The 142,995-nt window shown below is 48.4% G+C and overlaps 2 protein-coding genes across 3 annotated transcripts; both read left to right on the forward strand.

Annotated features, from left to right (window-relative positions):
- The first annotated feature begins 10,679 nt into the window (after nt 1-10,679).
- On the forward strand, nt 10,680-67,988 carry FRMPD3 (FERM and PDZ domain containing 3). The gene is given in 14 exon segments (XM_059158091.1): nt 10,680-10,827; nt 13,965-14,067; nt 17,161-17,206; nt 25,540-25,644; nt 29,266-29,373; nt 32,093-32,224; nt 33,924-34,043; nt 38,663-38,799; nt 39,128-39,254; nt 41,325-41,414; nt 43,271-43,450; nt 52,438-52,582; nt 61,495-62,316; nt 63,978-67,988. Coding segments are annotated over 14 exon segments (5,322 nt in total). The 3' UTR covers nt 67,037-67,988.
- Nucleotides 67,989-79,409: 11,421 nt separating this feature from the next.
- PRPS1 (phosphoribosyl pyrophosphate synthetase 1) lies at nt 79,410-99,767 on the forward strand. 2 transcript variants are annotated; one of them, XM_059157692.1, is made up of 7 exons: nt 79,410-79,688; nt 90,140-90,323; nt 91,269-91,367; nt 92,423-92,547; nt 95,463-95,636; nt 97,783-97,942; nt 98,674-99,767. In XM_059157692.1, the coding sequence occupies exons 1-7, from the start codon at nt 79,567-79,569 to the stop codon at nt 98,764-98,766; spliced, it is 957 nt and encodes a 318-aa protein (XP_059013675.1). In that variant the 5' UTR covers nt 79,410-79,566; the 3' UTR covers nt 98,767-99,767. The 2 variants fall into 2 exon arrangements, with proteins under 2 accessions (XP_059013675.1, XP_059013676.1); XM_059157693.1 differs by lacking the exons at nt 79,410-79,688; nt 90,140-90,323; nt 91,269-91,367; nt 92,423-92,547 and adding an exon at nt 94,913-94,936.
- Nucleotides 99,768-142,995: the final 43,228 nt, after the last annotated feature.

The following is a 142,995-nucleotide window of genomic DNA, read 5'->3' on the forward strand; positions in this document are numbered from 1 at the left end:
CCTCACATCTGGCACAGGCCTCACAACTGTCACTGGGCTGGCAGCCCCAGCAGGAAGGGTTTAGGAGCGTGTCTGGGCCTATTAGACAATGTGTCTGAGGCTACAGGATGCGTAGCCCCTGATGGGAGCAGTAGGGAGGAGGGGGGCGCTTCCCAGAGGTCCCGCACAATGTCCTCCCAGAAGCATTAAAGGGTCAGTCTTTTGTGAGGTGACTCCGGGCTTCCAGGTGTTTGTGGAAGGACAAACAGCCTTTGTCTCTCTACCTGCCCCTCGTGAGCTGCCAGAACGGGTGACAGGTGTTCTCCATTCCAGCCCACTGGGGAAAAGCAACTGTTTGGACAACCAGAAAATGAATCCAGACACCAGCAGGTTTTCCAGAAGATGCCTCTCCAGGCTCAGCTGAGGAGGAAGTTGCAGGGCCATGAAGACCTGGAGGAACAGAGGGAGAGAGGCAACCCTCAGAAAAAGAAACAGATCTTCTACCCAGAGACTGCCAGGAATGGGAAGGGCTATCCAAAGTCAGCCTGCCCACCACCCCCCAGACCTCTGGCCATTCTGAAAGGAAGTTGTTTGCCCTTAAAAGAAACATTCCTTCCCTGAGAAGGAGTAGCTGTTAGATTTCCCACCCTCAGGTCCCCAAAAGGACCGGAGCCATGCCAGCTTCCATCTCTTCTTAGATCGTAGCCCTCCCGGAATCTTCCTTTCCTTCAGATCCCTCCCTGCCTTTGTCTCTGCCCAGAGATGTTAAGGAGTTTCTCTCACTGGCCAGACTCCCCATCCAGAAACCTTTCACAGGCTGAGACAGAGCAGTAGGCGTTCGGTAATGCATCACATGGACTGCCCAAAGAATCATGATCTGTATGCTTCAAAATCACTCCAACCCATGCGTCCATCCACCCATTTAGAAAATATTTATTAGTCACCTCCTAGGTGCCAGGTACCATACTAGTTGGTGGAGACACAATGTTGAACAAAAGAGACCCAGTCAATAGTCTTAGGGAGTTTATAGACAAATAATCACATAAATGAATATAGATCGTGATGAGTCTCCTGAAGGAAATGAACAAGCTGTAGCAATGGGAATCACCAGGCCAGAGTTCTCAGGGAAGGCCTCTACGAGGAGGTGACATATGGGTGGAGACCTGAAGGGTGGAAGACCAGCCATGTAGAGATTGGAGAGAGAGGTTTCCATAGGAAAAAGGAATACCAAGCAGGAAGGCCTTGAGGTGGCAGAGAACTGGATGTGTTCAGAGACTGAAAAAAGGCCAGTGGGGCCAGACTGTAACAGACAAGAGTAAGAATAGCATGAGAGGGGGTCTGGCAAGGAGGGCAGGAGGAGACCACACTGGGCCTCTTGTAGGCCAGGAGAGAAGAGTCTAGATGTTATCCACTTGTAGCGGGAGAGGTCTCTGGGGTTGGTTCTAAACAGGGGAGCGACAGGATCTGATTTGGACTTGGCATTATCTCCATGGGGAGAACAGGAAGGAGGCTGCTACAGGAATCCAGGGGACAGATGATGGTCGCTTGAACAAGGTGATAGCCGTAGAGATGGGGAGAGTTGGGCAGGTTGTGAAGGAAGAGCTGCCAAGACTTACTGAGGGATTTGCTGTTGGGGGGCGGGGGAGGGGGTGGTGATGGAAAGGGAGAGACAGGACTCCAGGATGACTCTAAGGTTTCTGGCTTGAGTCATTAAAGAGATGATGGTGCCACATACTGAGATGAGGAAGGCTGAGCGAGGCCTAGGCTAGAGGGGAAAAGAAAATCGAGAGTTCAGCTTGAGACATCTTGAGTTTGATATCCCTGTGAGTCACCAAAGCCGAGAAGTTGGAATAGATCATTGGAAATAAGAGTTTGGGAGCTCACAGAGAAGGTGGGGGTAGACTGAGAATGTGGGATTGTGTGCATATGGGTTGTACTTAAAGCCAGGGGACTGGTGAGATCACCTGGAAAGAGAGCAGAGGAGGGAAGACCTGGGACTGAGTCAGGAAGCATGGCAATATCCAGTAGTTAAGTAGCAGAGGAGAAGCCCATAAAAGAGACGAGGAAAAAAGCGAGCAGAGAGGTTGTTGGAGACTCAGGAGATCATCGCAGAAGTCAAGAGAGGAAAGCACCTTGAGGGACCGGCCAACTCTGTCCACGGCCAGGGAGAGGTTGAGTAAGATGAGAATGGAGAATTGACCTTGAAGGCCACTAGTGACCCTAACAAGGATGACTCTGGGGAGTAATGGATGTGGAAGGCAGATTATAGGGGATCGAGGGGCAAGTGGCAGATAACAAAGTGGAGACAATAGGTGTAGCAAAGTGTTGAGCAGTTTTGCTGTGAAGGGGAGCGGGCCAAAGGGACTGTGTAAGGGGACCATAGAGTGGAGGGAAGTGATTTCTGTTTATTTTCTTAAGAATGGGTGATTTTCATCAGCATGCTAGCATGATTCCGGAGAGGTGGAGAACTCCATGATTTAGGGAAGAGAGTGAATGCCCAAAGGAGCAAAATCCTTGAGAAGATGAGGGGATGGGACCAGAGCATAAATGGAGAGACCTGCCATTGGTAGAAGAAAAGAAACATCCCCCGTTTTCATTGGAGGGGAAAGGGAATCATGGGTTCAGAAATAGGTGGGGTGCAGTATAGACATGGTGTTGGTAAGATGAAGGGGTTGGGGTAGCTCTCATTTGATGGTTCACGTTTTCTCAGTCACATACGGGGCAAGGTCATCAGCTGAGGCTTGTTGGGGCCAGTGGGGGAGGGGGAGAGGTGTGGAAGATCGAGGAGAGAGGAGGAGCTATGATATAGTCATCTGAGAGAGTGAGAAAGTGGTGGCCAGACAGCACTGAGGGCCCACACCAGGTTGGAGACGGTGAATATAAGGTGAAAGCCTTGGACCCAATTGTGTGGTTTTTCTCCAGCTGCCTTCAACTAGTTGGATGCAGGCATGGGGAAAGCATATAGCTGATTTCATCACGGAATGAGGTTTTGCAAGGCAAGAGTAGTAAAGGGAGAGGAAAGGAAGGGAGTTGAAGGTGGGTACGAGAGAATGATCATAATGGTGGGCCAGGAGCTCTAATTTGAACATGAAGGGAAATGAAGATAAGAAGGAGGTTGGGGGACAGTAAGAAAGTAAACAACTAGGAGAAAGGCTCCAGGAAGGCCTCTCGGAGGAGATGACATTTAATCAGAAACCTGAAGGGTGACACAGTCATCTTGCCGATGCAAAGACTAGAGGAAGAGATTTCTAGGGAAAGGGAGTACCAAGTGGGAAGTGAATAAGCGATCACGATGCTTCTGATTATTGCTGCAGTGGGGGTCCTGGGGAGGGAAACTGGCAGGATAAATGGGGTAGTAGTGTAATCTTTTTTTAAAAAGATTTTATTTATTTATTTGACAGACAGATATCAAGTAGGCAGAGAGAGAGGAAGGGAAGCAGGCTCCCTGCTGAGCAGAGATTCCCGATGCAGGGCTCAATCCCAGGACCCTGGGATCATGACCCGAGCCAAAGGCAGATGCTTTAACCCACTGAGCCACCCCGGCGCCCCAGTGGGGTAGTAGTGAATGGGATGTTGGCAAGGGTGACCAGGGAGGTGGTGTGCCCCAAGTCTAGGTGTGACGATGGAGTGAGTGACTGAGTGAAGGAAGCTGTTGTTGGAGGCCTCCCCATCATCATGTCTATGCTCAGCTCACCAACGATGATATTAAGAGTTGGAGTGGCACACCCACTAGGACGGTTTTCATTAAGAAACAAAAAAACAAAAACCAGAGAACAGTACCAAGTGTTGGCACGCATGTGGAGGAACCAGAATCTGTTGGTACTGTGGCTAGCACAGTGCTGGCCACAGTGCTAGCACTGTGCTAGCCACACAGCTGTTGTAGAAAATGATAGAGCAATTCCTTAAAAAATTCAACCTAGAATTGCCATTCGATCCAACAATGCCACTTGTGGGTATCTATCCTGAAAGACATGAAGGCAGAGACTCAGACACTTGCACACTTAGGTTCACAGCATCTTTATTCACAAGAGCCAGAAGGTGGGAACAAGCCAAGTGTCCACTGACACATGAACAAAATGTGGCACATGTATACATTATTATTTATTTATTATTTATTTAATTTTTTATATTATTTTTTTTAAGATTTTAAAGATTTTTAAAAGATTGTAAAGATTGTATTTATTAATTTGTGAGAGAGAGAACGCATAAGCGAAGGGGTCATGGACTGAGGGAGAGGGACAAGCAGATTCCATACTGAGCAGAGAGCTCAACTCAGGACTAGATCCCACAACCCTGGGATCACGACCTGAGCCGAAGGCAGATGCTCAACCTACTGAGCCACCCAGGTGTCCCACATATGGAATATTATTTAAACTTTCAGAAGAAGGGAATTACGACCCATGCTACAACACAGATGACATTATGTACAAATGTCCTACGCATCCACTTATGTGAGAATCCTAGATTCGGCAAATTCATAGATGCAGAAAATAAAATGGTAGTTGCTGGGGACTGTGGGGGAGAGGAGAGGGGTATGGGGAGTTGGCGTTTTATAGGTCCCAAGTTTCAGTCTGATATGATGAGAAGATTCTGGAGATGGATGGTGGTGATGGTTGCCCAACAATGTGATAAAGTCCACGCCACTGAACTGTACCCTGAAAAAGTGACTAAAATGGTACCTTTCATGTTCATGTTATATTTTGTCAGAGTAGGGATCGGAGTAGAGGGGAAGATCACATGCAACCAGGAACTGAAGTCCTCAGTGAAGGTGGGACTACCCAGGAAGCTGTAGAGAGCAGCAATGGGGGAAATGGGGTGGTAGAAGTGGGCCGCAGGCATGGTCCTCAAAGGAGCAGGATTTCTGGCAAAAGGAAGGGGGAGTACTGGCCTGGAGGTGGCACTGGCAAGCAAGGAGGACACCTACCCCCATGTGTAGGTCCTGAAGGTGTTGAGATCTGAATGTGTGTCGGGGTGGGGGGAGCCAGCTTCCATTTGAGGGAACTGGTGGGCAAGTGATGTTTGTTCCTCGAGGAACAAATGAGGCCTTAGTGGGGAGAGAAGGGTGAAGGGTCCGTTCAGAGAAGAAACTGGCAATGTGGGAGAATTCGCTGTTGACTGAGAGTTCCAGAGGGCATAATGGAAGTGTTGGAAGGGAGGGGAAGGGTACCATTAGTGCATGAACAGACCACTGTGGGGAGAAGAGAGTGTAGGTGTCCGAGGGACAGCCGGAGGTGAGGGGACATCTTTCTGGTGATGACTGAAGTTAATGGGCCCATAGTCAGACCCTATGAGCTGAAGCCCCCACCTGGGAGGATGGACTTTGAGGCGTGTGAGAGGTCAGTTCTGAGTCTGCAGCATGTCTCCTCTGCTGGGGTGACTCAAGGGAGGCCGCTGTGACAGAGTACAGGGGTGTGTCCCATTTCACTTGTGGAGGAGGGGTCTGCTGAATCCTTCCACCTGGTCTCCTCGATGTCACCTGCTGGGCATCTGCTCAGGCCACAGGTTTTTGGCAGAAATGGTGTAGGAAAATGAGTTGCTTAATCTCTCCTCCCAAAGCTCAGTTTTCTCATCTGTAAAATGTGTCATTGTGGGACCAGAGTGAAGCCATATGTGGACAGAGTTGTTTTCTGCACTTTCCTGTCTTTGTTCATCCTCCTGGCCTTAGTCCTGATGTCTCGCGTCCTCAGGCTGTCCTTCTGCTGACCAAACTCTTCAGTGGAGCTAACTCAAGCCCACTCTCCTTTTCCCTAATGCAACCTTACTTGTCCTATTTCATATCCACTTAGAGCCCTCCCTGTTCCCTGGTTCAGACAGTGAGTCCTTCATTGGCATGATTTTATGTGTCCTTTTTCCAGGAAAGCATTTTTGTTTTAACCGGGACCTCTGATGCCATAACCCAGTGAAATAAAAACCCCTCTGTTCTCCCACTGGACTGTGACCTTCCCATTGTCTGAGAATTGTGTTCTTTTTAGATCCTTGCTTCTCCGGGTGTGGTCTGTGGACCAGCAGCATGGGCACCACCCTGGAATTTGCTAGAATCTCAGTCAGTTCTCCATCAGCATCATTGTAGCAATACCTCTAGGTGATTTATATGTGCATGCAAGTGAGTGAGGAGCAGCTAGCCAAAGCAAGGCCCCCTTAAAAGAAGAAGAATTGGGGCACCTGGGTGGTTCAGTGGGTTAAGCCTCTGCCTTCGGCTCAGGTCAGGATCCCAGGGTCCTGGGATTGAGCCCCGCATCGGACTCTCTGCTCAGCAGGGATCCTGCTCCTCCTCTCTGCCTGCCTCTCTGCCTACTTGTGGTCTCTGTCTCTCTCTCTCTGTCAAATAAATAAATAAATAAAGTCTTTAAAAAGAAGAAGAAGAAGAAGAAGAAGAGTTCGTGCCCAAGCTCCTTACAAGAGGACACTCAGGGCAGTGACGTCAGAACCCCAAGGACAGGGCTCCCATCCTCGACACAAGGAATAAACGGCCTCTCCTGGTGGCCCAGCTGCCATGCTGGATCTCTGGAGCTTCTGGAAGAACCCGGCTCCTGTGATTGGAATCAGAGGGCTAATTGGTCCCACATGGCTCCAAATCCTGCCAGTTGCGAGGGGAGTGACAAGACTCCCTAAGGAGCCAACCAAATGTAAAGAAAAAGGAGCCAATGGCCAGGAGAGATGGAGAGCCGAAAGCTGATGCCTGGGAATCTAGCTGTTACATTTCTATCTTCCTGCCCAAAAGTGCCCGGGAAAGAGCATTAGCTCTGAACCAGTCCATCTTCTCAGTTCGCCTGCCCCTTAGCCATGTCCTGCCTAACAACAGTTGTCGGTAGGCGCTGCAGCTTGTGGTCTGTCTTTGGATGGCAAGGAGGGATTCGTTTAGCCCACAGAGGAATTAGTGTCCGTGTCCACAGAGAGCCAGGCCACCTGACAGCTGGATTAGGGACGGTGCTGCCTGGGAAGCAAGGGGACCGAGTCCACTGTCGGGCTGCCTCTTGCAGGCAAGGAGTTGATGGGGGACGGGCCCGGGCTTCGGAAAGCCGGCGAAGTTTATCTTCAGCTTCCTCTCCCTACCCCTCCAGCCACCCAGATCAAGGCTACGGCTAATGTCGCCGCCTCCACAACTATGTGATGTGTATAACCTTCCAAAGTGCTTCTGTAACCATGATCTCATTTCATTCTCCCAACAACGCTGAGTGAACAGGATCAAAGACAGGTTAATTAGGACGTGGGCCGGCCTTCCAGACTCAGCCAGGACGTGGAGTGCTGCTGGCCGTGGGGCCAGGCCAGCCCTGCAGTGAGGACTGAACAGCCACAGAGAGGGTCCAGGCCCCTGTGTGACTGTAGGCAGTATGGCGGGGTGGGGGTGGGGGGACGCCAGGATGGAGGGCGCCACCCGAGAGAGATCTGGCTCCAGCTGGGTTGTTATTGTGCTTAGCCTCCGTGGGTCCCTACTTCGTCACCTAGCTTGGAGGCCGGGATGAAGGAGGAGCAGTCACCAAGCCTCTCTGGCAGGATAGTTAGACTGTGAAGAGATAATGGATGTGAAAGCACCTTTTCTCAGATGAGGTAATGGGTGTAAAAATGAAAAGAAGCACTTGGCTATAAAGTGTCATTATCATTAGGCAGAAGAGAAAGGCTAGGCTTTTACCCAGGTCACTGACTAGAGGGGGCAAGCTTGGAGCGGGGCGAAGGGACACCTTTCGGGGGCCTTGGGTAGGCAGGAGTCAGAACAAAGGCATTGCACGTGTCTGGAAACATAAAGCAGGTCCCAGAAACAAAGCTGGGGTGGGAGTGGTGGGTAGGGGAGGGAGGACCACAAGCTTCAGCTGCTCCATGATTTTGTTCCCGATTGCCCTGTTGGAAGAGATCAGAAACCAAACATCTTTCAAAGTGAAATTGCCTCCCACCCCACCACCCCCCCCGCCCCAGGAGGGAAGCCACGTGACCCGTGGACAGCTGAGCTCCTGTCATCCATCACCGCTTGCTTTCATTGTCACTCCCAAGTCTCCAGGCACTTAGCAAAAATTTCAGAGAGACTGCACTACTGTCCCTGAAAGATGCAGACCCCAGGAGGGAAGGGCCGACTTCCATTTGCGTTGTAAAACCGGCTTCTGTCTGGTAATGGAGGTGTTTCTTCCCTGACCCGAGATAACTTGGGAAGGCTCAGGCAGTGGAAGGCAAGGGCTGCTTGCTGATTGGGGGAGGGGGGAAGATCTAGTTGGGGACAGTTAGTCCAGCTCGGTTAGGGACAGCCCAGGGGCGAATGTGCTTCAGGCCCACCTGGGAGTGAGACATGTCTGCGGCTCTAGGAGAAGTAGCTGGGATCCCTGGGCGTAGATGGGGTGCCTATGTGTAAAAATATTAGACCTTAATTATGGACCTTCGCTACTGTTCTTAGTTACCACTCTGATTCTCCCGTTCGGTGTACACCTCTCTTTCTTCCCCCACGCTAGATTGGAAGCTCTTTGAGGGCAGAGCCCTGCAACTTATGTGTCCCTCGAAGCTCTGAGTAGGCACTCAATAAATACTTGTTGATGAATGACCATGAGTTAAAACAGGAAAGCAAAACGCCTGTGTCACAAAAGCCTCTTAGTGCACTGGTTCTTCTGGCTCCAGGAGCGGTTCTTTGCATCATTATTGGCGGGGCCTTTGGCCCTGCCAAGAGTAAAGTGTGCCTGGCTTCAGAAAAAGGAAAAGGCAGCAAAACTGAGCATGCAGCAGCCAGGGGGTCCTGAGCTCAGGACAGCGTACTGAGTGGTTCTGGAACCCATGCCTGGGAGTTCCTTGCCAGTGTCCCTGCTCTCCGCACACATCCTCCAGCCTGCCCTGGCTGGGGCCCATGTCAGAAACGAGCTGGTGTCACCCTAAGAAGAGGCTCCTTCGGGCGCCAATGAGATGAGAGACAGGAAGGCGAGGGGCTCATTTTGGAAGCAGCCCCTGGGGTGAGGCAAGATAGCAGCTACAGGCAAGATGCTCTCTGTATCTCTTCGAGGCCAAGTTCCTGCCTGCCACCTGGCTCAGACATGAGAGAGGTGCCAGCCTGGGGCCACCGTCATCAGGGCCCTGTCCTGGGAGGGTGCCTATCTTAGGACAGCAGCCAGCCATGGTCCAGCTTCTGAGTGACTTTCTATTGAAAGTAACCATTTGTCCTACCAGCGTGGGAGCGCAGCAGCCAGTTTCTGAATTTGCCTTCAGGGGCCCTGACTACATCCTGGCCAGCTCCTTCTGCCTCCCTAAGGGACAATAGAAACCCCCCAAGCTGGCTTGGTTGGGTGCAGCCAGAGTTGATGTGACTGTCATTCAGGCAGCTGTGGTCTGCCTTCCTTCTTGAGGTCTTCTGTGAAAGAGACAAGCCCCAGACTATGTATTTCCCTTTTGTACAATTACTCTAAATCTCCCACCACCACCGTCCCCCCGCCACCGATAAATAATCTTAAAGTCTAATTATCGAATTTGTGTCCTGATAAACAACCTAATTGCTTGAAACCATTTGCAACTGAGGAATCCGGTATCCTGAGCTCGCCAGCAATCATTCTCCCCGTGTCAGAACCTCCCACCTCTTTTACGAACCTTATACTAGTTTGATTAATCACCTCCTGCCCCTCTGTATCTTGTTTTAGCGGGCCCTGCCTGGAACCTTGGTTCTCAGGAATACACACACTGAGGCTAGGGAACTCAGCCCCATTTGTGAGACCAGAACTCTTCTGGGGCTTGAGCGGTGCCACATCCTGGAGCTAAGACTCTGCGAGCCTCTTGCTCTGGTGCCCTCTCTTCCACCTGCACCTGCCCCGGCCTGCCCGTTGGCCATTCATTGCCCTCTGTACCTCCTTCCCTGCCTCTGGCACCTGGTGCCCTCCCAAGCTCCACGGTCCCCATGCCCTTAGCCTGGTCCTTGCTGTAGAACTGTTCTAAAGTCCTCGTGTTAACTTTTCTGAGCTTCAATGACTCCATCTGTGGGCATGGGGAGAGCTGTGTGAAGTCTCTTCCAGGCACCGGGGCAGTGATTCCACGCAGCCCACTGGGGTTCACATCTGCTGGCAGCCATGAGACACAGCTCCCCTGCTTGCCCATAGGAGCCACTTTCCTATTGTCCCATTACCTGAAGTAAGTCGGCATGACGTATGACTGAGTGTGTACGGTAATGGTCCTCCGCATCAGCACATTGGTTTATATACGCCATCTAAATAGTTTGCTTTTATATAGAACCTAAGGGATATCAGAGTTTAAAATTGCCCAAGGAATTCATGAAGGGCTATTCTGAAGTGACTTCGCCTTCCTTCCCCCACTTACTTGCCCGCCTCGTGGTCCCTTCCTTGAGGTTCTGGTTTCCCTTAGGGAGTCACTAGCCAATTCAGCGGGCGGTGCCAGTCAACCTTTGGAATAACATACCTGCACTTGGGCTCCTTCTAGAGTCCTAGTATCTTGGAGGAAAGGGCTGACGCTAATGTCAAGTTCCGTGGCAACAGATTTTTTTTTTTTTTCCTTTTGGCTCTGGCCCCATAGACAGTGGCTTTTCCTTGCCAGATTCCTCTTTCTCCAAACTGAACTGTGAGGCCGTCGTTGCCTCTGCTGATTCTAGAAGACACTGGAAGCCAAGTGTGTGAGCCCCCATGTGCCATGGCCAGCACCCTCCTCCGTGTCCCCTCCCAGCCGGTTAGGAGGCTTAGTTGCCTTTGCATCTTGTTTTGCTCCCATCTCCCCCTTCCCTCAGTCATGTGATGCAGGAAGAGAGCACAAATGCTATGGAATGGGAGCAGCTGCCAACAGAAACGCTCTGACAAGTGACCATTCACCGAGACCCTCTATATGACTTTGGCTTCATGGCTGGCAGTGAGCGGCCCATGGTGGTGCGATCTGTGAGGCCAGGTAGGTGTTCCTCAGAGTGTCCCCCTGGCCCCGGCTCCTCTTCCCCCAGCACTCACCCATCTTCCCAAAGAGCAGGGCTCCCCCCATTCACGGTGGTGATCCCACAGAATTCACAGACAGCAGGTAAAGTCTCGCTGGCTAAGGACCGCGTGAGGGAGCTGGGCTTTAAAAATGATGGACACAAACCCTTGAGTCTTCCTGGGGCCTAGACAGAGGCTGCCGTTGATGGTTTAGTATAGTCTTGGTAGAACCTTCATAGTAGAACCTTCATAAAAGAGCCAGGCTGCCTTGGATGAGAAATGTCTATTCAATTCCATTCAACAAGTATCTATAGATTGCCTACTCTTAGCGAGGCAAGATGATAGGGAAGGATAAGACACAGTTCCTGTCCCCAAGCACTTAACCACCAGGCTGTGGAGACTGGTACACACTCAAAAGAAAGATCAGCCACCGAGGGCTGGATTCAGGATACGGACCAGAGGTGGGAGAGGAAGGGGAGGGGAATGAATCTCCAAATGCCACAGTGGCTATAACAACAGCTGCCATTGATTAAGTGCCTACTGTGTGCATTCCTTGTCTTGTTCATTCCTCCCAGTCAATCCTGCAAAGTGAGTAGTCCCCCTTCCCTGTTTAACCAGATGAGGAAACCGAGGCATAGAGGAAGAGAAATGACGGGTCCAGGGGCACTCAGGTAGGAGGCAGCGGAGCCAGGATTTGGACCTGGATGGGTCAGTCTGATGCCGATGTGGGAAAAGCAGGGCTTGATTGGGACCAGGTGGGAAGGAACAAGGGGAAGCCTGCACCTGAACTGTGGAATCCCGCTGTCATGAAAAAAATGGTCAATGGCCTAAGTGCCCTTGCGTTCCACATCCGCTAGGCGTTGACAGAAAAGACAGACAGAAAGGAGCTTTATTCCTGACTTTCTGGGCCCGAGGCTTTAGATGTTTACAACTGTTTCTCACTCAGTCAAGAGGAGCAGCCAGAGTACAAACTGGTCTAGCAGAAATTTGATGAATTTTGCAATCCTCAAAGGAAAAAGAAAAAAAAAAAGGTTTTTGTAAGCTCCCTTTTCAACTAGAGGGCATAAAGGAAAAAACAATCCAGTACAGGAGTTCATGGCTGACCCCAGGCTCCCGAGTCAGTCGTGCAGTCTGCTGGAAGGTTTTTGAGTCCCTGATCGGAAATCAAATCTGTCCTGGGTAAGAGGAATCAGGAAAAACTTAGTAGCAGGCCACCAGGAGCCCCCACTTTTGACCTCAAAGGAGACGGGATTTACAGGGCCAAAGGAAGCCCCTAGACAAGGGGGGATCGGCTTCAAGCCATGTGAAATTGAAGAGGCAGAGTTGGAGGGGTGGGGACAAAGGAGAGCCACAGGTGAGAGCCGGGGAAAACCATGGGCTTGGCAGGCATGGCCCTATAAAGACATTGGTTGCTCCAGATTGCTGCTTCTGGCCCCGGTGGCCCTCAAGTGCAGAGGATTTTTTGGTTCTGTATTTAAGATGGTAAAATGAAAGACAAGCGGCATCCCATAGAGGACCAGTCATGGTGGGGCCAGCCTCCGGGAAAGTGGCAATAGACTGACACCTACCACTGCTGTCAAGAGTTGAGTCTCATGAGGTTGGCTTCCATCAAAAGGAAGGAAGGAAGGGAGTGGGGAAGGGGTACAGTGGCCGCGCTACAAAAAAGATTAGCATGTTGGCAGGAGGAAACAGAAGAAATGCAATGAGTTGAAGGAATTGCCCCCGTTGGAGGATTGTAACTACCATCTAGCAAGTTCGTACTGATATCAATCAACCACCTAAAGTGCTAAGCGCTCATCATTTCATGTATCCACCCTGCGTTCTTATAAGGTAGAGGTACTGTTATCTTCCCATTTTCCAAATGAGGAGAGAGACAGAGATGAAAGGTCTTGTCTAAGTTCACACAACCAGTGAGTCGCAGATTTGGAATTCAAGTTGGAGTCTGGCTAACTGACAAGAGCAGGGCTTCTGCTGACCACAACCCTCCACCCCGCCCTGTTCCCTGCTCCCGAAGTCCCTGCGCTATCAGGAGACTTGGCCCAGGGGCAGGAGCGGTGGCCAGGTCCAGTGCAGGTGGAGTGGTAAGTCTCCCTGGCTGAGCTGCGTCGGCTGCCTCAGCTCACAGGCCCCACGCTCCAAGAGCCACAGGGTCATGCTCAGGTGACAGATTGTTTTGTATGTTCTTGCTTCTGGCATTTGCACAGCGCACTTCTTTATAGAGAGAGGGAACAGTTGGGATCTAGCCCTTGGAAGCAGGCACACACAAGAGCCAAGGCTGGTTCAAGAGTGGGCCCTGTCAGTGCATATTTCTTTGGGGGCTTGAGTTAGGCTGGGCCTGACTTATCATTCTCCCTGAATCTCTGAACAGCTTTTCTCCAAGGCCTTGGCTAAACACCAGATTCAGCACACCAGATTCAGATGGTACCCCTTGACCCCCATCCTTTACCCCAACCAAGAAGGTATGGCCCTCAGACAGGTCTGCTTTCTTAACCTCAGCAAGTGGAGATGGGAAGTGCAGAAAGCCAATTTCCAGCTACCTGTAATTTGGGGTCTGTGCTTGTTCCCCTCACTGAAGAGTGGTGTCTCTCAGAGATGAGAGAAGATAAACCCTCTGGGTCTTTTAGTCTATCCCCCTGTCTTTAGGCAAGTGACTGCCTAAATCATTCCCTACCAGCAAGTAGTGATGTTGTTCAGGTAAGAAGATTCCTTGTCGCTCCTGCCTTCCCTTCTACCTCCTTCAGTGGTCTGCAAGTCATTCCTTGGGCCTGAGCAGATCCCACCTGGTGAAAGGGAAACCCATGTCCCTCTTTAGAACCCAACCAGGAAAGCACGTATTCACCTGCTCTGGGGGCCAGGCCTAGGCTTGGGAACTTTTGCTCCCACACCACTGGCAGCCACAGGAGGTCCAAGCTATGTTCTTTCTTCCGTCTTCTGCCTTCTGTCTGCCACAGGCAGCTGTGGCACGAACACCGCTACCACCAGGCCGTGAGGCCTACACTCTTTCCCGCAGGCTCGGGTACCCGCTTCAGCTCCCTCAGGCACTGATGGCTCCCGCCCAGGCCTCTGCTCTCCTAGCAGTGGTCCCAAGCCCTCACACCTCTCTCCTCTCCTCTGCAGGAGGCCCCTCTGAGGACAAGCTCCTGGCTGGTGACCAGATTTTGGCTATTAATGAGGAGGACGTGAGTGAAGCCCCCAGGGAAAGGTTCATAGAACTCATCAGGTAACAGGGGTCTGTTGGGCCTTGGCAGGAGCTGAGCACGGACCCCCTCACCCGGCCCACCAGTGACATGGGGCTCTCTCTGTCCTCCCTGGCCCTAAGAGGGAAGCCCTTGAGGCAGAGCAGCCCTAGCCAGGGATCTTGGCTACCCAGGGCTCCAGAGGCCAGCCCTGCCAGGGCCCCAGGGTCCCTCGTGCTCTCTGGCTTAGCTTTCTCCAGTGATGTGGACAGAGAACAGCCTTATGCAGGAGCTCACCTCACCTTCCTCCCCTTTACTGTGTCCCTCACTGAAACCCCTTGGTTTTTGACTTTCAGTGCAGAGGGACAGACCCAGTGAGTGGTGAGAACCAAACAAGCCATTAAAAGAACACTCTGGAGGGCGCCTGAGTGGCTCAGTGGGTTAAGCCGCTGCCTTCGGCTCAGGTCATGATCTCAGGGTCCTGGGATTGAGTCCCGCATCGGGCTCTCTGCTCAGCAGGGAGTCTGCTTCCTCCTCTCTCTCTCTCTGCCTGCCTCTCTGCCTACTTGTGATCTCTCTCTGTCAATTAAATAAATAAAATCTTAAAAAAAATTAAAATAAAATAAAAGAACACTCTGGAAAAAAAATTAAAAAGGGAGAAAGAACACTCTGAGATAAGTGACATGTGAGCTAGTTATTTTTTTCTCATCTATCCATATTCCCCAGCACCAAAAACAAACAAACAACAACAACAAACCTGAGGAGAAGAAAATTTGAATCCTTGGCTAATGGGTTGAGGAAGGGAAGCTGCCATTGTGGATTCTGCTCAATGTGTGGGACTTCTTAGCGCCCTCTCCAGATGGGGGCAAGTTGAGAGAGAGAAAGGAGTGTCAGAGGCGGGTGACTTTTCCCCTCCTCACCCCTACACATCACACACACACACACACACACCCCTCCATGCATAGATCATAGATGTGTTGATAAGAAATAAGAGATAGAGGTAAAGGCTCTAAATTCCGTGGGTTGCCTTCAGCTTTGGTGACCTTGGCTGTGTCCCCCCAAATGGAATTATGTGCTTCTCTCTCTCTCTCTTTGTCTCTCTCTCTGTCTGCCTTGTGTGGTCTGGCCTATCTCTGCCTCCATCTCCTTCAGGCCCTCTTGTTTTAGAATGTTCTTTATCTCATTTGTCTTTCTTTTTCTCCCAAATTCCACCTGTCCCCAGAGACACTCCCTCCCCTTCAAAGGCAGATTTAGCACACTGTGGATAGAACAGCTCCTTCTCACTTTCTCTGGAAGCATTTGGAATGCTCCCTCCCGAAGTCCAGGGCAGGTCTTCCTTGACATGCACCCCTATCCAGCTTACATCTTGAAACGTGTCTGGTCCCTAATGATGTTTGGTTTGCCTCTCCTCCAAGTTCAGTAGGCCATTGCTTCTCCCCGCACCCAACTCCACCCTTTACCCTCCACCACCACACCAAAATGGGGTAAGTCCTTTCAACCCCATTGAGGACATGTTGGGGTTCTTCCAGCCTGATGATCTAGAAGTCTTTGCTCTGCTTCTAGTGAATATCTTTGCACCCTAGAACAGGTAGCCCAGTTTCGTGAGGGACTCTGGAGCTCCTTCAGGATCAAGACAGAGCTCACTCATTTGATAACCTCAGGGGCTAGCCAATTTTTATTATTCCATTCATTCAATGAATCTATTTGTTATCAAGTATCTACTGTGCACCAGGCACTGTTCTAGGCACTGAATAAACAGCAGTGAATAAGAGAGAAACACCATTGGAGTGTACATTCTCTTGGAAAGAAACACGCCTTAACGATAAACATGATAAATGTGTAATTGTACAGCAAACTGGAAGTGGATGGAGGCTATCAAAGGATAGAACGTGGACCGGGATAAACGGGGTCCTGGAGTGCTGGGCACAGGGGTACCAATGCAACTTTAAATAGCCTGGCCAGAGTTAGCCTCATTGAGAAGGTGACAACGAAAGCAAGACTGAAAGGAGGGAGGGTGTTAGGGAAGTGTCAGTGCAAAGGCCCTGAGGCAGTAGTGTGGCATGTTTGGGGAGCAGGGGAGAAGCCAGGATGTGAAGTGGAGTAAAGAGGGGAAGACCTGTAGCCACTATAAGGACTTTGGCTTTGTTCTATGTGAAATGGGGAAATATGGCAGGGGCTAGGGCAGACAGATCACATAATCTGACTTACGCTATGCCCTGCCCTGTTCAAGAGACAGATTTTCCTGTGGGGCTTCCCAGAAACACAGCTCCTTCCTTCTCCCAGGAGCTCCCCATCCCTGAACTTGGCCTCACTGAATGTGGAAAATGTTCCAAGTCCTTGAGCAGGAGGCCTTGGTGTTCCTTGAATATCTAGAAGCAAGTGATCTTGACTCTGCTTCTTGAATACCCTTGTTCCCAGAAACACATGAAAAAGTCCAGTGAGGAGAGGGGAAGCTCTTTCCAGGCAAACTCTTTCCATTTCTCTTAGTTATTTTAAAGGATTGTGTATTCCCGGGGGAGAATTTTCATACCTCATGGCCTGTGTGATCATTGGCATAAGTCTGTCGGAGGAGTTTCAGATTCCTCATCCCTTTGAATATTTGCTGTCTGGAGAGCCTTGGTTGCATCTGTTGCTCCCTGGCTCTCGTTTTTTGGTCCTTCAATTAAAACAAATCTGGTGAGTATGAGTCATGATAACCAAATGACCTCCTTTGGGTTTTTCCTTTGAATTCCTCCTCTTGCTTAAATATCAAATTGCCAATTCAGTTCTATAATTCAGGCCTTCAGTTTTCCTCGAGAATTTTCTATTCTACAGAAAAAAAAAAAAATGCTCCTAAGGCCTGGGGAGTTCTACAGAGCAAACATGAGAGGGAACTAGAATGGGAAGACCTGAAAAATGACAGCCCCAGAGATTATGGTAATGCCTTCATCAGATGCCCACATGAACCTCTACGGATGGTTTCCGTTGACTGCCACAAAAAATGGGAGGTGAGGCAGCCGGACAGATATTCAGAGTGCCCACTGGCCTAATCCGTATCCCTGAGTGCAGCCCAGGGGAGAATTCTGGTGTTGCTTCTCATGTGAGATGAATACCTAATGCGTGATACACGACTGTCCTGTTCCTTCTTCTCTCTGTAGGAGCGCTAAGGAATTCATTGTTCTTACAGTTCAGCACACTCATCAGGTGAGTGAGCTGCTGCGCCAGCCACCCCTCCTCCCTACAGAGGTGACAGAATCCCATATTGGAAAGTGACCGTGACGGGAGGGCGGGTGGACAGCAAGACTACAATCCACATGTTGTGAGCCAAGGCGTGAGGAGTGAAGGCAAGGCATACCTTCTGAACATCTGACTCTGCTTTCTACCCTCAAGGCTTGGGGATTTTGAAAGGCTCCCCAGTGCTGTATTCTGCCCTGTGCATTTTGCTTTACGCTTTACCCCCACAGAGGCCACACGCTCACTGCCCCGGGTCCCAGACAGATTTTCTACTTTTTTTTTTCCTATGCCCCCTCAAAATGTACCTGCCCAGGGTCCAACTCCCATAAAGTCCTTGCAGATGGTGGGTGCTAGCTAGTCTCATTCATTCATTCATAGCAATATTTCCTAGATGCCTTGCAATATATGAGGCCCAGCACCAAATGGGGGGAATTTAATATGATGTTGGTGGGAAAGTACAGTTGGACAGACGGGTTCATCTTTATCCTGGTGTAGTCACTAACTGGTTGTTAAATAGTAATCTCAAATGCACAGACCCAGGTGCAGAAATTTAATGTGCAAAACTCAGAGCCCTCCTTCCACCGCCAGCCTAGTTGTCCCTTCTCAGTGTCCCCGAGACTGCCCTGCCCTCCAACACTAATGTCCCACCCCCATGGCCACAGGAGAGGTCCCACCTTTTGGGGTTAGGAGGCATGAAATCAGGAGAGCCTTCACAGAGGAGGCTGCACCTGAGCCAGACCTCCAGAGATGGGGCAGGATTTCCCAGGCAGAGACAGAGGGAAAGATTTTCCAGAGAGTTGGCCTTTCCGTACAAAGCCAGGGACAGTGTGCAGGTGCAGGGCTCGTCAGTCAGGGATGGGTTCAAATCAAGCTCTGGCACTAACTGCGTTTCCCCATGGCCCCAAGCCATCCTCAGTGTGACACACACACACACACACACACACACACACACACACACACATTTATACAGGCACATTCTCTCTCCCTCCCCTCCCATTCTCCCTCTCCCTCTCCCTCTCCCTCTCATACTTGCTCTCTGGCAAACAGGCTTTTCTCAGTAGCAATCCTCCTGTAGCTCTGGGCAGGCAAGTTCCACCTTAGCGGGTGTAATGAATAGACCCCTTCCTCCCTCCCTGCCTTTCTGCACAGCAAGTTGCCTAGTGGACAGTGGAGTGTCATTCTTCACTCCCCAGGCTCCTGTCAAGAAATGGCTACCAGTTCTCCCCCTCCCCCCCAAAAAAAAGGAAAGAAAAGAAAAGAAAACATGGTTGTTGTGTTTTACCTCTCCTTGTGGGTTACTGTGTTACTCAGTTCTCCTCAAATGTCATCTCTTAGAAGCCTTCCTTGACTACCTTTTTTAAGTCAGCATCGACCTGTCCCCATCTCCTGATACTGTGTCATTTCTTTCCTCAAAGAAATATTTTATCTGTAGGCTTTTCACTGGGAGATCATTATAGACTCACAGGAAGTTGCAAAGCTATGCAAAGCTAGTATACACAGCCGTGTGTACACTTTACACTGTTTCTCCCAAGGGTTACAGCTCCCAGAACTAAACTTCCATCTCGAAACCAGGACATTGACACTGATGCAATGTGTGTAGAGGGTTCAGTGTCAGTCCGTCACATGTGGTGTGGGTCCACCGCAGGGCCACCAGCATAGTCAAGTCACTGGACAGTCCTACCACTACAAGACCCCTCACCTTGCCCATTTTAAGCCACAACCCCTCCCCCACTTCAGTCCCCATCAACCACTAGTATGTTCCTCATTTCTATAATGTCATCATTTCCAAAATATTATATACACCAAACAATACAGCACATAATCCCTTGGGATTGGCTTTTTTTCACTCAGCACAGCACCCTTGAGAGTCATCCAAGTTTTGGCCAACATCAGCATTCTGTCCCTTGTTAATTGCTGAGTAGTGTCCCATGGTGCAGATGGACCACAGGCTGTTTAGTGACTCACCCAAACCTTATTAGAATATCAGCTCCACGAGGACAGGGCTGTGTATCGTTCGCTGCAACAGAGTAAGCATTTGATGAGTATGTGTCGAAGGAATAAAGGAGACCCAGCTCCCAGCCATCATGGCAACCCAAACTCGAGTGTCCAAACATAGGTGCAGAATAAAAAGCCTAACACTGCCCCCCACCTCCCATCCCAGTGCCCCCAACACCCCTCTGCCCTCCAGTTCTGATGCCCTCACTGTCCTATTCCAGGGCCTCTTTGCTATGGCCAGGCTGCTTTCCTTCTCCCCCAGTCCAGGTCTTAGTTCTTATACCCTGCAGGCTTCTCTCCTTGTACTGCTCCACACTTCTTCTAACACGGGTCTGTTTCCTTGAAGACCTGGCTTGAGACTCTTCCAGATACCTCAGCCTGACCAACCTCAATAAAAGTTTCTCATTTGTGGGTCCGTTCAGCAAACATCTGTTGAATACCTACCATTCAAGGTGCTCTTCTGAGCTGGGAACATGGCAGTCCATGGGACAGACATGACTCCTACCCTCACAGAGCTTATAGTCTCGTACTTGGCCTTATGTTGGAGCATAGCAGTGAGCACAAACACACAGGGGCCATAGTCAAAACAATTAACCCTACAGTCAGAGACTTTCAATCAGAATGTAAGCCAGCCATGGGCACTGGAGCAGAGTCTTGGAGGCCTCCTAACTGGGCCAGGTGTTAACCCTTCAGTTGACCATTGGTAAAGAGATCCCAGGGCAGAGGTCAGGGGGCACCCAGGAAGCTCAGGGCAGTGGCTACTTACCAATCAGTGTGAAAGAAACCCTCACAATGGGAATGGCCATGCCAGCACCTCCCCAGTAAATGTCAGCCTTGCATACATGTGTAGTCGATCCTCACTATTCAGGATTCTGCATGTGCAAGTTCACCTACTCCCTAAAATTTATTCGTAACCACCAAACCAAGACCCATGGTGCTTTTCTGCTCACTTACGGACATAGGCAGAGCATGAAAAATTAGTCTCCCAATGCACACAATTCCGGCTGAGGTCAAACAGGGCAGCGCCCTGCCATCTTGTTTCAGCCGTCACACGGGAGGTGTCCGGAAGATAGAGATGGCAGGGAACAGTGCCATGTAGTGCAGGGCACAGGCTCAGGAGCAGTTGGATGGGCTTTGAATCCCAACTCTGGCACCCGTTAGTGGGGCAGCCTCAAGCAAGTCACTTAACACTTCAGAACTTCATTTTCTCCCAGTGAAAGAAAATAGAATCTACCAGGATGAGTTGTTTTTAGAATTCAAAATTATCATCTGTGAGACATACACATACACTCGCACTCATGCACACACACACATGCACGCCTGTGTGTACGCATGCTGCACTCACACATACACGCACACACACACGCATTTCCCCCAGGAGCAACTGTTCAGTGTTCATCGGTTCGGTGTTTGAGGTGACTTTATAAAACATAACTACCATGAGTCACAGAAATGGACTGAGACAGAGAATCTTCTCTCAAGATAATAAGAGCTTATCTGCACCTCCCTGCCCTGAAGCCTGTGTTCATTGTGATTACTGTTTCTTCCAGAAGACAGTCTCCTGGTAGGTCCAGCCTGTGGCCCAGGAATCCTCATACCTCTGAGGCTCCTTCTGGCTTCACATTCCGTGGCTGAGGAGGGTCTAGTACAGTGGTTCTTGACCCTGGCTATACATTAGAACCACCTGAGAAGTTCTTAAAACTATTGATACTTGGGCTTTAGCCCTGAGCAATTGAATTTGAAGCTTTGGGGACGGGACCCAGGAGTTGGTCTTTCAAAAAGGCTTCCAAAATGATTCTTATGCAGCCAAGATACATATCAAGAGGTACTGATCTAATATGCGATCTCTTTCAGATGACACTGTTCTTGTAATAGACTGACATTTATGATGTCAGACCATTGAGGGTGTTTTAGTGGGCGTGATCACAGGGGTCCGTTCCCAGGGCCCGTCTATGCATACTGCCTCTATAGCCACTTATTATGCCCATATGTATTTAAAGGAGTTCCTTAATCTTCGAGTGACCGACTATCCCCCATGATTGACTCAATATATATGCATTTTGGTATCCCTAGACCTTGGCACATGGTAGGTCCTCAACTGATATTTTTAAAATACTTTGTTGGGACTTAAAATGGCTCTCGTGAAGAAAGTAGACAGGCCCTTCAAATGAAACTAGTTTTCCAGTACTGAAGACTTACCTGTACCCAAAGATCCAGGATCCACTCTGTTTGGAACCACCTGCCCAGAAGAAAAGGCCGAAATAATGAGAACTACTCCAGAAGTATTAGTTTTCCACAGAGCTTCTCAAGGTATGGTGCTTGGCAGATGGTAGGTACTTAGGCCGTATCTGCCAAATTGGTGAACTAATGCATTATGCACCTTAGCAATCAACCGCTCTCTTTAAGTCTGTGCCTACTCTATGCTTGGTGCTAGGGGTAAATAGAGTAATATAAAATCTTATCTCTTCTTTTACAACCTAGTGGGGGACATGAGCTCCGGCAGTGTGGGTTAACCAGGAGTGCTATAGGGGTGCCTGGGTGGTTCGCTTGGTTAAGCTTCCAACTCTTGGTTTTGGTTCAGATCACAATCCCAGGGTTGTGAGATCGTGCCCCATGTCAGGCTCTGTGATGGGCATGGAACCTGCTTAAGATTCTCTCCCTCTGCCCCTCCCTCTGTCTCTTTCTCTCTGAGGGAGAAAAGGGGGAGGAGAGTACTATAGAAAATCTTGGGAGGGGACTGGAGGAATTGGGGAAGAACTCAGGACCAAGGCGGAATTTGAGCTGGGCTTTAGAGATGGCTTTTAGCTAAGCAAAGGGGACACTGGGGGCCCAGAAGGGCAACGATGGTGAAGAGGCAGCATGAGGTGGGCACCAGAAGTGGGAAGCAGCCCAGTGTGCCCAGGGCAGTGTGCCCAGAACAACTTTGTCGGGGCCAGAGATGAGGAATATGGGTCATGTGTGTCTTGTAGGGGGCATTGGAAGCCAAAGAGAGAGCATGTTCACCTCCAGGCCCCAAGAGCAGATCAGAAGGCCCTGGGTCCCTTATCAGTAGTCCCATGAAACTAGATTGGCTAGATTGGCCCTAGGTTGGCTCTCAGACTCCCACAATGGTTACTATGGGGATTGCTTAGAAGGAGGCTCAGGTGTCAGACAATAAACCAGTGGAAAGGAGACTAGGAGGCTGTCCGTGCTGCAGGAACCCAAGTTTTATCCTCTCGCAATCCAAGTGGGGCTCTATCTTGCACTAAAATATTGGGCCATGTACCCGACTTTGAACCCAACCCTGAAATCTGTCCTAATAGAGCCACCAAATTAAAAAGAAAAATGGTCAGAGAATCACCAGCTGCTGAATTCAGTCCTGAGCGGGAGGCAGGCCCTCTCGTCTCTTGCTTATTCCACTGAGCTGCTGGCTTCATATTGGCTTCAAGGGGCTTACAGTAGCCCCCAACGGTGCTTCCTGATTCTGGTCCCGTGCTCCCAGCCAAAATTCATTTTCGCCAGCGACGGGGCCTGTTGCAAGATGAGATTCCCAACTGCTTGAGGGGGAAAAACGGGGTCAGTGAAGAGCTCAGATGTCCCAGCTTGAAGGTACTCAATTAATCTCTGCCTGATGGGCTAGGACATTTTCAACAATATAAATTCCTGTGCCTTATGCTCCTAGAGATTCTGACTTTTTTAAGTCCGGCGTGGGCCTAGAAATCTGTGCTTCGGCAAGTGCTCCCCAGTGATTCTTACCATCAGGAAAGTTTTAGAAACAGTGGGGAGTGCATGCTAAAAAGTTAGTGCAGGGGTTAGCAAACTTTTTTCCCCGTAAAGGGCTGTCTAGTAAATATCATAAGCTTTGTAGGTGATGCATGATATTGCAAAAACAAACACAGGTGAAGCCTGGGTATACCAATAAAGAGCACAACTGTATACCAATAAAATTTTATTTATAAAAACAGGTGGCAGGCAGGATACAGCCCAGGAATTATGTTTATTACTCCTCCTTGGGACCACATTCATGCTTTGATCAGGGCCTTCCCAATTCTTAGTATTTTCACTCAAGAGAGTGACCCTCACATTAAGAACTTCAGGCCCTGCAGCTGAGCTTCAAAAATGCTTTGGAACAGGGCGACCTTTGAGAGCCCCTCCTATCCCACTGCAAGGCAGACGTCACCTGTGTGGAGGCACCAGGCTAGACGTGAGTCGGTGACATGTAGTCAGGACCAGCTGGTGATGAGTGAGTCACCATCAGTGATCAAGTCTGAAGACTGAGAATAGAACGGAGTCTTAGACACGGACAGGACAAGGGTCAGTGAGGAATGAGGCACGAACAAGCTGAAAATAGCTCTACCACAGACACCGGAAATTATTACAAGCCCTGAAAATATAGGCAATTCCACTTCCTCCTTCGTGGTTTTGCTCCTATAAAAATATCTGGATCTTCTGTATATAGTCGTATGTGTTGGGCAGGATCCAATCTGAGACTTTTGGTAGGGATCCCAAGGAGGCTGTCCCTTCCTCATAGGTAAAGACCTGGAAGGATACCAGTTGTGGTCCTTCATATGTTCAAAGGTCCATTCAATAGGACCAGCATCAAACCGGAACCAGTGGAGGAAAGATGGGGAATGGACACCCCGCTTCAGTGGGCTGTGGGGCCTAGTCACCAATCCAAGATGCTGGAAATCTGGATTCCAGTTTCAGCTCCACTACCAAATTATTTTGATACTTTGAGCAAATCCTACCCTCTTCCCAGGCCTCTGTTTTCACGTGTAAAAATAAAGGGTGGACTACATAGCCCGCTGAGGCCTCTAGAGATGCCTCATTCCCCACGGTGCATGAAGGCATCCGATGACAGATGGTTACAGAAAAAGGAGGGAGTGATGGGTAGAAGTGAAGATTTCACCTGCTTTGTGTCTGTGGTGCCTCAGGTAGACATTCAGACTACTATGGAGACAGAGCCAAGCAGCGCTGCCTGAACAGAGTTCCACATCTTTCTATCTTGCCCTTGCCCTGTGCTCCTGCTGCAGCCTGCAGCCCCTGCCCAGGATTTAAGCACCAAGCTGCACAACATCCAAAGGCATTTCTTGACTCCCACGAACAATCAATACTGTAATCACTTTCTGCAATGATCTCCAGGCCTGGATTTTGTTGTGCCATACCGTCTGCTGCCAACAAACCACCTCTGTGGCTCAGGCTGAGAAGTCTTCCGTGCCTTTAGCTCAGTGGTTCTCCACAACTTTAGCCACATTTGGAAGTCATTGGAAACTTTAAAAAAAAAAAAAAAAAAGAAAGAAAGAAAATGCCAATGTCTGGGCCCCAGCCCCAGGAATCTGAGGTCATTGATCTGGGGTGGCGCCTGGGCATCAGGGGCTTGGAAAGCTGCCCCACTCTTTCTGCCATGCAGCCAGGAAGGAGACCCACCGCCTGAGGTTCGAGTGCACCTGGGTGGAACAGGTGGCTTCCTACAGTCCACCCTTTGTGGGGAATGAGATTGCTGGCTCCAGAAGAGACCCAACTGGGACCAGGGCCCAAGTCCTGATGAGGACATTTGTTTCTGGTGTGTCTTTATCTTAGGGCCCTCCCTTCCTGTGGCTGATCTGGTAAATGGATTTCAACTGCAGCATTAATGGCGGAAAATAGCGTAATGGATCCCCTTCCCAGTTGGCAGGGGCCTTCGGGAACTTCACTCTCAGGGATTCTTGATTGTGGGACTCCAGGGCTCCATGACAAAGCCAGTAGAGGAGGTGGTTTGAAGGAGTCCCAATCCCAATGTACCCCCTAGTCCTGCTCACCTTAGTAAGTGGCAACTCCGTACTTCCAGTTGACTCCTCTCTTTTTCTCGCCTCCCACATCTGATCCGTCAACACATCGCTCGGTTCTGTCTTCAAAATAGGTCCAGAATTCACTCCCTTTCCATCACCTCCCTTATGACTACCTTAGCCCAGGCCACCATCATAGTTGAACTGTGTTATTATAGGAGACTCCAAACTGGTCTCCCTACTTTGGGTGTCGACCCTCCTACGCTGTTTTCCACACCGCAGCCAGAGGCATCCTTTTAAAATGCAAGTCAGACCCTATCTGCTTAAAACGCTTCAGTGGAGTCAAATCGAAAGTTCTGACCATGGCTGACAAGGCCCTACGTGACCCAGCCCCCACCTGCCTCTTGGAGCGCAACTCCTCCAGCTCCCCCTCCATCACTCTGCTCTGGCCACACTGGGCTTCCTTGTGGTTCCTCATGTACTGAGACATCTTAACTCCAGCGTGGCAAAGGTCAGGTTCTTTCCGGGGATGGAGCACTCACCAGCCTTCTGTTCTTTTTCCAGTCCCCCAAATCTGCTTTCATCAGCGCCGCAAAGAAGGCCAGGCTGAGATTGAATCCTGCGAAGGTCCGATTTTCTGAGCAGGTGGCCGTTGGAGAAACAGACGCAGTAAGTGCAGCTTTAGCTCCCTGCCCTCGGCCCTCAGTTAGAATCAGTCAGGCCCTGGAGGTCTCCCTCTGGAGCAGGTGCTCATCTGCTGCTCTTTGGAGCGGGCGGAGCAGGCGGCCTTATGTGGCTGGACGGGGAGAACCACAGGGCTGCAGACTAGCAGTGAGTTAGGAATATGTGGGCCCCCCTTAGTCTAGCTCAGGCTCAGAGCCAGCGCTCCACAAATATCCCTGGGCTATTTGACAGAAGCAGGAAGGAGGTAGTAGTTTTCTGAAGATCCCAAGCCAGAGCGGCTGGTGAAATCGATCTCTCTTCGCATCAAAGTGGTCCTGCTCTGGCCCAGCTTGACCGGAGAGGACATCGGCTAGCAGCCTGGGGGAAATGATACAGACTCTCATTGTCGCAGAGCTTTCATTAGGCACCTGCTGTGTCCCCAGCACAGCAAGGGATGCAAAAGAAACACTTCTTCCCTGCCCCTGGATACCGCTCAGTGATGTTGGGGGGTTCTGGGGGGTAGTGGTTTGGGTTGAGACGATGCAGTGTCCCCCACTGGGTGGTATGGTTTCAACAAGCAGGTGATCCTTGACAATCCATTGCTGTGCAGCTGCCAGGCTGGGTGCGGGGAGGTCATGGCCAGCCTGCAGTCTTTCTCATTGTTCTGTTGGGGTTTCCCTGAGCTGAGCTGTCTGCTCCAGATAAGCCCAGAGAAGAGATGGGTGGAGAGCAAGGAGGTGTGTGTTAAGCAGTCATGGATTATGGCCCGAGCGCCCCAGGAGCCTGCAGAAGTCCGCGATAGCCAGGTCAGGGTGGGGGTGGGGGGTAGGGAGAGCTGAGCTAACAGCCGTTTGTGGGCTTTTGCAGGCGTCTGCGGGCTAGGCTCCCGGGAGGCCCATGGCCTGTCTGTACAGAGGAACAGCTGCCACTGAGAAAAGCCAGCAGGCCCAGCCTGAGCGGGGAAGTCAGTGGGGTGCCAGGCACTGGTGTAGTTCTTTGAAACAGAGCCACTCAGAAGAAGGGTTAGAGAACAAAGGTGTCTTCCATGGCCTTTTCCCTGGCACTCATCCCAGCCTCAGCCCAGGCCCTCTCCCATCCCCGTTCAGGGAAGGCTGAGAAGCCAGGAGACTCCAGGGTCCCCCTGGGGAAGCCATCGCATAGTTGGTGTTTGGGCTCCATCTCCGTCAAGAGAAGTAGGAGGTTGGGATCATGATGAAGAACACTCCAAGGGCCAAGCCACTAAGGGGACATGTGTGTCCTAACCCCTCGAAAAGCCAGAGGAGATGCAAATTGAATCTGGAAAGGACAGACTATCCCCTTTCAGTGTTACAGAGTGATCACTGAAGACCAGGCCGCCCAGTGAAAACCTCCCTTCCGTCTCTCCTCTCCTTCTCTCCTCCCCTCTCTGCCTTTCCCTTCTACTCCCCCTTCCTCACTCTCCCCTCCCCCCAACATGACTCCCCTCTCCTACATCTCAGCTAGCCACAGTCAAGATCAAGGCCCGACCCCAGACAAACCTCAAAGCAAGTGCCCCAGAGTGGCTGGGACCCACCCAAGGGTCCTTCTGTCACTCCTGGACAGGCCACCACGTGCAGTGTAAGGCCCTTGACTAAGACAGAAACAGACAGACATCAGTCTTCCCACTCTAGCTGTGCTCCGGAAGTGACCTGATGTCACAACCCCCATCCCCATGCAACCAGTGTGGAGCCGAGCAGCCTCACTGTTGCTCAGGACCTAGGGGAGTCCAAGCCCAGGTGACTCCAAGACTGTCTCATCCTCCCTCTGCCTCGGTGTTCCGGGGCTTTAGCAGCCAGAGCACAAATAAATCCAGTGGGTGTTCCTTGCCAACTCTATTTTTAAGCAAAATCAATTAAGTAATTATCTGAGTCCAACCCAGTGTGCTAAATAAAACGTGCCACCACTGGGTGTCATCAGCCTGGGCCTGGTGGGAAAAAGGCATCTCAGGATCAGGCCGAGAACCAGGGAGCCACGCCTTCCCAACATTATACCCACTCCTGACTCTCCACCGCCCCCAACTGAATCCCAACCAGGGAGGACTTGCTTGTTCATTTCTTCATGTCTGTGAGGGTCCCCAGATGTAGACTGATGTTCTTCTGGTCTCTCTAACAGTCCACTCCCACCATTAGATCAAAATCTAATTCACCTCACCTAGGAAATCTTACCCATCTTACACCTGTTGGTTTGGTTTGGGTTTATACTTGCTTTCTAGTGGATTCACGTGGCCGTGCACAGTCTCTACAACAAGATTATAAGACCAAATCCAATCCTCTCTTTTTGCCCGGCTCTCATGGAAGTTACTTAGCATAGTGTGAGGTATATACAAGAGGCTCGGTGAATGCCCACTGAATTAAGAATTTCTGGCCATCTTAGAAAGCTTTTTGGTTCCTCTAGAACTGGTGATGGCCCAGGAAAACAATCGGACTCTCCTGGTGATTCTAATCATTTAAGTAAGCACACGTTACATATCTACTGCTCATATATTCAACACCCATGTATTGTGCACCAATTGTGCCAGGAACTCTGCTCAGTGTCAGAACTACAAAGATTAAATAGTGCTGAGTTCACCATTTGTGAAAGACAGACATTCTTCAAAAATATGCTAAGAGCACTGAAAGAGGTGTGTGTGATATTACCCTGAGAACACATGGGAACACCAGGTCCAAGTGCCTGATGAGTTTGGACAAGACTTTACAGAATTGGTATTTAAGCTGGGTTTTGAAGGATGAGTAGGAGTTGGCCACAGAGGGAAAGAGGAAGGCAGAGAGAACAGTCTTTATTTAACACATATTTATGGAGAACTTAACCACTCTATAAGTCAAGGGACATTGGGCTGAGGCTGAGAAAACTTTTGCTGAGAAGTTACCAGGTGTTCAAACATGGGCTTTGCCAGTGGTCCTCAATCAGAGTCGACATTGCCCCCTCTCAACTTTGGGAAATGTCGGAAGGTGTTGTGGGACATGCCGATGATTTGGCATGCTATTGGCATTGAGCGTCTCAGGGTCAGAGATGCGCAGCGTCCTGCAGGGAGTGACACGGTCCCTGAACGATCAGTTGTCAGAAATATACAGGATGAAAGGGCAGGTTGGGTACCTGGACTGGCAAGACAGGATTCTGGAGAAGTAGGCAGGGGCCAGGTCAGAAAGGACCTAGGAGACTATGGGGGTTGGCAGAGCAAAGGCACGGAGGTGGACATGATCTCAGCCTGCAAAGGGCCTGGTGGAAAGGGGAGTGTCAGCATATAAGAGCCAGTGAGTGGGTGGGTCCTAAGGAGGCCTTCCATCTGCTGTTTAGGGTACGGTGGTCTCTGTGGGCCAAGCATCACCCCTAGTTGTGGAAGGCTGAGCCACAGTAGAATGGGGGTGCGCCATGATACCAAATGAAAGGTGAACTTTCGATATGGCCCAATGTCTTCGTAGAGCATTTGGTTCTGGTCTGCAGGTAGCATGATCACTGATCTGTTCTTTCCTCTGTCTCCTTGTCCTTCCATACCTTTGGCTCCCTGTCTCCTTCACTCACCCCCTTCTCTTCCTTCCTATACCCCTCCTCTGGCTTTCCTCTGCCTTCGAAATGAGCCCCTCTCCTTGACCTTTCCCTGCCTATTCACAGAAAATGATGAAGAAAGAAGCTCTTCTCCTCATCCCCAATGTCCTGAAGGTCTTCTTAGAAAATGGGCAGATCAAATCATTCACTTTTGATGGCCGGACGACTGTTAAGGTACATACAGTCTCCCTTCTCTCGGGTCAGACTTTGCCCTCTCTGGGGCACACACGGCTGCTCATTCCTGGGTGTCTCTGGGTCTGTGGAGAGTTGCTGCTGGGGAACAAGGTGGCCTTTGTGCTTCTGCCTCTGTGAGCCCCAGGCTGCGAGAACACATAGCCCTTGGAGGAAGGTGTGTGGGGGGAGGCGAGAATCTGAGTGCCCAGCTACACATGTCTGGTGTGTGTGTGCATGTGCACGTGTGCACCTACTTGTGCGCTGCTCTGTGTCCATGTTATACCGGGTCCTTCAAGGCTCTCAGGAGCTAAGGGGCGTGAAGATCATTAAAACATTTATAAAGCAAAAGTGATTTATATTGCTACGATAACACCTATGTACATTTACACACAGAAATCAACAAACACAATCTCTTGGGAGATTAGCCTAGCCATGCTTTGCTTTTTAAATAACCATCGGATCTTAAGCATTGAACCAAGATTTGAAACGTCCAGCAACAGTCCCTTTGGCTATTCCTTTCTCAAGAAAAGTAGTTACTGAGCTGTGACTCTGAAGAGCTCAGCCAGCTGTCCAAAAGCTGCAGTGATTCCCTTCGTCCTGAGGAGGAGGGACAAGGAAATGAGTAACCCCCAGGTTCAACTCGGATCTGGGACAGAAATCACCACTCCTACTTCTTCTGGACCCCCTCCAGAAAGAGAATGCCATCCTCGGAATGAATTTCCATGCAGCCAATGAGATAGCATCTATCTGCCCAGAAAACCCACTTGGCTCAAAGGCATCCTGAGGTCCCCAGGCTGGGGCCAAGACAACCTTATAAAGAATGAAATCCCTGGGCCAGGAAAATTGTCTAAGAGGAATTATCAGGTGTTCAGGGTCGGCCTCGCCGGCGGTTCTCAGCCAGGGTTCTCAGCCCCTCCCGGACTGCATTTAGAAATTTGGGGTCATCCCATGGTTTGGGGTGCTACTGACATTGAGTCTCTCCAGGTCAGAGATGCTGAGCATCTTACAGGGAGTGAGACAGTCCCTGAATGACAAAGAACTGTCCTGCCCAGAGTACCAGTAGCACCCAAGTTATAGAACACTAGACCTACCCCGTGTCGATGAAACTGAGAGTCTCTTCGGAAGGCTTAGGCCAGGGTGGGTCCCCCAAGGGGCCTAGGACCAAAACATATTCCTTAGGGTGTCTTGGGATGGTCTCTGGCCTATTGGAGGTCTCAGCCTCTGAAAGGGACATCAAAACCCAGCTAGGCCACCCAAGGGTGTCCAAGTGCCACCTCCTCCAGATGTGGCTATTTCTCTTCATCAGTATGTCCTCTGAAGCTCTGTCTCCACACCAGAACATTTGCTCCTCTCATTCCCCTCAGAGACTTCTCCGAGCATCCCCCGACCGCACAACAACCCAATGACACAACAACATTGTTGCCTCCGGGTACCCCCAGCCTTTCAGGACAGCAGTGTCCCCTGGCTTGTGATCTCATCCTGACCTCAGGAAAGGTGCGGCTGCCATTCCTTGGAGCTCAGACAAGCTGCCGAGCCACTTGTCCCAGAGAGAGGTACCTGGGTATTGAATCAACAGCCTAGGACGGGGGCTGTTCCACTTGTGATACCAGCTTGGCAATCAGCAGCTTGGGCATTCGCAATTCCAGGGCAGCTAAACAGCAAAGAAAACCTCATTTGTCCCCGCCAGAACTCCAGCCACACTCGCGCCTCTGTAACTACTTGAATGCTACAAAGAGACACTCTCAAGTACCCACCAGTTTCCAGTTTCACATCTGAATGGCTTGGCGTCCTTGAATGTTCACGGAGGGGCTTGTTTGGCAACTCTGGCTGTAAGGGAGCTGCACATTCCCGTGCCGGCTGTTCTCCGGCCTCTGGGGGCTGAGTTGTGCTGACTCCATGAACACACACCCAAACACACACACACACACACACACACAGTGTGTGTGCTGCAGTCACAGCAAATAGATGACAGAAGTCTCAAAACTGACATCTGGGCAGCCCCCAAGGACATGTTTGCAGACATCCTAATATTAAAAGTAGGGCAGCGGAGCAGACAGAGCCTCGATGTAGTCAGATTTATGACTGTACACAAGACACGTGATGTGGTTTCTCTGCATGGACATATTTTTCAAGTTGCTAAATTGATCATCTCCAAAAGCCAGCTACAATCAAAAATGAACATTTTGCCAGTGACTCAAGTCATTCGATTTAGATTATGAATCCAGAAATAGTCTACTTTTTAATCACGTAATTGGGGCTCTTGCTCTTGTACGCTCCTGAGGAAAGGGTTGATGGACAAGCTAGAGTGAACGTCCTGACTTATGCAAGGTGGGGGAAGAACCAGCATCGTGCCTTCCTTATTCAGTGGTGCACTTTGTAGGCACTCCAGAAACATTTTGTTGACTGCAAGGAGGGAGGGAGAGCCATGACCACCTTTTGCCAAATGTCTGGCCAGGCCAAGTTCAGAAACCTCTCCGTCTACCACCCTGCACCTTTGCTGTTCCCCAGAGCCCAAGTACTCATGGGTTACTCTCCTCAGCCTGGAGGAGGCCTGGGCCACCCTAAAGGCCCATGTCTCCGTCTGGTCACTCTTCCTGGGCTCCGCCTCCTGCCCAGGACCATCTCTCTTGGTGTGTGGTCCCCCTCTCCCATGTTTGGTGCCAAGAGTGGTGTAGAACTGGAATGTATCCCCCTCTCAAGGCTCTCTTCTCTTCCACAGGATGTGATGGTAACATTACAGGACCGTCTTTCCCTGAGGTACATTGAGCACTTCGCTCTGGTCCTTGAGTATGCTGGGCCGGAACAGAACCACAAGTTCCTGCTTCTCCAGGACAAGCAGCCCCTGGCTTATGTAAGTAACTCCTTCGGCCTGGCTTGGGAGCTGTCTGTGGCCTCTACTAGAGAAGAGGACTCCGGGCATCCTCTTTCTGGAAAATTCATAATGATTTCCTCAGCCAGCCAGCCCCCAGAAATGAACAGTTCTCAGTTAAGTTCTGTACTAACCACATCCAGCGGGCTTTTGGCAGTGCTCCTCGTGACCTGAGAAGGGCATGAAGATTGTTAGTCTCGGTCTCTAGTGGGGAAAGTGTGGGGTGGTGAGTCACGGCTTGGCTCCCAGAATACTGGGATGGAGAGTGGTGTCAAGCCTGCTGTCTCCTGGAGGCCCTACCTGCTAGACTTCTCTGCCTCCGAGGGGAAACTTGGCCTTCCGTTGAAGGCTGTAATATGAAAAGGTCAACAAGTGGGGTCTACTGAGACCACTGAGGCTGGACAGGTGTGGGCGGAGAATGGGTTAAGTGGGGGATGGGCAGCATGTCACCCACATCAACTTTCAAGGTAGAGTAGGAGAAAGAGTCTGGGGAGACCTGAAATGCTGGCTGGTACTTCACTAATGGGGAGGCACCAGGAAGAACCAGGGGGGCCAACCAGGATTCCCAGAGAGGGAAGGAGGAAACTGGAGAGGGGCCATTGGGTAGAAATGCCTAAATGGACATGCAGCAAAACCCCAAATCAGACATACACACACACACACACACACGCGCGCGCGCGCGCACACACACACACACACACACACACACACACAGGGACTTTAGGAAAGAAAATTGTTCGAGGTTAGCTCTCACCCAAATGCCGTCCAAAGCCTCATGGGTTCCCACCTATAGCAGGAAGATTGTTAGCTTGGAAGGGAGGCCTACACACCACCCTGGCCCCTCAAGAGGCCTTCTGAATCCAATTGGTCTCTTTTTCTAGATGGGATTTTAAACTTTTTTATTGAAAAAAAAACACACACCTCAAACCTCTGCAAGAGTAGAAGGAATCGTATCATGATTCGTCATGACCTATGGCGGCTTCAGCAGTTACCTATACATACATACATGGCCAACTTGCATCACCTATACCTCCAGATGGGGTTTTAAAGCTTGACTTGCTTTTCATCAGCCACTTAACTTCTCCGACTCTTTTCTCGCTGCGGGGCTAACACCTTCACCTTGTAGAGAGGCTCAGTGCCAGCAGAGTTAACAGGAGCCCCCTCTTCCCATCTTGTGTCTTGGGCCTTAGACCCCATTGTTGACAAAAGCCATGTCCTGGTTAAGTGATTCAAAAATCCTAGTCAGTTTGGGATGGCTTAGTCTGGCAAGAGTCTGCCTTAGGCTCAGGTCATGATCCTGGGGTCCCAGTATCGAGCCCTGCATCGGGCTCCCTGCTCAGTAGGGAGTCTGCTTCTCTCTCTCCCTCCAACTGCCCCTGCTTCTGCATGCGCTCTCTCTCTCGCTCTCTCTCTCGCTCTCTCTCTCAAATAAATAATCTTTTTTTTTAAAGGTCTTTAAAAAAAATTTCTAGTCTCTTTAGACCAGAGGGGTAGGCAAGACATTTCCTCAAAGAATAATTGGGCTGGATCGGGTAGGAAGCAATGGCAAGCGGCCACCTCACTCAGCCTCAAGCCCAGCCTTGAGGATACACCTCAAGGTGTGTGTGGCTCTTACCGCTACAGCCATGGGCCACAGATTCCCAGATCTCTTTTCCTCACCCCTCTCATCCCTGGGATTCAGGTGGTACAGCGGACACACTACCAAGGAATGAAATGCCTCTTCCGAATAAGCTTCTTTCCCAAAGACCCCGTGGAACTGCTGCGTCGAGATCCTGCTGCTTTCGAGTACCTGTACATCCAGGTAGAGTCTGATTGGGGATACACAGACAGACAGACCCATGGACAAACAAGCAGTCAGGCTGTTCTGCCATCACTCTGAAGTCTCTATGTAAGCTACTCCAACCTCCAGGTGAAGGCTCTCTCCTTTGCTGCTACCATTGTGGGCCACAGCCACCTTGTTCAGCTCAGTGACCAGAGCTGGCTGTGGCTCAAGTCCCGCCTAGATGTTTGGACAGAGCTCTCGGTTTGGGGGAGCAGGTAACCCATGTCACTCTGTCAGCATCACAGTGTCCCAAGGTTTACCAAGCCAATTTGAGTAGCAGGGGGGCCCTATCCCCAATGCCTCCCTCCCGTGAGGAGATGATGCCCAAATCAGCTCATTCAGAAACATTTGCTGAGCGCTCCCTCCAGAGCACGCCCTGTGCTAGGGGCTGGCCATCAAGATAAACAAAGAATCGACCCAGCCTGCTAAATCTCATGGACAGACATATGCACAAGTGAATAATAAAATAGCGTGATGGTCCTATGATGACGGCAGAGTACGATGTCACCAGGAGCAGCCAGAAGCAGTTTGCCAACTCTTCTTGGGAAGAGGCCAGGGGAGGCCTCACAGAGGAAGTGATGCATGTGTGCTCTTAGCCTCAAAGGATACGTGGACATTGGCCTTGTGTGGACAGGGAGTGGAAGGTGTGCATTCTAGGCAAAGGGACAGGCATCTGCCAAGGTTTGGTGGCAGGAACCAGCACAGGATGTTGAGAGAACTGTGGGCAATTTCTCATGCCTGGAGTGCAAAACAGGAGGTGAGGAGCAATAAGAAATGAAATGGGAGGGGAAAAAAAGAAAAAAGAAATGAACTGGGAGAGACCAGAAGCAGGTGGGGAAGGAGCTGGCAGGTCATAACTTGCACAAAATGATTTAGGCCTGCGTTTTAACAAGCCCTCCGAGGGATTATGATGTCCAGTGGTGTTCGGGAACCACTGCTCTAGGGCATTGGGTCTTACCCCTAACTGCACTTAGAATTATCTGAGAAGATTTGGGGGGGAAAAACCATTCTCCTCCACCCAAGACCAAATCAATCAAAGTCCGTGGGAACACGCTCCAAACGCTGATGTTCCTCAGGTGATTCTCGGTGGGTAGCCAGGGGTAAGGAAATTCTGCTGCAGAGCAGGGGTATAGAAATGTGGAAAGGAGAGCAGGTCTGGGCAGATAAGCAACTTTGAAGGATTACATAGGTGCTGAGGGAGGCCAGAACCGGGGCAGTTTTGGATACGGGGGTGGGGGAGAGGATTCAAGAGATAATGAAAAGGTGGAACCAATGGGCTTTGACTCAATACGTGTCTGGGAGAGGTGGTCTCATTCTGCAAGTTAAGGAATACAGGCTGTTTCTGGAATGGGTTTGGGGAATAGATGGGATCAGTTGGGAATGTGTTGAGTTCTAGGTGCCCATAGAATGTACAGAGTACTTGATAAGAAGAGAAAAATAACTCCAGACTCATCTCTGATAATGTCAAACATCACGGTTGTCTCTTCTAACAATCCCAAATGTGAGGAACATTTCTCAAAACAGCCCTGGACTCCTCCACCAATACTCTGGCTGCAATGAGTTGTGGCTCCTCTCTGAATTTTTTAAGTTTAGCTCTCTCATTTCGTTGACCCTAAATCTCTTCATCCAAGCTTCCAGGGATCATCTTGGTTCGATTGTTTTGGAATTTGTAAGTCAAGACCATGTCTATTCTGTCCCTCCTCTTCGTGATGATATGAACTTCACCTGTAATTTCTTCTTTTTTTATATAGAACAGCTTTATTGAGGTCTAACTGACATATAAACTGCACATATTTAAAACAACCATTTGGGAGCCTGGGTGGCTCAGTGGGTTAAGCATCTGCCTTCAGCTCAGGTCATGATCTCAGGGTCCTAGGATTGAGCCCCACATTGGGCTCCCTGCTCAGAGGGGAGTCTGCTTTCCCCCCTCTCTCTGCCTGCCTCTCTGCCTACTTGTGATCTTCCCCCCTCTCTCTGCCTGCCTCTCTGCCTACTTGTGATCTATCTCTGTGTCAAATAAATAAATAAAATAAAAAATAAAAAGCAACCATTTGATAGATTTTGACACAAGTTTATACCCATGAAACCATCACCACGAACAAGATATAAAGCATATCAGGCTTCTGTGTCATCCCCTCCCCACCCCTAACCCCCAAGCAACAAATGAGCTGCTTTCTGTCACTATAGATGAGCTCACATTTTCTTGAGTTTTTATATAAATGAAACCATACGGTATGTACATTTATTTTGGTCTGACTTCTTTCACCCGGCCTAATGATTTTGAGATCTGCCCTTGTTATGTATTTCATTACTCCATTACTGTTTATTGTTGAGTAGCATTCCATGGTGTGAATGTACCAGAATGTTTTTATCCATTCCTCTGCTGATGGACATTTGGGTTGTTTCCAGGTTTGGGCTACCAGAACAAAGCTTCTATGAACATTCATGCACAAGTCTTTGTATGACATGTGCTCTCTTTTCTCTTGGTTCAATACCTAAGAATGGAATGATTTGATCATATAGGAGATCTCTTTTTCTTTCCTTTTTAAAAAAGAAACTCCAATACTATGCTCCAAAGTGGCAGTACCATTTTACATTCCCACCAGCTGTGTATGAGAGTTCCAGTTTCTCTACACCCTCATCAGTACTTGGTATTATTAGTAATTTTTTTTCGTCATTTTAGTAGTGCTCAGTGGTATCTCACTTGTATTTTCCACCAACTAATGATGTTAAACATCTTTTCATGTGTTTGTTTGCCATCATACATCTTTTTTTGTGAAGTGCCTTTTCAAATCCTTTGCCTACTTTTTTATTGGGGTTTTTTGTCTTCTTGTTACTGAGTTATGAGACTTCCTTCCTGGATACAAGTTTCTTGTTGGATATGTTATTTGCAGTTTCCTCTCCCAGTCTGTGGTTTCTTTTTCCAGTCTCTGAACAGTGTCTTCCATAGACCAATTTGATGAAGTCACATTTCTCAGTGTGTTCTTTGATGGATAATGCTTTTGCAGATCATGCTTGTGATGCCATATCGAAGAAATCCTTGCCTAACTCAAGGTCACAGGAAATTTCTCTTTTTTTCCTAGAAGTTTTAGCATTTTAGATCTTGGATTTAGGTCTGTGATCCATTTTGACATAATTTTTTTATGCGGTACAAGGTATCGACTAAATTTCTCTCTCTCTCTCTCTTCTGTATTATGGATATCCAGCTGTGCCCGCACCATTTGTTGAAAAGAGCATCCTTTCCCCACTGTCTTGTCTTTGCACCTTTGTCAAAAATCAGTTTATAAAGGTGTGGGTCTATTTCTGAACTCTTTATTGATCTACTGGTCTATTTTTTATGCCAACATCACACTCTTGATTGCTGTAGCTTTGTAAGTCTTAAAATCAGGTAGCAATTATCCTCTAACTTTGTTCTTTTTCAAAGTTGTTTTGGCTATTCTAGGTCCTTTGTATTGAATTTTAGAATTAGCTTGTCAATTTCTACCAAAAATCTGCTATGCTTATGATTAGGGTTGGGTTGAATCTATAGATCAATTTGGGGAGAATTGACATCATACTAATACCAGGTCTTCTCACCCATGAACTTGGTATATTTTTACGTTTATTTAGATCTTCTCTAATTTTTTTCATCAGGATGTTCTAGTTTACAGTGTACAGGTCTTTCAATCATTTTGACAGATTTTTCCCTAAATATTTTATATTTTTGATGCTATTATAAACAGTTTTGACTTTTAATTTGAATTTCCAACCATTTGTTCCAAGCATGTAGAAATGCAGTTGGTTTTTGTGTGTTGCTCTTATGTCTTGCAGCCTTGCTAACTCATTAGTTTTAGTAAGCATTTGGTGGATTCCATTGGATTTTCTACGTAGATGATCACTGATGAAACATTCATTTTCCACTCTCTCCTGTGCTGCAGTGATACCACTGTGGCTCCCTAGTCCCTCAGCTCATCTTGGTTTCACCTCAACCAAATGGGCAACTGGTCTAACCGAGGCTGAATCATCAAGAGCTGGGACTCTGACCCTTAGGGTTTGGGGGCTGTCATAACTTTAGCCAGTAGTTCCAGGGGACCCCCTTTAGGATAACAGAGAGGATTGACTCATTGCTGCTTTTGACCTTCGGACCCCAAGGATCAGAATATCTGCCCCATCCCTGCAATCCATCTCTCACCCTGGGCTTTGGGATCAGAGCGCTATGGAGAGCTCCTCCCATTATCTCTCTCAATTCCCATCTGAGCTAGTAGAGGATCCCTGTATGGCTGGGGAGTGAGTTTAGGCCTCTTGGTACAGGACAAAAGAAAGAGAGTGGTGTCGTGTCTCACTTTTGCAATGACCTAGATATTCTGCCCATTTGGGCCTTGCCATTGTGTGCATCTATCCCTGTCTGAAGCAATATAGTGTCCCCAAGACCTAAGATTCTTCTGTTGCCTCTCCCCCAAGGGGAGAAACTTCCTCTCCCCTTTTACTAGAATGTCTTACTTGACACCACAGTTCTTTTCTGGGATACAGAAGAGTAGATGGGGCAGGGAGGCTGGAAGGGGGTTGTGGGGAGGGAACACCTTTTTTAACTGACAGGTTTGGACTGCCCTCTCCTGCAGAGTCGGAACGATGTTATCCGCGAACGCTTTGGAATGGACCCCAAGCCGGAGATGCTTTTGGGCCTCACTGCCCTCCACATCTATATCACAGTCTCAGCTACTCGACCTAGTCAGAAGATCTCGCTCAAGAATGTGGAGTGAGTTGTGCCAGGGCCCTTTGGGAAGGGGGCAAATAGCTGTAAAGGGAGAAAACACAATGGTTGAGCTGTGCTAGGCTTTCCAGGAATGTAGGGCCTGGGGTGGGAGTGAGAATTCTGGTTCCCCGCCCCTAGACCGCGATGCCGTTGAGCTCCAGCTTCTACCAGGGAATCATGACCAGTGGAATTCTCTTGCCCCGTCCCTCTCTTTTTCTTACAGACGGCATCCCTCTGCCTCTCAGGTTTAATTTCTGCCTCACCACCTTCTTTTCTCTGCCCCACTTTGTCACCCTCATTCATTTCTTGCTTTTCTTCTTTCTGCTTTTAGGAAGGAATGGGGCCTGGAGCCCTTTCTTCCCCCCTCCCTCCTACAGGGCATCAAGGAGAAGAACCTCCGGAAGTCTCTCTCTCAGCAGCTGAAGGCCCACCAAACACATCCTTCCAGCGGCACCAAGGTACCCAGTGTCATCCATTGGGTGCCCTGCTCGGGCGCTAGCGGCCATGGGACTCTCCTGTGTGGTTTCCCAGCAGGTCTGGTCTTCTAGGAGAACCCCCCCCCCGCCCCCCCCCCACACACACAGTTTTTGACTCAGGTACACATCCAGCTTGGCTGGATATGGGGGATGATGGTGGAGAGTGATTTTTCCCCAAGCCTGAGCCTCGCCCAGAGACCACTCAGGGCCAAATCACCAGGGGAGCCCAGGATCCTCCAAGCAAAGGGGCCAAGATGCAGGAGGAGGCAGTTCTCAGATCATTCCACCCATTTCCTCTGTGCCAATTGAGCACTTGCTGTGTGTGGACAGCACTGGACTCTGGGGAGGCGTGTTTTCCACAGAAAGGACTTCTCTGTTCTTCATTAGTTTTCTAATCTGTCAGGCGGGGAATAGGGAATTCTGGGAGATGAAAGCTCAGCCGGGTGGGACACGGCCTGACCTGGAGAATGGGTCACTGGGCAGCCGAGAGTTCACGTCACTGCAGTACCCTGTACCCTCTGAGGGACTCCCAGTCCCCACCCTCCAGCCCTTAAGGTCTCAAGCCCTTCTCAGTCTTCTGGTTGCTTCCTGCCCAAGAGGCAGGAGGGGTGGTTAAAGGCACCATAATCAACATACAGACACAGACAAAGGACACAGTGCCCCCCCCCCACCAATATACTACCCTTCGGGATTCCCTGTATTACCCACAAGCTTCTCCTTTAAGATGCAAATTTCCTCAGAGACTTAAGCCAGGCCTACCTTGCTGTGCATATTTAATCAAATTGTTTTCCTCCCAGAGGGAGAACATCAGCGCTCCCTGACCATCTCCTCAGCAAACACATTTTTTTGAAGACACCCCCACCCCTAGTGCTTGGGCTGAAGAGGCTTAAGTCAGGCACAGGCTAGTGGGGAAACACGACAGTCACAACACAGAGCGACAGTCAGTCACAACACCATGCAACAGGCGTGGGGGCTCTGGAAACACGGAGGAGGAGGAACACCCAGCCCAGCCTTAGGGAGATAGGAAAGGCCAGGAATTGGTGCGTTTGATGCCAGATCTGGGTCTTGACAGACAGATAGGGGTTTGTATAGATGAGGGGGAGGTGGGAGGAGGAGGAAGACTTTCCCAGGCAGGCAGATCCATCTGTACAAGGCTGTGGGGGTATAAGAGAACATTGTGCATGGAAATAAATGCAAATAATTCGGCATAAGCAAGTACAGAGAGTGCAAGGCACATGCCTCAAGAGAGGGGATCTGAGAGAAAGCCAGAGAAGCTGGCAGGAGTCAGTTTCTGGAGCACGTCGTGTGCCATGGACATCGGGACAGGACATCCTGTGGGCATCGGGGAGCCACAGAAGGATTTAAGCAGGTGACTGACAGGCTCAAACTGCTGTTTTAGGCTCTGCCCTTAGAACAGTGCAGAGGGGTTGAGGGAAAGGAGTATGGATAGGTCAGAGAGGAAGTTAGGAGATCCAGTCAAGGTGAGATCATGGCTGGTGGCCGTCAGGTGAGAGAATGTGAGGGTAGCCCAGTGTGATACAGGTTTCTGGCTCAAAGGCCGAGGGGAAGTGGTACCATTTCGAGAGACTTTTCTATGAGGGAATGGCAGAGGAAGAGCAGGCTTGAGGCTTAGGGGTGCTCAGGATTAAAGGCATTGATTGGGACCCCGGCTGGGCATGGCTGATACCAAGGCGGCAGGAGGGGATCTCAGGACAGAGGTGCAGACGATGTGGGAGATGTGGGATGTCTGAGCTAGGGAGAGGTGTTGAAATGATCCTGAGAACAAAATGAGTAAGCTGGGTTTTTAAGGTAGGAGGATCAGGAGGTCAGAGGAGGGTTTAGAAAGGGAGATAGGATGGCTGGAGGCAGGAGTTGTCCAAACTGGAACCTTGCTGCAGTTTTCCTGAGGATCTACTCACACACCCAGCATGGCTTGCTGACGCATCTGACTAGCACCCGTCCTAAGATGTTGATGCTCCTTCCTGAGAACACAGGTTTGCTTTTCCTGTGCAACTCAGGCTTCTCACATGCCTGCATGGGTTGTTTCCACAGGGCTCTGCGATTCAGGCAAAGCTCCAGTATCTTCGAATTCTGAACGAACTTCCGACCTTCACAGGCGTTTTATTCAACACTGTGGGCCTGGTCAGTGAGGGCCGTGGTGGGGAGGGAGTCTCTTGCGTGCATCTGGGTTTGGGTGGGGGGCAGGAGGGACTCCACTAGAGCTTGAGGGTGGCATTCTCTGTCAGCAAACACTTCTAAAGACCTTTCTCTTCCTCCTCTTTCTCCCTCTCCCTCCCCATGGTGCTCCAGTCCTGCCTCTGGTAAAATGGTCAAGTAGGAGGCCATATTTGTTTTCAGTATCCCTCCATGACCGTTCTGCGTCCCCTTTCCTCGATTTCAGGGCTCAGCAAACTTGTTGCAGAAAGAGCTAGGTGGTGCATATTTTAGGCTTTGCAGGCCATGCGGGGCTCTGTCACAACTATGTAGCTGCCATTATAGCATGAAAACAGCCATAGACGATGCAGACACAAATGAGCATGGCTGTATTCCAGTATCTCTTTATTTATGGACACTGAAATTTGAATTTCATGGGATTTTCACATGTCAGAAAATATGGTTCTTTTGAATTTTTTCCAACCATTTAAAAATGTAAAAATCATTCTCAGAGTGTGGGCCGTGTAAACGCTGGAGTTGGACTGGATTTGGCCCCAGGCCAGAGTTTGTCAACCCCTGCTCAGCCTCATTGCCTTTCCCCCTACCCCTGCAGCACCCCCATCCCCTCCTCTGCCAACTTCAGGCTTTCTGAGTCTGCATACTTCCCCCTACCTGCCCAGGGTCCCCACTGTAGTAACACCCCTCCCTGGTGGCGCACAGGGAGGTCCCCCTAAATCTGTGCCCCAGGCTAGTCCACCCTAGTGAGCCATGGTGGAAGGGAATTCAGATCACCTTGCTTGCTGGATGCAGGTGCTTGTCATGCTCGGGGGAACATGCTGTCATGCTCGAGGGTCACACTGATGGAAAGCCGCTTATCAAAGTGTCTATAGCAGACCCAAAGAGGTTCCTTGGGGTGATGCTAATGCCAGAAAATGGGCCAGCAGAGGGCTCAGGCTTGATAGTGCTCAGGTACAGAGGGACAAATTTACATACGGGTACTTGCAGATCCCTGAAAGCCTACTCCCCTCCCTCCACCCCTGTCTACCCTCCTGCCACTGCTGATATTCATATAGGGCTAAGACTGCTGTTTTGCTGGGATGCTAGTGTGGCTTAGTCAGTTAAGCAGACCTGTGCCTTCAGCTCGGGTTATGATCTCAGGGACCTGGGATCAAGTCCAGCTTTGGGCTCCTTGCTCAGTGGGAAGCCTGCTTCTCCTGCTCCCCCTGCTTGTGTCCCCCCGCCCCCAACAAATACATTCATAAATAAAATCCTTCAAAAAATAAAATAATTTTTTTTTAAAAAAGAAGACTGCTGTTTTGCCAAAGAACAGATGTCTTCACAGGGAGGGGCTCCCCGACCCTGCTCTTAAGCCCCCAGTCGACTCCCAACACCTGAGGCTGAGTGCAATCTTAGGTGGCTCTTGGGCAAGGAAGTGAAGACTAGACACAGGATGCCACTTGCTTGGGCAGAACACTGGGTTGGGGTACTGAGTGGCCCGCAGCAGCAAATGGAAAGCCCCTGCCTGGGGCTTGGTGGGGAAAAGGACACTGCAAAACTTTAAAACACAAACCTCCCCTATATCCCAATTTTGCTAGAGCCAGCCCTATCATGGACCACCTCACAGCCTGCTGCTGAGGCTAAAGCATCCAGTGACCCGGGGCTTGCCCTGGGAATAGGAGCGTTCCAAGACCATTTACCCCTCATAGTTGTCCCCCTGCGCTGGCCCCTAAGCCCCAGATGTTTCCAGACCTCCCAACAGAACCGATTCAATGCCAGTTTTCTGTTTCCTCCCGCCTCCTCTTCCCTTCTCTCTGTGACTGCTGCCCACCACACTCGGTCCGCAGGATGAGAAACAGTCGGCCACCACTCTCCTGGTGGGACCCCGTCATGGCATCAGCCATGTTATTGACCTCAAAACCAACCTCACCACTGTGCTGTCCGAGTTCAGCAAGATCAGTAAGATCCAGCTGTTCCGGGAGAACCAGGGCGTGGCCCGGGTGGAGACCAGCATCATGGATGCCAAGGTAAGCCCAGCTTTGAGGAGCTGCTCCTCTCCAGGGACAGGCCTTAGGAACAGAGAGAGGAGTAAACTTGAGAAAGAGAGTTTGAGCCTTCCCAGTGAGGGTCAGTGATTCTTAAGTGGTTCAGAGCCTGGGCCCCTTTGGGTTCATCTTTCTTTCCTTTCTCAGCCGTGTGGGACATGCTGTCTTGGCCACATAGTATGGTCAGCCAGTGCTAGGGAAGGCTAGGAAATGTCAGAGCAACCCACAAGGGGTCTTCAGCAGAGGGCATTGGCAATTGGACTTGGAGCTACCCCCAGGCCATGGCTTCCTGATCTTTCTTATGTCACAGCACACACAGAAAATGACATTCATGCGGAATGATGGGATAAATGGTCCAGCCCCAGAAACTATGGCCTCCCCAGGCCCTGTCTGGCCACCCCAGAGGCTGGAGGGATATGCGCACACCAGCTGGGGAGCCCTCCCGTAGGCATACACACTTGGAATCATGGAGTAGGGGGTGCGTGAATATGCGGAGGCCTGGGGAGACCCGTAACAGGCTGAGCCTAGTCCACATCTGACCTCCCAGAGTCTAGTGCTTCCAGAATCTTAGAACCTTCCCCACAGATCCGCTCCTTCAGACTGGCAAGCACCTATTACCTGTGTAGAGTCTGGCAGCCATGGTCAGCCACCCACTCCGTGGCTCTCCTGTTGAACCCCCAAGTCACCAGTGTGGGGGTGGGGGCAGCCTTGCTTGCCTGCTGGCTGAAGTTGTTAGAGTAGATGCAATTTTTCTTTCCGAAAGGATTTCCCAGGGGGGTGATGTTGTTAGCAAATTAAGAGATGCACTATTTGCTGTTTCTCAAAGACCAACTTATTTATTTTTGTCTTTGTGAAACTCAGAAAGCTTTAATATGTTAGTTTTTCCACCTGTGATTCCCAGCATTCACGTTGGTTTAGGAACCTACCTGGAGCTGATACCTAATTGGCTTGTGGCTACTTCCTCCTCAAATGATTGCTGCCCTCTGCCAGGGTTGTTGGGTAAAAAGCCGGGTGGACAGGTATGTAAGGGAGAGGAAAGACAAGACATGCAGTGTAGATATGGCTTCCTGAGAAATAAAAAGGGTTTAAAACAGAGAAACAACTTTCCGGATGACTCTTCTTCTGTGTTGTATGAGTCATTCTCAACACTTGACTGCCCAACAGACTTTCCTTGAGAACATCTTAAAAGTGCAGATGCCTGGCTCCTGTTTCCAGAGGTTGTGATCAAATTGGTCAGGGTGCAGCCTGGGCATCAGGATTTATTTACTTCTTAGTTCCCCAAGTGATCCTCTAGTATAGCCAGATTTAAGAACCACTGACCCCTGGGTCCAGAGATCCAGGAGGAACCAAGCTGAGCAGGGTCAATGGGTATTAACTGAGTGAGGGGTGCTATTCTCATTTCTAGGAGCGATCCAGCCACTGGTATGGGCATGAATGCTGCCCAGGTGGAACCACAGTCTTACTGGGGAGGCTAGCCTCACAAAGACACACAACCTGCCTTAATAACACAACATCAGAACATGTATGGAGCTCTGGAATCTGACAGACCAGGTTTAGCTCCCAGCTCTGCCACTTCCTAAGCTGTGTGTCCTTGAAATTGTGTCTTAACCTCCCTGAACACTGACTTCCTCAACTGCACAGTGAAATGCCTATCTCAAAAGGTGTTGTTCGGGGTTAAATGAGAAAATGTAGGCAAAAGGTCTCAGCACACTGCCTGATACATAGTAAGTACTAAACAAATGAGACCTGTTATTTTCTTGAAAAGCAAAACAGCAATGAAGAAAAGTTAACATAAAGTAAATTTTGCAGGTGAGTATGGTGCAGAACATGGAACAAAAGAATGGGAAGGGGTTAACAAGAACTGACTTCCCACAAGAGCATGTTTTAAGCTGGATCTTGAAGTGATAGGCACGGATTAGCACAGAGAAGTGGGATTGTGTTCACTGGCAGAGAGCAAGCACAGAAATAAGCAAGCCATATGTGCAGGTCGATAAGCATAGTTGCCTGGCTAGAGAGGAGACTAACGAGAAAGAAAGATTGGAGAGATTGAGGGTGGGCAGAATAAGCTGGCTAAAAGCTTTGAAGGCAAGGCTAGTGTGAAGCCAGGGAGGTGAGGAGCGGATGCTGGCCCTAGCGCAGGGATTAAGTGACAAGAGCAGGGCCTGAGCTGTACAGACAGCAGTGGTCATGAGAAAGAGCCAGTGTGAAATATACAGACTCACCAAGCGCACGCGCACAAATGCCCACACACGTTCCCCTCTTGTACACACAACGGACCTGTCTTATTATACTTAACTCTGCCTGCCTGCTGCCTGTATCATGGTTACACTGAAGGCTGGGGCTATGCACACAGCACATGGAGGGGCCAAATGGCGGGTGCATGGAGAGATGAGAGATCGCATTACGGGATAAACAGGACATCGCATGGGTGAATGGAGGGGTCTAGGAGAAGGTTGCACTCTGCTGAGTGGGAAACAGCACATGGTTGGGTGAGCAATGCAACCGTCAAGTGGTAGATAGTTCAGGTATGCCCCACTTATAGCAGGCAATACGGTGCATGTGAAAAACCACAGGGGAATTATCCATTTTGCATTAGAATGTTTCTGCTAGGCAGAATAGTGGCCCGCTCCCACAGATGCCCTTGCCCTAATCCCCAGAACCTGTAAATACCCCATGTGATATGGCAGAGGGGAATTAGAGTTGCAGATGGAATTAATCAGCTGACCTTAAGATAGGGAGATTATTCTGGATTATCCAGGTAAACTCTATGTCATCACAAGGATCCTTATAAGTAGAAGAGGGAGGTAGAAGAGAAGGTCAGAGTAATGGGAGGTGAGAAGGACTCTGCAGGACCTTCTTGGCCTTGAAGATAGAGGAAGGACCCATGAGTCAAGGACTGTGGGTTACCTGTGGAAGGGACGAAGCCCTGTCGATCCTTGATTTTAGCCCAGTGACACTGGAGTCAGACTTCTGACCTCCAGAAGAGAACAGATGTGTCTTCTTTAAGCCACTAAGCCCGTGTTGATTTGTTGCAGAAGCAACAGGAAACTAACATAACTGTGAGATTCCTTCAAGTAGGAAACTCTCATCCCCTACATTAACGACGGGATTTAACTGAGAAAGTGCTGCTCACCCCCAAGTTTTGTTACATAAGATCAAATGCATCTGGAATCAGAGATGTCTGCTATGTGTATTGCTACAAAGCGGTGCCCTATGAAATTGACAGGATGGTTATTTATACTTTTCGCAGATAAAGCAGCAGAGCCAGGATCGGGGATGCGGTCATGGGAGAAAAAGAGGAAGATTGAGGGAGGAAAAAAAAAAGATCTAGGCTTCTATCTGAAGGTCATTTAGTATAAACTCAGTGTTGCTAGGAAGCAGGCTAAATCCAATGGGAGGTACAAGCATGAAACGAAAAGAAAAACATGGCTCCTTGCCCTCTAGAAGCTCTCTGTAGAAGAGAAAGAAGTATGCCGATATGTGGCATTCCCAAAGAGGGTGCCAAAAAAGAGGTATCAAGAGCATATCAGGATACAGAGGAGGGCAAAATTAATTCTGGCTCAGGGATTAAGGAGGCTTCCTGGAGGTACCCCATATCAGCAGTATCTGTGTTTAATGAGTGGTACCTCTCTCCATATATGTGAACAAAGGGAAGCATTAGGGGGGCGGGGTTTGGGAAATTGACAAAGAATACCCATCAGGACTTCATAGAACTTGTTTAATGTTTCCCAGCACGTCACTGCATAGGGTATACTGAAGAAAGAATGTCTGAATTCCCTTAACTAGGAGCATGAAAGTTAGAAACCAGACTTGGCTCATTTCCTCCTAGATATGCCACTCTGGCCTGGGAATATTCTGGAAGGCCCTGGTGAAGCTAAGAATCTTCACTCAGAGCAGTAGTCCTTAGCTCTGGCTGCACATTAGAGTCATGTATGGAGATTTAAAAACCACTGGTTGCCTGGGCCCTTCCTCTCAGGCCATTTAAACTAAAATGTTGAGGGGGTGAGGCTGGGGTATATAGGTTTTTCAAGCTTCCCAGGGGATTGTAATGTGTGTCTGGCCTGAGAACCACTGCCTTACAGCAATAATCTGCCTTGTTTCCAGATTGGCTGGTTTTGCCCGGTTAGCCTTCCCCAGGGCCCTGGAGGCAAGACCCCAAATCCCCTGGAACCCAAAGACCATCATCTTGTACCCTTGCCCTTCTGTGTCCCTGGATTCCCATCTTTTTCCAGTTTTCAGAGACGCTGGAGTGCACTGAGGCTTCCCCAAGAACAGTCCCCTCCCTAGTTGGCATCCCAGAGTGCAGGATGCCTGTGAATTCCCAGAGCACTCTGAGAACCCCACAAAGGAGTTGGGGCTGGGGCATAGCAAATTAATCGCTGCTCTATCTTCTCATGGCTGGCCATGCTTCCAACCCCACCCCCTTTTCTCCAGTAATGTTTGAAGATGGCCTTGGCATATTTGGTTACAGTTTTCACTCTGCTTACTTGCTGTTAGTGGGTTGACCGTGAGACACTGCAGAGCTCTTTCTCCAATAGACAGCCATGTGGGACTGACACACCATTACCACAGAAGCACATAAGGGGGAAAAGAAACCATCAAAGAAAGGTCCCAAGGGATCTCTTGTGGCCCGGTGTGTCTCCTGTTCTCATGTTTGAGCTTTATTGCTCTAGTGCTTTCTGTAGGGACAAGCATTACATTAGACATCACGATTGTTAAAATCCTATTTAAAATAAAATGTCTTTGAAGGTTCCTAAGAAAACCTATCCAACCTCTTTGCTTGCCTGCCTTTGATTTGATTTTTTTAAATTAATTTTTTATTTTTTATAAACATATATTTTTATCCCCAGGGGTACAGGTCTGTGAATCACCAGGTTTACACATTTCACAGCACTCATCAAAGCACATACCCTCCCCAATGTCCATAATCCCACCCCCTTCTCCCAAACCCCCTCCCCCCAGCAACCCTCAGTTTTTTTGTGAGATTAAGAGTCACTTATGGTTTGTCTCCCTCCCAATCCCATCTTGTTTCATTTGATTTTTACACCTGCTGGTGAAAAGCACATCTGTGCTCCTTTGACAAGTTCCTTTTGGCCCATGCTGGAGTGTCCCCTGTTGGCCATGTGGGCGTGCAGAGGACGGACACCTGATGTGCTGCACTGAGCCAGCTGGGGATGCCCGGGCCCTTCTCTGAGCATGGGGTTTTGCCTTCATGCTGTTTCGTTACCCATATCAGGCTGTATTTGGGGTAAGAGATAAGCAAGGGAAACTGAAACGAAGTCAGACAGGCAAGTCAGTTGGCCAGCTGGTTTCTCTGCCTCTGATCCATCCATTAGCCAGCCAGCCAGCCAGCCAGCCAGCTAACCAGTCAGGGTGTCAGGCTATTAGGCATTCTGCCTGTCCTGCAGCCAGCTTGTGAGCCAGGGCATCAGTGAGTCAGACAGCTCCTCAGCCAGCGAGTCAGTCCATCTGTCCATCAGTCAGTCAAGCCAGTCAGCCTGTACTTTGGTCAAATGGAATGTCATTCTAGTCATCAGCCAAGGTCCTTTCCTCAGAGAAGCTCTCTCCAGCTTCTGAAACAGATCGGTCACAGGAGCACACGTTCACACCTACCTACCCACACACTGATCCAGAACATTCTATGTTTTGATAACTCTCTGTGCTTTCCCTTCATAATGCTTATCACACCTTCCACTCATATTCATGTGTATGATTATTTGATTTATGTCTTATTTCCTGTTAGATTATAAGCTGCATGAGGGCAGGGCCTGTGTTGGCCCTGTTCTGCGACAAATGGCTGTCATCTGTCAGTGGGTTATGCTGTCCACGAGCTATCCCACCAGCATGTAGCAGTTCACCCGGTGGGCAGAGTTGGCTGCAGGCATTTCAGCCAGAGAGAACAATGTGAGTCAAGCTAGGAAGTGATCAAAGAACATGGCATCTCTGGAAAACTGAAAATTCTGTGTCATTGCTAGAGCATAAGGAGAGGGTCAGGGATGGGAGGAGGGCACAGGCGAGCTAGCGGGAGATATGCCTGGAGCTCTAAGTCGAGTCCAGGTCCTAAAGGGTTTATGTGACATGAGAAGGTAGTAGGTTTAAGGTGATGAGATACATTTTAAGTGAGAGTTGTGTTTTGGAACCTTGGGCAGCAATATGGAGGTGGAGTGGAGGGAATTGAAGTGAAGTGAAGAAACTGGAGGCAGGAAGGCTGGTCAGGAGGCTACTGGGATTCCTGAGATTAGTGTGTCCCCACATTTTCCATATCATGAAAAATGCCACAATGTATGGCCCACTAGAATAAGCAGATGAACCAGCTTGGGACCAGACGCAACAGGACCCAGAGGCCAAGGGGTCGGGATCTCAGCCCCCTTGTCACCCATTCACACATACCTTGAGAAGTTTTGGTGTTGGAGGAGGACAAAGAGGGCCTGAAGTAAAGCAGTGGCAGCAGGAGCAGCCATGATGTCAGCGAATGCTCTTGAGGCAAACCTAGTGAGTCTTGGGTCCTCCTAGTAATGGTGGTAGCAGCTATTCACACCCAAACCTCTGGGTATCCTTCTGCCATTGGTGGCAGGGGGTCAAGGCCCTCTTCTCACCCCGATCCCATTCCACTTCTGTCTCTCCTTTGTTGTACACAAGGTCAGCCTTGTGTTCTCTTGAATGTACAGATTCTGTTGTATGCATTCTGTTGCGACAGAAGCATCCATTCACTAGAGGACAAACACTCCCTCTGCCCCTTCTTAATAATAACCCAAAGGGTGTGTGTTAACTAACTGAAACTAAAATAAAAACTAAAAAAACAAATGACCCAAAAGTGACATCTCATCCCTGGTCCCCTTCTCATTGGAGACAGGAGCCACTTGCTCCTCAGGGTACAGATGGTCCCTTTTCTTCCTGATGTTGTTGAGTGAGTTCCACAGGAGTATCATCAACTCAGCCTGGGAGATGGAATCCAAATGCCTTGCCATGGCCCACAGTGTCATTGGATAGAGAATAACTAAACAATTCAAGATAGGATTTGATCCAGCAAGAGACTATATGATAGAGACACAGCACTGAGGTAGGCAAAGAGTCTGAGAGGATGGTGATTCTTGGGAGGCTGTCCAAGAAGAGTGAGCCCAAGAGAGAGATGGAAATGGTCAGGGACTACAGAATGAGAATCCAGTGCCACCTCATGGGAACAAAAGCAAAGAGAAGAATTTCCAAAAAAGAAGGGGATCAGTGTTGGCAAATGAAACAAGCTGAGAGCTGTGAAAATGAGTGTGAACATTGTGTTGGGCTGAAAAGAAGCTTCCCTCCTAGATCAAACCAGACCAGACCCACTGCTTGTTTCTGTGCATAAGGTTTCCTTAGACCCCCGTCACACCCACTGTTTAGCTCATGGATTATCTATGGCTGTTTTCAGGCTATGATAGCAGAGTTACTGCCTAAAGCATTTGCTGTCTAGCCCTTTACAGAAAAATTTGCCAGACCCTGGTCTGATGAACTACAAAATAGTCAACCCGAGCTGTGTGTCAGGATCCTGGCAGACAGCAAAGGGACTCGGGCAACTTAATTTAAAAGGTGAGCTGGTTTGGATTCAGAATTGTTCCCCAGGTGGTGATCCAGGCCAAGAAGGCTAGTCTAATTGGTGACCAAGTTCAACCAAGTCTTCCACGGTGTTGGTTTTATTGCTGCTACCCTCGTGGAGGCTCTCATCACCTCTCATTGAACTGTTGCGATGGCTATCTCACTGGTGAGAGAGGGGATTCATTCCATCCTAATTCTTTCAGTTCTTAATGCCTGGTCTGGGAACAGCCAAAAGTCAAGGTGATTCATTGCCCCATGGCTCCCTCTTCAGCCAGTCTCCATTGGTCTTTATCTGGAGGACACTGCCCTGTCCCAGGACGAATACTCCCACTGCTGACTTCAATCTGACCCAGACTTCTTTCAAGCCACACTTTGACAAAATCACGATACAGATATTGGGAAGGTTTCTTGGAAAGATATTGATTTGGGAGAGGTCTGTCTTTCCTTTGGTGTATCAGTGCCAAGTCACTGAAACAGTCAACCAGCTAATCCTGGGATTAATTTGACTGATTCAGAGTCAAGAACAAAAGTCAACAGAGAGGAAAAAAAAAAAGTCAACAGAGTATGCTAGCATTTCCTAAAATAGGTTTAAAAAAGTACAACCCTACTACCATGAGATTTTCTGTGAAAATAGATGGCTTTAGTCAAATAATTTGGAAACGTTGGAATCCTAAAGCCCCCTGGCCACACTGTTAACATTTCACAGTGCACATTCCTACGTGAAAGTGTCTGAGAGTCTGAGAGTTCCTGTAAGTACAAGTCTCTACGTAACTTTGTTTGACCCAGGGTTTCACACATTTATTGGACCAAGGAACTGTTTCAGGGGGCACCAACTAACATCTTGAGGACACTCTAGGAAACAGGGGGTAGTATGGAGGTCTGAGCAGGGCTGCAGACTAGAAAAGACTGTGTCCAGAAGGCACAGTGAGGATTTTGTTGCATGGAACATTCTGGGTACTGGGCGCAAAGGGCTATAGATGAGCAAGAGATAGTTTATGGGTTCAGGAACTTTCTATCAGGGATGTTCCCCAGTCCAGCCAGGACTCCCAGGTTCACCCCATCTTTCCCAGATGGCCCACACCTCTGCCGGGCTCCCGACAAACACAAATACAACCACACAGCAGGCACATGATATTATATGACTTTAATCTTTTTTCAGTAAAGGTAGTTCATTAAATGTGAAACTAAAGTTTGATTTAATTTTGATACCTGGGTAGGAGCTCACTATAAGTAAACTCTCAAACCAGAAGAATTGGTCTGTCAGTCCACACGCCTCGGTTTTTGGTTTAGAAAGTATGACTCCTGTACCTCTGCAAGTCATCTTTTCACTGTGGTCCCCCTGGACGTGCACCTGCTCCCCTCCTTCCCATGTCCTCATGGTTCTTCTCATTTCTCCCCAGCCTCTGGTGCTGTTGATGGAGTGGCCTGAAGCCACCAACTTTGCCTGCCTGATTGCGGGGTACTGCCGTCTCCTGCTGGACTCCAGGAAGATGGTCTTCTCTAGGCCGGCCAGCCAACCTCTTCCGCCTCCAATGATCAAGGCAGGTAGGGCTCAGCCTCAGTTTTCAGTATGCCGGAGCCCCTCTGGGACCCTGGAGACAGGGAGGGAGGGGCTCTGCTGCCTTAGTGCTTACCCCCATTTCCCCAGCACCCTGATTTCCCAGGAGCCAGTGCTATATGGCTGGTTCCTTCCTGGCACAAGCCAGTGGGAAAGACAACTGACGTTCAGATGGGCCTGTCCCACAAAGGATGCCTGTGACAACACATCACAATCGAGTCAGTGAAGGCACGTAAGATAAAAATAACAAATAAGCAATAAGTAGAACCAGTTAGAGAATTGCAGTAGATCTAAGGCACAGCTTTAGAGGTACAGTGATCTAGGAGAGAGGCATGGGCTTTGTGGAAGGTGCAGGTTGAAAGTGAAGATAAAATCGTTCTCTTATTCATCATAATGGGGATTGACAGAGCTGCCTGGAGTTAAGAGGCCATGGAAGCCTGGGGTAGGAGAGACTGTGGGGGTTTAGAGTATATACCAGAGATATGACGGGATGACCACCAAGAACAAGGTCAAGTGCAGCCCCCAACACCAGGCTTCCCAGTTAGGCAACTCCGTGCAGCTACCCCTCGGAGCTGTCCTGTTGCTGGCACAAACAGGGACCTTGGGAACAATCAGCCCAGTCCAGATCCTGCTGCCCCAAACCAAGCCAGGAGACCTGAACAGCACACCCTCATGTCATTTTCTCTTCATCACAAGCACCATGACAAGCCCATGTGTACATCTCCTAACATTGCCCACAAGACATAGAAGGCAGTCCACCAAACAGAGACTGGGGAAAGGACAGGTGGCCTTAAGGACAGGTGGCCCCAAGGCATAGACAGAGGTTCCACGTAGAGAAGCAAAGGAACTGACTAGAAATAGGAAGAAGCCAGGAGGCCGAGTTGCCATGCGTCCTCAGGTAAATAGCTCCCAAGCAGATGGCCATAGGTATTACCAGGCCTGCAGATGGCCAAGTGATGGCCAAGCCTGTGTTAGTTATTGTCATTGTCCCCTTTGGTCCTCTCTGTCATCACAGCTAAGTCAATGATGCTTTTTGCTAAGCAGGATAGGGAGAGAGAGAAAGGGAGAAGGGAATACAGAAGAAGGAGCCTGGAGCCCAGCCAAGAACAAGATGAGGGAGTGAGAAATGGCTCTGTAGTCACCTGCCTTCCAGAGTGTTCTGTCATCCCATCAGCACCGTGGTCGGTGCTGCTCTTAAGTATGCATCTCTCTGTAGGGATAATGGCACCAAGTGAGGGCACAGGCTTCCTGTTTCCCTTCAGTCTCACTAAACACGCCTAGAGTTGCATCCCTGTTGCTTCTCCAGAGGCAAATCAGGACCGTGGGATTCCCTTGAAGGTGTTGCAGCCTGGAAAGAAGGCTTCTATAAATGCCAGGCATGGTTTCCAAGCCCTTCCCTGATTCCTGAGCATCCCCCTTGGGGCCTGCAGAGGGACAGTGGCTTGGCTGTCGCTAGCACAGGGCCCATCTCGGTGCAGGAGCCCAAGGGACCACGGTGGCATTCTCCTTGTTCTTCTCTGCCTCTCCAGGGGTGTGGGTCCATGCCTGGGCCCAGTACTTAGCCTTTTGAACTGTTAGCTGCTGGCTCAAGGGCAACCACTAAGTGCTCCTGGTGGCTGGGGCAGGGTTAGAGCCCTAGCCCTGCCGTTCGGGGGCTGGCGTGCACATCTGACCCCATGGCCCCAAGACACGAACAGGAGGACTTCAAGCAGCACCCTGAGGAGCCCTCCACCCAGGTCACAGTGCGGGGCCATCGGTTCCTGGTACAAAGCTGAGAGATGCTTCCTCCATGTTCCACCTCCCCCACTTTCATCCCAAAAAAGAAGCCCCGGTGCCCAGTTGTTGTTTAGTGAAGATCTCTAGGGAACGGGCATCCTGCAAGCCTCCTCTGGGCTTTATCCTCAGGGCCAAAGCTCCAGCCCACTTAAGGGCTGATCTGTCTGCCTCCGTCCATATTCTTGTCCCACAGCAGCTGCCAGCTAGCCCCACCAACTCAGTGCTCAGCTGCCATTTCTCTCCAGTATCCTGGGAGAAATCCAGCAAAAGAAGCATTTGGGGGCCTCAGTGGGGACCCCAGTCAGAAGAAGTCCCTGATTTTCTGCCATGGTTAGGAAACAGCTTGGTCTGGTAAATTGAATATTCTGATTAATGGCTACTGTATATCCCATGCGTGGCTCACCCATTTTCATGTAGTTAAAACCCAGCAACACACAAGATATCTAAAGCTTGACTGAACATACTAGGTGCTTTTTTGGGTGATTCAGAAAGAACTTGAGGGCCTCTAAAGGCCTCCAGATCGTCCCTTTGACCAGTATTGATCATCAGACTGAGAATACAGCAAAGACAACTAATAGAAAGCTGTTTGATTCCGTGTTGCACTATGTGTGTGTGTGTGTGTGTGTGTACACACTGCATATATTTTGAACATAACTCTAGTTGGATCACCAGCCTGTTCTTTGCAAGCATTTTTTTAAAAGGCAGTCTTCTGAGTGGCTGAGTACAGAGAGCTAGACTAGGACATCCCCCTTGGGGAAAGCTGATGAGCAATTTACAGCAGATTTGAATCTGAGAGGCACACTGTTCCAGCCATCAGCCCAGCGCACCTGGCTCTCCTAGCATTTCTAACCTTATGTCTGGAGGAGACTTGGGCTTTTCCAAACATATTTTCTCCTTCGCACAGCACTGTATTGCTCCTCGGATCTGGAAATCACAGTACCAAGTGGTGGGCTAGGCCTCCCCTGGCCTTGTCAGCTTGCTGTGGGGAAATGTTCCCACCTTGCAGGGAGGGGAGCCATCCTTAGACCTCCAGCCCTGATCTGAGAGGAGTCACCACCTGCTTTTGGAAATGCCCCCAGGAGCCACCTCTGATGGCAGCTTGTTGCCAGGCTGGCTGGGCTGACTGTTCAGCTGTCTCGTAGGTAGTCAGCACCTGGTGCATGGCCCGGACCTGTGGTCAGTGCCTGAGGATAGAAACCTCCGGAACTGATCATTTGTGCTCCTGGCTTAGCTCTGCTGTAGAGCACTTCTTCACTGAGGCTCAAAGGGTTGTGACGTTAATATTCCCCCTGCTGATCCAAAGTACCCTAGATTTAGATACAGCCACCAAGGCCTGATTGACCTGATTACGTGGACTCTGTATTGAAAAGGGCAGTGGGGTCCATGGAAGACAGGGAGGGCTTGGAATCTGAAGGTAGAGACCATGTCTTAGCCGCGTGATCATGAACAAATTCCATAAACAGTCCCAGTTGCTTCATCTGGAAACTGACGATAACAGCTCCTACGTCAGGAGAGATTTGACAGGATTATGGTGAGATAAACCCCATGAAGTTCTTTCAAGAGCAGAGCGCATTTTTTGGCCCTTTTTATAATGATTGAGAGTACACTTGGTGCCCAGTGCTGTGCTTTTTTTTCTTAAATAAACAGCTTTTCTTTTAAAGATTTTATTTCTTGGGGTGCCTAGTGTGGCTCAGTCTTTAAGCATCTGCTTTTGGCTCAGGTTGTGATCCCTGCTCAGCGGGAAGCCTGCTTCTCCCTCTCCCACCGCCCCCCACCCCCGATTATGTTCCCTCTCTCGCTGTCTCTCTCTCTGTCAAATAAATAAATAAAAATCTTAAAAAAAGATTTTATTTCTTCATTTATTTAGAGAGAAGAAGCACAAGTAGGGGGGAGGTGCAGAGGAAGAAAGAGAGAGAGAATCTCAAGCAGACTTTGTGCTGAGCGTGGGCCTGATTCAGGGCTCAATCCCACCACCCCAAGGTCATGACCTGAACTGAAACCAAGTGTTGGACTTAAGTGACTGAGCCACACAGGCGCTCCTTAAAGAATCAGCCTTGTTGAAATATAATTTCAAAGATAGAAAATTTACCCATTTAAAGTTCACAACTTAGCATCTTTTTTTAAGATTTTATTTATTTATTTGACAGAGAGGAAGATAGAGTGTGCACACACACACACGCAGGAGGAAGCAGCAGAGGGAGAGGGACAAGCAGAATCCCCACTGAGCAAGGAGCCTGACGTGGGGCTTGATCCCAGAACCTTGGGATCATAACCTGAGCTGAAGGCAGTTGCTTAACCGACTGAGCCACCCAGGCACCCCAACAACTCAGCATTTTTTTTAGTATATTTAATATATTTACAGGATTGTGTAATCATTGCCACAATTTAATTTTAGAACCTTTTTACCCTTCCTAAAAAAATGCTGTACCCGTTAGCACTCATTCCCTGGTTCCCTCCTAGTGACCACCCAGTTCTAAGCAACCATGAATGAACTGGCTTTCTGGGTCTATAGTTCTGCATATCCTGGACATTTTGGGTAAATGGAGCCATACAATATATAGTCTTCTTTGTGGCTTGCTTTTTTTTTTTTTTTTTTCATTTAGTGTAATGCAAGCATCCTTCACGTTGTAGCCTATATCACTAACTCCTTCCTTTTTATGGCTAGATAATATTCCATAGTGCTGAAAGATTGCCTTCCGTTCATCCATTCATCCGATGATGGACAGTTGCGTTGTTTCTACCTTGTGTCTATTACGAATAATCATGTTATAAACCTTTATGTGCAAGTGTTTTTGGAGGCATAGGTTTTCATTTCTCTTTGGTATACAACTAGAGCAGAACTGCTGGTCAAACAGTAACTCTATGCTTAACTTTGAGAAACTGCCAGACTGTTTCCCAAGAGGACTGCACCATTTTACATTATCATCAGCAATATCGGAAGACTCAATTTCACCATATCCTCACCAATACTTATTCCTGTCCATCTTTTTTTTTTTTCCTTTGAACATCCACTGTGGTGGGTGTGAATTGGTATCTCGTGGTTTTGATTCGCATCATCATAGCTGATGCTGTTGTACATCTCTGCATGTGCTTATTGGCCATTTGTGTTCTTCCTTCATGAACTATCTATATTTTTAAATTGGGCTCTTTAACCATAAACATGAGAGTTTACTTTCTGGACTCTCAATTCTATTCCATTGACCTATGTGTCTCTCCTTGAGTCAGTACCACACCATCTTGATTACTATTGGTTTGTATTAAGTTTTGAAATCAGTGTGGGTCCGCCTACTTTGTTCTTTTTTAAAGATTGTTTTGGTTATTACGTGTCCTTTGTGATTCCATATGGATTTTTTTAATTACCTCATCAGTTATTTTCAAAGTCAGTTGGGATTCTGATAGGGACTGTGTTGAATCTGTAGATCAGTTTGGGAAGTACTGCTATGTTCGATTGGAAGGCACTCAAGATTGGGTCTTCCAATCCATGAATATAGAATGTCTTTTCATTTATTTAAATCTTCTTTAATTTCTTTCATGAATGTTTGTAGTTTTCATTGTACAAGTCTTGCACTTCTTTTGTTCAATTTATACCTATGTATTTTATTCCTTTTGGTGCTATTGGAAATAGAGTGTTTTCTAATTTCATTAGTGGATTATTCATTGATACTCTGTAACAATATAATTAATTTTTGTATTGTCCTTTTCCATGTGATCCTGCTGAGCTTATTAGCTCTAATAATTTTTTGTGAATTCCTTGAGATTCTTTTTCTATACAAGGTCATGTCATCTGCACGTAGAGATAGTTTTACTTTTCCTTTCCAATCTGGATGCCTTATATTTCATTTTATTGCCAAAATGTCCTGGCTAGACCTTCTAGTACAGTGTTGAATAGAAGTGTTAAGAAGAGAAATTCTGGGTTTTGTCGTCACGTTAGGGGGAAAGCTTTCTCTCTTTCACCATCAGGTATGTTTGCTATGGGTTTTTCATAGACAATCTTTATCATGTTCAGGAAGTTCCCTTTTATTCTAGTTTTTCAGTTTTATCATGACAGGGTGGTGGCTTTTGCCAAATTATTTTTCCGAGTCTATTGAGATGATCATGTGTTTTTTGTCCACCATTCTATTAATATGGTGTATTACATTAATTGATTTTTGGATGCTAAACCAACCTTGCATTCATGCAATAAATACCATTTGGTCATGGCGTATCATACTTTTTATGTTGCTGGATTCAGATTGCTAGTATTTTGTTGAGGAACTTTGTGGAAGAAATATGTGGAAGAAATGTTGCTCTATAGTTTTCTTGTGATGTTTTGTCTAGTTTTGGAACCATGGTAATATCAACCTTGTAGAATGAGTTGTGAAGTGTTCCCTCCTCTTCTGTTTTTTTGGAAGGGTTTATGAAGAACTTGTTTAAGTGTTTTGAGCATTTGCCATAATTCACCAGTGAAGCCATTTGGGCCCAAGTTTTATTTTTAGTGGGGGCATGGGTGGGTACTTTTAATTACTAATTCAATTTATTTCTTTTTATTGGCCTATTCAGGTTTTCTATCTTCTTGAGTCAGTTTTAAGCATATATTTCTAGGTATTTGTCCATTTCATCAAGGTTATCTAGTGCTTTTTTTTTTTTTTTTAGCATAAGCTTATTTATAATAATCTCATATAATCAAGTCTGTACCTGTAGAGTCAGTAGTGATGGTCCTTCTTTCATTCCTGATTTAGTAGCTTGAATCTTCTCTCTCTCTCTTTTTTTTTTTTTTTTTTTGGCTTGGTCTCTACAGTTAAATGTCCATTTTATTGATCTTTTCAAAGAACTAACTTTTGGGGTGCCTGGGTGGCCCAGTCAGGTGAACGTCTGACTCTTGATTTGAGATCAGGTCATGATCTCAGGGTCATAAGATTGAGCCCCGCATCAGGCTCCATACTGAACATGGAGCCTGCTGGCAATTTTCCCTCTCCCTCTCTCCCTGCCCCTTCCCCCATTCACACATGCATGGAAGCTCTTTCTCAAACAGAACAGAACAAAACAAAACAAAACCGGGACCCCTGGGTGGCTCAGTTGGTTAAGCAGCTGCCTTCGGCTCAGGTCATGATCCCAGGGTCCTGGGATCGAGTCCCACATCAGGCTCCTTGCTCGGCAGAGAGCCTGCTTCTCCCTCTGCCTCTGCCTGCCTCTCTGTCTGCCTGTGCTCGCTTGCTCTCTCTCCCTCTGTCTCTGACAAATAAATAAAATCTTTAAAAAAAAAAAAAAACCAAGTTTTAGTTTCTTTGATTTTCTATTGTTTTTCTGTCCTCTATACTTTACTATTTCTTTCCTTATGCTTATTTGGGGTTTAGTTTGCTCCTCTTTTTCAAGTCTCTTAAGGTGGAAGGTTAAGATACGGATGTAAAAACTCTTCCTTTTTAATGTATGTGTTTATAGCTATAAATTTAATCTCTAAACACTAATTTAGCTAGATCCCTTAAGTTTGGATATGTTGTATCTTCATTTTCATTCATCTCTAAATATTTTCTAATTTCCCTTGTGATTTCTTCTTTGAACCATTGGCTATCTGGGGATGTTTGGTTTAATTTCCATATTCTTGTGAGTTTCCCAAATTTCTTTCTGTTACTGATTTCTAATTCCATTATGCTAAAAAAAAACCCCACATATTTTGTATGATTTCATTTCTTTTAAATTTATTGAGGCTTATTTTATGACCTACCATCTGGTCTATCTTAGAGAACATTCCAGATGCCCTTGAGAAGAATGTATATTCTGCTGTTGGTAGGGGGTATGTCCTATAGATTTCTGTGACTACTTAATGTCTACTTAGTTTATAGTTGTTCAGGTCCTTTATCTCCTTGTTGGTCTTATGTTTAATCGTTCTATCCATTATTGAAAGTGGGGTATTGAAGGGTCCAATGATTGCCGTTGAATTGTGTGTTTCTCCTTTTGATTTAGTCAGTTTCTGCTTCATGTATTTTGGGACTCTGTTGCAAAGTGCCAACACCATGTTTTTGTGATGGTTGGAAGCTCTTGTGAAAAGCAACACTGACACACTGACTGCCACGATGAACAATAGGGTACTGGTTAAAAACATGGGCTTTGTAGTCCCTCAGACCTGGGTTCAAATCCAGGCCACCATTTATGATTCATGTGACCTTGGATAGGTCACATAACCAAATGGATCCATTTCTCTCTCTGCAAAATGGGGATAGTGACCTCACCTACCTCACTGGCTTGTTGTGAGGATTAAATGGGTTCATGTGTGGTGACCTTAGCCTTCATTAGTGCTTTCTTGCCATCTGTTCTGTCTGCTGCTAGCAAAATGAATCGGTCTTATCTGAGTATATTCTCCCAGATGACATGGGGAAGGGCCCCCAAAACAGTCTACAAGAGAGAATGCATTTAGAGAGAAAGCATTTCATTCGCTATGGATAATTCTCAGATGTGCATACCGACCGTCATTAAAAAGCTGTTGGCAAGAACACTGCGTAGCATGCAGGCTAGCCCTGCCCAGATACAGAGAAATAATGAGATGTGAGGGCTTGGAAGAATGCTCCCCCTACCCTCCTCCCACATACGCACGTCCCAGCCTATTTCCCATATACTTTACACATTCAGATGCCCAGAATACTACCAGTAGCGCTTTAGTCTTCTAGGGTCCTTCCGTAACAGTCCTCTAAGGCACAAGGAACTGGTCAGGTTATTTCCTTCTGCTAGTAGAGATCCATAATAGAGCACTGGGGTTGGAAAGGCTCTGAAAAATATGGGGATGGAGGGCGGGAGGGTGTGCTGGGCCAGTTCCCAGGGGGACATAAAACAAATTTCACTTTTTTTTTTTAAAGTATGTGGACAGCTGACTTTCAGACCAGGTATACCTGGGTGAGAGCCCAGGCGTACCTAGATAACAAGGTGCTCAGCTCCTTCCCCCATCACCCCATGCCTTTTCCCATGGGGCTGGTCTCCTCACTCTACTTTGAGGGTTGGCAACAACATGGCTGCCCCTTCCCCTAACCTCTAGCAGCCAGGTAATCCTCTCTGTCAGTACCTGCCAATCCAGTGGCACCCCAGATACGCCAAGGGAGCTCAGCCACAGTCCTCGACACCAGGGCTCATCTGTTGATTCTCTTTCTGGGTTTAGATTACATGCACAGTGCCCACCGCCCTGTCCCTGGGGGCCACCTGGGGAAAAAGGAGAGTAGTTATGTGGGCAGCGTGGGCACCAGCCCCCGGAAGTCGAGCCGCAGCACGCCCCCGCCTGCCGACTCTGAGCTTGTCAGCTTTTGCTACCTCCACATGCGGGAACAAAGGAAGGAACAGGAAAGCCGGACTGATGTCAACGAGAACTTAATCTTCTTTGAGGAGACCAGGCCCCGGACCAAGTCTGACCCCACGTCCAAAAGCTCTGGCCAAGGTTACGATGTGATCCCTGATGACTTTGATGCAGCCAGCCTGGACCATGAGCCTTGCGCCAGCAGGGCCCGGTCCTACACCTTGGACAATTCCCTTGGGGCGGAAGCCCTGAATTTCTACTGTGACTCTTGCAAAGCCAAACTTCAGGAGCAGCTGGGCCCTCGCAAAGGTGGGAGGCCCGGCTCTTCTCGTGACAATATGGTAGACTTGATGTCCCTCCCACCCCCTGGGAGTGAGGAGGAGGAAGAGGAGGAAGATGAGAGCACGTCGCTGTTGCCTGCCATTGCTGCGCCCCCTCCTGGCTTCCGAGACAACAGTTCAGATGAGGATGACCCCAAGCGCCGGGCAGTCCAGAGCCAGGAACAAGGACGCCACCTGCGTGGGCTACTGTATGATGAGATTCCAGTGACACTGATCGACAGTGTGCAGACCCGGACAGTCCGAGATCATGCCCAGGAACTAGATGATGCCCTGGTGTCCACTCTGCAGGCTCTGGAAGCCCTGGCAGCCTCAGAGGATGGACCCCACCCCCAACCCCCACAGACTGCAGGTAACGGCCTGTTCCTCCTCCCTCTTGCCTCCCCTTCCTTCTCCTGGCCAGGCAGGGCCAGCGGGTGATATTGCTTCTTCCGGAGCAGAGGTCAAAGTCACCGTGGGGTTCCAGGGCAGTGGACGGCCAGAGGTAGCTCAGATAGGGTCAGGGGATCAACAACGCCCAGTCAGGGACCGGCTGCTTAGCTCCAGCTGGAGCTCTGGCTCTCACCATTCCATCTCTGGAAATGTCCTGCAGGTGGACCTCAGGGACTGGGGCTGTGACAGCTACGGAGCCAGGCCAGGATGGAGGATCAGAGCAAAACTGTTGAGAGATCTAGAAGACAGGCAAAGAATATCCAGCACGCACATGACTGGAAGAAAAAACAAAATGACCAACCAACCACCTAGTGCCCTGGGGTCAGGGGAGGCCAGGCGCCATCACTGCTTAGGGCTGAGGTCCTTACCTTGCCTGAGAACATGGGCTCCCAGTCAGAGCCACCCAAGTCCTGGCTTCTTCACTCTTTTTCAGTGCGACCTTCGGCAAGGCACTTAACCCTTTCTGAGCCCCGCTTTTGTCATTTTCAATGGGTCTGGTAACAATAGTCATATCACGGGGGCTTGCTGTGAGCACAAAATGAAATCATTCATACAAAGCACTGCCTAGCACATAGGAATAAAGCTATTAGTCTCCATCATAAGTAGTAGCTAGTAGCAGCAGGTATTATTTGGTAGGAGAGCCATATGATGTGCATGCTATTCCCTGTTACAGACACACGTGCGTCCACCGTGTAGCCATGCATGCGTGTCAGACTGTACCCCTACTCACGATACATACCTACACACACACACACACCTTAAAAAGAACAGGTAAATGCTACAGCAACACAAAAGGAACAGGGAAAAAGAAGGCATATGGGAAAGCCTGTGAGGCAGGGGGCACATGTGGGCAGAGAAGAAGAAGAGCTTGGGGTCAGAGGCAGCCTGACTAACCAGGGAGAGACCCAGCCCCTCCCTTTTCTGTATGCAAGGGCATCCTTGGTGGTGGGCAGTCTGCATGCGTTTGGCCACCCCCCTCCCTGACCCTCCCCACCCCCAGCATTTCTCTTTGTTCAGAGTCTGGAGCACCCGCTCCCTGGCTAGCGAGAGGCCCCTTGTGGTCGCCAGAGAGAGGACACACTGAGGCACAAGGGCCTCAGCTGTAGGCTGGCCTGGCCAGATGAGGAGGGCCAGATAGAGAGGGGCCTCTCTCTGCCAGCCCTCTTCAGGACAATTGACAAACATTTCCTCGCTATTGAGTCTAAAAATAGTGATGATTAGCACGTTGTTCTGCATGCGCTGTGCATGTTAATTTGCAGTCACACTGCCCTGTCGATCTCTTCTATGCCTCTTTTGTTTCTTTTTCGGATTCCCGCCCTTCAGGAGCCCTCTTCCAGCTTGTCTCCCTCTGCCCCTCCCCTCCCCTCCTCCCCCCCTCAGCCCTATACCTCTCACTGCCTGCCCCCTCCTCCAGGCCAGTCCTGGGACTGACCTAAGGGCTTTCTCCCTGGCTGCAAATACTGCTGGCTGCCCTTGCCCCCTCACCGCTCCCCCCTCCCCCCACCCGTAAACTTCCTATGTAAGGCTGGCGAAAGGACCTGATTGGAGTAAGTGCAGCAAGCCCCCTCCCTGTCCCTCTAGGTCTGATTGTACTGGCCACCATCACCCCTGAATCATCGCTGGACTCGGGCCACGAAACCAACTCTTCAGAGCTCACAGACATGTCAGAGATGGTGTCCGCCATGAAGCAGCACCAGAACACCACCTACTTCCTGGCCCAGCACCTCAACAAGGAGAGCCTCCTGGCTCGCAAGGACCTGCCCTTCCGGATCCAGAGCTGCGCCGCCCAGGCTGTCCTCACGGCCCCTTACTCTCTTGGGCGCCCAGATCCCAACCCAGCCCTGCAGCCAGCGGTTACAGGCCAGAGTCCTGGCCCCCCTGGCGCTCGGAGGAAGCTGCCCCCATCAGAATCCCAGCCACCTCAGAGAGAGCGAGCATACGCCCTGGCTGTGCACCCAGCATTGACCCCACAGCTTAGTGAGCAGAAGAATCTGAGCCTGCTGTCCCCAGTTCCTGAGGACAAAGGGCCCGGCCATGCGAGGGCAGGCCTGGAGATGTCACTGAGGGCAGCCACACCATCCCTCAGTGAAGAGCAGGTGTCTGAGCTAAGGGAGAACCTGCCCAAAGAAGTCAGGTTGAGCCCCAAGCTTATCCTGGACCCGAAGGGCAGCGTGACCCCTGCTATCATCTCGGCCGCCCTCCAGCAGGTGGTTCACCCTAAGAGCCTACCTGCCCCCAGTGGGGCCATAGTGACCCCTCCCAGCAGCGGGGAGAGAAGGCTGGAGGCCAGCATGGGGAGGCCTGAGGTCAGCATGGGAAGATCAGAAGTTAGTATGATGGGCGGCAGTGCAAATAAAAATCTGAAGTTCAAAATGAGCCCCGGTGCTCCAGAGACCTCACGGAATTCCCAGCAGCCGCTGAGCCCAGAGGTCTCTTCTGGCTCCAGAGCGCCCACAGGCAGCCGGGCTGACAGCCTGCACCTCTCACCACAAGAGGACCGGCTGCCTGGGCAAAGTTTCCCTCCTAAAAGTTATCTTTCACGAGCGAATCGAGAGTCCCTGAGCAAGCAATGCATAGGGGAGGTAGCAGGCAAGGCCGGGCCAGAGGGGGCTAAGCCTGCCCTGCACAAGCCGGCCGCCATCTCCAGCCAAGGGGAGAAGGGGCAGCTGGAGAGTGTGCCCCAAGGCAGCAAGATCGAGGAGACCAGCCTGGTGCCCCGAGCCAGCTACTCCATGGCTCTCCCGAGCCCCAGCGGCCAGTCCCGAGGCCACAGCCCCAGCAGCCAGTCCCGAGGCCAGAGCCCCAGCTACCAACCCCGAGGCCAGAGCCCCAGCTACCAACCCCGAGGCCAGAGCCCACTGAGGCCCCAGGCTGCCAGCCGGCAGGTGAGCACCATGCCCTCCAGGAAGCTTGAGACAACCCTGGATAGAGGCCACTCGGCCTCCGAAGGCCCCACCAAGCCCAAATCCTCCCGAGGGCCCTTCCGGCTGCGCAATTTATTCTCAGCCACCTTTCCAACCCGCCAGAAGAAGGAGACTGATGAGCGGCAGGCCCAGCTGCAGAAGGTGAAGCAGTATGAGCTAGAGTTCCTCGAGGAACTTCTGAAGCCTCCCAGCCAAGGGGAGCTGCCGGGCCCCGAGTACCTGCAGCCCCCCGCGCCGGGCCGCTGCAGCTGCCAACTGCGCAGCAGCCCCGTGCAGCAGGGGCCAGGCATGTCACGGGAACAGAGGCGCAGCTGTGATTGCAAGCGCATCTGCCGTGGGGGCCGGCCACAGGCCCCCCAGACGCCTGTGCCCGGGCTCCGGGGGCGGGAGAGGGACAGGCTCCCCCCTACCCAGAGGCAGCCGGAGGCCGGCCCGGGCCTGAGCCTCGGTAGCCCCACCAACGCCGGGCGCCTCCGCTCCACCAGCCTGGAATCCCGGGAGTGCCGATCAGACCCTGAGAGCGGTATGTCCTGCCTGACCACGTGTGCCTCAGGGGGGGAGTGTCTGGGCACTCACAACTATAGGAAGCTGATGCGCCGCTACAGTATCAGTGAACTGGACCAGGGCGACAGGGCCTCGCTGACCTCTGATATCTATCCACACCCACCCCTGGGCATGCTGCCCAGGGAGCCCAAGGAGGTAGAGGCAGGCCTCCCCCTAGGCTTGGGTCCCAAAACCAAGTCCCTGGAGTCGCCGACCCTGGGAGACCCCTCATACGTCCAGGTTGCCCCCGAGACCAAAGGTCCCAGACAGATGGCAGTGTTCTCGCTGCCGGAAGAGGTGTACCAGAAGCCCGCCGACCTGGACGAGGACAGCGAGAGCGGCAAATGCTGCTCCATCCGCTATTGCTTCTACTACCGCAAGTGTGACATGGCGGATGACGCCAGTGACGGCAAGGACGAGCTCTCCTACTCCATCCCCATGAAGATCCTGCCCGGCATGAAGCTGGACGAGCAGGTGGTGCCTGTGGTGAGCAGGACCCTGCAGGTGCTGGATGCTGCCACCTGCAGCAGCAGCAGCCCCGAGGCCTCCCGCACCCAGGAGATCGACCTGCGTGTGTCCACCTTCGAGGGGAGCCTGGCCAAGATCAATGCCCTGCGGGCCCATGCCTATGGCCTGCCCGACGGCTTCCTGGCTGCCAGGCTGGACACCAATGAGCTACTGACTGTCCTGCGCCAGTGCGTGGCCAGCCCCGAGGCCCGTGCGCCGAAGCCCTATGTCTCTCAGATCTCCGAGTACAAGCTCGAGCTGGCTCTCAAATTCAAGGAGCTCCGGGCTTCGTGCCGCCGCGTGGCCAACGTGGACAAGAGCCCTACGCATATGCTGGCGGCCATCACGGGCAGCTTCCAGGTGCTGAGCAGCCTCATCGAGACCTTCGTGCGGCTGGTGTTCATCGTGCGCTCTGAGGCCCAGCGCCAAGAGCTGCTGGCCAAGGTCGAAGAGGTGGTGAGGAACTACACCTTTCTACTGCGCGCCGCTGAGGAGTCCACCACCCGGAACCTTAGCCAGCAGCAGCAGCAGCAGCAACAGCAGCAGCAGCAGCAGCAGCAGGCGGTGGCAGCTGTCAGCGCGGCCACTGGGCACCCCCCGGGCTCCCCAACTTCAGCGACTGTTATGAGCACATTCACCCGCTCCTTAAAAACCCTCATCAAGTAGGGCACCCGCCCTGACCTGCCCCCTTCCCCACCTCCCCCAACCACGGCCCCAGGTTTGAGCTTCATGGTCTTTGCATCTCGTGGTGAGTGTCCGTGTCTGCCCGGCCAGTCGGGGTCCGCGGGCCTTCAGTCTTCGGGGAGTGAGAACTCCCCGGATGAAGGCTGTTCCCTGAGGGCTCCGGGTGGCCACCACCCTGGGCACCCTCGCCCCTTCCCCAGCCTCTGGTCGACACTGTGAGGGCCAAGGCCCCTCGTCACTGCGCCTGCCTGCCTGCCTGTCGCAGAGCTGGATTTTTATCTCTTCTTTAGGGCTGACAGGTGACATCAGGCTCACCTTCCTGCTCCATTCTGGGGGGCCAGGGGAGCCAGGGCTCGAAGCAGGCAGGCCCACAAGCCTTGAGCTCCTCCTGGCATCTGCTCCCCACCCCCCATGGAGCAGTAGCTGTAGCACCAGACACCATGCCCAGCGGCAGGGTGGGGGGTGCACCAAGGGCACTCCCCCCAGCTGTGCCCGCCCACCCTGGGCTCACACTCACCAGGCAGAAGCCACCCTAGAGGGCCTGGGCCCGGGGGGCAGGTCTGCAGAAAACAGCCACCACGCAGGGCTGTCGGTGGCCTGCCTCACAGGCTGGCGGCCTTGGGAGCCCTCGCCCCCCAGGCCCAGTAGCTCCACACCAGCCATCCCCAAAGTGCCCTGTCCCTCGCTGATGGGCAGGGTGGCTCAGTCCACTAGGGAGCAAGCATCTGGGATCACCCCACTCGTTCTGGGTTAGGTACCTGGTGATAAATGTCTGCCCCGGGGAGACCCGGAGCAGGCCCCGGAGCCTGCCCGGCCCAGGCCAGCCCAGCCTGGCCCAGCCCAGCCCAGCGCCAGGGCTGGCGCTCCAGGCGAGCGGTTCCTCTCTCAACATCTACCAGACAGACTGTCCTTAGGAGTTTGACTTAGCTACGGATTGGGGATGGGGGGTGGGGGGAGGGGGGATGGGGGTAGGGGTGGGGGGTGTTGATGACTATATCTTAAACTTCTGGAAGCTAGCGTGATATGTTAATCCTGAGTATATGCTTTCGGCTGTGTATTGACCCTGTGGATTTGTCTCTCTAAGAAAAGAAGCTGAGCGCCTTACCCGGTGCAGTCCTGCACCTCTCTCTCTCTCTCTCTCTCTTTCTCTCTTTCTCTCTCTCTCTCCGGAGTCATCTGGAAGGGAATTCACACTGTTTAGCATCCTCCTTGACACACATCTACCACTGCTGCCATGTCCTCACCCCCTCCAGTCCCCCACCCTACCCGGCCCCAGCTCCACCCCTGTCCCCCACAATCTTCCTAGGAGTGAAGACACGGAGTCCCTACCAGCTGCCCCACTGTAGGGAACAAAGAAAGCCAATGTTTCTTCTGTATAGATTGCTTCTTGTCCACCTCTCCATACCTGCCCCACCGTTTGCCACATGCTCACGCCCTGTCTCTGCCTCTCTTTCACCATTATGTGAGAGGTCTGTGGGAAATCTCTCGTTCTTATGTGAGTTTTATAAAGATGTACACTGTGCTTAACCCCCGCCCATCCTTGGTACGCGCCCCCCCCCCAGCGCAATAAATTCCCCCCCACCTCCCCAAGTGGTGATTTCTACCGGCAAGGATCAGGGGAGCCCCTTCTGCAGAAGCCAGCCCCCCGTTTCCTTGCTTCTCCTTCCCCCTAGGACCAAGTCGTTCAGTGGGCCAGAGATGCAGCCAGTGGGGAACCCTTTGCCCCGTGACCACTGCAAGCCCCAGGGCTGTCGTGGTCTTCCTCTTCTCCCAACTTCTTGATCCTGCACCTTCGCCACTCAGTCCACCGTCCGCGTCATTCCACCACCACCCTTCACCTCGCCCTCAGCCTCATGGAGAGGACACATTTTCTAATGTCTGTATATAGTATATATACTACATAAAATATATAAATTATATATATATACTAATTTATGTCTTGTTTTTCAAACAAGAATGATTAAATCTATTCATCTTACTATCCCAATATATCTTTGCAGTGCCTCTTTGTGGGTGTCCTTGTGTCCTTGAATCGCTGGTTGGTGGTGGGCCCCCGCCCCCGCCCCGGACTGCTCTCCCTAGCTTCTGCTCCCATCTACCTGAGCCCCAGCGAGTGACAAGAGCTTAGGACCCTGCTAGTGCTGCCTCCCCTTTACTCCTCTTAGAAGCCTCCCGTGGGTCGTAATCACAGGAATTGAATATGATCTACTCCTTTCTCTTGAGCCTGGCTGTGACCTCAGAGCTGAAGGGAGCAGAGGGTGGGGATTGAAGGGCCCAGGAGGTAGGGGATGAACAAGGTTGGGCGGCTCTCTGGGTGGAGCTGGGAAATGGGTACTCTCCCTCTGAAACGTGACCAGTTGCCTTGGAGTATAGCTTGGCTGGCGCAAATCCCCTACAATGCCCTCTGGTAATTTTTTTTTTTGGGGGGGGGGGGTGTTTCAAAAAGATAAGAGCAGCAGGACCCTAACTGGGATTAGGGTCGGAATATAGCTTGGCTGGCGCAAATCCCCTACAATGCCCTCTGGGTAATTTTTTTTTTTGGGGGGGGGGTGTTTCAAAAGGATAAGAGCAGCAGGACCCTGGGAATGGCTAACCCAGGGCAGTGCAGTTGGATGAAGCCAGGCAGCCTGGCCTCCTCCTGTCAAAGAATGAGAAGTCAGGTCCATCGTCCAGTGTCCCATTCACTCAGCAGACTTCCACACACTACTTTCCCAAAGCTTCAGAAGCTCTCCTGAGATGACCGATGGTCTCCTTTTCTGTGTGGACCACTGTGTGGTATCCCCAAGCACTGGGGGATGCCATCTTCCCACCAAGTATATATCCCGCCATCTTCAGCCTGAACCAGAGCCCGAGGCGGAGGCTTTTCAGCTGCCACCTACCAGACCTGAGTCCCCAGAGCTTGACTGCCGCTTTCTGGCTGCAGCCAATTATGGGAAAATGGGTTTGTGCAGTTGGCATAGACCCAGGAAGCCCATGGTGCTGGCAGAGTCACATTTTTGTCAAGCTGTTGTCAAGGCACTGTGGATAATAGGCAATTTCATCAGAAATCAATTGAAAGGAACTGCCTCAGCCAGAACTCTCTTTTGCCAAAAGGGGCAAGGGAAGATCAGCTGCCAGCACTGGGAAGGGGCATCGATGTATATACCTTAGGATTGAATTCCTCCCAACAGCTGCTAGGATGAGAGTGAGAACCACATCCCATTCCTCATCCTGTGGGCTGGAGGCCAGACTCTGGGTGTGCATCCAGAGCGAAGAGGAGCTCCTCCATGCAGCCAGAGGAAATAACCACTGAGGGTCAGTCCTTGGCCCTGGAACACTGGCCTGAATTCCAGGAGGGTCGCTTAGTTCCAGTGGCCTGAGCTGCTGGAAGCCACTGTGAGGAGAATTATGGAGGCCAGCCTTCTCACAGGACAGAAGCTCTTGAATCACTTCAGTGCTTCTAACAACTTCTCACCCAGGCCACCAAGCCCTTGGGTGCTTCCCACACTCTCAGTATTACTGAGGCACATTCTGGCACCATCTCAGACATTTCCAGCTGTAGGTTCTGGACCCACCACTTAGGAAAGAGCCCCAGCCCTCCTGCCTGTGATGTCTGTCTTTCCCTCTGGGTGGTGACCCTTCATTCTTATTTTCACGGCCTCTGCTAAAAGGAATATGAGAGAGCCTTCTACAATGCAAAAAAGTTGATCCCTGTCCTTAAATATGCAAAAACAACTGTGTGATCACTTGCCATATGTCAGGCACTGTGCTAAGTACTTTACACGCATGATCTCATTTAATTTTCCTAGCAACCCTTTGAGAGAGAGAGAGCATGCAACTTTGATTTCAGAGTCAAGAGTTCAAGCCCCACAGTTGGCAAAGAGCTTACTTAACAATAATAATAAATAATAATATAAATCAAATTATAAATATAAAATGATACAATAAAATAAAATTTATAAATATAAAATAAAATGATAATTATATATATATATATATATTTTTTTTTAAGCTAAAGTGAGAGAGACTATGATCATATTCATTTCTCAGGGGCACCTGTGTGGCTCAATTGATTGGGTGTCTGCTTTTGGCTTGGGTCATGATCCCAGGGTCCTGGGAGCGAGCCCGGCTTCGGGCTCTCTGTTTGGCCAGGAGCCTGTTTTCCCGTTTCCTCCTCCCCCTACTTGTGCTCACTCTCTCTCTCTCTCTCTCTCTCACTGTCAAGTAAATAAATAAAAATCTAAAAACAAAATATTCATTTCCCAGAAGAGAAAACTGCGGCCGAAAGAGGTTCAATCCCTAGCCCGAGGTCACCCAGCCGGTAAGTGGTAAGCCAGCCAGGGTTCAAACCTACCCAGGCTTTCAAAGGCTGACCCCCACGACTCAGTCCAGCCCCACCTTTGAGGCAGTTCCCCTAGAAACAGAGGCACAGGTGCAGCCACACTCAGAAGATGGCCCATCAGTGTTGCTCACAGATCCAGGCAGCAAGTGGGTAACCAACAATTCACTGGCAACACTGGGGTATGAAGTGCAGGATGCTGCAAGCCCACCCGCCCCCCACCTCTCTTCATCAGGCTGCCCCAGTGCCACATGCCCCTTGGAACCCTGGGGTGGAGTAGTACCTGTGCATTCAAGTTTGTGGGTGGAACAGTGTGTCCAAAAGGCCACCATCAAAATTATGGAACACCACCCCCACTCCATGCTCCAAACCAGAGTCTTGAGTCCACACTCCTTATGCATTTGCATTTTTCTCAAAGATTTGGGAGGAGGATATCGTGTGAGTGATACATTAAATATTTTTTTGTGGAAAAATACAGCAAGGAATGCACAAGTTGCATGCCTTGTAAAGAATACATATCATTTTGGGGTGCCGGGGTGGCTCAGTCGGTTAAGCCTCTGCCTTCGGCTCAGGTCATAATCTCGGGGTCCTGGGATCGAGCCCGTATTGGGCTTCCTGCTCAGCATGGAGCCTGCTTCTCTTTCTCCCTCTGCCCCTCCCCACTGTTCATGCGCTCTGTCTTTCGCTCTCAAATAAATAAATAAATAAATAAGATCTTAGAAAAGAAAAAAGAATACATACCATTTCAGACACTTGAGACTCACGTCTGACACTTCCAGCTCCATCCCCATGCCCACCCACCCAGTGTTCGCTATCCTCTACTACTAGATACGCTTTGGTGGAAACACTGGGCACGCTCCAGGCCCATCAGGTGAGCATGGTAGGACATCAAGGACTGGCCTATGTCCGTGAATCTGGGCACACAGCAGAGGTCAGGGACTCTTTCAGGAATAAGACACCTGGCATGACACGGTGCCGGGAAAAAGTGGGGTCAGCCTCCCTCCCTTCCTCCCTCCCAGCCCCTGCCTCCCATGTTGCCTATTACACACTGTAGCAGAGGGTCAGCCCCAAGAATAGACAGAGAGCCAGATTCCCTCCAAGCTGGAGAATTTTGCACCTGCAATGAGCAAGAGAAGCAGGGAGGCCGTGTGGGCTAAGTTGAGCGGTTCCCCAGAATAAGGGCTCCGTGCTATTTTGGGCACAGTCGCTGACTTACTATATATGATGGGGGTAAAAGTCATTTTACCTCTTTGTGCCTCTTCTCTAAAACAAAGATGACTGGGTCTTCAGCCTTTCTTGGTGGCTCAGAAGGCTGAAAAGCAGCTATAAAAATCCCCTGTTCAAGCTATTGGAGCTTAACAAGTGCAATGTCCCCCCTTTGCAACTGGTCCGGAAACTAAGCTTGCACCAAGAGCCCGCGACTAGAAACCCAGGGGCCTGTTTCTTTTAAATCCCTGTCATCCTCGGTCAAAGCCATTTGCCGGTCCGTTCCCCTCAAAAGGGATATGCAGGACCCCTGGCCCCCTTGGGCCTTTCTTTTGACATTGGGCACCTCAGTGGAGAACACTTGTTCTGTGTGGACACGTTCGGGCAGACCCGAGGCTCTTCTTGGCCTTTGGCCGGTGCCCTGGCTTGTCTCCCTGACATCCTCCTATCCTCTCTGCATTCTGCTCCTTGCTAGAAGCAGCCATAATTGAAGGAGACTCGAACTTGTAATTTTTCATCAATGTTTAAGCTTAGCTCATAGGAGAGGGCTTTCAACCCCAAACCCTTAGCCAGTTTTCCAGCGGCAGCTGCAAGGTCTAGCTGCTATGCCCAGTGTTTAGTTCTGGGGGTGGAGGAGGTCCCACCGCCACCCTAGCCATGTGCCAACCTATGGTGTCCTGTGGAGGGCAGCAAGAGAAATGAATTTCAAAGACCTGCGGGGGAGGGTTCAGCTCCCAGGATCATGGCAAAATGGCCTAGGAGGCCAAGGTGGTCTTGTTTCCCACCCCCTGGTGGCCCTCCCTACCCCTTTCTCATCAGGACATCCTGGGTCCTCATGTGTTCCTCTGGCTTCTCATTGATCTACATGCTGACCACCCGCTAGGCCTGGCCTCCCTTCTAAAAGACCTCTTCTTCTTCTTCCTCTCCCCCAGCAGAAACCGGTATTATGATCATATGTTCGGTTTTAAGCCATCTGATTAACAAATAAAGCAATTTGTGTTGTGCCTTCCTGTAATGTTAGATATCGTCATACCAATAGGGATGCGGTGAACTGCTCTTTTAATTGGTAGGCATGCTGCGTGGCCTTGGTTGGTAACATGGCTGTTGGACATCCCTTCTCTCATTATGGGATTTTGACCATGGGGAGTGGCCAAGCCACTGAGATAACACGTTCTCTTTGACTTTTCTAGAACGCTAATCACTTGGTACTTCAGCCTGCCCACTTGTAAACTCAGGAGCCCATCTGCTTCTCCCTGCCTCATCTACATTTGAGGCTAAATCTGCAGGATGGCCAAGCAGGTTTCTTGGGAGGAGCTGTCATTCCTTCTTCCTAATATCACTTATAGGCAAAACAGTGTTTGATGACAATGGCAGGACTCTTGGCCATCAAGGACAAAGGAATCAGTAGGAAAAGTGTGAGCAAGGACAGACTTGTCTCTTTCCTAACTTGGCATGGCAGGGATATTCGTACAATGCCCCCCAGGAACCTGAAAAGAAATTCAAAAGAACCAAGTAGAAGGTGGACAGTCCCCCCCCGCCCCCTGCCCCAAGCATTAGAAAAAAACTGATTTGAATTGCAGGTTCTGTAGCCCCAAGCCCACGATGCTTGATGCTTAATTCTCGGTGCTCGCTTGGCTCTGTAACAGAGCTGCAAGCAGGAGCCATACACCAGGAGCCAGGAGACTTTTGTTCTACTCAAAGCTCTTCCAAGAACTAGCTGTGTGACCTTGGGCATTCACTTTCTCTGGCTGGGTATCAGGTTTCTCTCTAAGTAAAATGAGTAGGTTGAACTGGAGGGCCTATTAGCTTTTAAAAGGCAAATTTTTTGACATTCTTTGATTCAAGCATTTTTAAAACAAAGGCAAGTACTTCCGGCATCACCCAAACACTCCCCAAATCAGTCATTAGACTGGGAGGACTCCAAAGCTCATAGAAGTCAAACACCAGAGCAAACTACAGAGCCCACTTGTCCCTGCAGGGTTTTTTTATCCAGTGCTAATCTGCCCAGGGGGTGCTGAAGTCTCCCATCTCTTAAATCTCTAGATGATTCTAGATTCCTGGGACACGGACCTTGTATAATCAAGCCCACAATCACAGGAAACCAACTTATGAGAACCCTAGGAGAGAATGCATCTGAAGGGTCTGGCCAGATCCTACTTAAGGCAAAACAGCAAACTTGGCTTTGTGAGATAAAGCTTCTGGAATGGGACTAGTTTTAAGATGGACTTTGTTAATAAAAGCCATGATTTACGTATATGTCCTTTGCTCTTTCAAAGGACTCCTACATGGAATCTTTTAGAAAAAGCCCCAGATACTCACCTCCTCACCTATCTCCCCCACTCCAGGGGTCTGTGCTAGGGGCTATGGGAGAACATGGTCTCTGCCCTCAAAGAGCTTGCATGCTCCCTGAAGACACAGAACATGAGACGGAGAGCTCAGGGCCCAAAGGAAAGGCCAGCTGCTGACAGCTGGTGAGCTCAGGGGGGTGACAGCACGTGGGGAACTCTCTCCAGTTGTGATGCACTTTGCTGTGGCCTCTGAAAGCCCTCCGCTGTGCTTACACACAAGATGCCCACCTGCCATCACCGAACTATATGAACCATGAGGACAGGTCATGCCAGCCTACAGGGGAAAAGAAACAGAACAGAGAAGACAGAAATGGTTGCAGGATTTCTTTCCCCTCGGTGGGTGCCCATGGTTCTTGGTCATACGGCTTCCAAGAATGAAGAGGTAGACCAGATGAAGGGCGGTGGGCAGCAAAGCAAAGTTTACTGAGCGACAGCATAAAGTTCTGGAAGAGGGAGGGGACCCGAGAGGGTTGCTACCGGAGTTTCTGAGTCTATGGGGATTTTTTTGGCTTGTTGGTGGGCTGTTTTAATCCGATTAATCCTCCATGCACCTGTCAGCAAATCAGGAATCAGGCTTTTGTCATCTACCTATCACCTGGGTAAGGGTGGAGGGCTCCTTCCAAAGGGGTGTAAAATCCTTTTTTTTTTTAATTTTTTATTTTTTATAAACATATATTTTTATCCCCAGGGGTATAGGTCTGTGAATCACCAGGTTTACACACTTCACAGCACTCACCAAAGCACATACCCTCCCCAATGTCCATAATCCCACCCCCTTCTCCCAAACCCCCTCCCCGCAAAATCCTTTTAAGGGTGGTTTCCTCTTAGGGAAAGACCCTTGTCCCTGTAGGCCATTCTTCCCACTGTCATTCCTCATCATTAAAATGAGAAAACCTCTTGAAAGGGAGGGAGCCCTTCCAAGGAAGAGGGTATTTACAAAATTCTCCCAGTGGCCCTGAGCTTTAATCGGATGAGTCCACAGTCCCAAGATCAGTTATCTGGAGAGATAGATGATGCACAGTGTTCACAGAATTCTCAAAGGCAGCCGTGATCTCCAAAACATTGAGACTCACAAATCACATTCTTCCCGACCCGCTTGTTAAACCCTCTAACTAGTGGCCCAGTTGGGGACATGACTAACTTACCTTCCCAACCTGGGTCACCTGCCTCCAATCTCTATTATCCATCCTCTACAGATAAATTTGCCCAAAGCACAATTATGATCATGTCCTTCCCTTTCTCCAGAACAATGGCTTCCCATCACTTGCAGAATAACTTCTCACTATAGTACCTGATGCTCTAGCCAAGGTAGACTACTTCTCCTTCCTGAAAACCCCTCTCTACTCCCTCTTAAAACCCCCTCTACTACCTTTGCTTCAAGCCCAGGGAGACCTCCTCCCAGTCATTGCCTGGTCAAACCCTACTCATTCTTCAGCCTAACTCATGTACTTCGACTTCCAAAAACACCTCCCAGGTTGTGCAGCTCAGAGGTGACACCTCTTACCACTGAGTCTGCATATCGCTTTGTTTGGATCTTGTGGCCAATGTCTAGTTATACCCCCAAAATCAATTTTCCATTCCTGCCTGGGCACAGGGCCACCTCCCGAGGTGTTTCCTAGTCTTGCTTGCAGCTAGGTGTGACTTGCAACTAAGCCCTTGCCATGTGACAGAGCTCTTGCCAAAGGGATATGACAGAAAATGAAATGAACAAATTCCACCTGACTCGCTTCCGAGGAGGGCCCTTTGCTGGACCTCTTTCTTCCTTCCCATGAGCTAGAATTGTGGATGCACTCATGTCCTTGCATGGAGCAGAACTGTCCCATTGGCCTAGGCTGGCCAGCATGTGATGTCAGAGAGAAATCATCCGTCTTACTTGAGCTGCTGCATTTGAGGGGCTTGTATGTGCTAGTGTATTAAATCATTCTATGGCTTATAAGTGTCTCATTTTCTCTACTGAGAAGCCAACACCTTATTGGTCTCCCTGCTTTCTGTTATGACCCCTACACTCTATTCTCAGCTGAGATTATCTTTTTTTAATACTTTTTATTTATTTATTTGAGATGGGAGAGAGCATGAGCAGGGGGGAGGGGCAGAGGGAGAAGAAGAAGCAGGTTCCCCGCTGAGCAAGGAGCCCACTAGGGGCTCAATCCCAAGACCCTGAGATCATGACCTGAGCCGAAGGCAGACACTTAAACAACCCAGCTGCCAAGGTGCCCTTGAGATGATCCTTTTAAAAGCGAAGTCAGAGCATGTCGTGCTTTGCTTAAAACAACAACAAAAACCCATTGGACTGGGTAAAAGCAGAAATCCTTCAAATGGCCCACAAGGTCTTACAAGGTCCATGGTCGGCAGCCTCCCACCAATTGCTCTTACCTCACTGACCTTAATTTTCCTTATTTTCTCTTACAGGTATGCTCCACTCCCACTGCCCCAACACTCACTCCACACCAGACACACCGACCGTTGTACCATTCTGCAAACAAGTTAGACACTCTCCTGCCTTGGGGTTCTTGCACCTGCTGTTCCCTCTGCTTGTCCTACATAGGAACATGGCTCCTTCCTTTATCTCCTTCAGGTCTTTGTTCAAATGTTGCTTTCCCAGGTTGGCTTTCTCTGACTACCCCACTTAAAACTCCCTCTCCCCTACTACCATCCTGGCACATTAGGCCGGTTCCTTGCCTCATTTTCCTCTACAGTACTTACCACCATTGGACATATTATATATAGTCTTTATTTATCAATAAATAAATATTTCTTGTTTGAGACCATTACCTCATGAGAGCAGGGGTTTTGAACTGTTTACTATCATATTCTTAGTGCCCGGAACAGGTAATTAAAAGTATTCAATAAATGTTTTTTGAATGAACAAATCCCTTGGGTGCAAATACTTTCTGCCTAGCCTGCTGCCTTTTTTAAAAAGATCTATTTATTTATTTTCGAGAGACAAAGAGTGAGTGGGGGGAGGGCCAGAGGGAAAGAATCTTTAAGCAGACTCCCTGCTTAATGCAGAATCCAACTGGGGGCTGGATCCCAGGGCCCATAAGATCATGACCTGAGGCGAAACCCAGAGTCGGGCGCTTAACTGACTGAGCCACCCAGGCACTCCCACACTTCCTTGTATGCAATAAAGCACTCAGTAAATATTTGAGGAATCAACTATGATGGAAGACTACTAACATTCTGCCTTGTTATCTGCTGCCTTCTCCAAGTACCCCTCAACACCTGGGCCTACATTAAATTTCTGCACTCTTAAAAGTATAACAAGAGTTCAGAAGGAGAGGTCCTCCGTGGACACTGCTGAACATGGCAATGAGAGAAACACAGGATGCTGCTTTGAGTATTTTCTGCCTTTGCCACTTGGACAAATCCCTTCCCATCTCTGGGACTTAGTTTCAGCATATGTAAGATGAAGCTAGGAGACTAGATGATTTCTGAAGTCCCTTCTATTTTTACAGCTTGTAGTTATGGTGCTCATGACTAAAATTGTATGATTCTAAAATTGTATGATTTTTCTCTTCTAACCTGTGCTTCGAATATGCTGAATGAAAATGTGGTATAGGGATGAAGGCTCTCTTTGATTCCATTAGCGCATGTATCATTATAAAAATAATAAAATACGGTGTAAAAGGCCACATTAGCAACATGCAGATATGACGCTGAGGCTCACATGAGGCAGAAGATCAAAAACTAGGTTTTCTGATTCCTTCCGGGCTCCTTATGTCAAGTCCCATACATATATACATGTATTTTCTCTCCTTTCCAAGGGTTAGCTAAATTAGACCTTTATCGCCAGGGTATTTTGGAAAATCCACACCCCTTCACTAGTTTGAATACACTTGGTCCCATCGCCCAAAACAAAACACAACTTTCTCTGGCCGTGGTTCTAGATGATGGAGGTGGCGTGCGTTCAACCACTTTCCAAACCTTGAGACTTGTCTCCCAGGCAAAGGCAAACAGCATAGTTGCAAAGGGCAAACACGCCCTTTGGATGCACCTGTGCCACGGGTGTCTCTCGGTGCTGTCGACGTGTTTTATATCAACCCAGCCCTTATAAAGAGATAAAAATCACGTTCAGAAACAGGCAAACTTCTGCTCAGAAATCTCCCCTTCGTTCTGACAAACTGGCTGCCATCCCGATCAACAGATTTTCTTAAACGGAACTGCAAACCAGAGCCAGACTTACTCTCTGCTGCCAAAGGGGATAAATAAGCGTGCCTGAATTCCCGCTTGCGAGCAAGAGCTGGCACGACGCGTCACCAACATCCCTCCACCCCCCAATCAAGCGTGGTTCGGCTTGGCGCTTGGGAGCCAGCGCTCCCCAACAGCCTAGCTGCAGGGGGCGGGGCCATGCCTTAGCCTCGCCCTTTTCATGGCCTCCAGCCAACTGGAGGCAGGCAGAGCTGCCGCGAGACACCCGCCCCTCGCTCCCGCTCAGCTAATCGGGGCGGCGGGGTGGGGCCCTCCCCGCTGACCCCGCCTCCCCGGCGCTGGGCAATTTAGAGCCGCGCGCCGGGCGGGAATGTAAGATGGCGGAGTAGCAACGCGAAGCGGTTAGCACTGAGTCTCTTGGCCGACTTCGGGTCCCGTCTCGGCAGCAGCAGTGATCGCTGGGCGGAGAGTGCCTAGGGTAGTGAGCCAAGATGCCGAATATTAAAATCTTCAGCGGCAGCTCCCACCAGGACTTATCCCAGAAAATTGCTGACCGCCTGGGCCTGGAACTAGGCAAGGTGGTGACTAAGAAATTCAGTAATCAAGAGACCTGGTAAGGGCGAAGTTGAGACCCCGACCGGCCTCACCTGCCGGGGCGGCGGGGTTGACGCCGGGGGGACAGAGGGTAGGGGGAATGGGGCCGCCGCGGGAGTTCTGTGCGACCCGGGTAGGGGGCTGGGGTAGGGGAAGGGGCAGCTCCGTGGCAAGCGTGCCCCGCGGGTTGTTTCCGTTATGTTACCTCTCGCGGGAGGGTCACGTTCATTCTCACCGTGCCGTGGGGTGGAGTCAAGATGGAGAGTGAGGCAAAGCTGCTGGGTTTGAAGGCAAGGGCTGGAGGACCCAAGGTGGGGACAGTGGCTGCCTAGAGCGACGGAAAGGGAAAGACGCTTAGCCTCAGCCAAGGGGACACGTGGCTTTGTCGCTTCGCTGTTGAGCCATCCAGACAGGACTGGGTTCGCTTTAACTCTTGGACCGGCTTGCTTGGGAGAACCTTACTGTGTACTGAGCCCTCCCGGTGTTTCTCTTAGAGTCTACGAAGCAGCTTTTCAATTCGAAATGGTGTCGGTCGGGTTTTGTAGTGAGGAAAATTGACATTAGGTACCGAGGGCGCCAAAAATATTACTAAAGACTTCCGCTGGATTGGCAGGCGTTCGCTTTTCACATCTTTAGCATCACATCTTGAGAAGTGGAGCTCTATTGAAGTTAAATCTAGCTGCTCAGTTAAAGTGGTGCATCAACTCTGCATCCTGATTGCCAGCATCTCCGCTTGAGCCGTCCAGAAAATGTTAGGTAGGGAACCTTAGTTCTGGAATCCTTGACCTTCCCCAGTGCAGCTACTGGTACGGATGATACATACAGAAACCTGTTTTTCGGTTAGCAGATTCTATCCTGAACTTGTCCACTTCCCTTGGCCCCCGTAGAGAATTTAGGAAACAGTTTTATTATCCCTGAGTGTTAAGATAATGGAGGAAAGATAATGGAGTGCAAGACCGGAATTGAGCATAGTGCATTGCAGCTTGAATTTTTTTCATTGCCTTGCTAATTAAACTTGCTCCCTCCCCCCACTTTCAACTTCCTCCTGCACCTTGGGGGCCATCTTAGAGATAAACTTAATTACCTGATCCTTCCACCAGAATGTAGAATCTTCTGGTTCTGATATTCATACTTTGTGTTTCTTTGCCCTGTTGATCAAATCAGGACAGTGCCCACAATATCATGGGCACAGTCATCTGTTAAGGGGAAAGTTTACTCCAAACCCAAGAATCAGTTAAATTAGTTAAGGTTGCTTGCAGCATTTATTCCTAGATGCCTTTCCTTTTTCCTTTCTTTAAACTTACTACCCTAGTGTAACTCCCTTACCCTTCCTAGACCTGCTGATAAAAGCATTCATGTGTAGTGGACAGCTTCCTTCTGGATACTTACTGTGCCGCTGGTTGTGATGCAGATGATAGTGCAAACACTGACACAGTCTGTAACCAGGCAATAGCTTAGTCAGAAGAGGCTGGCCAAGCTGCTGTCTTTGGCTGTGACCACACCATTATGACACCATAATAAGAAGACATTACAGGATCAGACTTTGCCAGTGGCAGTATGGTAGGGGCCAAGAATGATTTTCATTTAGAGGGGTTTTCTGGCCCCCTTAACTCTGGTTGTTAAATTCTTTTCCTACCCTTCTAGGAAAAATACAAAGACTTTTTCTTTGTGTTAACCCCTTCACCCTCTGCCTAATGCATTATCCTAGAACCTGAAGCTGTACTGGGAGACAGGGAGGGTGAGAATAATTTAGTGTTCTGACTCATCTGAATTCATCAGCAATCCCAATCTACTTTGGAGATCAGGCTGGTTTCATTTTTAAACAGCTGAACAATAGCATGCTTGAAAATCCTGGCTAAGATTAAGCCCAACGTGGAAAATTGCTGACTGGTTTGGTTTCCCTGTTTCAGGCTTAATCATTAGCTTTTTGGTTCCTTAGATGGTCTAAAATCTTCGTTGAACATAATGGACTATGTTACCTATGGAGCTTCCCCCTCTCCATCCCCCTCCCCAACCTTTGGCTCTTCTGCATGACTCCTGGTCTCTAAAGGACATAGACAGAGCAGCTCAGTGGGTACTCTGGGTCATCAGAGAGGGGAACTGCAGAGCCCAGCCTCAAATGAGCCAATTTTACGATCTGTACAATTTGGCAGAATATGAGGGGTGGTGCTCTTTTGAGCAGAGTGGCTTTTCTCGAGTCAAGATCATCCATTGCTATCCAGTTATATAGGAAACATGCATACATACATACATACATGTAGGTCGGTGTCTCACACACACACAGGTAGATAGGAGGGATTAGAAGTTCATGCTCTGGAATCAGAGAACCGGCATTTGAAATCTTTGCTTTTCTTTGCCCCAGTAATGTCATCTGTAAAGTAGTATCTACCCTATCCATGGAATTATTGTGAAGATTAAATGAGATAGGAGTAAAGGAGAACACTGTCCCACACAGTAAATACACAGTGAATGTTGATGAGAAGTGGAAGTGATTATATGCAGAAAATGTGGAAAATACAGAAGAGGACAAGGGGAAAAAAAATCCCAAATAATCCTAGCACCCACGATCACCTGTTCACATTTTCAGCTATGACCTTCCAGATGTTTGTGTGTGTTTAAGTACTTTTTCAAAAATGTAAGATGTTTGGGGCACCTGGGTAGCTCAGTCAGTTAACTGTCTGACTCTTGGTTTTTTGGCTAAGGTCATGATCTCACGGTTGCATGATCTAGCCCTGCACTGGACTCTGGTCAGTGTGGAGTCTGCTTCAGACTTTCTTTCCCTCTCACTCATTCTCTCTCTGTCTCAAATAAATAAAAGAAATCCCTTAAAATATTGAGGTGTCCTAGCTTTCATCACGTAGCAATATTTTTTGAGTAATTTCTCCCCTTAATGTTTAGTGCACATGGTTTAAAATAGCTATAGAGTCTTGTCCTATGGTTTTACCATTATTTTAGATAACCAAGTCCCTACTAGTAGTTATTTCCTATTATTAATGCTTTTATATGAAAACATTTGAACATAAATCTTTGTCCATTTCTTTTTTTTTTTAAGATTTTGCTAATTTATTTGACTGAGAAAGAGAGATCACAAGTAGGCAGAGTGACGGGGGGGCGGGGGGAAGCAAGCTCCCCACGGAGCAAAGAGCCCAATGGGGGGTTCGATCCCAGAACCCCGGGACCACTACGTGAGCGGAAGGAGAGGCTTAACCCACTGAGACACCCAGGCCCCTGTGCTTGATCCATTTTAATCCCCTCAACCCTGCTGAGAAGTTACTATCCCCATTTTACAGGTGAAAGAACTAAGATTCAGAGGTTAAGTAATTTGCCCAACTCTAGGTATTACTGTTTAAATTTTTGCTGATAAATTATCTCATCTGGCTTTTAAAATTTTAGTATATTCAAAAGGTTTTTTTTGTTTGTTTGTTTACTCTCTTCAATAGTGATAAGGGCCTTTGGTTTATTTCGTTACTCTGGATAGGCTGAGAGGGGGAAGACTAACTTCGGTTGCCTAGGATTTTCCTAAGAACCATATCCCCTGGTTAGTTAATCCCTTGCATTTTGCACATGCCAGTGTCTCCATCTGAATTCTTGAGATTTTCTTAAGACTACTAATTGCTTTCTAGATTTCAGTTGATTTCCTTCTGTGTAGCCTTCCATGCTAGTTGGATGCACTTAACACCTGATGCTAAAGGAAAAGCTAGTTTTCTCATTGGATGGACATAGCCAGTCGGGCCTCACTAGGAGATTGGGAGAATGATTGGCCCAAAGCCACTTGGAAAACACACCATTAGCTAGAGGGAGAGAACATGGGATGTTACCCTTTAAATTGCTAAACCAGGTTTTTCCACTTGATAGAGTATATTAAGAGCAAACAGGTTTTAGGCACAGCTGTTCTGTTATTAGTCTTTGCCTAATTTATCATCTCTTTGACTTAGAGGAAGCCATAGGAAAAATACTAAATTTTTTTGAGGATTCCTTGAACTGTTTCTTGACTGACCTGTATAATCTGAGTGTAGGTTGCAGGCTTTTTAGGCTTTAGGAAAATGTGCACTACAGTACTACTGGAGGGAGGGATTGATCTTAATTTAATTAGCGAGATCAGTTATGCACAGTAAAATAAGGCAATGTCCTACTTTACTCGCACCACTTGATTTTGATTTATTTATTTCTTTGAGAGTGGGCTCACAAGAGTGCATGAGTGGGGAGAGGGAGAGAATTCTTCTAGCGGATTCCCCGCAGTGTGGAGCCCTGATGGAGCTCCATCTCACAACCCATGAGATCATGACTTGAGCTGAAACAAAGAGTGTAAAGCTCAACCAACTGAGCCAGGCACCCCTGCACCACTTTATTTTGAATATTGTTTAATAAAGAAAATTTCCAAGTTACTAGATACATGCCTGGTCATAACACCTGTCTGTGCTTGAGGGTAAGTTTTAGTACTGAATTTGGCTCTGGGAAACGGCTGAATGGCTGGGTGATACAATAACACAGAAATGTTCCCAGCGATTGTACAGGGTAGTGAGCTGGTGCTTTTATAAAAATTATTTTTCAAACCTTTGATGTTAGAATATAATTTCTAAAAGAATCACCTCTACCAAAGTATTATATTCAGCAAATGGTCCTGATGTGTAAGTTGGCAGTGATAATTTAATTTTACAATTCATACCTTATCTGCTTTCAAAAAAGGATTTGAAGCATGTTTCATGATGTGTCACATGTCATGTGTGTCACACGTACAAAAATTTCACTAAGTAGATGCATTAGAAGCCTTCTAGAACAAAGGACTTTCGTAATCATGCCAAGAATTTGGCATAAAGTGATTACTGAAGTTCAGTGTTAATTTAACTGTATCCCTTGACTTCCTGGTAGCCAAAGAGATAAAGATAAAGACATATGCAGTGGATCATGTAGTTTTTATTTTCATAAGATACTTTAGACACTTCCAAGCACAAAATTTTAGGAATTTTATGGATGGGATCCTTAAATAACGATATTAAGTAACATAAGGAACAATGTAAGCAATTTTGTGGGTGTTTTTTAAAAAGATGTATTTACTTATTCCAGAGAGAGAAAGTGCCAAGAGTGGGGATAGGGGAGAAGAGGTGGTGGCAGGGGGAGAGAGAATCTTGAGTAGACTCCCTGCTTAGCATGGAGCCCAACACAGGGCTCAACCCCAGGGCCCCAAGATCCGCGACCAGAGCTGAAGTCAGGATTCGGAGGCTTAACCAACTGAGCCACCCAGGCGCTCCTTTTAGGTATTTTTTATATTGACCCCGGTAATTGAGGCATTTTTGAAGAGGGACGGCATCATGGTCTATGGATATTGCTTTCTGGTCTTACTTGAAAATAAAAAACCTTTGAAATAGAGACTTAGCCCCTCTCTTAATGCTCTCTTGGACCACTTGTTAAACTACTGTTCCCCTAGCTTCTCATCAAACAACCTGCTTCTGGTTGAGTGAACATCTGGACCACGGATGATACTCTGTGTTCTTTACTGAAATAAGAGCCGTAGGCCTCCCGCATATCAGATGTAGAGACTACCGTTGACTTTATTGGAAATCATTGTGCCTGACTTTGGTTCTACTCCTGGGAAATGAAGATCTTAGTCAAGGAGGTGATGCGGTATGGGGCTCTCACCACAAGAATTTTGAGTTTTGAAGTTGCTCAGATATTTGAAGTACCAGGTCAAGACCCCGGAATTGTGCACCATAAAACGTAGAAGGAGCTCTTGTAGCCTGGAACTTCTCACAGGGTGGGTGGGCAGTGTGAGTAAAGGAGATGTGAGAAGTCTCTTTAAACACCACTGCCTGTTAAAGGAGACCAGCACATGGTCTCCTCCGGGAGGTGTTATTCAGCCTTGTCTGCTTGTGCTTTGTAATTTTTTAATACTCTTTTTTATTTATCCCAGCATATCCCAAAATAGGGTAGTTTTAACACTTAAGTGACATTAAAATTGAGATACGTTGTTCCTTTTATTTATACCATCCTCACAATAGAGTGTATTTTATGCTTCTAGCATATTTCAGTTCAGTTCCTCACACTAGTCACATTTCAAGTGCTTGGTAACCACACAAGTCCAGTGCCTCCCAGATTGAACAGTGCCATTCTAGGACCTACACTTTGGAAACGTGGAAGTTGCTCTCCCAGAAAGCCCCTCCTGGCTCCCTCCTCCTTGTCTATTTGAATTTTTGAAGAGTATCTTCAGAAAGCAATTTTGGCATTGGCATAGTTAACATTACCGACAGAGTCTATTGCTTTTTAAGGCTGATCCTTGTGATTAATAGATGGCAGTTCACAGGGCATCTGGGTTGGTCAGTCGGTGAAGCGTCTGCCTTCGGCTCAGGTCATGACCTCGGCTCCAGGGATCCAGTCCCACATGGGGCTCCCTGCTCAGTGGGGAGTCTTGCATCTCCCTCTGCTTCTCCCCGAGACTCGTTCTCTCTCTTTCTGTCTCTCTCAAATAAATAAGATCTTAAAAAAAAAAAAAAACCAACTAGCAGTCAGTTAAGCTAAACCAGGGTCCACAAAATTGCCATATTGTTCATTAGGTTGCCTCTTGTATCAAGATTGCAGGATCCTGCCATAAAATTCTTCGTAACTCTCCCCACTCTGGTGGGCCCAACAGGTTGTGGTTCTACCCAAAACAAAATCTCTGCCAGCTGGGTATCTATCTGTGGAAAGGGTATGAGCAGATTTATCAAAATCCTAAAGAAACAGGTTGGACCCACTTGCCTCTAGTGTGAAGTGAGTTACTTTGTGAGGGATGATGGAAGCCAGGCTTCTGAATCTTCTCAGTAGCGCACCTGAAGAAGGTTTGCATTCTGACTCAAGTGAGTGGCTCTCAAGGGGCAGCTGAATCCTGAGGGGGTGCTTACTAATTCACTGTGTCCAGAAGAGCACAACGGATCTGGTCCCTGCCTTCACAGCTTGCAGTCCAAGGGAACAGATAACCATTAACAAGTGGGTAAAAAATAAACCCATAAGTCATGATAAGTAGTAAGTTGTGAAGGTAGTAATTGGGGAGGCTCACTTTGTTAGGGAACATTTCAAGCAAACAGAAGCAGAATAGTATAATGGTCTCCTCCAGTATACACATCACCCACCCAGATCAGCAGGTATCAATTACTGGCTTTAATCTTTTTTCATCTATCAATCTCCCCTCCCACATACCTCCCCACAATTATTTTGAAACAAACATGGATGTTCTATCACCCATATGTATTTCAGTAACCACGATACCATTTTCTTGCCTAAAAAAATTAAGAGCACTAGGGTTCCAAATTTCCCTGTTTTGTAAATGGGGGAGGCCTTGCTTTCTTGAATCAGCATGCAAATGAAGCTCATATGGCACAATTGGTTGATTTTATTTATTTTTTTAAAGATTTTATTTATTTATTTGATAGACAGAGATCACAAGTAGTCAGAGAGGCAGGCAGAGAGAGAGGAGGAAGCAGGCTCCCTGCTGAGCAGAGAGCCCGATGCGGGGCTCGATCCCAGGACACTGAGATCTTGACCTGAGCCAACGGCAGAGGCTTTAACCCACTGAGCCACCCAGATGCCCTGGTTGATTTTATTTTTTAAGATTTTTTATTTATTCATTTGAGAGACCAAGTAAGAGCACAAGCAGTGGGGAGGAGGGAGAACTCCCCACTGAGCAGGGAGCCAGACAATGCTTGGCGCAATCCCAGGACCCCTGGATCATGACCTGAGCTGAAGGCAGATGCTTAACCAACTGAGCCACCCAGGCACCCCGGTTGATTTTTTTTTTTAAGTCACTTTTAATCTTTTGGTCCTCAAGGATGTCACCTTTTTTTCAAATTAAGATAGAGGACACACTTTGATTGTAGACCTGAGAAACAAATGAGCTGCTCACAGAAAGACCATTCCAGGTAGTGGGATGAAGTGCAGGGCACTGACGTGAGGAGGGATGGATACAGGGAACTTAGAGGAAGACAGACCATGTGACTGCTGCATAGTAAACTAGGGAGAAGATATTTGGAGAAGAGCTATTTATCAAATCAAAAAACCGAGTTTTCCAGATTCCCTCACCGTATTAACGTAGTTTCTCAGAACGTAATCCAACTGGACAAGAGGGGCGTAATGCCCTTTGTTGTTAAAACCAAATTTCACAGCAGTCGTAGATTCACATGTAATTGTAGGAGATGATACCGAGAAATCCTGTGTACCCGTTTCCCAGTTTTCCCAAGTCTCCCAACCAGAGTTCTTCCAAACTATAGTTTTTTGGCAGAACTGTAGTGTTAATTCGAGAGGCATGATACTGCCCTTGAGGCAGTCAAGATACAAAACCATCTTGTCACCACAAGGCTCCTTCCTGTTGTAACCACACCCACACTTCTCCCTCTGTGTAGTTTCCTTAGCTTGCTTTTGTCTGCTTTGGGTGTCTCGCGGATACTGGTCTCTTAAAATGTAAAATGCGTTGCCTCATCTGTGTTCTGGAAAAGATGGTGCACAATTTGTGTTCATTCTTCAAATGTTTGGTAGAGCTCTCCAGTGAAGCTGTTTTCTGGTTAGTCTTGTTAGAGGTTTATCTTTTTTTTTTTTTTTTTCAAAATTTCTTGAAGTTTATTTAATTTCTGTACCTAACCTGGGGCTCAAACCCACGACTCCAAGATCAAGAACCACTGAGCCAGCTAGGTGCCCTGAGGCTTATCAGTTTAATTCCCCTTACCCCAAGAGTCAGCTTTGTGTTTCATTGGTTTCTCGCTTTTGTTTTCCTGTTTTCAGTTTCACTGACTTTGCTCTTACGGTAATTTTTTTCTGCTTACTTTGGGTTTATTTTGCCCATTTTCTACTTTATCGGTATAGGAACTAAGATTATTGATACTAATTTTTTTTTTTTGCTTTTTTAAAGGTTATTTATTTATTTGAGCTAGAGAGTCATGAGCAAGAGGGAGAGGGAGAAGCAGATTCCCTGCTGAGCAGGGAGCCCCACGTGGGGCTTGATCCCAGGACCCTGAGCCAAAAGCAGACACTTACCTGACTGAGTCACCCAGGTGTGCCTTATTGATATTGATTATTGAGAAAATAATGCACTTTTTTAATGTGAGGATCCCTGGTATAAAATACTTCTTGAATTCAGTGCCTGAAGGTTTATCTCCAGATACTCCAGACCAATGTGTTTTCTTCTTTGTTCTGGCTACCAGGAATCTCAGCCTCCCTGTTCTCATTGATTTCTGGCTTGATTTTTACCATTAGCACTTATTTTTCTTGTTTTGTAATATAAACTAATCCCATTCTTTTGAAAATCAACTGTCGTTTGGATTGGAAAGGAATAAATATTAAATAATTATCTTCTGTATCACCTGCTTCTGGCAATGGAATTACCTCCCGTTGAAGTTTTGATCGCTAGAAGTCATCAGCTCTCTAGCCTAGTCCTGATTGATACACACTACATACTGTACACACACATCTGCAAATAACCCCCACCGCCCCTGCAGGTTTAATTCGGGAAGTGGTGTTGCTGTGAGGTGTCATGGAGGTTATGATTTTTTAATCCTAAATTATTCTTGGTAAGGAATCAAGCGTGGCTGTTAAAACTTTCTTTTTATGGTAAAGTATAGCCCTACTCCATAATTCCTGTGGAATGTTTTTTAAACAAGACTTACTAATTGGACAGAATACAGTTAGCATAAAATGGAGGCAAGGGCCACATCTGTTTTGTTCTCCATGTGTCTCTGGCACTTAGCACTGTGACTGGCATATGAACATGGACTATTTGTTGAGTGAAGTGCCAGTGTGGTAGATGTATTGGCTTCTGTAGAAGGCATCATTATAGAACAGTAGTGACTCACTCCTTACGTGATCCTTCTGCTTTTGTTCTGGGTGGATTGTGACAGTCACAGATTTTGTATCAAATTTGCATGCACATGTCTTGTTCCTCTCTATAATGAGATACAGGCAGCTCACTGAAATTACGTTCCAAGTACTTCTGAGTGCTTTAGCCAATCTTCCTGCCACATCACATGTAAAAGTAGCTATTTGTATGGCATACTGGAGTAAACTGAGTCAGTAGACTGTTTTCAGTACAGGGGCTCTCCCAAAGTGAGGGGATGTGTCCACATGACCGTGTCCACATGACCCCCACTGGGCTGTAACCCATGAACAGCACAGTAGTAGGGAAGGTGTACTTTTTAGACCTTGCTGTCCATAGAAGTGTAGTATAGTGCTTTAAAATCTCTTGTTTTTTGTGGCTCCTGGGTGGCTCAGTGGTTAAGCCTCTGCCTTTGGCTCCGGTCATAGTGCTGGAATCTGGAATCAAGTCCCACATCAGGCTCCCCGCTAAGCGGAGAGTCAGCTTCTCCCTCTGACCCTCCCCCGCCATGCGCTCGCGCGCTCTCTCTCTCTCTCTCTCTCACTCTCTTGCACTCAAATAAATAAATAAAATCTTTTAAAAAAATTTTTAAATAAAATATCTTCCTTGTTTTTGCTTTCCTTCCTTTCTCGTTGTAGTGTGGAGATTGGAGAAAGCGTACGTGGAGAGGATGTCTACATTGTTCAGAGTGGTTGTGGCGAAATCAATGACAATCTAATGGAGCTTTTGATCATGATTAATGCCTGCAAGATTGCCTCAGCCAGCCGGGTTACTGCAGTCATCCCATGCTTCCCTTATGCCCGACAGGATAAAAAGGATAAGGTGGGAGCAGAATCTCCTTTAAGAAAAAAAAAAACAAAAAACTTTTTTTTTTTAATCATATGACGCACTTGCCCAAAGTCACAAAAACTCCTTAATCCTCAGACCCATATGTAAGAGATGTATTACTTTTTTACCACACTCTCATAGGTATCACCCAGTGTTCAGAAACAATTGACGTGGGGTTGGTTTATATAAATCAACACATTCATAGTCTGTGTTTGTTCCACCTATTCATATGTGACTTCCAGTTAGCTCAATGCGACTTTTTCATTATGTCAGTAGGACTAAGCACCAGCTACCATGGAGGAGAATTATTTTTTAAAATCTAGTAGCTCCTCTGGGACCCTCTCAGGGTTCCAGCTGTGACCTCTTCATCAAACTTGGAAGTCGGTTACACGAATGTTTAGTCTCATTACACACATACACATCTCACCTCATTTGTCTGCTGTATTAGAGGCTAAGGTAATACACATAAAACTTTGCCAGGACTGTTGTAATAATCGGTGCTTAGATTTTGCATACAATGTCTAGGAGAAGGCCAGATATTTTTATTCTGAGAGAGTATGGTGCTCCCACAGAGTAAAGCGCAACGCCTTTGCTGTTTTATAGTGCAGCAGGTGTATTTGCCTGTTTTAAATAATTGAGCATTGCAACACTCGATAGGCTGAAACTATGCACATTGAGTTAAGAAAACAAAAGGTAGGAAGGTATTTTTCTTTTCGGAAAGCCTATCCTGATTTGGAAAAGGGATACTCCACTTACTCTTCATGCTAGACTGAGCTACTCATGAAGTCAGTGGCCACGGCACTTTCTATGAATTTCCTGGCAGCACAGTGCCTTGAACCTAGTAAATGCACATTAAAGGGATGCTTCTCCAGCAAATGAATTGTTTCTCAAAAAGGCTTGTTTGGTTTTTTTGTTCTTCTTTCCTCCACCTCCGTTTAGAGCCGGGCTCCAATCTCAGCCAAGCTGGTGGCAAATATGCTGTCTGTAGCAGGCGCGGATCATATTATCACCATGGACCTGCATGCTTCTCAGATTCAGGTATCTGGAAGCGAAATAGTGGGCAGTAGAAAGGGGGTTGGGGAGGAGAGAGCTGATAATGCTGGAGACCGCAGAGAAGCAAAAACCTGCTCAGGTGCCGCTCAGATTAACCAGTACACTGACACCGCTGCAAGCACGCTCACCGTCAGCATACTTCCTGACCTTAGTCTCTGGGGTGGATGGGTAGGGGAGGCTGGCTGGGATTCGGAGAAAGAGCGTTGGGTTTGGGTTCAGACCTGGTTTGAATATTGGCTCTGACAGTCAGCGGCTTTGTAATCTTGGGCAGGTTATTTTAACTCCTCCCGAACACACGCTGCATTGTCACTGTGAGTACGAAATTTATGGTGGAACTCTGGCCCAGGACAGGTACTCAATAAATAGGAACTGTTACTGTCATCATTAAATCGAGAGGCACAGCTATCGGAACCTACTTCCTAGCATAAACCCAGAGAAAGGGGAGTGGAATACTACCTTCTATTTTGTACTATTTAAAGGGACTTTCAGATCCTCCTCGGAGGCTTGTGGCAATCCAGTGAGGTACCGGAGTAGGTGATTCTACCCATTTCATAGAAGAGGAACAGATTTGTTGAGAAACACAACTAATTAATAGCAGCTGGAATTAGAGTTACTCTGTGTGACCATTTATTATAAATACATTCTACTAGCTTCTCTAACTGGTTTAGCAGTTAGCTCTTGCTCCCTAACAAACCAGCATTTAGTGGCATAAGGCAGTATGACCTCACGAGTCTACACATTGACTGGGCTGTTCTGGTATCGGCTGAACTTGGCCATGCTTCCCAAGGGCTCACTCATGTCCCCTTCCTCAGTTATGGGTTAGCTGAGGGCAGGCCTTGCCCATCTTGGCTGGACTCTCTTGTGCCGCCCAGGTTTGAGGAAGCCATTTTTAGTCTCCTCCACCAGGCATGCCTCCCAATCAGTCTGAACGTTACAGGAAAGTATTCGTTGGGCAGATTATTATTAACCTCTTTGTATTGGTCATTTATAAATGGAAGTGCAGAAAAACAAAGCAAACACGACTCAGCTTCTTTCTACAGGGCTTTTTTGATATCCCCGTGGACAATTTGTATGCCGAGCCAGCTGTCCTGAAATGGATAAGGGAGAACATCTCTGAGTGGAGGAACTGTACTATTGTCTCACCTGATGCTGGTGGAGCAAAGAGGTATGGCTGGAATGCATATTATTCTCAAAGTACTGGGGAAGTCGTTCAGACAATTGTGTCAGAAAGTGGTATTTTTCTTTCTTTTTTTGTAAAGATTTAAGAGAGAGAGATAGCGAGAGAGAGCATGTGGGTGGGGGAGAGAGGGAGAAGCAGGCTCCCTGCTAAGCAGAGAGCCTGGCCCAGGGCTCAATCCCAGGACCCTGGAATCATGACCTGAGCCGAAGGCAGGTCATAATTAACTGCCCGCCACTGCCCCGCAGGTGCCCCAGAAAGTGATACTTTTCTAGCAGGTGACAGTTTTTAAGTACAGTTGACCCTTGAATGACATGGGGGTTCGGGGTGTCGTCCTCCCCACCCATGTGGTCAAAAATCCACATAGAACTTTTGACCACCCCAAAACTCAACTCCTGACAGCCAACTATTACCTGGAAGCATTCCCAATAACATAAACAGCTGATTAACCCTGTTGTATTTGATGTGAATTACATAGTATATTACAAGAAAGCAAGCAAGAGATAAGAAAATGTTACTGAGAAAATACGTTTTCAGTACTCCACTGCACCAATAGAAATCGGCTCTTAAGTGGACCTGCACAGGTCAAACCCATGTCTTTCAAGGGTCAGCTCTACTTCAGAGTGGGTGGAGCTGGGGCACAGGCTGGGCATAGTTTTACTAACCCTCTTTTACTGGCCTGAGTCACGCCTGAAAGGCAGGGCAGCACAAAGGGGGCCCTTAAATAGTTACCATGTTGTAGGCTTGACTGAAACCCATGAGTCAACTTGGCACTGCAGAGCTAGCCACACCACTGGGAAGCGATCCAGAATGGTGGGAAATTGGGATTTCTAATGAGTGGCACCCGCTTTCAAACTACATGCTATTAGTGGACAAGTAGGCGTTTTTCCTTGCCTGATGATGCTGGTGGTTAGACCATTTTCATTCTGGCATGAAGATAATAAGCAGCAAGGAAAATAAAGTGGAGTAAATTTATTTAAAAACTTTATTTTAACATTTTAAACAAACTGATTGCCAAGGATTACCAGTTTAGGGGCTTTACAGTTCACCTGGTGCAGACTGAGCTCTTGATTTCCTTGGTGTGTCACTCAATAGTAATGCTTTCAAAAGGAAAACACGTGTTCTTCTTGTTGGTGGAAATAGAATGAAGAAGCTACAGAACACAGATGATTAGGAAAAGCTAATTCAGATCCTTCTGAAGCCACTCAGATTTTCAGTGACTGTTTCCCAACAACCTTATTACTTCACTAACTTCAGCAGAACCACCAAACTGAGAACTTGGATTCCGTTATTCAGCCAGAGGCATGGCTTCATGAGTCCCACGTAATTGCTAGTTACCATCTGTAACAGCGGTGCGCCTAAGAAGCATCCCCCTACTGGTAGTTGTCAAACTTGTCTTAACTTGTTGGCCAATATTTTCCCATCTTGCCATGGGACTTAGAAAATAGTCATGTTTGATTTAAATAAATAATCAGGCAAGCTTTTCTTTCCAAAGCAGGGTACAGGAAAACTGCCTTCAATAGGTGACTCTTTTGTATGTGTGTTGATAATGTTCTTATAGCAGTGGAGTGTTTTCAGAGTGAGTGGCTGTTATCACTTCTGCCTTGGTAGGGTTTTCGGAGTATACTGGTGGAGATCCCCGTGTGCTGGTGACTTGCAGTTTCTCCCCTCAGGGGTATAGGGAATGACTTTTCCAGCCCTTCTGCTTTGTCGGTCATTGAGTTTGTTGGCCATCGAGTCTGGACGGTTGGGGACACTTGAGCTAATTTGATCATGCATTTGTTTTGGATAATAAATGTTCCAAGCAGATGGGTTATTCTTGATGTTCCTCTTGCCCACCCAGTAGTCAGGGAGAGCACAGGGTGTGGTCCCTAGGTCAGGGTACAGATGCCATCCAAGTTGTGGTTTGGATCTTCTGTGTTCTCTGTGACAGGCTCATGCATTCTCCCCTATCCAGCACAACACCCGTCACGTGACCATAGTCATAGCAGAAACCAGGCATAATGCTCTGGTTGGAGCAGTGCTGCATTTAAAAAAAAAAAAAAAAAGACCCAAGGCACAGGCTTCTTCGTGGACGGGGGGAGGATGGCACAGCAGACCACGGGCCTGCATGCCATTTACACTGAGCAGCTCGCTGTCATTTATGCTGAATCGATTTCTGGTTGAGTGAATTATTATACGGGACTTGGTCATTAGCGATCGGTCTTCCTGTCCCACCTTCTAGTTCGGTTTGTATTATTGTGTAATAGCAAAATGAGACTGACGTTTTGACTTGGAGATACTTTGGGCTGTGCGGCCAGATGTCCAGTTTTCCTGGTTAATTGGTATAACTTTCTTTCTAGCGCTCCTAAAAGGAACTTCCAAGCTTGGTGTCCAGGTACAGTTGACATTGACAGTTGGTGGAGCACTGAGGGGAGTGTGGTGAGAGCACAGGCATTCTGACTCCTCTCCTGCCAGGATCAGGTTCACTTCTCACAACATCCGCATGTCAAATTGGGCCAATCTGTGCACTCGCGGCCTTAGTTAATGACGTCTTCTCTCTCTCCCCCTTCTGCTGCCAATCTATTAAATGAACGTGCCTTCGCATCCTACTGCTTCCTGGGACTGGTGAGGCATCTGGCTATCCCCCGCTCGCTGTAAACCAGAATTAATTATAATCGAAGTCTGACTAATACGCTCATAAACTGCTCTCAGGATAGGAGGCTTTAGTCTATAAAACCCACTTTGTGCCTTTGGCCTCTGAGAAGTCAATCAATGAAAGCTCTTTTCTTCCAGCCCCGGGAACAATTTGGTTTCAAAGAGTGTTCCCTCCCTCCCCCCGCACCTCCCTGCCGGAAAACAAGCCCATCGTTTAGTCCCTGTCTTTCGTCCTTGGGTTTAACTTCAAACACCCTGTTTTGCAGAGTGACCTCCATTGCAGACCGGTTGAATGTGGACTTCGCTCTGATTCACAAAGAACGGAAGAAGGCTAACGAAGTAGACCGCATGGTGCTGGTGGGAGACGTGAAGGACCGGGTGGCCATCCTAGTGGATGACATGGCTGACACCTGTGGCACAATCTGCCATGCTGCTGACAAGTGAGTGAGGAGAGGTGGGGCCGGTGGTCAGAAGGGGAACACGTAGCCCGCTGCCATCTCAGTGCCTTACGCCAGCGGATTCTCGTGGAAGTGAGTCGAGGGGGATGGTAACTAGCTTTGGGAGATTTATCACCTGAGGCTTGAGTTGCAGTGTGCATACGTTAATGAATATTTCCCCCCATATCTCCTGACTTTATTATGCTAAACCATACAGAGTATAAAATTGGCCGTTTTGAACATTAGGTGTACAATTCAGGGCCGTTAATTACATCGGCAGTTTCGTGAGACTGTCACCACTTTATTTGCAAAATGTTTTGACCACTCTGAATACTCAACTTTTTGTTTGTTTGATTGTTTTAAAGATTTTATTTTTATTTATTTGACACAGAGAGAGAGAGAGACAGTGAGAGCAGGAGCACAAGCAGGGGAGTGGGGGAGGAAGAAGCAGGCTCCACGCTAAGCAGGGAGCCCAATGTGGGGCTTGATCCCAGGATGCTGGGATCATGACCTGAACTGAAGGCAGATGCTTAACAACTAAGCCACCCAGGTGCCCTTGAATAATCAATGTTTGGTAGTTTTAAAAAACACATTAAGTAGATATGTATGGGCCTGAAAAGATAGGAATTGGCCCTTCGTACAGATTGGAATTGTGTGAGTCCATTTATGCATTTTGTTTTTATAAATACAGTGCAGTACTAGAAATGTATTTTCCTTGTGATTTTCTTTTTTTAAGATTTTATTTATTTATTTGAGAGAGAGAGAGAGCACAAGTGGGGGAGTGGCAGGCAGAGAGAGAGGGTGAAGCAGAACTCCCTGCTGGGCAGGGAGCCCGATGTGGGGCTCAATCCTAGGACCCTGAGATCATGACCTGAGCCGAAGGGAGACAGTTCACCAACTGAGCCACCCAGGTATCCCTTGCCTGCACTGTTCCAAGCTGTGCCTTCACTCTCTTCATTCTGCTGCTAGCCACCAGTCTCTTACCTCCCCAGTCCATCTCTCTCATTGCCTCCCCACTAGCTGATCTATCTGAAACTAAGGCTAGAACCCATCACTCCTCTCCTTAAAAACCTTAAGTGGCTCCCCATTGCTTATAATCCACACGACTGTGGAGAGCCTTGTTTCTCCTAATTTTTTCTTAAACTCGGGGTATCTGTGCCATGCCCAGGGCCTGGCATATAAAAGGGGCTAAGAAAGTGTTCGTGGGCTGAGCAATTCCTGATTGGGATCCTGGAGTACACATTGATAAAACTCATATCGTCCTTGTATGATTAAGGTGACCCTAATGCCTGTAGCAGATCAGCTCCTTGAAATGTCTGTTCATTACCATGATAGTTTCTTGTTCCTGGTTTACTCTGGTGCAGGTAAGTGTCCCTCTTTGGGTTTTGTGGTGCTGCATCTTTAACATACGGCTTCCAAGATTACTTTAGAAGACATTTCCAGTTTTGCCAGCCAGAAAGAGAAAACAAGAGCATGGAGAATCACCATGGAAGATTCTTCTAAGCCCAACCAGTGGTATACATTGCATCTGCCCACATTCTGATAGCTAGAATTAAGTCACAGGGCCACTCCTAACTTTGCAAAGGAGGCTGGGAAATGTAGTCCAGCTGTGTGCCCAGGATAAAAAGGCGATGGATTTTGTTGAGCCTAGCAGTCTTTTCCAGTCTTAATTCGTTAATCCGAACCAGTTCAGGTAAGTTCTTAGTCCAGTTATTTCTCTTGCTATGAACTGAATCATGTCCCCCTAAAGTTCACTGGAAGCTTAGGACTTCCAGTGATGGTATTTGGAGATGGGGCCCTTGGGAGAGGTAACTAGGCTTAGATGAGGCCATGGCAGGAGAACCTTATGATGGGAATAGTGCCTTTGTAAGAAGAGACACCCAAGAGCTGGTTCCCCCATGCATAGGTGCACACAGAAGTCATGTGTGAGCACACAGTGAGAGATGGCAGCTGCCAGCAAGCCAAGAGAAGAGGCTTCAGGGTGACAGCTACCTTGTCACCACCTTGATCTTGACCTCTAGAACTGAGAGCAAGATGTGTTTTTCTAAGGCACCCAAGTTCTGATAAAATCCCCTCCCCCCTAACTCAGGCCCTTTAGTAACAAGTGAGACAAGTGAGTAATCCAGAGCAACTCTGCATTTTCTTCTAGACTTCTCTCAGCTGGAGCCACCAGAGTTTATGCAATTTTGACTCATGGAATCTTTTCTGGCCCAGCCATTTCTCGCATTAACAACGCATGCTTTGAAGCAGTAGTTGTCACTAACACCATACCTCAGGAGGATAAGATGAAGCATTGCTCCAAAATACAGGTGAGGAGGGGACTCTTGCAAAAGAAGTCTCTGTGAGGTATTTTCAGGAGGCGGTTGCCTGTGGCGAGTTGGGGGTCTGGATTCTGAAGATGTCCTCCTTTGCCCTTAAGGGCTGAGTCTGTCATCAGGACCTGTGACCCCAAAGGGGGGGAAAAAAAAAGCACGCTTAAAAGTTCAGATTGCAAGGCGAACCTCTGGAGGACAGAGGACTCTCTCAGTGATGGTGATACACACTCCACTTTGCAAGTCCATGCTTTACACTGTGCGTATGTCACTCTTAGCTGTTGGCCCCTGCAGACACAGTGGGAAACCTGTGAACGGGGTGGGGTACACCCCTCAGAACTTCAGTGTCTCAGAGCCTGCTGTGGAAACAGCCTAAGTTAATTACCTAGGGTTCTTGTTAAAACACAGATTCCTTGGCTCCATTTGAGACCCACAAAACCAGGAGGTCCTGGGACCACTCCTTTAATTCCCCCAAGTAATTATTTAAGAGCTGTTGTGCTGAAAGAACAAGGCCTTGCTTCATTAAAAGTGTGTACAAGAATCCCTTGAGTCTCTGAACTTCATGTGGAGAAATACTATGCAGAATATAGCTGGGGTGGCTCACGAGGGGACGCAGCCCTGTGCTGCGGTCTGAAGGGGAAGGCTCCCTGTGAGGCTGCTCACCAGTGTCGGCCAACGGGTCGGTCGTCTGTGTGCCACTAACCTGATGCTCCTCTTGGCTCCCGCAGGTGATCGACATCTCCATGATCCTGGCAGAAGCCATCAGGAGAACTCACAACGGGGAATCCGTTTCCTACCTGTTCAGCCACGTTCCTTTATAATAGAGTAACCGCTGAGGCTTTTTACAAAGTGAACCCCACCCCCTGTTTTCCCTTGGTATTTGATGACAAATTCCACAGAAGGCCCAGCTTGCTCCAGCCAAGCTTTCTAAACCCCTCATCGGGTGTATTAGTATTTCTCCTAAATGTAGAGAAAGATGGATTGAGACGAACTGCTGCGATTTTCACCCCCCCCCCCCAACTCCCCCCCTCGCCTGCATTGTCTCATTCTGGCTTGAGGCTGCTTTGAGCCTTGTAGCTTTACCTGTAGCCCAGCAGCGAGATTTCAGGCTCTGGAGGGCGCTGTGCAGGGGTGTTTGAATGTGGCCCGGGGAGGAGGGGGGAAAGCACAGACTACTTGGCATGTGAATACTTCAGGGTTTCCTTGGTTCTGAACTCCTGGCAACAGAGCCACCCCGGTTCCCCCCTCCACCCCCAGCCTGTGACAGGTTCTCAAAAGTCTCTGTGAAATGACAGCAAGAGCCCTAGGCAGCCCCAGCTTGGGCCTCTGAGTCCTGTAAGGCCACTCTCTGGAGGGGGTGGGGGTGCCCGGGGTTGGTTGGGGAGGCAGCACACAGGGCAATGACTGCTTCTTGGGAGGAAAAAGCCTGATCCTTCATCCCCTGCTCGGGGATTGTGTCCCTTGGATTCTCCTTTGTGGCCATTCCTTTCCATTTGGCTTGACCTTCAGCCATCTTGCCCTTCCCCTGGCCAGATGTCCTCCGGGCGCAAGTGGTCCCCATACCAGTCTTCTGGAAAGCAAAGTCGCTTCCTGCTGCGTAATCTCTGACATTGACACGGATTATTTTTGTCATAGAGTAATCTTCCATAGCCCGCTACCACCATGGTAGTAGGTTTTAGGTGGGGTCGTAGTGCCTTTTGATTAATTTAAATATTTCATCTTCCTTCCATCTCTTTGGTCTCTCCAGTGACCTGAGATTTCTGTTAAAAAGACTGATGTTATTGTCTCTTGTAGAGGAAACTAATAAAGTGTCTGTGTGTGATTTGTGGGTCCTTACCGTGTCTGTACCGATCTTTCTGCTGCAGATTTGGTCTAAGGGGATCTTGCTGCCCAATGATAGCTCTTCTGCGTCTCTAGACTGTTAGCTGCATGGTTCAGCCAAGAGAAGACCTTGGCCACAGTTCTGTTCAATAGTAAGACCTTAAGAAGTCTGGGGTTTACCGAGAACTACATATGGTGTGATTCTGTGCCTTCTATACCAGAGGGTACATTGCATGTCAGGCCTGCTGGATCTCTGGTTCTCCCCAAGGCTGGACATTCAGTACTTTCTCATAGGAAGAGTGTAGTTTCTATCATTTATTCATTTGGAACCAATTTTGCCAAATGCAAAATTTCCCTCCATTGGTAGTAGACACACATGTGGCATTTCATATCAGGCCTCCTAATTAAAAACTGGGGAAGATAAATGTGTACAATTGAAGAATGAATTATAATGCATCCCAGAACGTTCAGTGGGTTTTTTTTTGTTTGTTTTTGTTTTTGGTGCTTCATTAAATAAGGGTGCCCTTTTTCTTCGGGAGAAGCCACATGCTTCCAGAGCTTTCTGCAGAGCTCAGCACCCCTTTATCTTTGAAGCCTGGTTCTGCTTTTGTTTGCCTTGGTTGCACTTTACGTTGAATATTGGGATCTCAACTTTACATGAGGTGGATTCCAAAGAGACTGAGGTGGGCTCTGAAGTATGTGCCTCTGACCCGCTAGTCCTCATTCACCTGGTTGGGCTGCTGCTCCAGGAGCCACTGACATGAAGCATCAGTGCCCTAACCTGCCCATCATGCAGCTTCCTGAAGTACTGGGTCAGTGGGTCAGGGCTTGCTGTGTCCAAACATTTTGACTACTGTGGGCCCCCTTGGGTCACCCAGTTCCTAGGATGAGGTTTTAAGGCCACTCAGGAGAGGCCTTTGGTCCCCACCTTTGGCCCCTCTGCCTGGGAGAGGGTCAGTATTCAGTCCCCTATGGCACCCAGCCAAGTGCCACAAGCTCCTCTAAGCAGGAGAGCCCCCAAGTGCCCTGGAAGGCAAGTGGGTCTCGACTAGGGAACAGCAGCAGGAACAGAGGTGGTGGGGTGAGAGGGGAGGCACCAAAGCCAGGATCGATCGGCCTGCACCTGTAAGGGCCCGATGCCTGCTGCTGAGTGAAAGGCATCCCCAGCTTGTCCACATCCCTCACCTTCCACCCTCTGAGCCAGAGGAGGGGAGAGGCCTTGGAACAACGGAAACCTCACCTCAATGGAGTCCCCAAGCTAATGCCTTTATAAGAGATTTCATTGCAAATTGGGGCCAATCTCTCTGCCAGATTGGGAATAGAAGCATTTTCTGCTAGAGAGTTTATTTAATTGGACTGTTAATAGCATGCAGCCCTTGACCTGAGGGTTATAAGGCTCATGGAGAAAGGCTGCAGTTAAAAAAAGAAAAACCTAGGGTGCCAGGGTGGCTGTCGTTAAACCTCTGTCTTCAGCTCAGGTCATGATCCCAGGGTCCTGGGATCAAGCCCCACATCGGGCTCCCTGCTTGGCGGTAAGCCTGCTTCTTCCTCTCCCATTCCCCGTTTTTATTCTCTCTCACAGTGTCTGTCTCTGTCAAATTACTTAAAGAAGAAAGACCTGCCCGTCTTGGCGATCTTGCCTCCTACCGTCTCTTACTAGCTCTGGTTGTGGGGTGGGGAATAGGCTTCTGGAAAGCGATCTGGGTATTGGAGGCACACCCCCAGAAAGAACTTCAGAAGTAAGGATGAAGGAAGAAGGTTCTGCCCTGCTTTGGGGCCCCCCATGCAGACTAAAGACCACTGAAGGAGTAAATGCCCTAGTTGTGAGAAGAGCCATTACATTCGGTTAGGAAGGGGAAGCAGCCTCCTACCTTTCAGTGGGCACCTCTAGCCTCCCGCCAGATGCATCCTCCAGGGAGGCCAAAGTGCCGCTCACCTCTGCCCATCACATGGTAACAGCTTACCAGAGTCCTATACTGCCCTCAGTAGCTGCAAATGGGAGAAGGGAGGATTAGAATTAATACAACCATGGGGCAGGAACATACTGGAAGTTAACCGACACTTCATTTTCAGGCCAAGGATTGACCTTGTGCCTCTTAGTCATTTGCTGCCTTTTTGCCAACTGCTGGCTCTCCCAGAAGGCTGTTGTTACAGGCTCAGCCTTTTGCCAAGGCTTTTATCCTAAAGAACACACTGGGGGTCTCTTCCCCCAACCCGCCCCCCACCGCCCACCCTACAGTTGCTTGGAAAAGGTGGCTCCTATGATGACGTCAGGTCATGATTTAAAGGCAAGAATGCTACAGCTCAGGACTACCCCCTCCTCTTTTATTCCTGCCATGTTTTGAGGCCTGTCTTTCTCCTGCAGACCTTTTTTTACTACTCTGAGACTGTTTAGGAGTAAAGGAAATTCTGCCCCAAATCCTGATGGATAAAGTGCAGTGTTCCACAGAATCTTTGATAACATGTGTCTTCTAAGTCCCCTTTTTCAAAGTCTAGGTATTTGTGGGGCAACTGTGGTGGAGCTAGGATAGCCACAGGCATATTCAGACCCAGCATACCCATGGTAATGATTATCTGGTTCTGTTCTCCATGGCCCCAGTGATTGCAAAGGGAAAGGGCTTGTGGTGGCTGGATTGATTCCTACGACCTCACCCTTCCGGAGATCACTTTGTGTCTCAGCACCAAGGGCTCCAAGAAAGCAGACACTTCTTCCTGATCACCATCTTCCATTCCCCTCTCTGCCTTGCTCTCCTGCCCGCACACCTAAATGCCCTTGGCCTCTGAGGTTCCTAAGTAGTCTTGCCATGAAGCTTCTTAGGCCCACTTGTCTTTTTTTTGAGGATGTTCTCTTGTGTTTTTGCTTGTGAGTGAAAAGAAAGGAGAGACCAAGGGGCAAGGTAGCTTTTTCCATTGCAGCCCTTGGTTACCTCACCAGCTCCCCCGAGACTCAGAAACCTGGCCGGTTCCTTGCTCCAGCCTGAGTCTGTGTGAGTGTGATCCTCTTTGTTGCTGGCCTGTTGGATGCCCCTCAGTGACAGGCTACTGTTCCTACGCATGCCCTAAGCCACCAGAGTGAGGCCCTTCTGCCATCTTTCCCTTCCCCTCCCCGCCCACCTTTCTTCCCCAAGGCCTTCCTCCAGTAGCTCAGCTACCAACTATGAAATTCCAAATGGGGGAAGGGAAAGCCCATTTTGCAGCAAAATCAAACCAACGGGTCTTCATCCCATCCCCTTCCACCCCGCTTTGTGTTTTCAATGGACTCAATTCTTAGATTTTCCAAGTCCCCACAGCCACACTCGGCGCATCCACTCATGTCGCAGCTGGGCCTTGTCGTTTCATCCACAGTGTTGCCCTGAGCTCACTCACATTTTGTGGCTCGGGTCCAGGGTTTGAATATAAGACAAAAGAGGGCAGCCAGGCTTGACTAATCCATTTTGCAAGGGCAATACACGGAACAGCAGTTTTCTACCTGCCAGCATGGAAGTTAGCCTGGAGCCACACTACCCGACTTCAGTCCTCACCCTCAAAGCTCGTGGGATAGGACCTCGTGGGGTAGGTCCCCGTGGATGGGGCCTCTGTGGCTGCAGCCAGGCAGGGTAGGGCTGCTCAGTAGGAGTTGAAGCCAGGCTGAGGGCGCTTCCCCCGCCTATCTCATTCCTGCCTGGGCCAACGTGGCCCACGGGACCGGTCACTGCTGCGCAGCTGCCACTAGGGGGAGCCAAGCAGAGGATGGAGGGAAATAGGTCCAGCCTTGAGAGGCGCCTGCGGGTCCTCCAGGTCCGCTCTTCCCCTTAACACCCCAGCAGCCAGGGGGACAACAGGGTGCCTGATTCCCATTCATTCAGCAAACAGGAAGGTGCACAAAGTTTCAGTGCGCAGCCCAGTGCCTTTTTGCAAGCCAAGCGCTGTTCTAGATGCTAGGGGCACAGAAACGAGTCTGACAAGGGCCCCCTCCCCCAGGAGCTCTGGTGCAGAGAGGAAACGGCTTTACAGTTGGGTGTGATTAGGACTGTGAAGAGGGAAGAACAAAATGCAATGTGGGCACGGGGCAGGCGGGGTGGGGGGGGAGCGGGGACGCCTCAGCCAGTGTCGGGAGTCAGAAAGGCATCCTGGAGAAAATTATTTTGACTTTGGAAACAGTTGGTTAGAAATTTGCCAAAGGGAGAATGGGAAGAAGGATCTTTCAGGCAGACAGAATAGCATGTGCTTAACGTGGGCACCCGAAAGACTGGGGTGTGTGTGTGCGCGCGCGCGCATGCGTGCCTGTGTATGCCTGTGTTTCAGGGTTTGGTGGGGAGTGGTGAGGAGGGATGGTGCTGCTGAGACCAGATCGTGAAGGATCTTCGAAGTAGAGTGACCACACACCTGTTGTCCCAGTGTATTTATAGATGGCACTACCTTTCGCTCTCAAAAGCGCCCTGGTTAGGATAACAGTGTAAGCTTATTTTGTGGTTGCCATAAGACATGCTGTGGCGTTTGAACTTTATCCAGGGAGCAAAGAGAAGCCTCCGGAGGGGTTTAAGCAGGATGCTGGCAGGATGGGAGTCACTCAGTTACAGTGGCACTGATGTGAAGGCCGGACTGGGTGGGGGGTAAGAGTGAAAGAGAGAGGCCAGGTAGACAGCTGTGCAGTCGTCTCAGGAGAGGGGATGAGAGAAGACCCGTTTACAGTGGATCCGGGAGGAAAATGCTGCAGAACCTGGTGATGTTTTGATGTTGGGACTGAGGGAGGAGGAGGAGTCCAGGGCAACTTCCGTCTTTCTGGCCTGAGTGCCTGGTGGACCCTGTTACCGTGGAGTATGGGAGATGAGGCTGAAGTTCGACTGAGGGGCTGCTCAGTCCAAGGTACCGGGCCTCGGGGCACCTGGCCAGGAGGGCTCAAGGGGCAGGCACTGCAGTCAGTGGAGAGGTGGCCATCCATCCATGTGGGCCCAAATGCTCTCTCCAGATAGTCCCGGAGTGGTGGGGCTGCAAATTAGGCCAGGCTTGAATATTCTGGGTGGTTGAATTCAAAGGGCAAGCAGAAGTGAAGGTATGGCTGAGCGAAGCAGGAGCAGCAGTAGCAGGTTACCTGAGGAAGATTACAATAACAGTTTAACAAGTCCAAGGCCAGACTTCGAAGGCTACCTCAGCAACCCAGATAGGGAATGGCAATCAGAGATTCATGGAAAGGGGGGGGGGGGGGCGGGGCGAAGGCTCCAGAGCCTTGTGCCGGTACTGAACAGAGTCCCTTTTCCTTTTTTTTTTTTTTCATTAAAATGCTTATTCTGAGATAATTACAGATTCACATGCAGTTGTAAAAAATAATAGAGATCCCATATGCTCTTCACCCAGTTTCTCCCAGTGTAATATCTTGCAGAACTGTAGTGTAATATACAACTGAAAGTGATTTATTGATACAAAGAAGATACAAACAGGGCCATCACCAGAAGGAGTCCACCACTGCCTTGAATAACGATGACCACTTCCCACCCAGGGGACCCCCCCAATGAACCCCTGGCAATTAACAAACCAGTGCTCCATTTCCGAGATCTTGTCATTTCAAGAAAGTTGTATAAATAGAATATGACAACATGTAACCTTTTGCCTTTTTCTTTAAGTTGCAGCCTTATTTTCTGGAGGTTCATCCAAGTTGTATGTTTCAACAGTTTGTTCCTTTTTAGTACCAGTAGAATTCCATGGTATACATGGACCAATTTGTTTAACCATTTACCCGGTGAAGGACATTTGTGTTTCTGAGTTTTGGCTGAGAATAAAACCACTGTTGACATTCACGTATAGGATGCTGTGCGAACCTGTTTTTACTTCTCTGGGATAAACACCCAGAAATGCAGTTGCTGAGTTGTATGGTATTTGCATGTTAAGTTGTTGTTGTTGTTGTTGTTGTTTTAAGACACCCCCAAACAGGTTTCCAGAGCGGTCATGCCATTTTGCATTCCTACCAGCAATGAATGAGTGATCCAGTTTTCAAACCACTATAGAAACATAAAGATGGATGAAAATTAAGGTGGACACACTAATGCTTCAATAAGGCTTGACTTTGAGCTGAACGGATTTTTCTCTTCCTCATTCTTGAAGCCTCCCTCTCCCCTTTGCTTGTTTTTCTGTAGAAACCTTTGTTCCAGCAGCTCCCTATTGATATTGACATCTCACTGACCTCAATGTATACTTAGTAACGAGACTGGGATGGTCTGGCACTTGTGCTAGTCTAGTCATGAGACTACCTTGGAGACATGATCCAACGTGGCTCACAGCATGTACTAGATTCCTATCAAAACCACCCAGAATCTGCATTTTTTCCTATAAAACCCTTCAGCCTTTTCCTCCCTGGGCGGGTCTGCAGTTTTGAAAACATTAGCCTGCTGCAGCCTCCTTTCCCTGGCAAAGTAATAAAACTATATTGCTCCTCTTAATTTATTTAATTTTTTGAGAGAGAGAGAGAGAGAGAGCGAGCAAACAGGGGTGGAAGAGCAGAGGGAAAGAGAGAGAATCTTATGACTTAGAGCTGGATCCCACGACCCTGAGATAAGCACCCCAGCCAAAATCAAGAGTTGGATGCCCAGCCACCCAGGCACCCTTATCATTCCTCTTTACCCACAAATTCTGTCTTTGTGTTCTATTTAATGTCCAGAGCCCAGAGATCAGTTTTCCACAAGAGTTTTTCTGCATCCTCACCAGCATTCAATGTTGTCACTATTTTTAAAAGATTTTATTTATTTATTTGAGAGAGAGAGAGAATGAGAGAGAGAAAGAGAGTATGAGAAGGGAGAGGGTCAGAGGGAGAAGCAGACTCCCCACCTAGCAGGAAGCCCAATGCGGGACTCGATCTCAGGATTCCACGATCATGACCTGAACTGAAGGTAGCCACTTAACCAACTGAGCCACCCAGGCACACTCACTATTTTTTTTTTTTTTTTTTTTAGCTACTCTGATAAGTGTGTAGTAAGGGGTTATGGTGGCTCTCATTTTCATTTCCCTAGCGGCTAATGGTGTTTTATTTACATCTTTTCACGTGTTTATTTGCCATCCTTCTATCCTCTTCGCTGGAGTGTCCCATCAAGTCTTTCAAAGCTCTCTCTTTTAGCTGGTTCCCTCTGACACTGTTTCAGCCCCGGAAGGGGAAATTGTCATCATCTCGGGATTGCCAGCTGAGGGTTGAAGTGCAGGTCCCACTCAGCATCTGCTGTCAACCAAGCGGGGAGCCTCCTTGTTCCTCCAGGTGCGATTGGGAGTAGCAGCTTCCGCCAGGCTTCCATTGATACCTCCTGGCTTGGCGGGGGGGGTGGGGGGGTGGGCAGGGACTTCCTTGTAGCTGCTCTCAACACAACCTCCACTGACACCACAAGGTTGGAGGAATGTGGTCTCGCTACTGCTGGGTGATGGTGAAAACCTTAAAGTCTCCACCAGATCTGATATTACCCAGCAGGAAGGGTAGTTAATATTGCCTAGTGGGGATGGAAGTCAGGCCACCCCGCGTGGTCTCCACTGATACCGCTAGACGGGGACCTTCATTATCATTCAACCCGATGAAAGCCCCCCCTCTCTACTCGCTCAGCCTTCTCTGACACCCCCTGGAAGGGGGTGCAGGCGAGGGCTTGGGGTGCTCTTTACAGCCCGAAGTCCAAGTCTCTGCTCCCTGTGTGGCCTTGCCTGGTGGGGGTGGGGCCACAGTTTTTCCTGTGCTGTCTGGCTACAGTAGAGAGATTGATATCTAACACTGTTTTCTTAGGCTGTTCCTTTCCTTGGGAGAGATGCCTTTGCTGGGGTTCTTTGCCTACGCCCATTGGCATTGCCCAGTCGGCTTCTTCAGCCTCAAGTGTGGAATATATGAGGCAAAAGGAAAGCCTAGGGAACTCACGACCATGTTGGTCCTTGAGTCAGGGACCCCTACCTGCTCTGCCTTCTGTTCACGTCCCAGAAGTCTTCTGTGGTTGCTTCATAGCTAGTGTCCAGAGCTTTCAGCTGGACTCACCAGAAGGAAAAGAAAAAGTATGTCTACTTGGTCTTCTCAGAACTTTGTATGTCTCCAAAGAAATCAAAAGTTTTTGTCACATAATATATAGAGAAGTTGACAATTCCCAAGTTTATTGCTCACTGAATTTTCACAAACTGAACATACCCAGAACCCAGATCAAAAGACAGAACGTGGGGCGCCTGGATGGCTCAGTTGGTTGAGCATCCGACTCTTGGTTTCGGCTCAGGTCATGCTCTCCAGGTCATGGGATCCAGCCCCACGTGGGGCTCCACACTCAGTGGGGGGTCTGCTTGAGATTCTCCTTCTCTCTCTGCCCTTCTACCCGCTTGTGCATGTGCACACACGTGCGTATTCTCTCTGAAATAAATAAATAAAGTCTTTAAGAAAAAACAAACAGAACAGAACCTGACCAGCACCCTCGTGACTCCTTCCAGCACCACTGTCCACACTGGAGTAGCTGCTACCTCTGGTCCTTATGTGGCTGCCCCAGCTGAAGTGCGTCAATAGCTTGAGGTGCACTCTGACCCCCTTCAGTTCTCCTGTGTGTGTGTGTGTGAGAGAGAAAGAGAGAGAGAGAGAGAAGGCCTCTTGCGTGTAGGCTTGTGGGTTCAGGCACACAACTTTTACCAATCTGACTTCCTTGCCTACACCTGGGGATTTGAAAGTTCTTCACAGACCCAGATTCAGATCTGAATTCCATTATTTGCCAAGAGTGACTAAGAGTGTGGGCTTCGAAATTGAACCTGAGTTCAAATCCCAGCTCTGCAGCTCCTCAGCTGTGTGGTTAAGGGGCAGTGGGGGCTCCTGGGTGGCTCAATGGGTTGAGCTGCTGCCTTTGGCTCGGGTCATGATCTCAGGGTCCTGGGATCGAGTCCCGCATCGGGTTCTCTGCTCAGCAGGGAGCCTGCTTCCCTCTCTCTCTCTCTGCCTGCCTCTCAGTCTACTTGTGATTTCTCTCTGTCAAATAAATAAATAAAATCTAAAAAAGGGGGGGGCAGTGATGGGGCACCTGGGTAGCTCAGTGGGTTAAGCCTCTGCCTTCGACTCAAGTCATGATCTCAGGGTCCTGGGATCGAGCCCCACATCGGGCTCTCTGCTCAGCAGGGAGCCTGCTTCCCCTCTCTCTCTGCCTGCTGCTCTGCTTACTTGTGATCTCTGTCAAATAAATAAAATCTTTAAAAAAAAAAAAAGAAGAAGAAAAGGGCAGTGATAACACAGGCCTTGAGGCTGTGGCATGAGGATGAAATTAAATGACTCATGCAAAGTGCTTAGAACGGTGCTTGCCGCAAAACCCAACACTCAGTCAGCGGCAGTATTACCATTATCCACAGTAGGACGGTTGTGAATATTGACACAAATTCTAGCGAGCACCTGATACCGTCCCTGGCACTCAGGCTCTTCCTGGCACTCAGTAGGCTTGAGTTCGCCTCCTTCTTCCCTGCAGGGAGCAGCAAGGCGTTGTACCAACTAACTCCCATGTGTTGGAGGGAGGGAGGAAGGGAAGGAAAAGCTTCCAAAGAGGGGGAGAGTAGCTGTGTTGTGCTGTCCTTCGGGGGGGGGGGGGGTGCCTCCTGAGAATATGCAACATGCTTCCTTTTGACAAACTTCCTTCCCCTTCTGAGGAACAGGGTTAACTCCCACTGCCTCTCTTCATGCCCCTACTCAGGAGTCTGTCCGCAAAGGCCTGGATGGAGTAGAAAGCAATGGGGAAGGAAAGCCTGCCCATTTCCGTACGTTGAGGCCTGCCTGCTTCCCTCGTTCTAACACTGTTCTACTTCTTTCTTAGTCTGGCAGAGTAAAGGTTCTGGAAGTTTCCAGACTAGCACAACCCCACATCCTGGCTTATGTATCTGTAAGTCCTTTCCTCTCTCTGGCAGATAGTACGGGCTGCCGTGCCCAGGCCTGCCTTGGGGAGGGCCCAAGGTGGCTCTCAGTTCCCCAATTTGGGTGTTAATGGGATCCCGCAGGTGGCACTAAAAGTCCAAAGTGCTGTTTGACCTGAACTTCATATTTAAACCGTGCCACTATACCTCTCTGTGAGGAGAGAAAGAAATGGTATGCTGAAGTTAAACAGAGCTAGGGTGTTCCAGCTCCCCAAAGTTTGGGGGATCGGCTATGCTAGTAACTGAGTGTAATTTAGGAACTCCTGATCCACCTTGTCCCCACCGCCGCAGAGAAAAGAGAAATTTGCCACAGCCTCCAGATTTATGGCGTTGCCTTTCTCTCTGCAGACAGCAGAGGGCAACATTAGCACAAACTCCATGTCACCGGCAAATCGATGGGCAGGGTGGTTTGCCAAGGTTCTAGAAGCACAGTAAAACTTTGATTAACAGAAATGTGCAAGAAAACTGGCTGTTCAGCTGAATACTCTCTCTCAAGAAAAGAAGTTTATGAGCTAATAGGGGCTGAGAAAACCTTATCGTTCCACTCCTTGTAGTTGAAAAGGCGTGCAAAATTCCCATATTGTCTTTACGGCCTCAACTAGTAATAGGGATCCTGGGTAGGGTTGCCTGCTTTTGAGAATAAAAATACAGAATGGGGAATATGGGATTATATAGTTTAAGAAATAAGACTCTGAGGGTGCCTAGGATGGCTCAGTCAGTTAAGCATCTGCCTTCGGCTCAGGTCATGATCTCGGGGTCCTGGGATTGAGCTCCCTCCTCCAGTTGGGCTCCCTGCTCCACAGGGAGTCTGCTTGTCCCTCTCCCTCTGAACACCTCCCCCACCCCCACTCATGCTCTGTCTCTCTCTTTCTCTCTCTATCAAATAAATAAATAAAAATCTTAAAAATAGAAAGAGGAGACTCTGAAAGTCAGAGTGAGAAAGCAGAGTAGCTAGGGTCCTCATAACACGAGCAACAGCATAACTGGGGAGTCTTCTGGATTTTCTTTTTGCTTTGCATATCCTGGACTGGGCACTGGAGACACAGGCAATCCAGAAACGCCAAGGGGCTGAGACAAAAGAAGCCCTAACAAAATCTGCCACTTTCTAGGCAAAAGAATGGGAAAACAGACGGTCTAACAAGACAGAAAACTTACAGACAACAACCACTCAAGGGCAACCGGATACCGCAAAGAAAACCAGCTCTACCTGTCCCAAGCCAGCAAAGACCCAGGGGGAAGCCAAGATTGCCACCCTTGCTAGGCTGTAAGGCGGTGTCCCTAACCTCCCACCAGGGCCATTTCAGGAAGGCCTAACATGGGTCCTCCCCCTCCCCGTGCTCTTGGCACAGGGCCATAATGAGGCCTCTCACCCCATATTGTCAGTGGGGGTACTCCTGCCCCTCAAAGAGGGGCCTCATGGGGATCCTCAACTCCCACTCCCATTCAGCCTCTGGGTGTTACTGGAGCCTGAATGGGAGCCCTGGACTTCCATCTCACCTGACTCATTATGAGACCATGTCTCTCTTCTCTCCCCAGCATGGGTTTGAGGCAGCTAGCTGAAATAGAAGCTTTAAACAAGATCCAGAGTCTCATAACACCCCACATGTCCAAACAGCTATAAAAAATGACTCATATTTTCACGAACCAGGAGGATCTCAGGCTCACTGAGAAAAGGCAATCAATAGATGCCAGCCCCAAGATGACAGAAATGTTAGAATCATTTGACAAAGATTTTAAAGGAACCGTCATAAAAAATGCTTCAGTGAGCAAATACGAACACGCTTGAAACCAGTAAAAATAACAGACCGTCTCAGCGAAGAAATAGAGATATAAAAGGACAATTGGAGATTTTAGAACTGAAAAATACAAAACAAAACAAAACAAAACAAAAAGCCAGAGACAAAAACCCAATGGCTAGGCTTAACAGCAGAATGGAAGGACCAGAGGAAAGTATCAGTGAGTGAACTTGAAGATAGAACAACAGAGGTAACTCATTCGGAACACCAGAGAGAAAATAGATAGAAAGGAAAAAGAACGAAACTTGGGGACTTTTATGACTCTTACCAAAAAAAATCTAACATTCACTACCTCAACGTTCTAGAAGGAGAGGTGAAAATGGTGTGGCTAGGGTCACCTGGGTGGCTCAGTCATTGAGCATCTGACTTCCTCTCAGGTCGTGATCCTGGGGTCCTGGGATTAAGCCCCTGCTTGGCTGGAGGCCCGCTTCTCCCACTCCCACTCCCCCTGCTTGTGTTCCCTCTCTCACTGTCTCTCTCTCTCTCTGTCAAATAAATAAATACATTTTTTTTAAAGGGAGTGTGTGGCTTAAAAGGTATTAGAAGCAATAATGGCTGAAAACTTCCTAAATTCAGCAAAACAAAAACAAAACCCAAAGAACCATACACCAACAGATTGAAGAAGCTGAGGGAACCCCAAACAGGATAAACCCAAATATAATCCACACTGAAACACATCACAGTCATGTTTCCAAAACCCAAAGACAAAGGAAAAAAGATCCCAAAAGTAGGGAGAGAGAAATGATACTCTACCTGTAGGGGAAAAAATTCAAATAACGGCAGATTTCTCATCAAAAACCAGGGGACGAGAAGGAAGTTCTGACAGAAAACTAGCAACCCAGAATCCAATGCAAATACCCTTCAGCAACAAAGGGGAGGAATCAAGGCATTCTTTAGATGAAGGAAAGCTAAGAACAGGGTGTCATCATCAGACTTACTCTGAAGGACTGGCTAAGGGCAATTTTCTGAAAAGAAAGGAACTAACAGAAACAGGAATCCACTCTTGGAACATCACGAAAGAAGAAAACACAGTAAGCCAAAATATAAGTAAATACAAGAGAAATCCTCCCCCACCCCCGCCTGAGTTTTCTATATCAGGTTTGATGGTTGAAGCCAAACTGTATGACATGGTTCTCAACATACGTATTATGTTTAAGACAATTAAATGCTGGTTGATTTTACTTCAATAAAGCAAGAAAAAATTAATGGGTAGGATAAAAGACGGCTATGAATGAGGGAGGGTAAAGAGACGTAAAGGGAGGTAAGATTTCTATATTTCACTCAAAATGGTAAGATGGAGATGTCAGCAGTCCGTGATCAATTATGTATATTTTATATCATGCTCAGAGCAGTCACTTAAAAAGTTATAGAAAGAGATGTAGCCCAAAGCACTATAGATATGGGCATATCTTGCTTTATTGTGCTTTACAGATTTTTTTTTTAAAGATTTTATTTATTTATTTGAGAGAGACAATGAGCAGGAGCAGGGGTAGAAGGAGAGGGAGAAGCAGACTTCCCACCGAGTAGGTAGGACATTGTGGGGCTCTATCCCAGGACCCTGGAATCAGGACCCAAGCCGAAGGCAGATGTTTAATCCACTGGCATCCCAGCTTTGTAGATATTGAAGGTTTCTGGGGACTCTGATTGAAACAAGTCTATTGGGGACATTTTCCCAACAACATTTGGTCATTTCGCGTCTGTGTGTGACATTTTGGTAACTCTTGTAATATTTCAAACTTTTCCATTATTATTTGTTATGGTGATTTGTAATCAGTGATGAGGACTCACTGAAAGGTGGTTAGCCTTTTTAGCAATAAAGTATTTTTAAATTAAGGTGCATTTTTTAAAAAGATTTTCTTTATTTATGAGAGAGAGAGAGAGGGAGAGAGAGCAAGCGAGCACAGGCAGACAGAGAGTGGCAGGCAGAGGCAGAGGGAGAAGCAGGCTCCCTGCCGATCAAGAAGCCCGATGTGGGACTCGATCCCAGGACACTGGGATCATGACCTGAGCCAAAGGCAGCCGCTTAACTGACTGAGCCACCCAGGCCTCCCAAGGTGCACATTTTTAAAGGCATAATGCTATTGCACACTTAATAGATGACAGTATAGTGTAAACATAACTTTTATATGCATTGGGAAGCCAAAAATATTCATTTGACTCACGTTATTGTGATAGTCGTTTTATTTGTGGTGGTCTGGAACTGAACCCACAATACCTCTGACATATGCCTGTAATTAAAATAGAATTCTAAAAATGGTAAAAGCAACACAGGCAGTTAGGGAAAAGAAACAAAAACAGAACAAACAGGAAACCAACAAGAAGATGGTGGTCTTGATTTCTAGGATAGCTAGCAAATAATTACATTTGATGTATCTGGTCTAAATATACCAATTAAAAGCCTTAGATGGGCATTGTGGATTCAAAAAACATGGAAATTATATGTCAAATTGATTTAATTTTTAAAAATCACCTGGGGATGCCTGGCTGGCTCGTCGGTGGTGCACGTGACTCCTGATCTCGGGCTGTGACTTTGAGCCCCAAATTGGGCATGGAGATCACTTAAAAATAATAAAATCTTTTATTTATGTTTGCTTGTTTGTTTTTAAAGATTATATTTATTTATTTGAGAGAGAGCACAAGCAAGCACAAGCAGGGAGAAGCAGGCCCCCCCACCCAACAGGGAGCCTGACATGGGGCTTGATCCCAGAACCCGAGCAGACGCTTAACCAACTGAGCTACCCAAGCCCCCCCCAAAATAAAATCTTTAAAAATAATAATCATAAGTCTTTAAAAATCTTCTAATTTTTTGAAACATGATGAAATACCAGATTGGTATTAACCAGACTTAGTGTGGTGATCACTGTGCAGCATATACACACATATTGAAACATGATGTTGTGCCCCTGAAACCTACTAGAATGTGAGATGCCAATTATATCTCAGTTTTTTTAAAGTTAAAAAACATTCTGGGTGCACAGCTGAATTTGAATTTCAGATAAACAAGGACTAATCTGAAAGTGTAAAGTGTGTCCCATGCAGCAGCTATCTGAAATTCCCCATAGCCCCCGCTTTCTTACCAGTTGTGTTTTTTTTAAATTTCTCCTACAAATCAACAGCGGGAAGAAAAATAAGCAATTTAACTCATGCGTCCCCTCCAAGAAAACGGAGTTGACTGTCCATGAGGTAGATTTCTCTCCCAGGACTATTGTGTGGATTAAATGAGCTCATGGAAACGAAAGCCCTTCCCACCCAGGAGCTACTCCAAAACTGTAACTTTCCTCCTGTCCTGAAACATCAAGAACTTTCGGACATCCCCAGCCTGGCTGTGCCTCTGAGATAAAACCCAGCTGACCCTCTGGAGGCTGAATGTCATTATTATTTCAGTAATTAAAATAGGAACTAAAATTCAGTAATTCAAATTTTATTAAAAAGACAAGACATGGTTAACACAAATCCAGGCGGTACAAAATGGTATTCGGATGAAAAGGAAATTTCTCTCCTGTCCCGGCCCGCAGGCCTCCACTTCCTCTCCCCAGGGGCAACCCCTGTTACCAATGTATCCTTCCAGAAGAGCTCCATGCATATGCATGCCTATATATAACCGTCTTTTTTCCCACCAGTGTGAGCATACTGGATGTACTGTTGTGCACCTTCACGTGCTATTTTTAGCTCCTAATTGCCTGGCTTTAGTGGGATCCAGGCGGTTGATCCTGAGGGTCCTCATGAAAAACAGCCCTTTGAAACTCGTTGCTACCGCTATTGTAAGGATGTTGTCAAGGATGTCGTTCATTGTATCCCACAGCATCCTCTCCGAGGACCCCCGGGAGGAATTCCTGTCTGATCGTAGTACTAAGAACAGTTGCCCTTCTGAGCAATGAGTTTGTTTTTATCTCCTGGACATTGTGAATTGTGTAATGACAAGGTTTCCCCTTTCCTGTTGGCTGCTGGAAAGCTTAGAGCCAACGCTGGGGCCCACCCCTCCTGGGAGCAGAGGCTTTTATGGTATGCACTTCTACCCTTATTCTTGGCTCCACTTTCTGCCCGCCCTTGTTTTGCTAGCTTTAATTTATGCTGCCCTGACTTACCTTGTGTGTCCTTGTAAGCGGACTGGATTTCTTTTTTTGAGAAAAGGTGAAGTTGGAATAATTCAATAACCGCCTGGCTTTCCTCACTCTCTGTGCAGGTCCTCACCTACTCCGCCACTATCCCCCATCGCATCCTCCCAGCCGCTTCCCAGCGCTCCCCCCACAGTCTGTATAGCAATGACTCTGCCCTGCAACCTTCTATCCCAGCTGGCGGCCTCCTTCGCTCTTGGGCCTTGACTGGGGGGCAGGGGAGCCCCTCTTGCTTGTCATTCCCTCTATCCCCACCCCTCGCCACTGTCCTCACCTCCATATGCCTTGTGGGCAGCCTTTCAAGCCTTGATGTAATCATTATAAAACTGAAGACTCTGGCACCCGGCCACACATTAGAACCAGTCTTCATCCATCCCCGATTCCAGCCAGGCCGGCCGTTCGGTAACGCCAGTATTGTGTGCCATAAGAACAGGGCCATCCCCGGCCCACGTTACCTCTGGGGAACAAGAGAGGATTCCACAGAAGAGATGAATTCTTTTTGCCGGGAGCTGCAACCTGGCTAAACTTGATTCCCAGGTGAAGTGTTTAAACGACCAGAAAGGCAGAATGATCTCTAGAAAAGAGCATGAAGACCCTACAGAAAACTTAGGAGCCCCAAGTACTGTTCCTAGACCCGCTACTTGAGTGGCTGGTCAATGTTGGACCAATCGCATCCCCTCTCTGGACCCTAGTTTTCTAATCCCAAAGGTAGAAAGATTAGATGATCTTAGGGGCACGTGGGTGGCTCAGGTGGCTAACCCTCTGCCTTCGGCTCAGGTCATGATTCCAGAGTCCTCGGATCGAGCCCCACATTGGGGTCCCTGCTCAGTGGGGAGCCTGCATCCCCCTCTCCCTCTGCCCCTTCCCCTACTCCTGCTCTCTTGTGTGTATGCTTTCTCTCTCAAATAAATAAAATCTTTTTTTTTTTTTTTTTAAGAAAGATTAGAGGATATTTAAGGGCCTTTCCAGCTTTGGCAATTCTTGGGTACATGCTTCTGACCACACTTTCTTTGGCCTCTAACTACTCCCTCTCATCCCAGGCATTTCCCAGTGATCTCCTCCGATGTGCTCATCCGTTGCTGCAGCAGATCTGCCTAGACTGGGCTCTGTAATAAGACATTTCCAGTCCTCAGCCATAGAAGGGAGGGTCCTATAATTACCAATCTCCTAAACTGGTAGAGATGCCCCTGTTGACTATGGTAGCCTGAATGTAAATGTAACACAGCAAGACATTCAAGGGAAAGCCAGCAAGAAGGTCTGACAAATCCGCTGCTTAGCTAGGTGATTTTCCACTGATGCACATGCGGGAGGGTCCTTTTCTCACTAGCAGCACTGCAGCTAGTGGCTGGTCTGGACCATAATGGATGCCATTCGCTGTGCTCCTGATTCATACAATATTCCCACCAGAGCGGACAATGCTCAGAAGTTCCTAGGTGCCCTTTCCCACGGAGTAGTTATTTTTCTTAAATATACATTTTTTAAAATTTAGAGACCATTAAAACGTACAGAGACAATAGCTGACTCTCAAAGTTGGTTCTTGAGTGCAGTCGGATGCCAGTCCTATTCAAAACACGTTCAATGAAGGAACTCATTCTCTGTAAAAACCCAGTGAAGTTGGGACCATTAATTTTTTTTTTCAAGATTTTATTTATTTATTTAACAGAGAGAGAGAGAACAGGAGTGGGGGGTGGGGTAGGAAGAAGCAGGGTTCCTGCCAAGCAGGAAGCACAATGCAGGGCTCGATCCCTGGACCCTGGGATCCTAATGGGAGCTGAGGGCAGACACTTAACAACTGAGCCATCCAGGTGCCCCAGTTGGGACCATTGTAATGGACACCTATGTAGCCACAACTTGAAGTTAGCAAATATTCACCTTTTGCCATTTTTACTTTAGATCCTTTGAAAAAATTCAAACATCGCCGAAACAGTCAACACTCCCTATTGGCTGCCATCTTCTAAAGTCGGTGGTTGGTGAGGGTGTGTCAGCTTTATGTCTTCATGCTTTTACTTTTATATCCCTACACAATATATAACATGAATGTCTGTTTTTTAATTTTTCATAAATGGTGTCATCATATATATTTCCTTTTTTTAATTACTCTTTTTAAAAATATTTAACTTATTTATTTGAAAGAGAGAGGGAGAACACAAGCAGGGGGGAAGCACCAGAGGGAGAGGAAGAAGCAGGCTCACCACTGAGCAAGGAGCCCAATGCAGGACTTGATCCCAGGACGCTGGGATCATGACCCAAGCCAAAGGTAGGCGCTCAACCAACTGAGCCACCCAGGCACCCCTGTACATTTCCTTTTAAAATCTGAGTGGTTAATTTTGTTGCTATAGTGGATGGCTTTTGTTCATGCAGCTTCCAGATGCTACAACGTCAGCAGTTAGGGCCTATCAAGACTTTCCTTCACCATAGGGTTCCTAATTCCCTCACAGCCTTGGGCTTGGAGAGGTCTTCCCATCAATTTCATCAGTCCCTAGAGCTTCAGTAATTACCTGTGGAGTGGTTGACAAGCAAATCTATATCTACAGCCAGACTTTTCTCCTCCTGATCTCCAGGCTCCTATGTCCTTGTCCTAACTGGACAGTCTTGCCTGGATGTCTTAAAGGCACCTCAGGTTCAACCTGCATCAGACTGTACACATTTCCACCTTCCTCTCTAAAACAAAACATGACTCTTTTTTTTTTTTTTAAAGATTTTTATTTATTTATTTATTTGACAGAGAGAGATCACAAGTAGGCAGAGAGGCAGGCAGAGAGAGGAGGAAGCAGGCTCCCTGCTGAGCAGAGAGCCTGATGTGGGACTCGATCCCAGGACCCCGAGATCATGACCTGAGCCGAAGGCAGTGGCTTAACCCACTGAGCCACCCAGGCGCCCCCAAAACATGACTCTTAAAAGTGTCTATGCTCATGGTTTTGATGTCTCCCTTCTCATCCACTCATGTTTTTTGAATCCATTCATTCCTGAACCCATTCCCATCTAGCTTCCATTCTTACCTCTTTACCAAAACTGTTTTTTTTAAAACTTTTTTCAAAAGTGAAGAAAAATTGACATACAACTTTTTTTATTTTTTAAGATTTATTTATTTGACAGAGTGATAGAGAGAGCACAAGTAGGCAAAGCAGCAAGGAGTGGGGAGAGGGAGAAGACTCCCTGCCAAGCAGGGTGCCCAATTTGGGGCTTGATTCCAGGACCCTGGGATCATGACCTGAGCTGAAGGCTGGCACTTAAGACTGAGCCACCCAGGCACCCCGACATACAGTTTTAGTTCCAAGTTTTCACCTCTCTCTCCACCCTCTTCTCTGGCAGCCTCCAGTTTGTTCTTTGTATCTATATCTGTTTCGTTTGTTCAATTTGTTTTGTTTTTTAGATTCCACATATAACTGAAATCCTGTGGTATTTGTCTTTTTCTGTTTGGTTTATATCACTTAGCATAATACCCTCCAGATCTATCCGTGTTGTGGCAGAGATCAAGATTTCATTTTTTATGGTCGAGTAATATTCCATTGAATTTATTTACCACATCCTCTTCATCCTTTTATCTGTCGATGGACATTTTAGTTGCTTCCATATCTTGGCTATTGTAAATACTACTGTGCTGAACATAAGAATGCACATATGTTTCCGAATTCATGTTTTTGTTTTCTTGAGATAAACACCTAAAGTGGAATTGTCAAATCTTATGGTACTTCTACTTTTAATTTTTGGAGGAATCTTCATATTATTTTCTGTTATAGCTGCATCAATTTACATTCCCACCAATGCTGTTTAAGAGTTCTCTTAAACACATCCACATCCTGGCCAACACTTGTGATTTCTTGTCTTTTTTATAGTAGTCATTTCAATGTGTAAGGTGATAGTTCTTGGTTTTGATTGGCATTTCCCTACTGATGAGTGATGTTGTGCATCTTTTCATGTGTTTGTTGGCCATTTGGATGTCATCTTTGGAAAAATTTCTGTTCAAGTCCTGTTCATTTAACCCACTGAGCCACCGAGGCATCCCACTCTGTCCATTTTTTAATTGGACTCTGTTGTTGTTTTTTTTTATATTAGTTGTAGGAGTTCTTTATACATTTCGGGTGTTAACCCCTTGTCAAATATATTATTTGCAAATATATTCTCCCATTCAGTATGTTGTTTTCTCGTTTTGTTGATGGTTTCCTTCGCTAAGCGAAAGCTTTTTATTTTTTATATTTTATTTATTTATTTTTAAAGATTGATTTTATTTATTCAAGAATGAGAGAGAGAGAGCACAAAAGGGGGCAGGTCAAAGGGAGAAGCAGACTCCCCGCTGAGCAGGGAGCTGGACACAGGGTTTGATTCTGGGACACTAGGACCGTGATCTGAGCCAAAGGCAGTTGCTGGACCAACACAGCCACCCAGGCGCCATATTTTTTTTTTTTTTACAGATTTTATTTTTTTATTTGAGAGGGAGGAGGGGCAGAGGTAGAAGGTGACACTCCCCAGTTAGTGCAGAGCCAAGATGCAGGGCTCAATCCCAAGACCCTGAGATCATGACTTGAGCTAAAGTCAGACGCTTAGCTGACTGAGCCACCCAGGTGCCCCACAAAAGCTTTTTAGTTCCATTCAGTCTCATTTATTTATTTTTGCTTGTCTTGTCCTTGCCTGAGGAGACAGATTAAAAAAATATCACTGTAACCAACATCAACGATCTTACTGCCTATGTTTTCTTCTAGGATTTTTTACAATTTCATGTTTCACATTTAGGTCTTTAATCTATTTTGAGTTTATTTTTATATATGGTGTAAGAAAGTCGTCCAGTTTCATTCTTTTGCATGTAGCTGTCCAGTGTTCCCAACACCATTTATTGAGGAGACTGCCTTTTCCCCTTGTGTATTCTTGTCCCTTTCATCATAGATTAATTGACCATGTAAGTGTGGGTTTATGTCTGGGTTTTCTATTCTGTTCCATTGATCTATGTGTCTGTTTTTGTGCCAGTACCATACATACTGTTCTGATCTCTATGGCTTTGTAGTATAGTTTGAAATCTGAGAGCATGATACCTCCAGCTTTGTTTTTTTTGTTGTTGTTGTTTTGTTTTGTTTTTGCTTTTCTTTCTGTTTTTTTTTTTTTTCCTCAAACTTGCTTTGGCTGTTCAGGATCTTTGTGGTTTCATACAAGTTTTAAGATTATTTGCTCTAGGGACGCCTGGGTGGCTCAGTTGGTTGGGCGGCTGCCTTCGGCTCAGGTCATGATCCCAGCGTCCTGGGATAGAGTCCCACATCGGACTCCTTGCTCCGCAGGGAGCCTGCTTCTCCCTCTGACTCTGCTTTCCACTCTGTCTGCCTGTGCTCGCTCTCGCTCGCGATCTCTCTGACAAATAAATAAATAAAATCTTAAAAAAAAAAAAGATTATTTGCTCTAGTCCTAGAAAGAATGGCATTGGTATTTTGATAAGGATTGCATTGAATCAATACATTGCTTTGAGCAGTATGTGCATTTTAATAGGATTCATTCTTCCAATCCATGAGCATGTTGTATCTTCCCATTTATTTTGTCGCCTTCAATTTCTTTCATCAACATGTCACAGTTTTCAAAAGGCAGGTCTTTCACCTCGTTGGTTAAATTTATTCTGAGGTATTTTATTCTTTCTGACGCAATTGTAAACAGGACTGTTTTCTTAATTTCTCCTTCTCCTGCTTCATTACTAGCGTATAGGAATGCAAGGGATTTCTGTATATTGATTTTGTCCTTACTGAACTCATTCATCAGGTCTAATAGTTTTTTGGTGGAATCTTTAGTTTTGCTATATACAGTGTCATATTGCCTGTAAATAGTGAAAGTTTGACTTGTTCTTTACCAATGTGGACGCCTTTTATATCTTTTCCTTGCCTTCTTGCTGTGGCTAGGACTTCCAATACTATGGTGAATAAAAATGGCAAGGGTGGGCATCCTTGTCTTCTTCTTCCTAAATGTAGAAAAAAAGCTTTGAGCTTTTCATCATCGAGTATGATGTTAGCTGTGGGTTTCTCAGACAAGGTCTTTATTAGGTTGACATATGTTCCCTTGTATACCCACTTTCTTGAAGGTTGTTATCATGAGTGGATGTTGGCTTTTGTCAAATGCTTTTTTAAGGTTTATTTATTTATTTGAGAGAGGAAGAGAGTGGATGGAGGAGCGGCGGAGGGAGAGGGGAGAGAGAAGCTCAAGCAGACTCCCTGCTGAGCTCGGAGCCCGAAGCAGAACTTGATCCCAGGACCTGAGCCAAAACGAACAGTCAGACGTCCCTAGGCACTCTTCATTTCCTCTTTCATTTCTTCATTGACTCATTGGTTATTTAGAAGCATATTGTTTAGTCTCCTATTTTGCTTTTTCCAGGTTGGAAAAAAATAGTCTGTTATGCATCTGCCTTTGGCTCAGGTGATGATCCCAGGGTCCTGGAATTGAACCCCACATCAGCCTCCCTGCTCAGCGGGGAGTCTGCTTCTCTGTCTCCCTCTGCCACTCCCCCTGCTTGTGCCATCTCTCTCTCTCTCTGTCTGTCTTCTGTCTGTCAAATAAATAAACAAAATCTTAAAAAAAAAAAAGTGCCCTCCTTAATCCCCATCACCTGTTTCACCCATCCCTCCACCTACTTCCCCTCTGGTAACCATCAGTTTGTTCTCTAGAATTAAGAATCTGTTTCAACAATGGATTTTGGAATACTGAAAAAAAAAATAAAATAAAATTCAAAAAAAGGAAAAAGAAAAAAATCTGCTTCTTAGTTTGTCTCTTTTTTCCTTCATTCATAGCTTTTGTTTCTTAAATTCCACATATGCATGAAATCACATGTCCTCTGCTGTTTTTAGATGAAATATTCTGCATATATCTATTAAGTCCATCTGGTCTAATATATTGTTTAAGGGAATGTTTCCTTATTCATTTTCTGTCTCAATGATCTATCTATTGATGTAAGTGGGGGTATTAAAAGCCCCTACTTTTCTTGTATTACAGTCCATTTCTCCTTTTGTGTCTATTAATATTGGTTTTACATATTTAGGTGCTCTTACGTTGGGTATATAAATATCTACAAGTGTTCTATCTTCTTGTGGGATTGATTTCTTTATCATTATGTAATGCCCTTCTTCGTCTCTTGTCACCACTGTGATTTAAAGTCATTTTGGTCAGTTACAAGTAACACTACCCCATCATTCCATGGCCATTTGCATGGAGTATCTTTTTCCATCCATTCACTTTCAGTTTGTGCATGTCTTAGATTTGAAGTGAATCTCTTGTAAGCAGCATATAAATGGGTCTTATGTGTTTGTTTGTGTTTTAATCCATTCAGTCACCCTATGTCTTTTGACTGGAGCAGTTAGTCCATTTACATTTTAAATAATTATTGCCATTTTGTTAATTGTTTTCTGGTGGATTTTGGAGTTCTTTTCTTGCTCTCTTCCCTTGAAATTTGATGACTTTCTTTAGTGTTATGTTTGGATCCCCTTCCCTTTATTTCTTGTGTATCTATTTATAGGTTGTTGGTGTGTGGTTATCGTGAAGTTCATATATAGCAACATACATATGTAGATAGACATATCTATCTATCTATCTATCTATCTATATGTGTGTGTGTGTCTACTTAAAGTTGGTTGTCACTTAAGTTTGAACACTTATTTTTAAAGATTTTTTTTAATTTTTAAAAGATTTTATTTATTTATTTGACAGAGAAAGAGAGATCACAAGTAGGCAGAAAGGCAGGCAAAGGGAGAGGAGAAGCAGGCTCTCTGCAGAGAGCCTGATGCGGGGCTCAATCCCAGGACCCTGAGACCATGATCTGAGCCGAAAGCAGAGGCTTAACCCACTGAGCCACCCAGGTGCCCCAAGATTTATTTATTTTTATTTGAGAGAGGGAGTGAGTGAGAGAGAGAGAGCATGATCGGGGGTGGGGACAGAAGGAGAGGGAAAAGCCCACTCCTTGCTGAGTGGGGAGCCCAAAGAGGGACTCAGGACTTGGGGCTCCATTCCAGGACCTTGAGATTGTCACCTAAACCAAAGGCAGACATTTAAGCAGCTGAGCCACCCAGGTGCCCCTAAGTGTGAGCACATTCTAAAAGCACTACACTTTTACTCCCCTTCCGCACATTTGATGCTTTTGATGTCATATTTTACATCTTTTTGTGTAGGTGTGTGTATCCTTTAACAAGTTATTGTAGACATGGTTGATTTAAAAAACTTTTGTCTTTTAGTCTTCAGATTAACTTTTAAGTGGTTGGTCTACTACTTTTACTATATATTCACCTTTATCCGTGGGATTTTTTCCTTTGATATATTTTCCTATTTCTGGTTTTGGCCTTTTCTTTTCTAGTTAAAGAAGTCTCTTTAACATTTTTTATAAAGCTGGTTTAGTGGTATGAATTCCTTTAGCTTTTTCCAGTCTGGGAAACTCTTTATCTTTTCTTTAATTGTGAATGATTACCTTGCCAGGTAGAATAATCTTGGTTGTAAGTTTCTTCTTTTCAGCACTTTGATTATATCATGCTACTTTCTTCCAGCCTGAAAAATTTCTGCTGACAAATCTGCTGAATGTTTTATGTGCCTCCCTCATGTGTAAATAATTACTTTTCTCTCTCGGCTTTTAAGATTCTCTATCTTTAATTTTTGACATTTTAATTATAATATGCCATTGTGTAACTCTCTTTGGGTTTGTCTTATTTGGGACTCTCTGTGATTCCTGGACCTGGATGTGTGTTTTCTCCGCCAGGTTAGGGAAGTTTTCAGAAGTTACTTCTTCAAATCAGTTTTCTGCACCCTTTCACTGTCTCTTCTCCTGGGACCCCTACAATGCAAGTGCTAATATGCTAATAAGTTTGATGTTGTCCCAGAGGTCCCTTAAACTAGCCTCATATAAGCATTCTTTTTTCTGTTTGCTCTTCAGTTCAGGTGATCTCCACCACCCTGTGTTCCAGATTGCTGATCTATTCATCCATATCATCTAATCTGCTATTTATTCCTTCTAGTGTATTTTTTTTTTCATTTTGGTCATTGTATTCTTTAGCTCTGTTCACTACTCTCTTGATTGAAGTTCTCTCCGTGTTCACTCATTCTTCTCCTGAGTTCTGCAATCATCGTTATGACCATTACTTTGAACTCTCAATCAGGTAGATTGATTACTTATCTCTGTTTCGTTTAGTTCATTCCCTGAAGTTTTGTCTTGTTATTTCATTTGGAACATGTTCAGCTGTCTTCTCATTCTACCTAACTCTCTGTATTTGTTTCTATGTATTAGGTAGTTCAGCTAGGTCTCCTAGTCTTGAAGGGAGTAGCCTTAGACATAGGAGATGTCCTTTTGAGGCCCAGAAGCATAATACTCCCCTGGCCACCAGAGGCAGCTGTTGCAAGGGTATCCCCTCTGTGCACTGAATTCACTGTCCTTTGGTGGTGGGGCTGTGATTGTTTTAAGTACACTGGTGGGCAGCACCAGCCCTTGGCCTGGTGGGCTGCAAGTCCCTATCACAACAGCTGCTGGCCTGGTGTGCTATTGGGAGAGGGTGGCCCCCGGCCCAGCTGGCTGTGAGGCCCACCGGCAACTTAGCAAAATTGTTCTTGTCCAGGTCCCTGGCTCCCTCTGAGTTACCAACGCCAATGGTCAATTATCTGTCCTCAACCTGCTAGGCCTCTCAACACCGATTGTCACCTTGATCACTCACTCCTTGAAGTGATCTTTCTTACATTTTTGGGGGGACTCCTGCACAATTTCTTGTTTTTTCCTACCTCACAGGTTGTTACTTCTCGGTCTGCTTTGCACGGTCCTTCTCATCTTTGTGATCTCAAAATATTGGGAGTGCTCAGGGCTTATATATGTGATAAATATATGTGGTATATCAAATACAGATATATATACGATAAATCAAATAGATCAGCTCTTCTACTCCAAACCTTTTGATATCTGCCCATTCTATCCACAGCAGTAGTTTTCAAAGTTCTGTGTAGATGGTATTTTTTTTAAAAAACAGTGGCACTTTGGGGCACCCGGGTGGCTCAGTCCATTAAGCATCTGACTCTTCATTTTGGCTCAAGTCATGATCTCAGGGTCATGATGTCAAGCCGTGCATCGGGCTCCACATTGGGTGTGGAGCCTGCTTAAGATGCCTGGGTGGCTCAGCAGGTTAAAGCCTCTGTCTTCAGCTCAGGTCATGATTCCAGGGTCCTGGAATCAAGCCCCGCATTGGGCTCTCTGCTCAGCAGGGAGCCTGCTTCCCCGCCCCCCTCGTCTGCCTCTCTGCCTACTTGTGATCTCTGTCTGTCAAATAAATAAATAAAATCTTTAAAAATCTTTAAAAAGATGTTGTCTCTCCCTCTGCCCTTCCTCTCCCTCACTCTTTTAAAAAATTAAAAATAAATAAATAAGTGGTACATTAAAAATCATTTTTGAAACCAACGGACCAAACTTTTTAATTTTTTAAAAATCTTATTTATTTGTCAGAGAGAGAGAGAGAGAGAGAGCGAAAGCAGGGGGAGCAGTGGGCAGAGGGAGAAGCCGGCTCCCATGAGTAAGGAGCCTGACACACCACCCGATCTCAGGACTCTGGGATCATGACCTGAGCCAAAGTCAACCACTTCACTGACTGAGCCACCCAAGCGCCCCCAAACCAAACTTTATAACCCAAGTCAATGTGGAGTGACTCGAGCTGGAGAGAGCAGAGCTCCTACAGCCCTGGCCAACTGGCATCCCTCTCCCACCTTCCTCCCTTCTCCCCACCAGCAGCCACTAGCTTAGCCCCACAGAGGCCACTCCGTGGCAATTTAGTACTCCAGGAAACACAGCTGGAAAACCTGCAGGATCAAGTACACACTCTTACAACACAGAGAAAACACCAGCAATAAGACAGTACCTCTCTGTGCTCTGGGCCCTGCTCCCTGTCTGTCTCAGGTCTGAAGGCCCTACCTTGGTCTCTATGCTTGGCCACAGCCCACCGGCAGCCTGTCCTTGGCCCCCGCAGCAGTTTTGGCCCTCGGAGCACAGATGTCATGTCTCCTGGGGAAACGTGTTAGCCTCCCGGCCCTGCCTCTCAGTTGGACAAACTTACTTTCCAAGAGTCAACGCAAAAGTCAGCAGTGCCTTTGTGAAGTCTGGCCCGACTCCTCCAGGAGGCCTTAGCAGGGGTCCTTCTTCAAACTGTCTCAGAGCAGTCTGGGAGTTGCAGGCTCTTGGCCTGGGGGCCTCAAGGGCAGGGATCTCAACTCTGCTTATCTCTGGATGCCACAGTGCCTGGCTTGTAACAGGTGCCCAATCAATGTTTGGAGAATGGCCGGGTAGACTCAAGTGATGGTTTGGACTCTATTAATAGACCCTATTAATATGTTGCTTTAAGCAACAGGACTCACTAGATAGGGCTATCTTTACTGATAAGCACGAAATAAACTGAGCCTGGTGGCTTCATTTCTTCTCTCCTAGCCTGGAAGCCATAAACAATGTGTCCCCTCTGTCACAGGTTCCAGAGGGGGAAAAGTGGTTTCTGAAAGCCAGCTGCAGTTGGCTGCTTCCTGAGCCGTATCTGGCCTGAGTGGGGGCCTCACAGGACCTCCAGGTTATCGAGCGCACAATGGCTACAATGTGCTGGGCTGCTGAAGCGAAGGGAACAATTTCTATAGTCTCTGTATTGTTTACACTAACTTCACAAAAGCATTTCACACCAGTGGAGGGAAGCCAGCCGGAGCAGACTATCAACACAGGGAAAGGGGCGGGCGATGGTGGATTGGGAAGTCTGTAAGTTCAACACCAGCCCTCCCTCTGGAAAACAGACTGAGATGTCTCCCACTAAGCTCTTTTGTTTTGTTTTGTTTATGAAAAGGTCGTGATGGGGAGCAAGGGGACTTAAAAGTAACAGCTCCTATTTATTTAGCATTTACTGTGTATCAGGGATTGTACTGGTGATTTTCTGTATAGGGTATCATTTATTTTTTTTTTAAAGGATTTAATTTATTTCAAAGAGAGAGAAAGAACACAGGCAGGGGGAGGAGTAGAGGGAGAGGGACAAGCGGACTGCTCTGAGCAGGGCTTGATCCCGTGACTCTGAGAGTGTAACTGAGCTGATCAGTTACAATCAAGAGTCGGATGGTTAACCAACTTGAGCCACCCAGGCGTCCCTGTATATGGCATCATTTAGTTCCTCATAATCTCTTGAGATGGATACCACTATCACCACTCCAGTTTTGCAGATGGAGAGACTGAGGCATGGCAAGTTCAAGTAGATTGCGTGAGGTTAACAGGAGCAAGCCAGGATTCAGTCTTGTTTCAGAGCCCATGCCTTTAACCACTGCACGGCACTGTCCCCCATTAGTTGTACAAAGGCAATTGCAGCTGTGGTCCTGTTCCTTGGGAAACTGACAAAGATGGTCGCCAGAGACTGACACAATGCCCTCAAGGAGGGAGAAGATGACCATAACTACACAGGGCAGAAATAGGAAATGAAGCCCGGAGAGGTTCATCAGAATTGGTGCTGAGGACTGTTGGCCACAGTTGGGGCAAGTGAGGAACTTTCCTTAGAGGTGCTGACCCACGCACTGAGACTGATTCTTGTACACACCCACGCTCACCGCATTATTCACAATGCCCGAAAAGGTGGAAATCCAAATGTCTCTCAAAGAATGAATGGATAAACAAAATGTGGTGGACACATAGAGTGGAGTTTCACCCAGCCTTAAAAAAGAATGGAATTCTGAGAATTCAGAGAGGGAGACAAACCATGAGAGACTGTTGACTCTGGGAAACAAACTGAGAGTTACGGAAAGGGAGGTGGGTAGGGAGATGGGGTAGCCGGGTCTTGGGCATTAAGGAGAGCACATGACGTGATGAGCACTGGGTGTTATACACAACTAATGAATCATTGAACATCACATCAAAAACTAATGATGTGGGGCGCCTGGGTGGCTCAGTGGGTTAAGCCGCTGCCTTCAGCTCAGGTCATGATCTCAGGGTCCTGGGATCCCGAGTCCCACATCGGGCTCTCTGCTCAGCGGGGGGCCTGCTTCCCTTCCTCTCTCTGTGATCTCTTCCCTTCCTCTCTCCTACTGTGATCTCTCTCTGTCAAATAAATAAATAAAATCTTAAAAAAAAAAAAACTAATGATGTATTATATGCTGGCTAATTGTATTTAAATTTAAAAATGTAAATAAATAAATTTTTTAAATAGAATGCCACAACATGGATGAACTCTGATGACATTACACTGAGTGGAAGAAGCCAGACAAAAAGGACAAATACTGGAAGATTCCATTTACATGAAGTACCGAGAAGAGTCAAATTCCTAGAGACAGAAAGTAACACAGTGCTTACCAGGGGCTGAGGGCAGGAAGGAATGGAGAGTCCCTGTTTACTGGGTACAGAGTCTCAATTTGGGATGAAGGACAAGTTCTAGAGACGGACAGTGCCAATAGCTGCACAGGAATGCCTATGTACTTCCCACCACTGAACTGTACGCTTGAAAACAGATAAGACGGTAAAAAAATAGAATAATAAAATGAAAACAGACTCAGCAGTGGTCTGGTCCACAGAACTTGCGGCTCACAGGGAAGGGTGGTGGGTTTTGAGATCCCTGAACAGAGAGCCTCGGGGTGGCAGAAACTGGTCACCCCAAGAGGAGCGGCAGTGAGAGGACATTGCCTGAAGAGGGAGCCAGAGAGCTCTGGGATGGTGAGTTTCCTCCGTCACCTCCTTCTCCCCGCTCCTGTCCCGTACCGCCCCACCCCCCAACTCCCATCTGCGCGCGCACGCGCACACACACACACACACACACACACACACTCCCTCCTCTACTCCAGAGCCTACTCCAACAGCAGAAGCAGCAGGTGGGTGTGGCCTGACTCCCTGGGAGTCCTGGGGAATCCCTAAGACTGAGCAAAGGTCACACCTGCCTTGCCCAGCTTCTCCAGGGAACACTCCCCCCTCTCTGGGGACCTAGAGCTAGTTGATTCTCTCGTGGAGAGACACGTAAGAGGTGCTACTTGTCCAGTCTTCAGAATTGTCCGTCGGAGGGGGAAGAGACAGCTCAGGCTGGAGGAAGGATCAGGGGACTCCAGAGCCCCGCAGGCTTGCGCTCCAATCCCCATTCTACTTTTGGGCGCAGTATTGGACCTCTCTGGGCCTCGGTTCCCTTTTCTTTAAAATGTAATTAACAATAGCAAGAGGACTTAACATACGGATCTTTTAAAAAGACTTCGTTTATTTATTTATTTATTTATTTGTCATAGAAGAGAGAGCACAAGCGGGTGGGGGGGGGGTGCAGCGAGGGAGCGGCAAGCAGATCCAGAAGGAGAAGCAGACTCCTTACTGAGCAGGGAGCCCAATGGGGGACTGGATCTCAAGACCCTGAGATAATAATCTGAGCCAAAGGCAGAGGATCATCTGACTGAGCCCCCCAGGCATCACACCCTGGGGATTAAATGAGATGTGTGGAGTGCTTGCACAGTGAGTGCAAAAGAGGTATCAGCTCCTATTCTCTCATACAAGGGCTGCGATGATAATTACTTGGAGGATTTTGAAAGCACCAGGACCACACAGGCCTGTGAGTGGTGCTAGCTGATAATTATAGTAATAGTAATCATGATGATGATGATACTACCAAAGACCCGGGGCCCTCAGCAGTCAGAGGAATGTGGAGACACGGAACTCTACCAGAGAAAAGAAAGCTATGGTTTGGGGTCCCGGGGGAAGGCAGTGGCAGCGAGGCCCCAGAGAGCTCTGTCCTGCAACCCCCCTCACGCCCCAGACTGTTGTTCAGTATCTCAGGCAGCCATTCAGTGAGGCAGATGGGGAGGGAAGCAAGGAACCAGTGGTAGTTGGCCTTCTATGCGTGGGACTCCTTCAGGGAAGGGGGCAGGGGGCAGGTCCTCCCGGGCATCTACGGGACCAGCTATACAGTGCCGGCCTCTGTTTCAATTCCTCCCCTCTTGTGGTCTAAACTTTGTTTTTGTAGCTGGAGAGGAAAGGCCTGGGCGGGCCCTGCTTTGCAGCACCAGGAACCACAAACCCGCCCCCGGACTGAGGGTACAGAATGTACCCAGATTGCAAACCACACCCTTGTGGCCCGGGGAGGCCCCTGGGGTGGCTGGGGAACTGTCACACTACATTGTTTGAGTGCACCCTGTGCCTAGCAACTGGCCTGGGGTTCCACTGCACTCAAGACAATGGGATGTCCCAAAGGGCCAGGACTGACTGTTGCCAGAGGGGTTCCCAGGACCGACATCTCTGATCTGAAGAGAGGTCCAGGGACCCCTGCCCCTCCCCCAGTCCTGGTGCCAGATTATGTCTGAGCTGACATAGGCTAGAGCTTCTGGCCTAAGGCCACCACGAGCAGGACTGTCCTCGCCACAGCCAAACCCTCCCCCCTTAACCAATTTTGGGGGTGGATTCTGCCTCCCCTGATTTGTATGCACCATTCCCCCCGGCCCCCGAAGGAGGCCTACCTAGGACTTCCAAAGCAGTGAAGGGAACGAGGCCGATGGGACATTTGGAGTGACTTGAAAATGAAAAATTGGGAGGGGGCCAAACCCACACAGCAGGCCAGGGAAGGACTTCCAGTAGGACGGGTTGGGGGAAGAAGCTCCTGCGAAATCAGGATGAAATTCATGGGCGACAAGTGCAAGGGGGTTGTTAGTGACAAAACCTAACAGCATAATTTAGTGCAACACAAATAAACAAGACAAACACCAAGCGAAGGAGGGAGTTGACCACAAGTTGAATATGAATCAGCCTCAAAATAGAGCATGGCTCACTTATGTTGGCCACATTTTCCAAACCAAAGATCAGGGCACAAATCTGACAAGAATGAGTGTACTCATGGGGAAACAAGCCTGAGTATATTTGCAACTGAGACTCTCCCCAGCAGACCAAGGTCCTAGGCTCACTGGAACTGTGCTCTCTTTAATCTAGTTGTCCTCAGAGAGCTGTGTCCAGGATTTGGGGACTAATGAAGAATATTCAGAAGAGGAAGAAAGAGAGGAAAAATGGGGGCCAATGTTGGGAAAGCAGAGACAGCAGGAGGAGGTAGACATGGCTCAGGTACCAACGCCCAGCAGCTAGACATGACATGCATGACAGCTGCAGCATCAGGTAAGCTACATAACCTCTCTGAGCTCTAGTTTCCTGGTCTTTAAAACAAGGATAATAACATCTGCCATAAAGACTGTTGTGAAGGGGGCACCTGGGTGGCTTAGTCAGTTAGGCGGCTGACTCTTGATCGCAGCTCAGGTCTTGATCTCAGGGTCGTGAGTTCGAGCCCCGTGTTGGGCTCTGCGCTGGGCATGGAGCCTACTTAAAAAATAAAAAAGACCATTGTGAAGATTTAAATGATTCCAGAAGTGTAAAGCACCAAACACATAGTAGGCCCCCAATAAATGCGTAGTTGTCCGTTTGCAGAAAGGTAAGACTTATGTGAGAAGATTTTATGAGGCCACTAAATGGTTGCTCCATGGAAAGTGGAACAAGGTGAAATGGACTGTGGCTGGAGTAGGAAGGATTTAAGTGGGGGTGGGTAAGAACCTGGTGACCATGAGGAGTGGCGAAAGTGGCAGCCGACAGGCTGAATCTAGCCCTCAGACAGAATTTGTTTGGCCCCAACAGTGTTTTCCAAAATTCTGCATTAGTTGCCAACCTTTTTTAAAAGTGCAAGATTTCACATAAAAACCCAGAGTTCTGGGCTTTTCTTGAAAAAGAAAAATCTATCAACTCTGGACCCACAGGTCTGGATGACAACAAGTGTGGGAGGGGAGTGACGGCTGCTTCTCTTAGAAGGTCTCTAACACTGGTGCTCCTCAAACTGTCAGGTGCTGAAGAAATCTGTTCCAAGGCAGATCCTAATATCCAGAATGGGCAAATCTGGGGAGATAGAAATAGTGGTTGCCCATGGCTGGATGGAGGAGGGAATGCAGACTCAATACTGCTAATGGGCATGGGGTTTCTTTTGGGGGTGATGGAAATGCAACCAGGGAGATAGAAGTGGGAATTGCACAAAACTGTAAAAACCACGGAGTCCTACGCTTCAAGAGGGTGAATTCTGAGCTGTGCGAATTGCATCTTGAGAAAGCTGTTCCTTTAAAAATGGAGATACTGATTCCCTAGGGCTGAGGTGGGGCTGGAGAGTCTGCATTTCTAACAAGCACCCGGGTTCGAGCCACACTTGCTGGTCCTGGGACCAGCTCTGTGTCACCCGTGCAACCAATGGTTCGCAACCTCTGCTGCATACTGGAACCACCCGGGGCGTTTTTAAAACTACCCTTGTCTGGATCCCAGCCCCACCCTCACCCCCGATTCTGATAATATGAATGCGGGATGAGGTCCCGGGCATCAGAATTTTTGCAGTTCCCCCCGGGTGACTCTACTTGACAGCCAAATCTGAGAACCAGCTGTCTTACACCTCGGCCACTTTCCCCTTTCCCGTTAGCTGCTTGGGTGCGCCGGTGGCGTCTGACCCGGGCTCGGCTCCAAACCGCCCCCTACCCCCGTCCCCAATCCCTTGACAGCTCTGGGTTTCGGAAGCCTCCCCCGCCCCCCACCCCAGGTCCCCGGCAGGTGGCTGTGGTTCTATTTCCCGGGGCGAGCTAGGGTGAGGGCATTTGTCGGAGGCTCTTGGAAAATCTAAAGAACTCTGATCCTCCCAGGGGCCTCTGGTAAGCAAGCCGGGACTCCCCGGCAACCCAGGTAGAACTGCCCAGCAGCCGCCACGCCCTTGTCTGGCGGCCGCATGGCAGCCCACATGTCCGTCCGTTCCCCGCTTCCCCCGGCAGCAGCGCGTGGGAAGACATGTGCTCGTAGGGGAGGGTGAGCAGAGGCTCGCGCCGCCGCACTGCCAGGGCTGGAGAGTAGACCGAGAGCCCGCGGCGGCCGCCCTTCCCCAGCAGTGGGCGGAGGATCGGGGCGGGGGCGGGACAGAAGGTGGGCGGGCGCGGGGCGGAGCCCTTCCCCCAGGGCACCCTGGGTAATCTGCGCTGGCGTGCGAGCCTCGCTGCGCGGCCGCCTGGAGCAAGGTCCAGACGTGTGCAAGTCGTTCCAAGTGAAAGGAGGTTATAACCGCAGAAAGACAGAACATTTCGTTCTAAGTGGGAGGAGGACAGCTGGGCAAGGCCACTGGAAAGGCTCCCCCAGCCAGCCTTGCTTTTACAGGACTGATACCACTTCCCAGATGTTTTAAGCATAACATCTCTATTCCCCCTCCCCTCCGCCCCCCACCCTCGCCACTCACTTGCTTTCTGCAGTCGGCTTGAATGTGCCTATTCGTGTCCTTTTTTTTTATTTTCCTCAAGGGCTTGCTTGCCTCTTTTTTTTTTTTTTTTCCTAGACATTGGAGAGGGTTTAATGAGATTCTACCTAGAAGGTGCCGTAAAAGCTGGGGTAAAGCTGGTGTTAAAGGCTCTCTCAATTGATTGCTGCGGCTCTCCTAATTGATCTAGCACTGCGGACACTTTCTCACTTGATAATTCCTTGGAGGCTCCAGGGCGCCTAAGAGCCTTTGGGGGCCTCTTGTAGTTTGGAGAACAAACAAATGCCTCGCCTCTTGGCTCTCCGGGGCCCTTTCTCCTTTCAAGACTGGCTTGGTCCCCTTGCCTTTTCTGCATATGGTGTGAATTGAGGCACATGGGTGCCTGCAAGAGAGCATGGAGGATGACAGCCCTGAGCTGGGCTGAAGGGCCGAAGGCAGGCAAGACCGTGCAGGAGGTGATCTTTTGAGTTCTTTGAGGCTCCTGTGCCTTCCTTCTACCCAAGAGATCAGAGAACCTGCTGGGGGCAGCCTGTGGCTGTGGCCCCAGGGCAGGCCAACTTTGGACAGAGCAGAGCTGAACATTCTCAGCTCAGTCCCTTGGTGGTGCCTCCCTCCCCACATGGAAAAAACGCTGACAGGACAGATTCTCAGCATCTCCTCTGCCTCACCAGGCCTAGACAGCCTGCTCTCTGCCCCTGCCCTTTGCCCTCTGGCTCTGGCTCCTTCTCCAACAATGACATAGGAGATAAAAGGCTGAGGTATAGAGGGCAAGTGGCTCTGAATTAGGATGAGAGGCCCCGGGAGAACCACCATCTATGGAGCAAGGACTGAGTTCCTCAGAGAAGGATCATTGGTTGATGGGGCGGGGGGTAGTTTTCACCAGGCAATGGTGGCCTGAAGGGGATGGTCCTGAGCTGTGACCTTGGGGAAAAGAATCTGATGAGGGGCCAGGGAGAACTGTGAGAGGGCATGTAATCAAAGGGGCATAATTATACAAGTTAACATGTATTGAATGGTTTCTAACTGCCAGACACAAGGCTAAATGCTTTACATGGATAATCTCATTTAGCTCTCTCAAGTGCCCTAATTACTACCATTTTACTCACTGGGAATGGAAATTCAGGCTCAGAGAACTTAAGTCACTTGTCCAAGTTCCACAGTGAGTAAGGGGGAGTGAGGCCGAGCACTCAGCTCCATCACAGTTTGGAGCCACTGCCCTTAGCTAGGCAGCCTCCCAGTGGACAGCATGAAGGCCTCAGATGTTACCAAGGAGGGTTCTGGAAACTCCACCCAAAGGGACACTGCATCCCGCAAAACCTGGGAAAGACAGAGGGATCTCGGGAAAATTCTCACCCCATCCTCTGTGCCCAACTCTGCAGCCTGTGGCGAAAAGCCTTTCCCTGCTGTCAGCCTCTGGTCCCCGCCTGAGCCATGTGCACATCCATGTGCAACCATGAGGCTCATGGGATAGGGGTGGGACTTGCTGTTGGCACAAGTGCCTGGGTTAGAGGGGAACGAATCAGCACACAGAAGCAGGCTCTGCCTTTTCCACTCTTGAATCCCCAAGGAGCACTAGGCTTGAGCTAGGAGAGTGTTCTAGATGTTCCTGGCCAGGAGAGCTAAGGTGGGGCATCTCTTTCATCAGCTGTGCCAAAAGTCACCCCAGCAAAGACAGCACTGTTTAGACACCTGTTGTTAGCCCCCGGTGTGAACTTTTCTGTAAGGGTTTGCACAGGGGGCCCTTTGCAATGTTCTTAGGGGTTGCCTGATCCCTCTTCCAGCAGTCAGGCCCCTCTAGCCAGGGACAGTGAATCACCCAGAGCAGAATGCATGCTTCTGTTTGGGAGAACACTGTGTGCTCTGGAGCAGTGCCGGAGCCCAAGGGGAAAGGGAAGTGTACAGGACTGACCAGCCAGGGAGAGACTGGGAGGGCTCTCTCCCATGGCAGCTGCTCAAGCTCTCCAACTAAGCTTCACCAGCCCATCCCTACTTTCTTGCCTTGGGTGGCAGGTGGCAGTGGGAGATATCACAGGATGCTCTGCCCTGCCCCCCCACTTGGAGGCTGCTTCTCCACTGGCCCTGGGCGTTTTGGTTGCAATCCCCATGCCTTACCTCTCCATGTGTACTTAGAATTAATGTAGCATCATCTGATTGGACCTGGGTTGCTCCCGGACTCTACCCTCTTCTCTATGCTCACCACCTCTGCTCTGACTCAGGCCTTGATCCTCTGTCCCCTGAATTGCTGTCACAGTCTCTAGCTGCCCCAACCCCTGCCCCCCACCACCATCCACTCTCCTTGCCACAACCTGAGCCATCTTTCTAAAAGGCATAAGTGATTATGTCAGTCCTCAAGTTAAACCCCTTCAGTGGCTCCTCATTAACTCTCAGGGCAGAGGGTAAACATTTTGGCACGGCATTCAAGGCCTTCGTGGTTGGGCTCGAACGTGCTCTCCACCAGGGTACAGATAGCAGAGAAAATGCAGGGATGCCCAGCTAAATGCAAACTTCAGATATCCAACAAGTAATAGTTTAGTTTATGTATATCTCTTGCATTGTGCCCTGAATTTTTGTTTGCTAAATCTAAAAATGCTACTCAAGCTGTGTAGCCATTCTTCCTGATAATAGCTGTACTTCAGGTCCTTACCATCTCCTGCGTCCTTTGTTCCCCCATCCCTGGGCCTCCCTCTTCCAAACCATCCACCCCTCTGCCCCAAGATGTTGCCAGGCCATTCTCTCATTGCCATCCAATAATGCTATTCCCAGGGGCACCTGGGTGGCTCAGTCGGTTTAGCTTCTGACTCTTGATCTCAGTTCAGGTCTTGATCTCAGGGCCGTGAACTGAGCATGGAGAGCCTACTTAAAAAAACAAACAAAACAAAAAATCCAAAATAGGATTTACATTTTCCACCTCTGTTGCAATCCTTACCTGCCCTCAATTTCCTCCGTGATGCTTTCTCTCGGTGTCCCAACAGCAGTCACTTGCCTCTCTTTGGGCTCATGACATATCCCAGCATCCCATCACCTAACATTTGGGGGGGTCATGTTTCGTAGGACAACCTGCTGATCTGTGGAGAGTGTGTCTTCTCGACTGTCCCACAAGGCAGGATGCCTCCTCCTTTTCGTTCCCTTCCACCTCCTACCATTGGGTCATGGGCCCTCAGTCAATGTAGTTGGGTCAATGTAGTTGGCCCATAAATGGTTCATTTACTCTCTCACCAGACTGGGAGCTCCTGAAGGGCAGTTTTGGGCCTGTACCACGCATAGTTCTGTTTGGTTGAACACACATTTATTGAGTGGCCATTCTGAACCAGGATCTGCTTCTAAGGTAAGCATATCTGTTTCCAATGCCCTGATGGAACCCACAGTCTAGCTAGGGTGTGTATGGGTACTTACACTGCGGTGCAAGTTGTGCAATGAATAAAGCACATACGGGGTGTGACGTGCTTACAGAGTGGAATGGATGAACAGAATTTGGGAAATTGTGGGGCGGCACCTGGGTGGCTCAGTGGGTTAAGCATCTGCCTTCCGCTCAGGTCATGATCCAGGGATTGAGCCCCACATCAGTGTCCCTGCTCAGCGGGGAGCTGGCTTCTCCCTCTTCCTCTGCCTCTCCCCCTGGCTCTCCTTCTCTCTCAAATAAACGAATAAAACCTTTAGAAGAAGAATTTGGGAAATGGGATGTTAGATACATTATAACAGAGGTTATGCCTCCTTCCGGGGGAGGTAGAGGGCATTCCTGGCAGGGAAACCACAGGTACACAGGCGTGAAGGCAAGAAAGGCCATGGTGTGGCTTCAGGAACCACGGGACATTTCAAAGCAGGGTCCGTCAAGAAGGACCTTGAACAGTCACAGATGTTTGGATGGTGGATGACTGACTGGGACCCCTTCAAGAGGGTTCAACAGAGAACGCTGATGTACAATGTTGTGTGCATTGAAGGTACCCGGTGTGATAATCTGATACACATATATACTGTGAAATGAGGACCAGAGAAAGGTGAGCTAACACATCCATCAGCCATTTACCATCACATGCAAGGGTCTTAACTGAGCAGACACCTGTGTTAAGAGAGGCGATCAAAGCCAAACGTAAGAGACCACACATTGCATGATTCCACTTCTGTGAAATGCCCAGAAAAGGCAAATCCATAGAGACAGAAAGTAGATTAGTGGTTGTCGGAGGCTGGGGGTGGGAACAGGAAGTGATTGCTAATGGGCATGAGGGATGAGGGACCTTTTCAGGGTGATGGAAAGGTTCTAAAATTGGATCGTGGTAATGGTTACACAACTCCATGAATATTAAAAAATCATTGAATTGTAGACTTAAAATAGGTGAGTTTTGTGTTACGCAAACTATACCATGATAAAGCTGTTTAAAAATAAGAGGCCATCATCAGTCTGGCTGCAGTGTGGGAAATGGATGGGAGTGAGGCAAGTCCAGGTGTGGACAGAGTGGTGAGTTCAGGCGCTGTGGCAGCCGGCAGAGTGGCCTGGGAGGAGGGCGGGAGTCAACAGACAGGTGGGAGGTGGAATCAGTGAGGTTCCGGGAATCAGATTGCCTGGTGGGCATAAGTAAGAGAGGGAAGAGTCTAGGATGACACTCTGGCTTCTGGTCTTGACAGCCTGGCAGATGGTGGCACCAGCAAACCTCGTAGCACTTAGTACGGTGCCTGACCCTCAGTGCATGTTTGGAGAATAAAGAAATGAAGTGCTTCATGCATTAGTGTCATCCGCTGTCCTTCTGGGTTTCCCTCTTACCCATAGGCTAGTCCTCTGGCCCCCAGGATGCTTATTTCCAGGACTGCCTGTTTGGAGGCAAGGAGCGACCTGGGGATTTTGCTATTCCCAGATGCACCTGTAGGAAAACCCCTTCTGGTTTCTTCTCTGTGGCCCAGAAACCATCTGGGCACACAAGAGACCTCTGGTCTGGTGTGGGGAGGGGAACACTTGGGAATGGATGGCCACCAGGGCCCTGAGGATTCCTGTCATGGGCTTAGGACTCCTCTCTCACACGGGAACGGAGAACGCCCACTCTTACCTGGACTCTGCCACTCACGTACAGAGCCGCTCCCTACCCCCAGTCAGTGATGCATCCCAAATCCTTGGGATGCCCTTGTGGGTCACTTCCACCTAAGTTCCCATTTGTACCAGCCGCCTGTCAGTCCACTGGACTAACGTCCCTCCGAGTGTTCTTTTGGGAACGCCTGCCTCAGAACGACGTGGGTGAGGGGTGTTTCTTAAACATGCAGATGGCCAGACCCCATATCTGACCCACTCCACCCGAATCTACAGGGCTCGGTAGAAGGAAGGAGGTTCTGCCTGTTTCAGAAGGACCCCGGGTGGTTCGGGGTCACCTGAGAACATGACAGCTACTGTGGTGGAAAGTGGATTAGGGGTGTTCGTGAGCCTGCCACCCTGGCAAGAAGCAGCTCCCTGTCTTCCCCCTGCGGCCGCCTGATGGACAGAGAGCCCTCCCCCAAGAACTCCCCATGACATGGGTGGCCTTCCCTGATATTCATTCTTCCATCAGGAAGGGGACTCCAGCACCACTGCTAATCGGATTACCCTCTCGCACAATCTGCTCCTCCTCCCTTTCCCCCCCACTAAATTTCCACGGGATAATCAGTGCTCAGTTGCTCTTTCCTCTGTCTTCCCAGGCACGGAGCACAGGCTGGCCGGCTGACACGCGCATGAGAATTGGTTGTTTACAGGCAAGCTCTTAAGGAACCCAGACCAAGTCTGGGCAGATGACCGCCTTGACCAGCAGCATCTAGGATAGGGCCAGGTATACAGCTGGTGCCCAGTAGCTACTCAGAGCACTGAATCACTAATGAAGGGGACCAGAGTCATGAATAACAAAAATGAGAGTCTTGCGTTAGGCTTCATGAGTGACCACGTTCTGAGTCTTCCAGACACAGATTTGCCCTCCTGGCTTGCCTAACAGTGACGTCACTAGGTCAACACCACTACCTTAGAGCCCCACAGATGGTGGGAACACAGTGACAGGCTAAAGAGCTGCAGAGATGGCAGGGACCTTTATTCATTCATTCATTCATTCAGTCAGTCAGTCACTCATTCACTATTCAACCAACCAATTTTTTAAGTAGGCTCCACGCCAGCATGGAGCCCAATGCGGGGCCTAAACTCAGGAACCTGAGATCAAGACCTGAGATGGGATCAAGAGTCTGATGCCCAAGCAACTGATGTGACTGATGCGGAGCTCCATCCCAGGACCCTGGGATCATGACCTGAGCCAAAGGCAGATGTTTAACCCCCTGAGCCACCCAGGCACCCTCACCCAACAATTTTCCATGAGCTCTTCCCATGTGTCAGGCACTACACAAGTTCCCCAAAAGAAAATGGTGAACAGGACAGACAAGGCTCCCACCCTCACAGAGCTTACATTTCAGTGGGGAAAGCAGACATTAAATAATTATAGTTCTGAGAAGTGCTATGAAAAAAAGAATGGTGTCTAGTGAAAAGTGTATATAGCAACAGATCTTGAATTAGCCTCACAGGGGATGGGGGAACCCTGTTCCAGGAGGGGCTTATACCCAAGGAAGTGACCCTGAGCCAGGACTGCAGGTAGAACCAGGACTTAAGCAGGCAAAAAGCTGGGGGAAAGCATCTCGGGCAGGAGGGTAGGACCTGAGGTAGGTACTAGCTTGGCATGTTTATGGAACATGCAAGAAAGCTGGTGTGGCTAGAACGGAGGGAGTAAGGGGTGGGAAATGCAGGAGCTGAGACCAGGCAGCTAGATGGGGGCCTCTGGCATTGCAGTAAGGGATCTGAATTTTATTTGAAGCGGGATGGGAGGGTTTCAGCCCCAGGAGATCTGGGGTCCCCTGGTTGCTGCATTGGTAATGGTTTGAAGGGGGCCACGAGTGGAAGCAGAGAGATACATCAAGAAGTTAGGATGGCGAGCTGGCCTTGGGAGGCAGCTGTGGAGACTTGAGTGTACATGTTCAGCCCACACATTTTCCAGATTAGGAAGCTGAGGCCCAGAGAAGGGGGATGACTTTCCCAAGGTCACCTTGCTTCCTGGTCCCATTTCCCCACAAGAAGGAGGCTAACAGAAAACCAAAGAGGGAAGGCTAAGTGGATTTGGGTTGGATGCATTCACTGATGCCTCGTGGCACATCTGGGGTTCTGGAAGCCGATGCAGAGGCTCGGAGTGGGAAGGAAATGAAGTGCCCACCCCAGGATCCCATTACTGCCAGGCTCTGTAGCTCCAGGGCCTGGGGGTGGGTGGAGCCTTAGCCTGCACATCCCAGCCCTGTTTAGTCTAGAAGCTGCTCAGCCAGGAGCTGAGTACTTACTGGCCAGTTCCTTCCTGCTTCCACAGTATAACGAAGTGCTGAGCTGGGCAGAACTCCCAGTGCTCCTCGGTCTCTGAACAGGCAAGTAGCAACCTCATGCGGGGCCACGTGAGGTCAGGGGGGCGGGGCCTGCCGCCGGAGCTCACATGGAATTGGCTGTTCTTTGACACACCACTTTCGTGGACGGCCAATCACAAGAGCCACAGCACCCTTACTCCTCCCCCCACCCCCCCAACTTGTCCTGGTGAAAGCCACAGAACTTCCCGCCCAGCAAAGTGAGCTGGGGAGAGAAGTCCTTTCCTCCCTTGCTCCACACCAGCCGAAAGGCCTTGGAGAGAGGCCCCTTGTTCACAGCCCAAGGAGGATGAATGCTCTGCTGGCCCAAGGGAAACGTTTGCCTTTGGGGGAGGACGTTGTTGAAGACCAGTTAGGGAGAAATGACACCATAGGGATGGTCAAGCAAGGCTTTGTTGGAATAGCCTTGAGTGTAGATAATCATGAAAATAATCCTAGGCTGTAAAAATCTCCCAGGTCCTCACTTGCTAGTCGGCATTGGTATCCACTGAACATGGCACCAGCCCAAACGACATTTGCCATTGACTTGGGCCCCAACAGGTCCGGTCTCCCTTCGCCACCTCCCCATCTGCTTTGGGCATGCCCTTCTTAGGGCAAGAGAAGTGCCAAGTGGATTGAAGAGGGTCGGGAAAACTTTTCTAATCTTGGTTCTTTCCTTAATGAGTTAGATAACCTCCCTCTAGGTCCGTTCCCCCATCTAGAATATGAGGGGTCTGAGCAAATGCTTTTTTTAAAAAAAAGATTTTATTTATTTATTTGACACACACACACACAGAGAGAGAGAGAGAGAGAGAGAGATATCACAAGGAGGCAGAGAGGCAGGCAGAGAGAGGTGGGGAAGCAGGCTCCCTGCAGAGAGCCCAATGTGAGGCTATATCCCAGAACCCTGAGATCATGACCTAAGCTGAAGGCAGAGGCCCAATCCACTGAGCCACCCAGGTGCCCCTGAGCAAATGCTCTTTAAAAGCACTTTCAGAGGTGTCTGGGTGGCTCAATAGGTTAAGTGTCTGCCTTTGGCTTGGGTCATGTTCTCAGGGTCTTGGGATCGAGTCCCATGTTGAGCTCCCTGCTTGGAGGAGAGTCTGCTTCTCCTTCTGCCTGCTTTTGCCTCTGCTTGTGCACACATGCTCTCACTTTCTCTGTCAAATATAAAAATAAAAGTTTTTTTTAAAAAATATTTTATTTATTTATTTGAGAGAGAGACAGTAAGCGAGGGCATGAGAGGGGAGAAGGTCAGAGAGAGAAGCAGACTCCCTGTGGAGCAGAGAGCCCAATGCGGGACTCCATCCCCGGACTCCGGGATCATGACCTGAGGTGAAGGCAGTTGTTTAACCAACTAAGCCACCCAGGTCCCCCAAAATAAGAGCTTTAAAAAAAAAACTTTTAAAAAGTAAAAAATGAAAGTACTTCTAGATGTGATATGTCAGGAGTCTAATAGCTGTTATGCACCAGATACCAGGCAAAGAGTTTCACATTCCTCATCTCATTGAATCCCCACAAGAACTCCTGTGAAGTAGATACACTTTACAGGTAAGGAGAATGAGGCTCAGAGAGGTTATGTGACTTACCTGAGAACACACAGCCGGGATCAAAATTCAAGTCTGTCTCACCCCCACACCCTGCACTCCTAACTGCTTCCTTAAGCAGCAACTTCCCTGGCTCAACAGTCTGAATTACCCTTGAAGTCCTGACAAACTAGGAATGGGATCCCTGAGAAAGAAAACGATTTTGCGTCCCCATTTTACACGTGTTGGTAGAAGCAGAGCTGAGGCATTGAGAGAAGGTCTCTTTGGCTTCATTCCTCACTATGGTGCCACAGTGGGGGGTCCTGGGCATTCGGAAGAGCAACAGGGCACTGCCAGTTGGGA

This window comes from Mustela lutreola, chromosome X, assembly GCF_030435805.1.
Source record: "Mustela lutreola isolate mMusLut2 chromosome X, mMusLut2.pri, whole genome shotgun sequence".
Classification (NCBI taxonomy): domain Eukaryota; kingdom Metazoa; phylum Chordata; class Mammalia; order Carnivora; family Mustelidae; genus Mustela; species Mustela lutreola.

Excerpts from the sequence above, each read along its gene's own strand:
- PRPS1 (XM_059157692.1), top strand. The coding sequence starts at position 79,567 with ATGCCGAATATTAAAATCTTCAGCGGCAGCTCCCACCAGGACTTATCC. Across the intron at positions 90,324-91,268 it reads GACAGGATAAAAAGGATAAG|AGCCGGGCTCCAATCTCAGC; the intron begins GTGGGAGCAGAA and ends ACCTCCGTTTAG. Across the intron at positions 92,548-95,462 it reads GATGCTGGTGGAGCAAAGAG|AGTGACCTCCATTGCAGACC; the intron begins GTATGGCTGGAA and ends CCTGTTTTGCAG.